The 102,226-nt window shown below is 42.3% G+C and overlaps 3 protein-coding genes across 8 annotated transcripts; 1 reads left to right on the top strand and 2 right to left on the bottom strand.

Moving 5' to 3' along the window:
- The first annotated feature begins 827 nt into the window (after positions 1 to 827).
- On the top strand, positions 828 to 23,143 carry LOC100194508 (ubiquitin-conjugating enzyme E2D 2 (UBC4/5 homolog, yeast)). Of its 3 annotated transcripts, none has more exons than XM_014199398.3 (8): positions 828 to 965; positions 14,684 to 14,747; positions 14,835 to 14,866; positions 14,956 to 15,033; positions 15,171 to 15,276; positions 15,385 to 15,478; positions 15,657 to 15,706; positions 22,321 to 22,604. In XM_014199398.3, exons 1-7 carry the CDS (start codon positions 948 to 950, stop codon positions 15,703 to 15,705), a joined length of 441 nt encoding a protein of 146 aa, XP_014054873.1. In that variant the 5' UTR covers positions 828 to 947; the 3' UTR covers position 15,706; positions 22,321 to 22,604. The 3 variants fall into 3 exon arrangements, with proteins under 3 accessions (XP_014054873.1, XP_014054871.1, NP_001133066.1); NM_001139594.1 differs by lacking the exon at positions 828 to 965 and adding an exon at positions 2,196 to 2,510 and having other exon boundaries at positions 22,321 to 23,143; XM_014199396.3 differs by lacking the exons at positions 828 to 965; positions 15,657 to 15,706 and adding an exon at positions 2,182 to 2,510 and having other exon boundaries at positions 22,321 to 23,143.
- Positions 23,144 to 27,066: 3,923 nt separating this feature from the next.
- Positions 27,067 to 62,579, bottom strand: LOC106604768 (nuclear factor NF-kappa-B p105 subunit). Of its 4 annotated transcripts, none has more exons than XM_014199784.3 (24): positions 62,339 to 62,579; positions 61,771 to 61,829; positions 55,447 to 55,519; positions 49,731 to 49,771; positions 49,497 to 49,595; positions 41,801 to 41,949; positions 39,803 to 39,966; positions 39,364 to 39,522; positions 37,890 to 37,994; positions 33,023 to 33,114; positions 32,790 to 32,928; positions 32,468 to 32,608; positions 32,156 to 32,254; positions 31,902 to 32,072; positions 31,621 to 31,762; positions 31,287 to 31,401; positions 30,998 to 31,199; positions 30,735 to 30,904; positions 29,336 to 29,438; positions 29,063 to 29,196; positions 28,737 to 28,806; positions 28,436 to 28,602; positions 27,975 to 28,113; positions 27,067 to 27,785 (listed from the first exon to the last, which is right to left on the bottom strand). In XM_014199784.3, the coding sequence occupies exons 2-24, from the start codon at positions 61,804 to 61,806 to the stop codon at positions 27,706 to 27,708; spliced, it is 2,790 nt and encodes a 929-aa protein (XP_014055259.1). In that variant the 5' UTR covers positions 61,807 to 61,829; positions 62,339 to 62,579; the 3' UTR covers positions 27,067 to 27,705. The 4 variants fall into 4 exon arrangements, with proteins under 4 accessions (XP_014055259.1, XP_014055260.1, XP_045574099.1 ...); XM_014199785.3 differs by having other exon boundaries at positions 61,771 to 61,811; positions 62,339 to 62,578; XM_045718143.2 differs by lacking the exon at positions 62,339 to 62,579 and adding an exon at positions 61,908 to 62,195 and having other exon boundaries at positions 61,771 to 61,811.
- Positions 62,580 to 67,363: 4,784 nt separating this feature from the next.
- On the bottom strand, positions 67,364 to 88,874 carry LOC106604767 (diacylglycerol kinase theta). Its single transcript, XM_082975183.1, has 23 exons — positions 87,943 to 88,874; positions 86,315 to 86,394; positions 85,858 to 85,957; positions 85,467 to 85,552; positions 84,524 to 84,649; positions 84,256 to 84,409; positions 81,132 to 81,194; positions 80,715 to 80,815; positions 80,043 to 80,257; positions 77,504 to 77,588; positions 77,087 to 77,141; positions 76,885 to 76,946; positions 76,636 to 76,786; positions 76,393 to 76,431; positions 75,773 to 75,888; positions 75,488 to 75,639; positions 73,540 to 73,688; positions 73,238 to 73,416; positions 72,903 to 73,003; positions 72,668 to 72,814; positions 72,290 to 72,401; positions 71,465 to 71,617; positions 67,364 to 71,326 (listed from the first exon to the last, which is right to left on the bottom strand). The coding sequence occupies exons 1-23, from the start codon at positions 88,163 to 88,165 to the stop codon at positions 71,225 to 71,227; spliced, it is 2,751 nt and encodes a 916-aa protein (XP_082831309.1). The 5' UTR covers positions 88,166 to 88,874; the 3' UTR covers positions 67,364 to 71,224.
- Between the last annotated feature and the right edge of the window lie 13,352 nt (positions 88,875 to 102,226).

Below are 102,226 nucleotides of genomic sequence, written 5' to 3'. Positions count from 1 at the left end.
CGTCTCACGGAAAGGTGGTAGTTCCGGCACGTCAACTCCATCTGGACCTCCTCGCACATTCGTCTTCGGAATAGGGTGTGTAGCGCCGGCTCATTCCATCTGCGGGAGGTTGCCACGGTCCAGCAGGGTGCAGTCTGGGCACTCTGCGGGAGTTGGAATATTCACTCACCTCCCTCTCTGCAGAAGGTGAGTTTAATTAATCATTAGAAAAAGGCAGATAAACAAAACAGGAGAAGTGTACTGAATGTGACAAAACCAATATTGCCTGATGACTGAGGCTACTGAGGGCTAAATAAAGGGAGAATAATCAAGGTGATGATGAGGTCCAGGTGTGCGTAACTATGGGGAACAGATGTGCGTAATGATGGTTGCCAGACCAGTGGTTAGTAGACCCCCCCCCCCCCAAAAAAAAAATGTAATCTGTAACATCAAGCTTTATATACGGGCATATCATGATGTTTCTACGTAGCAGGGTTTCCCCCACGAGGGCGCTCATGCTACCCATCTCTGCTGCTGTCGGCTACATAGTCGGCTACATAGCGTAATGATATAAAATAATCTCAAACATTTTTGGTGGAAAAGTACCCATATCCTGACTCAAAACCAATAGTACTTTTGACAAAAATAGTTAATTCGGCAGTTCACCATCAATAAAACAATGAATTTGCCCACAGTTCGCAGATTTGTGAATCATTTATTCACTGACAAAGGAACAGAGCAAGGCCTGCATCCAGCAACGTCACGAGTCATGTGATCTGTGACTCGTGAAGAGAAGGGGAAAGGGCAAATTCCACTGAATTCGTTTCAATATATGGAATCACTTGGGAGTTTCTGGATTTTGGGCAAACCAGTCCTTTAATTTAAAATAATGCCATTGTTGATTAGATGCTATTTTCATTAATTACGCTATTTTCTTTTGAACCATATGGTCTATCTACAAGAAAGTCATGGACATTATGGAGACGGTAAAAAAAAAAGAAAACTACAGTTGAAGTCGGAAGTTTACATACACCTTAGCCAAATACATTTAAACTCGGTTTTTCATAATTCTTGACATTTAATCCTAGTAAAACTTCACTGTCTTAGATCAGTTAGGATCTCCACTTTATTTTAAGAATGTGAAATGTCAGAATAATAGTAGAGAGAATGACTTTTCAGCTTTAATTTCATGTTTGGTTAACAGCTGATGAATGGGGCAGCAAAAATGTAGCCACTCTCAAATACATAGACGCAAGAACTCTCACTTATGGATGCAAGGACTGACCATCCTTGAAATCAAAATTATAATTGTAATCATGTATGGGTTGTATGGCTTGAAGTTAAATAAGCTTATATTTTGGGTTCTGATGGGGTAAGACTTGCTCATGAGGCATTTCTAAGTTACATTCTTCAAAAATCAATGGCTATATTTTAATAATTTAAAAGTCAAAAAATTGATGTACCAATCCCAGATTGCCCCTTTAATGGATTTAATTAAATGAATCAATTAATTAAATCTGATGTCAACCAGATGTCATCAAACGGGCTCTCATGCAAGCACTCATGCACGCACGCAGCACACACACACTCACTCACGCACACACGCACGCACGCACGCACGTACGCGCACTCACACACACACACACACACACACACACACTTGTGATTGACTATAGGATATACAGTATATGATGATTGTATGTGCATGTGTGAGTCAGTATGAATGTGTGTGTGAGCGTTTGTGTGTTTGTGTGTTGGAGTGTCAGAGTGAGTGTGTGTGAGTGGGTAGAATGTTTATAGAGTGTGTGCGTATGCATAGAGCCAGTGCAAAAAAATATATACAATATAAGGGTCAATACAGATAGTCTGTGCATCCATTTTGTTAGCTATTTAGAAGTCTTATGGCTTGGGGATAGAAGCTGTTCAGGAGCCTCTTAGTACCAAGCAGTGATGCAGCCAGTCAAGAGACTCTCAATGGTGCAGGTGTCAAACTTTTTGAGATTTCAACAGATTTTTACTGTTTATTGTAAAATGAATAAATGATTGTCTTTATGTAAGGACATTCCAACCTTGTTTAGCATTAGCTAGTCAAATTGTGGCATGATTGAACTATTTGTATCCGGCTGCATCAGTTTCAATGCGGGACTTTTCTTTTGAAGGCGAACCGCTGATTGCACTCATCGCGAATATTGCTCACTTCACAGTCGTGACCAGAAGAACGAGCCGAGCTAACGTAATCATTCGGCTGGTCAAGTTTGTAACGGCAACGTTATAATACCAGTGCAGTCAAAGGCTGTCGACAAAGGAAAGCCAGAATATCATTCTATATTGATACCCTTGTCTCAACTGTAAAAGTAAAATTGTCAGTTTTTGCAAAGCTAGCTAGGTAACTAACACGTTAGGTAGTTCGCCTTACACTACAGCTAATTGATATATGCTAGTTAGCATCACGTAGCTAGCCTGTGCTCTCCCTCTTCGACAACCGCTCCCTGCTACGCACTGGCAGAATGGCCTTAAAACGAATTCACAAGGTAAATGGATTGTTGTTTGACGCTTTGCCGTAAATACTGCTTAATAAGTTAGATCTTCTGTAGCAGGTAACTAATGTGGTGAAATTGGTATGTCGTTTTAGTTAGATAACTACGTTAGTTAATGTCGTTGTACAGTGGGCAGCTGACTATAACGTTAGCTAGCTCGCTATAACCTTAGCTCGCTATAACGTTAGCTGGCCAAGCGTGCTGCCTTGGCTTTTGGTTAGCCATTTTAGCTAGCAGTAGCAAAGTGGCAGCAGGGCCTAGCCTAGCTAGCTAATGTCAGTTAGTTTTAGCCACTTTAAAGTGAGTGTGACCAAAACATTAGTAAAGAATCTAAGTAGCTAAAATCCAAGCTAAATGACTCGACTAACGGTAGGTTAGTTAGTGTAAAGTGCGTTCGCTAGTAACGTTATCCCTTAAACTTCTACTGGAGCTAACAAGATATGGTGAAACCTGATGAGAGGGAGGATAAGGCTGTTGCATACCACTAACGTTACCAGCTCGTGGCATGTTTCGGGTTGGAGTTCCTTGCTGGAAATATAAACCTTGTCATGCAAGTTGGCCAAGTCAAGTGTTATCCTGGTGTGGGTATTTTTTTCTGGCCTCTACTATTTTAAGAAACACGGGCATATAAATAGACTTAGCTAGCTGCTGTGGTGTTACTACTATGTTAGTCTGGAATTGCAGTCCCCCCCAAGCCAAGTTCTACATTAAACACCTCTCCTAATCTTGGTTTATAGGTGTCATTCACTGACACTTGAGTTGAACATTTAGTTAGTTGAAAGCATACCATATTACTCAGCTTTGAATGTTATAGGGCCGTGGCATTAAGTGGTAGGTATGCCTATTCTATTGTCATTGGCAAACATTAAAACTAAAACACCATGGATGAGGTCACCAACATTACATTGCTGTAGTAGGTGTTAAACCAATGCCTACACCCTTTATTTTTTTTTTTAAGGGGGGCGTGGGTGTTATGTAAGGAGTATCTTATAAATGTTCAGTTTGAATAGATGTAAACGAATGTTGGCCTATGCTGCTAGCTGTTCACCTTAAGTGGGACAGGGCCCATGCCTAAAAATAAATTGTTGGTATCCCAGGATGTTGCTTCAAAGCCCTTTGAGTCCTGCCTGAAAATAAAGGGGAACATTGGTTGTTACTGTACAAATAACTTCTAGCATAAAGAACCTATTGGAATTAGTTTAAAAGGTACTAGTAGATGAAAAAAACATGAGTGGGCGCACACCCAGAAAAATTTGTTTGTGTGGAGGTGCTGACTAACGGTGAATAAACAATAAGGCACAGTGATGCCGACACGTTGGTAAATACCCATTAAAGTGCTGGGAGTTTATATATGGAGTGTGCAACTTTGTTGATAGATTATAGTTTCAAAGATACTGACACAATTGAACTGAATTGAACCCAGCATAGTTTATGAAACCAACAACAAAATGTAGACCTAAACATTAAGTACGATGCGTATAACTCAGATTTATTAATTTGCTTCTTATCAAAAACCTTTCTAATTTCACTAAGCCCACACTTTAGGTTTGCTTAACCACAGAGAAGTGCTTGAGTGCAGATAGACACACACTGACATCAATGCTGCCGTTGTCTTTCCCTCCCGTTTGGGCTCCCACAGTATAACACTGGTCAGGCCAATCCTCATTCTGACTCAGGTGTTTGAGTAAGACATTGCCACAATTTGTCGGGGTTAGGCTTTCATCTATCATGCAAAGTTCTGTATTCCCTATCGCTAGATGCTAATTACTTGCCTCGACTCACATACGCATCACTCAAATCTATACAGGCCTATGTTTATTACTGAGTTATAGCAGGTCTGTATTTACATAATGGTTGAGTGTTGATCTTTCTAACCGGTTAGTTGACCATGGGAGAGGAATCCTAGGCCCATGTCACACAGGCTGTTAGCCTGTTACTGGTTGAGTGACAGCTGTGTGTCTTTATACGCTAGCTCAGCTTTGCACAGACACCACCTGTGCCTGACGGAAACACAGCCCACAGCTTCCTACCTGTTCAAGGCTTGGCTTACACCTCTTTTACTGATCTATTTGATGACAAACATTCTCATCCACTCCCAATCAGACTCATATGCAATATAGACGGTAATCAACAGGACCCTGAACAGCTTCTACCCCCAAGCCATAAAACGGCTAAATAGTTAGTCCAGGTTATTGGTTATCTGCATTGACCCAATTTGCACTAACTCTATTGACTCACCACATATGCAGATGCTACTGTTTATCTATCCCATTGCCAAGTAATTTTATCCCTACCTACAGTGCGTTTGGAAAGTATTCAGACCACTTCCCTTTTTACACATTTTGTTAAATTAGCCTTATTCTAAAATAGATTTGAATATATTATTTAACCCATCTTCCCCCTAATACCCCATTATGACAAAGCGAAAACAGGTTTGTAGAAATTAGTGATGCACCGATATCACATTTTTGGCCGATACCCAGTATTTTCCTTGCCAAAGAAAAACGATACCGATAACCAATTATACTTTTTTTTTAGCGGCCTTTTAAGCATTCTAACAGTTAAATAGTTAACACACACATGGACACAGCAGTCTAAGGCACTGCATCTCAGTGCAAGAGGCGTCACTACAGTCCCTGGTTCGAATCCAGGCTCTATCACATCCTGCCGTGATTGTGATTCCCATAGGGCGGCGCACAATTGGCCCAGCATCATCCGGGGTAGGCCGTCATTGTAAATAGGAATTAGTTCTTAACTGACTTGCCTAGTTAAATAAAGGTTACACACACACACACACCACGCTGACCAAAAGTTATTGTGTTGGCATTTATGCATGTCCCCATTACCAGTAAAACATAATCAAAACCTATTTTTTTCACTTACTTGCTGTGCAGTTTCATTGTTAATTTGTTCAGTTTCATTCTCAACCAGGATTTCTATGGAATGCCGTTTGGGTCTTTGCTATGGAATGCCGTTTGGGTCTTTGCTATGGAACGCCGTTTGGGTCTTTGCGTGTCAAAAAATATACTATAACACTACTTGACGTGTCAAATAAGCTTGTTCACCAATCAGGACCTGAATATGACTGCACGTCACATAATCATTTAACGCGTTCATTCATTTTTTACGTAGTTATTACACATTGATTACACTATCACTCGTATTTCATATGTCACGATTCATCGATACGTGTGCTATGATGTTGGTAAAGTTGTCTCGCGCATCTACAGTGCTGGTCATAAAAAAAAGCTAGGTATCTCATAGCAAACAATGTTCTTCGCCAAAAACATAGCAAAACATTGTTTCATTAGCTATAGTTAGCTAGCTAACTATATTGCTAGGTGTCATCATCTAAAGTAACCGTCATTTATAAGACAGTTCTTATTTGATTAATGGTCAGACCAATCTATGTGAAGCTAGCCACAATAAGGATTAGCAACAAAAGTGGACTTTGCGTATTGCCTTCAAAATAGAAGTGTCATAATTCTACTTTTTGTATTCATTTGCATCACTGTCAATTACATACTTTTATTTAGAAGGCAAAGCGCAAATTCCACTATTGTGCCTAATTCTTATTGTGGCTAGCTTCACAACACAACCCGGTCCGGTTGAGCCTCACTAGCCAGATGAAGCTAGTTGGCTACTTATAACGTTATCTTTGGGCAACAGGGTTAAATAGTTGGCTAGCTATTTATTTTCATGAACTGAGGTTCAATTTCAATAGGCGAACAAGTGTCAACCTAGCTAATACTTACAAGGATTCTTAAATCATTGCTAAGAATAATGAAAATGACTGGTCATTGTTTTCAGGCTGGTTGTATTGTTGCTAGCTAAGTACCAAGCTAAAGCTAGCTACCCCAGAAGTTGCTGTCAAACAAATGATGCTATATTACCAACGTGGTATTGTAAACACATCGTTCGTGGCCGGTGTTTGCTTGTTTGCAGACTTTTTCGTACAGCTTTGACTGCTATTGTATATTTTTTGACACGCAAAGACACATAAAATGGGACGCTGTTTGGATGTCGTGAAGCTAATAGCAGTGACGCTATCACTGTTTAACTCCGGTAGGGCAACATCTGAAAAATAGCTCTCTTGGTAGTGTGTGCCGGTGCTCAACCAGTCGGCGAGAGCCAGCATCACCCACGACAGAGAATGGAATTCATTGCCCTTGACAATCAACCATTATCTTGGCTTTAGTGGATTTCGCCTTTGAGTTGTCTCGCTGAAATTTTGTTACTCTTTCAAATGACTGCTCGACTTGTTGACTGCGAGAACCACACAGCAGACATTGTGGGCTAGTTTATGCTGTGTTGCACGTATAGCGCACAATTTTATGTGCCGTCATTACGTCATGTACCTACGTTATATAGGTATGCACAGCAGCTTTGACATTGGTTTGGCACGTATCGGCCGATACCGATGTTGGCATTTTTAGCTAATATCGGCCGATTCCGATATGTTCACCGATATATTGTGCATCCCTAGTAGAAATGTTTGCAAATGTATTAAAAAAATAAAAACATACCTTATTTGCATAAGTGTTCAGACCCTTTGCTGTGAGACTCGAAATTGAGCTTAGGTGCATCCTGTTTCCATTGATCATCCTTGAGATGTTTCTACAACTTGATTGGAGTCCACCTGTGGTAAATTCAATTGATTGGACATGATTTGGAAAGGCATACACCTGTCTATATAAGGTCCCATAGTTGACAGTGCATGTCAGAGCAAAAACCAAGCCATGAGGTCGAAGGACTTCTCCGTAGAGCGCTGAGACAGGATTGTGTCGAGGCACAGATCAGGGGAAGGGTACCAAAAAATATCTGCAACGTTGAAGGTACCCAAGAACACAGTGGTGTCCATCATTCTTAAATGAAACCACCAAGACTCTTTGTAGAGCTAAACCTGTTTTTGCTTTGTCATTATGGGGTATTGTCTGTAGATTGATTTGAGGGGGGGGGGAAAACTATTTAATCCATTTTAGAATAAGGCTGTAACGTAAGTATCTACCTCAATTACCTCTTACATCTGCACATCGACTTGGTACTGGTACCCCATGTATATATTCCTTGTGTTATAATTTTTCTATTATTCTCTCTGCATTGTTGGGAAGTGCCCGTAAGTAAATATTTCACTGTTAGTTGCACGGTATACCGATACCACGGTAATATCAGTACCAAAACATCATGATACTTATGATACCAACATTTTAGAATACCGTAGTACTGTTTCATATGATACTACCACATTTTTCAGCTCTTCTAAAGAACCAGCTGGCACCTATTATAACAGTTTTATAAAGGCAGTTTTCCTAAATTCAGATGGATTTAAGCAAAAGCCACTCGTATGCGCCGGTCTAATAATATCCACTTCACTTTAATGTGCAAATCACGTGGCAGCTGTAATCCGCCAGCCGCATCCCCTGCCAACCCTCACTCACCTGCTTCTCTCCATCCTCTCTTCCTGCGCATCTGTTGCGCCATCCGTTTTTAAAATAGAGTTTAACCGTGATGGCGAGCAGGGATGCAGACCCTGATGAGTCTTCTGTTATATTTGTACATTTGTGACATTGGAGCAGAGTGAGAAAAGTTGATAACCATGAGCACAGGCCAGTTTGATTTATACTGCAAGTTCGCTGTCATGCAGACTCTAAGCGCCAGAGAGGGGAAATGGAGCACAGCTTCGCGGTTGGCATGCTTGCAGCTTTACAGCAGAGAACGGCATGTCTCTAGCCTAAATGGTTTAAAAAAAAAATAATACCCGTATTACAGGTGCTACCTTTTTTTCTTCGTATTGGGATTAGCGCTAATTTATACTGGTCAAAAATCGAAATGCAACATGCAACAATTTCAAAGATTTAACTGAGTTACAGTTCATATAAGCAAATCAGTCAATGGAAATAAATAAATTAGACCCAAATCTATGGATTTCACATGATTGGGAATACAGATATGCATCTGTTGGTGAGCCTGATGAACCAAACCACTAATCTTTCTGATGATACCAACATATTTCATCACTTTGCTGCAGACAAATTGAATATGATCTTTCCAGGATAACTTTTCATCAATTAGAACTCAAAGGAATCTAGTGGATGTGACTTGTTCCATTTCATTCCCACCAATTGAGATCCTGGCTCAGTTTTACAATATTTTGTGTTCTTACTTGTGAATACAATAAAGTTGGATTTTTGTTAACGTTTAAAGATAATTTGTTTATCTGGAACCATTCAGAAAATGTGGCCATGTCTGAGTTGGCTTCATTAACTGGTAAATCAAAATTCTTGTGTAATGAAAATCTAGTTGGTATCATCAGCAAAGAGAATGGGAAGTACGGTAGAAGACACAGCAGCAAGGTCATTGATATAGATTATGAATAACAAAGGTCCAAATATCAAACCCTGTGGGACGCCACAGGATATCTTGGCCCTGGTAGATGCTAAGGCCATTTGCCTAAAAACATTCTCTATCATAAACATAACTATATAATCATGAAAACCGTAATAATGCAATTTAGAAAGTAATAGTTTGTCAACCGTGTCAAACGCTTTGGATAAATCTAAAAAGATGCCAAGAGCGTATTCATTTTTAAGGGCTGTAAATATTTATCCGCAAGTTGCAAAAGAGCCATATCTGTGGAATATTTTTTCCGAATACCATATGGGTGCTCACAGAGAATAGTTTATTTTTTAAATGTTTCAACATTCTTTTATACACCAATTTTTCTAGGATTTGAGAAAAACATGGTAGTACAGATATTGGGTGATTTATTTGGAAAACATCTTTTATCCACAGATTTTTTTAGATGGGGATAACAATTTTCTAATCTTTAGGAACAATACCAGTTCGCATAGATTTGGTAAAGATGTACAGTTGAAGTCGGAAGTTTACATACACTAAGGTTGGAGTCATTGAAACTCGTTTTACAACCACTCCACACATTTCTTGTTAAAAAACTATAGTTTTGACTAGTCGGTTAGGACATCTACTTTGTGCATGACACAAGTAATTTTTCCAACAGTTGTTTACAGACAGATTATTTCACTGTATCACAATTCCAGTGGAAAAAGGGGGATGCTTGCAAGCCGAAGAACACCATCCCAACCGCGATGCACGGGGTGGCAGCAGCATGTTGTGGGGGTGCTTTGCTGCAGGAGGGACTGGTGCACTTCACAAAATAGATGGCATCATGAGGATGGAAAATTATGTGGATATATTGAAGCAACATCTCAAGACATCAGTCAGGATGTTAAAACTTAGTAGCAAATGGGTCTTCCAAATGGACAATGACCCCAGGCATACTTCCAAAGTTGTGGCAAAATGGCGTAAGGACAACAAAGCCAAGGTATTAGAGTGGCCATCACAAAGCTCTGACCTCAATCTTATAGAAAATTTGTGGGCAGAACTGAAAAAGCGTGGAGCAAGGAGGCCTACAAACCTGACTCAGTTACACCAGCTCTGTTAGGAGGAATGGGCCAAAATTCACACAACTTATTGTGGGAAGCTTGTGGAAGGCTACCCAAAACGGTTGACCCAAGGTAAACAATTTAAAGGCAATGCTACCAAATACTAATGGAGTGTATGTAAACTTCTGACCCACTGGGAATGTGATGAAATAAATAAAAGCTGAAATAAATCACTCTCTACTATTATTCAGACATGTCACATTCTTAAAATAAAGTGGTGATCCTAACTGACCTAAGACAGGGAATTTTTACTAGGATTAAATGTCAGGAATTGTGAAACTGAGTTTAAATGTATTTGGCTAAGGTGCATGTAAACTTCCGACTTCAACTGTATATGTTTTTTAAACCATCTTGCCTATGCCGCTCTATCATTTTTCATCCATATATTTATATGTGTATATATTCTTATTCCATTCCAAGCTTCTAAACCCATGACATCATTTTCTGGAGTTTTCCAAGCTGTTTAAAGGCACAGTCAACTTGGTGTATGTAAACTTCTGACCCACTGGAATTGTGATCCACTGAATTATAAGTGAAATAATCTGTCTGTAAACAATTGTTGGAGAAATTACTCGTGTCATGCACAAAGTAGATGTCCTAACCGACTTGCCAAAACTATAGTTTGTTAACAAGAAATTTGTGGAGTAGTTGAAACACTTAGGTTGGAGTCATTAACTTGTTTATGTAAACTTCCGACTTCAACTGTACATATGAGATGAGTAATGCAATATATGTAAACATTATTAAAGTGACTAGTGATCCAATTATTAAAGTGGACAATGATTTCAAGTCTATGTAGGCAGCAGCCTCTCTGTTAGTGACAAGCCAAATTTCTTCAGCCTCCTGAGGTTGAAGAGGCACTGTTGTGCCTTCACCACACTGTCTGTGTGGGTGGACCATTTCAGTTTGTCTGTGATGTGTACACCGAGGAACTTAACTTTCCATCTTTTCCACTGCTGTCCTGTCGATGAGGTTAGGGGGGTGCTCCCTCTTCTGTTTCCTGAAGTCCACGATCAGCTCCATTGTTTTGTTGACGTTGAGTGCTAGGTTATTTTCCTGGCACCTCTCTCCTAGGGCCCTCACCTCGTCCCTGTAGGCTGTCTTGTCGTTGTTGGTAATCAAGCCTACTACTGTTGTGTCGTCTGCAAACTTCCTGATTGAGTTGGAGGCATGCATGGCTAAGCAGTCATGGGTGAACAGGGAGTACAGGAGGGGGCTGAGGACGCACCCTTGTGGGGCCCTAGTGTTGAGGATCAGCGAAGTGGAGATGTTGTTTCCTACCTTCACCACCTGGGGTGACCCGGCATGGGTTGAGACCCAGGACCTCCAGCTTAATGATGAGCTTGGAGGGTACTGTGGCGTTGAATGCTGAGCTGTAGTCAATGAACAGCATTCTTACATAGGTATTCCTCTTGTCCAGATGGGATGATGCAATCGCCATCACACTGCACTATCTGTGTGTAAGCAGATTGAATTGGGGCGGTAAGCAAATTGAAGTGGTTCTAGGGCAGGCCTGGGCAATTCCAGTCCTCTGGGGCCTGATTGGTGTCACACTTTTCCCCCATCCCTAGGAAACTCACCTGATTTTTAAACTAATTGCATTTTTAACTGAAGATCATGATTAGTTGATTATTGGAGTCAGATATGTTAGCTGGGGCAAAAGTGTGACACCAATCAGGCCCCCGAGGATTGGAGTTGCCCAGGCCTTGTCTAGGATGACCGGTAGGGTGGAGGTGATATGATCCTTGACTAGTCTCTCAAAGCACATCATGATGACAGAAGTTAGTGCTACGGGGTGATAATCATTTAGTTCAGTTACCTTTTGCCTAGTTTGGTACTTGGGTATCTTTGCCTTCTTGACCTTCTTGGCATGTGGGGACAGCAGACTGGGATGGGGAGAGATTGAATATGTCTGTAAACACTCCAGCCAGCTGGTCTGTGCATGCTCGGAGGACGCGGCTAGGGATGCTGTCTGGGTCGGCAGCCTTGTGAGGGTTAATACGTTACGTCGGCCACGGAGAAGGAGAGCCTACAGTCCTTGTATTATCCTCAAAGCGGGCAAAAGTGTTTTGTCTGTGACGTGGCTGGTTTTCCTTTTGTAGTCCGTGATTGTCTGTAGGCCCTGCCACATGCGTCGGAGCTGTTGAATTGCTACTCCACTTTGTCTCTATACTGACATTTCGCTTGTTTGATTGCCTTGTGGAGGGAATAACTACACTGTTTCCATGGTTAAATGCAGTGGTTCGCGCCTTCAGTTTTGTGCGAATGCCACCATCTATCCACAGTTTCTGGTTAGGGTAGGTTTTAATAGGCAGTGGGTACAACATCTATACACTTCCTTATAAACTTAGCTCACCGAATCAGCGTTTACGTCGATATTGTTCTCTGAGGATACCCGGAACATATTCCAGTCTGCGTGATCAAAACAATCTTGAAGCGTGGATTCCGATTGGTCAGACCACCTTTGATTAGTCCTTAGCATGGGTACATCCTGTTTGAGTTTCTGCCTATAGGAAGGGAGGAGCAAAATGGAGTCGTGGTCAGATTTGACGAAGGGAGGGAGGGGGAGGGCCTTGTATGCATTGGGGGACTTAGATTAGCAGTGATCCAGTGTTTTTCTTGCGCGAGTGCTACAGTCAATATTCGGATAGAATTTAGGTAGCCTTATTCTCAAATTTGCCTTGATTAAATCCCCAGCTACAATGAATGCAGCCTCAGGATATATGGTTTGCATAATGTCCAGTGAAGTTTCGGCTTGAGGGGGGATATCGGCTTGAGGGGGGATATACACGGCTGTGACAATATCCGAGGAGGATTATCTTGGGAGATAATACGGTTGGCATTTGATTGTGAAGAATTCTAGGTCGGGTGAATGTTATTACAATTACACCATGAGTCGTTAATCATGAAATATACACCCCTGCCCTCCTTCTTCCAGGATATATGTTTATTCCTGTCAGCGCGACACACAAAGAATCCAGGTGGCTATATCCCGAGAGAGCCATGTTTCCATGAACAGAGTATGTTAAAATCCCTGATGTCTCTCTGGAAAGCAACCCTTGGCCTATTTTCGTCTACCTTGTTATCTAGACTGGACATTAGCGAGTAATATACTCGGCAGCGGTGGGTGGTGTGCACGCCAACGAAGTCTGACCAGAAGACCACTCCGTCTGCCTCTTCGGCGGCGTTGTTTTGGGTCAGCCTCTGGAATCAGTTCAAATGCCCTGGGTGGTTCGGACAAAGGATCCGCTTGAGGTTAGGTGAAACACATGAACAAAGTACAGTAAATATGTGTATCTGTTGGTGTGTATGCGTGTGTCAAATCAGTGTAATATAGAGTCACTTGCCATAGGCCTACGAGATGGGGAGTGAACGACCAGCTGATCATACTTCAGGTATGCGATGTTGCCTTTCTTTCGTTCTTCAATTAGTCGTGGCGGCAGTTCCTTTATTTTGAGGTGTACCTTTTCGGAGAAGTCTTCATGAATGAAGATTTTGGTTCCCTTCAGGCACTTGGCTCACTTGAGAATCTCCTCGTCTTTGAACCTGAGCAGTTTCACCACTATAGATCTGGGCTGTCCATCGGGGAAGAAAGTGCCATTCGTATGCGCCGTCCATCTCGATGCGTTTAGGGTCCAGTTTAAGTTCATCTGCCAGGAGTTTCTTGGCCTTGACAGTAGGTCTAGGCAAATTTGATTGGCACAAGAAGAAAGGAAAAGGGTCTGCTACTCATGAGATGTGCTTCAATGTAAGCCTAAAATATATTTCAATTATCTTTCTGGTGCTTCTTAAATGTTATATGGTGCCTAACGTTATAAGTTGGGAGCTGTGTGTGTGTGTGTGTGTGTGTGTGTCTGTGCTAACTGAGTAAAAGTTTAATGCGGTGTTTTCCCTTATTGCCACAATGACTTGCAGATCATTATACATGTATATTCCTTCCTCCCATTCCTCCAGCCAAATCACAGGTAGGCCTTTGCAAATCAGAAATTCTATGCAGTATTCTATTATACACTGAACAGTGTGAAGTCAAATTCAGTTTGTTGTGTTGAGTAGAATGTGAATTTCAGTGACAGGTTTCTGCAAAGCACATGCGCAGAACATTTATAAAATGTGAACAAGGGGACAGGGCGAACAGAACTCTAGGCTGCTCAGAATTTTTAACCCTGTGGTATTGTGACATCACTAGTCTACACCTGTTGTTTACGAAGCATGTGACAAATATACTTTTATTTATTGGCAGAAGAAGTTCTTACATAATCTGGTTTCCTGAAGTGTTTGCTCTGGCAGGGCTCTGCAAGAGACCATGTTCTCTACCACTGCAATCCAAGAAACCTGTTAAGTCACTGCCCACTTTCACTAGAGCCTAGACTAGTCATTGTGCTATGTCATTATAAAAATTGATTCCTCTTTTCATCCGTCCCTAATTAACCTTTAGAAGTACTTACTTTGCCGTGCTCTTTGCAACGGCAGCAATGTAAATACAATGTAAATGCCCTTCGAAATACAACTGTGAGGTCTGTGCAGTAGCAGTATCATGGAGTTTGCTGTTTCCAGTTGTCCTATAAAAGAATCACCAATGCACACGTGTTTGTAACCACAGCCATTATGCTGGATAAACTAAATGGGTGAAGTTGAAGGGATGAGAAACTCAATAACCATGTTGGTTGTGGGACTGATGGTGTCCTGGTTTGGTCCCTCTTTCAGGAGCTGAACGACCTGGCCAGGGACCCTCCTGCACAGTGTTCCGCCGGCCCTGTTGGAGATGACAGTAAGGCCAAACCAAGCACTTTTATTTGAGCGAACATTCTCAACATTGAAACATGTTTCTAACTGTATCTACTTTCTGTTTTTGCAGTGTTTCATTGGCAAGCTACTATTATGGGGCCTGTAAGTATAATTTATGAAGTGTTTGCTGGTTGAAGTTGCATTAGTTTTGGCTGGTCAGTGTGTCCGTTGACATGTTCGTTTCTTTTCAGAATGACAGTCCATACCAAGGTGGTGTTTTTTTCCTGACCATTCATTTCCCCACAGACTACCCCTTCAAACCACCTAAGGTAATTATTTCCTCTCCTGTTCCTCTGTTCTATTACAATTAATAGTTTTCTTGATGTATGTAGACGATTGAGGAGTATGGTTTCTGTTGATCTATATAATCATGTGTTTGATTGCTGCTCCAACCTTTTCATTGCAGCTAGCATTCACCACAAGAATTTATCACCCAAATATTAACAGTAACGGCAGCATCTGCCTGGATATTTTGAGATCACAGTGGTCTCCAGCATTAACTATCTCTAAAGGTAGGATGTCTGTTGTTTCTCATGCTTTGTGATACACATTTTTACCTTGTGACTTCACTTCACATGCCTAAGATCCACTTCTAATACTTTTTTAAATCTCCTTTTCAGTACTTTTGTCCATTTGTTCTCTCTTATGTGACCCCAACCCTGACGACCCGTTAGTGCCAGAAATTGCCCGTATCTACAAAACAGATACTGAAAAGTAAGTATACTGTAGACCCAGCTTTGTCTACATTTTGTTCATGAACTGCATACTCTAATATTTGTGAAAAATATTATGCTACTTTTTGATCCAAGACTTGAACGAGAGAGGTGCTAAATGATAGTTAATTCCTATAATGTCATATCTTTATAATATAGGACTTTTCCTTCCATATCAGGTATAATAGACTAGCGAGAGAATGGACAGACAAGTACGCTATGCTTTAGGGTAAGACTGCCCTGCATTGTGAAGGGAGTGGACCGTGTGTGTCTGTGGTGGAGCTTTATGGGTTGTGACCAGGGGAGAAGGACTCCTCTCCCTTCTCATTGAAGCCACGAAGTTCAAGGCTGACCGCGGTACTGCAGGCATTGTTTGCAGAAAACAAGATCCCTCCCATTATAGTGAAGGGGAAAATGGCAATCTTTGTGTAAATAAATATATTTTTTTTGAAGACTATCATGGCACCAATTACTTTTACTACACCAGGTGTATTTCCTGATAATTTAAAAATCGTACGCAGAGTTCTGAGGATAATTTTGTAGCTAATGGCAGCCTGCAGTACCCCGGTCGGCCTTCAACTTGAGATACTCAATGAGAGGGGGCAGCACTGAGCTAGCCTGCAACGTCACTTCCCGGTGTAGCTCAAACTGCATGTTATGTCTACATAAATCTGACATGAGACGCCATCTCAACTGACTTATTTGATTTCAAATGCGTGAATGAGTGGTGTCATGCGATCGATAGCTTTGGCCAGACATTTTTTGTGGGTGGGCCTGCAGAAATGTGGGTGGGCCCAAAAAAACACAGACTTCCTGCAATTCTACACATTTTGTCATTGGGTAGAGAGGAAACTGTGCCTTTTTTTTTATAGCTAATCTCATGCTATTCTACACATTTTGCTGTGAGGTTGAGAGAATTTAGCATTTTTAAAGCTAGTTAAAGTAGAAGTGTGACTGAGCTGTCTTGTTTGCTAATGAAGTAAGCAGTGGCATGGTGCATATAGCCATAGAAGCACAGTGGTTTCTGCCTCAATGCAGTCATATTCTTGGCTTATTAGGGGTGTGGCTTTCAGTTAGATGTCATTCCAGTTCATCTGAATGTCATTCCAGTGCATTGCTTGCTATGAATTCTATCTGATGGTGTTTGCATGTTTAGGTAAAAAGACAAATGTCCTGTTTGGCACACTAACAAGTAGAGAGCATACATTTATTTATATACACATATACAGTACCAGTCAAAAGTTTGGACACACCTACTCATTCAAGGGTTGTTCTTTATTTTTACTATTTTCTACATTGTAGAATAATAGTGAAGACATTATCAAAACTATGAAACAACATATTTGGAATCATGTGGTAACCAAAAAAGTAGCCACCCTTGATGGCAGCTTTGCACAATTTTGGCATTCTCTCAACCAGCTTCATGAGGTAGTCACCTGGAATGCATTTCAATTAACAGGTGTGCCTTGTTAATTTGTGGAATTTCCTTCCTTAATGCGTTTGAGCCAATCAGTTGTGTTGTGACAATGTAGGGGTGGTATACAGAAGATAGCCCTATTTGGTAAAAGACCAAGTCCATATTATGGCAAGAACAGCTCAAATAAGCAAAGAGAAACGACAGTCTGTCCTCAGCGTGCATGCACCCGGCCCGCCACAGGAGTCGCTAGAACGCGATGGGACAAGGACATCCCTGTTGGCCAAACCCTCCCCTAACCTGGACAACGCTAGGCCAATTGTGCACCGCCCCATGGGTCTCCCGGTTGCAGCCGGCTGTGACAGAGCCTTGACTCGAACCAGGATCTCTAGTGGCACAGATAGCAACTGCGATGCTGTGCCTTGGACCACTGCGCCACTCGGGAGGCCCCAAGACACTTAACCTGTTAGGGCTAGGGGGCAGTATTGACACGGCTGGATAAAAAACATACCCGATTTAATCTGGTTACCACTCCTACCCAGTAACTAGAATATGCATATACTTATTACATATGGATAGAAAACACCCTAAATTTTCTAAAACTGTTTGAATGGTGTCTGTGAGTATAACAGAACTCAAATGGCAGGTCAAAACCTGAGAGATTCCTTTACAGGAAGTGGCCTGTCTGACCATTTCTTGAACTTCTTTTCCATCTCTATCATTTACTAAGGATCTCTGCTCTAACGTGACACTTCCCACGTCGTCCATAGGCGCTCAGAGCCCGGGAAAAAACAATGTCGTCATCCCAGCCCCAGGCTGAAACACATTATCGCCTTTCTCAAGTGGCCGATCAAGGGACACTGGGCTTATGCGCGTGACCCCGACCGCCCCCGCCTTTGGGATTTTTTCCTCTGTTTGCCGAAAAGGAGATTCTACGAGAAAAATGTCGTAAAAATTGATTTTAAACAGCGGTTGACATGCTTCGAAGTACGGTAATGGAATATTTAGAATTTTATTGTCACGAATTGCGCCATGCGCGCGACTCTTCTTTACTATTTCGGATAGTGTCTGGAACGCACGAACAAAACGCCGCTATTCGGATATAACGATGGATTATTTTGGACCAAACCAACATTTGTTATTGAAGTAGCAGTCCTGGGTGTGCATTCTGACGAAGACAACAAAAGGTAATCAAACTTTTATAATAGTAAATATGATTATGGTGAGTGCTAAACTTGCCGGGTGTCTAAATAGCGAGCCCGTGATGCCTGGGCTATGTACTTAGAATATTGCAAAATGTGCTTTCACCAAAAAGCTATTTTAAAATCGGACATATCGAGTGCATAGAGGAGGTCTGTATCTATAATTCTTAAAATAATTGTTATGCTTTTTGTGAACGTTTATCGTGAGTAATTTAGTAAAATGTTAGCGAATTCCCCGGAAGTTCCCCGGAAGTATGCTAGTTCTGAACGTCACATGCTAATGTAAAAAGCTGGTTTTTGATATAAATATGAACTTGATTGAACAAAACATGCATGTATTGTATAACATAATGTCCTAGGGTTGTCATCTGATGAAGATCATCAAAGGTGAGTGCTGCATTTAGCTGTCTTCTGGGTTTTGGTGACATTATATGCTGGCTTGAAAAATGGGTGTCTGATTATTTCTGGCTTGGTACTCTGCTGACATAATCTAATGTTTTGCTTTCGTTGTAAAGCCTTTTTGAAATCGGACAGTGTGGTTAGATTAACGAGAGTCTTGTCTTTAAATGGCTGTAAAATAGTCATATGTTTGAGAAATTGAAGTAATAGGATTTTTAAGGTTTTGAAAATCGCGCCACATGCTGGCAGTGGCTGTTACGTAGGTGGGACGCAAGCGTCCCACCTAGCCCATAGAGGTTAACCAGCATGGCTACCACAGCATTCTGCAGCTATACGCCATCCCATCTGGTTTGCACTTAGTGGGACTATCATTTCTTTTTCAACTGAACAATGACCCAAAACACAGCTCCAGGCTGTGTAAGGGCTATTTGACCAAGAAGGAGAGTGATGGAGTGCTGGATCAGATGACCTGGCCTCCACAATCACCCGACCTCAACCCAATTGAGATGGTTTGGGATGAGTTGGACCGCAGAGTGAAGGAAAAGCAGCCAACAAGTGCTCAGCAAATGTGGGAACTACTTCAAGACTGTTGGAAAAGCATTCCTCATGAAGCTGGTTGAGATAATGCGAAGTGTGCAAAGCAGTCAAGGCAAAGGGTGGCTACTTTGAAGAATCTCAAGTGTAAAATATATTTTGATTTGTTTAACACTTTTTTTGGTTACTACATGATTCCATATGTTATTTCATAGTTTTGATGTCTTCACATGTAGAAAATAGGACAAATAAAGAAAAACCCTTGAATGAGTAGGTGTCCAAACCTTTGATTGGTACTGTGTGAGATGTATACCAAACATTAGGAACATCTTCCTGATATTGAGTTGCACCCCCCCCCCCCCCGCCTTCAATTTTTCAGGGCATGGACTCAACAAGGTGTCCAAAGCGTTCCACAGGGATGCTGACCCATGTTGACTACAATGTTTCCCACAGTTGTCAAGTTGGCTGGATGTCCTTTGGGTGGTGGACCATTCTTGATACACACGGGAAACTGTTGTGTGGGGGAACCCAGCAGTGTTGCAGTTCTTGCAACAAACTGTTGCGCCTGGCACCTACTACCACCCTCTGAATTGCACACACACAATCCACGTCTAAAGGTTTAAAAATCCTTTAACCAGTCTCCTCCCCTTCATCTATACTGTTTTGAAGTGGCTTTAACAAGTGACATCAATAAGGGATCATAGCTTTCACCTGAATTCACCTGGTCAGTCTGTCATGTAAAGAGCAGGTGTTCTTAATGTTTTGTACACTCAGTGTGTGTATATACACTGAACAAAAATATGAACGCAACATGCTGAGTTTTGCTAACCTCTCTGGATTAAAACCAAATTTTGATGTGTACTATATTACGTATTACCGTGTAGTTTACCAATAAAACGGTCTGACGGGGTTGTGGACATACTCGGTATACAAATCCCAAAAGAAAGAAATGATCTTACTCCAATAAATTTTTATAGAAAGTTAGCAAAAATAGATAAGATCTTGCTACCATTGAAAAGGAAAATACCTGTCTATTATTGGAAAAATCACCCTGATTAACTCTCTAGTCATATCACAGTTTACCTACAGCTAGTGACCTGCTTTATAAATTCTATGAACAAAAAATATTCCATTTTATTTGGAATGGCAGGCCAGACAAAATTAAAAGGGCCTATTTTTATACTGAATATGAATTAGGAGGGCAGAAATGATTAAATATTAAAGCATTAGACCTCTCACTAAAGGCATCAGTCATACAAAGTTATACTTAAATCCAAATTGGTAAGAATGCCTCACCCCATGTTCAAGAATGGCCTTTTTCCCTTTCCAGATTACAACTGCTCACTTTCGGTTATTTGAAAACAAAATAATCTCCAAAATATCGTTATTTTTTTTAAACAAGCTTTAGAAAGTTGGTTGCAATTTCAGTTTAATCCACATGAAAAGACAGAACAAATAATACAACAAATCTTGTGGTTAAACGCAAATATACTAATTGATGAAAAAAAAAAAATGTTTAAAGGTATTTTAGTGAATGATATCATAAATAGGACTGGTGGAGTTGTCAGTGCTGTTGTGAAGCATCACAGCACAGTTGAAAAATATATGACAAATAGAAATCCAAAATGGATGGTGTTAAGAGATAGATGGGAGGGGTTGAATGGAGCTGAAGGGTGGGACTAATAACAAACGTAAAACATACAGGGTCTGTAAAATGTATATAGGTTCAGAAATGTTGTGAAATAGCACAGTTACAAATAGAAATCAAACTGGATGGACATCAGAAATAGAGAAAGGACTAAAAACAAACAAAATATAACTATTGTAAAATAGGTTGTCTGTAAAATGTGTATAGTATGTATAAAGTGAAGGTAGAAGCCTAAGTGTTATTGTTTATTAGTTTACTCCAATTGGGGGAAGGGTGGTAGGGTATAATAAAGGTATATTCTAAAAAAAGTATGTATATCTATATTCGTGTGTGTGTGTGTGTGTGTGTGTGTGTGTGTGTGTATATATTATATATGAGATTGGAAATTATGCAGACAATTACATTGATGGAAGCAACAATCTTTCCGCAATATTAAGCTGATCCACCCCTAAGGAAAAAATACGATTTTAACGAGTTAGGGTTTGTAGAAAAAAAATCACGCCATTAAAATAAATAAATTAAGCCCTAATCTACAGATTTTACATGATTGGGCAGTGGCGCAGCCATGAGTGAGCCTGGGAGGGCATAGGCCCACCCACTTGGGAGCCAGGTCCCTCCACTGGGGAGCCAGACCCAGCCAATCAGAATGAGTTTTTCCTCACAAGGACTTTAATACAGACAGAAATACTCCTGAGCACCCCCATCCTCAGACGATCCCGCAGGTTAAGAAGCCGGATGTGGAGGTCCTGGGCTAGCGCGCTTACATGTGGTCTTTGGTTGTGAGGCCGGTTGGACGTACTGCCAAATTCTCTATAACGACTTTGGAGGCAGCTTATGGTAGAGAAATGAACATTCAATTCTCTGGCAACAGCTCTGTTGAACATTCCTGCATTCAACATGCCAATTGCACGCTCCCTCAACTTGAGACATCTGTGGCATTGTCTTGTGTGACAAAACTGTACATTTTAGTGGCCTTTTGTTGTCCCCAGCATAATCAGCTTCTTGATATGCCACACCTGTCAGGTCGATAGATTTTCTTGGCAAAGGAGAAAAATGCTCACTTAACAGGGATGTAAACAAATCTGTGCACAACATTTTAGAGAGAAGCTTTTTGTGGAAAATTTCTGTGAATTTGTCAACTCATGAAAAATGGGACCAACACTTTACATGTTGCGTTTATTTTTTGTTCAGTGTGTGTGTGTGTAGATCTTTTTTGTTGTTGTTGCTCAATATGATTGGGTGGTCCTGGCTCTTCAGTGGATGGGCCGGGACCACCGCTGCCTAATACAGTTGATATATACAGTCATTGGTTGTGACAGTGATATTATTGACAGCACTTCAACTAACTCTAGGCTGACATATTTGGCCGCTCTAAATAAATCTGCCTTTGCTTCGGTAGATTTGGGCTTGGTTCTGACAGTATTTCCACTGTCTGTCTGGGACTGTTTATTGACAATATTGAATGCCATTTTGGTGGGACTATGGGGGGTTTTATGTGTGAACATCATGGATCTCAAGTTCAACTTGGGTAGTTGGCAACCTGTTACGGTGTTGTAATGCATGGCGTTGTTCTTGATCTTCGCACCCCTTGTCTATTGTGTATTGATTGCCTATTTTCTTTTTGCTGATTTGTTCTTTCTCCACAGGTACAACAGAATAGCCCGGGAATGGACTCAGAAGTATGCCATGTGATAATCTGTCATGGTCGTAACAACTTGCATTATAGATGGAATAAACTTTCAATTACTGTAATTCTTTTGCCCATTTGGCCGCTGCCCCTTACCATCAGCCAGTAACAGTCATTTTCTTTGTTTCGCACCCCCCCCCCCCCCTTAAATTTATTTACATGCTCTTAACAAGGAAAAATGTCTCCATGGCCCCCTTCTTTCCAAAAGATGCTAATTGATCAGAACTCTCAATGGAGCATGTATCTGTATAAAGCCAACCACAGCCACTTTGTGAAGAGCTCTTGATTTCTCTAAGTTCGCGCAGAAAGTGCCAACTAAAAGGAATAAGGATTCTCCAAATGCCACAATTTCTGTATTGAGAGGATCAACATGGTGCAATCACATTTTTGTAAGATTTGCCAATAGCGTTAGAGGTCTGTGAATATTATACACTTACTCTTAACTGTTTGAATGGAGAATTGCTGAAGTTAGCTATATCTGCAGTAAATAAGGACAAACATTTTATGCATGTTGATAAGATAAATAATTGGTTTATGTGCTGCTGAGAATGAAGAGTTGAGAGCAAACGTGTCCACTTTTTAAAGTTTCACCTTTTTTGTTAATTCTTTTCCTTTCATTGTTTTTAGAAGGGGAGCCATTAGTTAATCCATCATCCACAACACTGTTCTCGCTTTTGCACTGAATATGTTATTCAAACCTCTCAATGGCTGATCGATCAACTAATAGCTCTGCTATTTAATGGTTACTTTTATTTTTTTTCTCAATAAAGTTGAACAAATAACCCTCTGGTATTCTGGTGTGTTTTGTAACATAACTACTTTTTAAATGTATGAACATGGAGATGCATTGGGACTGTTGTTGTTAGTCTGTTCTGGTTGCACTACAAGTAGAAAACGATATGCCGCTGAGAACCCCCTCAACAACTGTGGGGCTATTTATAGGCCCCCCATGACTAGAGCAGCTATGGCCTTTCAGATGTAATAGTAGCCATGTCTTTTCCTAGACTCCTTACCTCCATTTAAGCAAATCTTTGAAGACTTGGACTTGTCAGAGCAAGTCCACATCAGTATTGAGATGCACCTGGATGCTGAATACCTGCATTTTGAATCAGGAAATGTTTATTTACAGTTTGGTCATTTAGCAGACCAATCCAGAGCGACTTAGATACATAGATATCCTATTACACTGAATACAAATATAAACTTTACATGTACAGTGTTGGTCCCATGTTTCCCAGAAATGTTCCATACATACCAAAAGCATATTTCTCTCAAATTTTGTGCATAAATTTAACATCCCTGTTAGTGAGCGTTTCTCTTTTGCCAAGACAATCCATCCACCTGACAGGTGTGGCATATCAAGAAACTGATTAAACAGCATGATCATTACACAGGTGCACCTTGTGCTGGGATGAAAATGCCACTGAAATGTGCAGTTCTCACACACAACGCCTCACGTTTTGAAGGAGAATGCAATTGGCATGCTGACTGCAGGAATGTCCACTTCTTTACCATAAGCTGCCTCCAATGTCATTTTAGAGAATTTGGCAGTACGTCCAACCAGCCTCACAACCGCGTAAGTAACCACGCCAGCCCAGGACCTTCATATTCGGATGGAGGGGATGCCAAAGAGTAATTCTTTCTGTAATAAGGTCCTTTTGTGGGGAAAACTTGTTTTGATTGGGTGGGCCTATGTCCTCCCAGGCTCACCCATGGCTGCGGCCTGTGAAATCCGTAGATTAGGGCCTAATGAATTGATTTAAATTGACTGATTTCCTTAACTCTAAAATCTTAATTGTTGCATGTTTATTTGTCTGTATAAAATATTGTACAATGTACAGTTGTGGCCAAAAGTTTTCAGAATGACACAAATATTAATTTCCACAAAATTTGCTGCTTCAGTGTCTAGATATTTTTGTCAGATGTTACTATGGAATACTGAAGTATAATTACAAGCATTTCATAAGTGTCAAAGGCTTTTATTGACAATTACATGAAGTTGATGCAAAGGGTCAATGTTTGCAGTGTTGACCCTTCTTTTTCAAGACTTCTGCAATCCGCCCGGGCATGCTGTCAATTAACTTCTTGGCCACATCCTGACTGATGGCAGCCCATTCTTGCATAATCAATGCTCGGAGTTTGTAAGAATTTGTGGGGTTTTGTTTGTCCACCCGCCTCTTGAGGATTGACCACAAGTTCTCAATGGGATTAAGGTCTGGGGAGTTTCCTGGCCATGGACCCAAAACATCAATGTTTTGGGTCACTTTTGCCTTATGGCAAGGTGCTCCATCATGCTGGAAAAGGCATTGTTCGTCACCAAACTGTTCCTGGATGGTTGTGAAAAGTTGCTCTCGGAGGATGTGTTGGTACCATTCTTTATTCATGGCTGTGTTCTTAGGCAGAATTGTGAGTGAGCCCACACATGAATGGTCTCGGGATGCTTTACTGTTGGCATGACACAGGACTGATGGTAGCGCTCACCTTGTCTTCTCCGGACAAGCTTTTTTCTGGATGCCCCAAACAATCGGAAAGGGGATTCATCAGAGAAAATTACTTTACCTCAGTCCTCAGCAGTCCAATCCCTGTACCCTTTTCAGAATATCAGTCTGTCCCTGATGTTTTTCCTGGAGAGAAGTGGCTTCTTTGCTGCCCTTCTTGACACCAGGCCATCCTCCAAAAGTCTTCGCCTCACTGTGCGTGCAGATGCACTCACACCTGCCTGCTGCCATTCCTGAGCAAGCTCTGTACTGGTGGTGCCCCGATCCCGCAGCTGAATCAACTTTAGGAGATGGTCCTGGCGCTTGCTGGACTTTCTTGGGCGCCCTGAAGCCTTCTTCACAACAATTGAACCGCTCTCCTTGAAGTTCTTGATGATCCAATAATTGGTTGATTTAGGTGCAATCTTACTGGCAGCAATATTACATTTACATTTAAGTCATTTAGCAGACGCTCTTATCCAGAGCGACTTACAAATATCCTTGCCTGTGAAGCCTTTTTTGTGCAAAGCAATGATGACGGCATGTGTTTCCTTGCATGTAACCATGGTTGACAGAGGAAGAACAATGATTCCAAGCACCACCCTCCTTTTGAAGCTTCCAGTCTGTTATTCGAACTCAATCAGCATGATAGAGTGATCTCCAGCCTTGTCCTCGTCAACACTCACACCTGTGTTAACGAGAGAATCACTGACATGTCAGCTGGTCCTTTTGTGGCAGGGCTGAAATGCAGTGGAAATGTTTTTGGGGGATTCAGTTAATTTGCATGGCAAAGAGGGACTTTGCAATTAATTGCAGTTCATCTGATCACTCTTCATAACATTCTGGAGTATATGCAAATTACCATCATACAAGCTGAGGCAGCAGACTTTGTGAAAATTAATATCTGTGTCATTCTCAAAACTTTTGCCCATGACTATATACAGGTTTTATTTCTCTTCTCTACAAATAGCCTCAATGTAAACTGATCCTCAATGTCTTACGTTTGTTTTCTTGGAAAGCTTTGAGTGCTATTATGATGCAATAAAAGTCCTATCAACTGATTTGAGCCAGGCTGTGGATTAACTGCATTGTTTGAATGGAATGTTGGCAGTGAATATGAAAAATGTATGGTATCATTCAAACTGTGGCTAGCTCTCAGAACATAGTGGAGATAAATTCTTAAGCTATGCATTTTATCACAGCACTGGCAAACAATGGCTGACCTTTTGACTGTCATAAGATTATCCATTCTAGTATTCTAATTCTATGGTCAGATACTTGCCATCTTCTCCCAACTTGTGTACGTGCGTGAATATTTACTGGCCTTTGTCCACCACTAAGAAGCTGCTAGATTATGGGGAAAAGACATGCACACAATTAACAATTTTATTAAAAAAGTATTACAATAAAACCCATTAAAAAGCAAAACTTTGACTATACAAAAGTTTCCCAGGGTACAGGTATAAATATTGAAGCTTCACACAAAGTGAAGCAGTGCTTGCCTATTAAACCTTTGGTTTGGGATTGATCTCAAAATGCCAGTGTTGTCAGGAAAATGTTGGAACAGCTTCAAACTTGATTGAAACAAATCTCTTTCAATGCCCAGCTGATGTCGATAACATAAAGAGGGTTTAGGAATATCAAATGACGACTCACTGAATACTTAATTGCAAAATGGGGAAGAACAATGAAGCACCACTCATTCTCCAACATGTCTTCACCGTGGTCTTGAAGCAGAACTTGATAACCTGACTATGAACGTTTGATAGAACAATTCAACTTACTCCATCAAGTGCATGAATAACAAAGTAAATGTTACTATAAACAAATGGCTTCCAAAAGTGAGTTTAGACCCTACTTCATACAGACATCAATGGATAAAATGAAGGGATACACTAACTGGTACGATGAAAAGCTTGTCTACACAGGAATGAACTCAAGGCTATTCAAAAGTGGTTTCTATCCAAAAGTGGTTTCTGTACTGTAGTCAAGGCTGAGGATTGTGCTTTAACAGGCTTCATGATTATTGCAATAAACCATTATCATACGTACAAATCACTGGTAGCACCACTTCCATAGGAAATTTAATTTGACTTTGTTGTACATGATACAAAAACATTGCAGGAGCATGTATCAGTGGTTGCTTGGTTTCAATACAAACCACTGAACAGTAATCATTCTTTCCACGTAATATTTCCACAGCTACGGAGTCACTTTATGAGTGGGGGATACATAACGGGCTGTCCTTTTGGCAACTACTGCTGTATATAGGGGCAATTTTCATGCAATATAATTTATCAGACACTTTTTTCCAAAGTGCCTTACAGTTAGCACATTCTGTATGGGGTCTACGCCTTGTAAATCAGGGGGTGTTGAAACTTATTTTTCTCGGGCTTTGCCAAGGTCCAGAGTGCCACACTCAAAATTGGTTATTTGAATCGGCTGCATTTTTGAACGCCGTGCTCCAAATGAACTGTAGTGTGGGGAGAACATTTCTGATCATATCATTTTCAATCTAATAATCTCTTAAATTATTAAAAAAGTATTTTCCACATTTATACCAAGCCTCTGAGTTTTCCCCTGAATAAAACACATTCATGATATTAATTCAAACAAGATTCAAATAGATTACATTCAGGTCTCCTGAAATGTCATTATGCAATCATAACATGCATACTATGTTTACGTATACAAAACCACTTTCAAAACATTAAAACTAAGGATGTTTAGCATGATGTGTGAGGAGACGAGCTTTCTAGAGTGTCCCTTTCAGAGAGAAATTGTCTGTAGCCTGCTTATAGGAAGTAGAAGCCTCATGAAATCCTGACAAGGTCAGGGCCCTGATGTGTGATTAACCAATCTGGCGGTCACGCTGTGGAGAGCTCCACCCCACTGTCACACACGCCGCTGTCCTCCTGTCCGTCCAGCTTCAGATCCTGGACACGTCCTGGGAGACAAGTGGGGGAGGGAGTTATGGGCAGGTGACTTATATCCCAGATGATTCTATTTAAATCTTATAAGGTATGCTAGTATATATATATATATATGTCTCCTGAAATGTGTATATATATATATATATATATATATATATATATATAGTACATAGAGCTACTGGCAGAGTCCTTTTTGAGCTTACCTAAGAGCTCTGTGGTGCTTTGGGGAGCTAGAGGAGCCTGCTCTGTTTCACACAGTGCCCCCTGCAGTACTGTCAAAGCGGTGGAGTTATCCACCGTCCTGAGTCCCTCCAAAAGGTCCTTGACCATTCCCCCGGACACCTACAGACAGGGGCATAGAAGTGTTACTTATCCACCAACTATCGAGTCCAAATTAAACGGAAGTGATGAAAAAAAGTCCCCAAGTTTCAATGAGAACATATGAATTCATTTTCTGTGCTGACTTGAATTCAAGGTGGGAGAAATCCGAGCAAGAGAGAAGAAACTATCAATGTGAAATTTCTAATCTTACAATGCCTATGTTTCCCCCTCATGTCTTTGTCTGAATGTTGATTAATGTGTCCTGGCACAACACCAGAGAAAAGGAGGAGTAAGTTCCCAGAGAAACCTTCAGCTCTCTTAGGTTAGGATAGTGTGTGTGTACCTCATAGCTGTCCAGCAGTGTGCTGGCGGGGGAGGGGCTGAGTCTGAAGGCGCTGTTAAGGATGCCCAGCCCCAGCGTGTTTGCCAGGCTCTCCCAGCTCCCCCCCTGGCACTCAAGGGCCTGGCATAATGCCCGCTTTGTGTCTGAGCCCAGGCTCCGCATATCGCCTACAGAAACATGACACCGTTAGCTGTACTCCACAGTGGACAAGAACCAAGATGAGACAGCCGTACAACCCTATGGCTTAAGACGTAGAGATTACAATGAAGGGGGTTGTTTAAACTGAAGTGCAGGAGCCGACCTTGAGGGGGGATGAAGACTGGGATGGTGGTCTCTGGCTTGTACTCTTTGCCATTCAGAATTTCCAACACCTAGAAGTACAAGGAAGAGAGAGAATATTTAGCCAACATTCAAATAGATAAAAATGAAATGTTCTTTCAACTCGTGAATTCACGTCAGCCGTTTCGTCGTCATAAAATGACGTGTGTTATCTTTAGAGTCAAAATGTCAAGGTGTGAGAAAGGACTGTAGCAATATTAGTCAGTGAGATACGTGCGAGACGATAGCAGAACATGGAGGAAAATGACTTCCAGAAAACACATCAAAGTGTGTGCATGTGGAACCTACCTCAGGAGTGGCTGCCATGTTAAGAGGAGTCATCCCTGGGATGTAGCCTTCATCCTGCTCCTCTTCCTCATCCACATAGCAGTCATCCTCTCTGAAGAACAGGGGCTCAAAGTTCTCTTTGTGAGGATTGGCACCTAGACATGAAAAGTTTGATCAAGTCATGTCTGCCTTTGAGCTAGGACTATATTACCAAAGAGCAGTTACAGAGAAAACAAAGACATCGAACTAAGCCATTTTCACAAAAGGGGACAGTTTGAAGAAACTCAGTCATACCTGCAGCCATGAGGAGAGCGGTCAGTTTGACAGAGCCCCGGCCTGCTGCTATGTGGAGAGGGCTGGAGCCGTTGTAGGTGCAGCAGTCCACATCAGCATTCCCCTGCGGAGGGAGAGAACACCGTCAACATACATCTTACACCCAGTGGCGACCCGTCATTCTGACATTAGAAGTGCCCATCCATGAAGGCTCAAGGTCATTCGCCACAGATAAAATGACGTCAAATCATGTTATATGTTACAGTGGCTTTGATTGGACTGATCATGTCAACGTCATACTTTCACGAGCTTAGCTAGCAGTCATCATCATGAATCAAGTCGACAATCTACTGGCAAATCCTTTTCAATCCTTGTCATGTGACGATAAATAATGAAGAGAAATTCTAGATAAAACGTATCGGTGCTCATCGGCCATTGGACATAAACATTACACAACAAGTTGGAAATCGCAAATTCAACAATGAGTGGTATGGAAGGTGTGTCCAAATATGTATTGTATGCTGCTGCATAAATGATGTAATATACCAGGGAGATATGTATACTGTGGCTAAGAAAGTAATTATCTATACCTCCATGTGGCTCACGCTAATAATTTGGTCCCTTTTCCCCTCTTAATTAGCCTATAGCCTGTTTTAGAAAAATGTAATCATTGAATATTGCAAGAGCTTTCATTGCTTATATGCCCCTGTTATTTATCCTACAGTTCTGACTTGGTGTACAGGGAGAATACTGCAAGAATGGCTCATGTCCTGAATTCTGTCGTTGTACATTTCTAAAGTGCTGAACAAATAGTTATACCGACTACTTGCTCATTAATGTCTTAATCGAAATTACGGCTTGCCTCTTATCCGCTCGTCGTTCACTTATGCCATAGTTTGTACATCTCAATTGTCAGTAGAAACTACATTTGTTTAAACAAGTCAGCCATATCAGCTATGTTTTTTAAAAAGCCAGTAAATGAGGCTGAATGAACTGTTTCGCTGCCAGACAAGGCTCCGCTGATAGCCAGGTGTAGCCGTGGTAAGACATTGGGACAGATTTATGTTGGCCCTTACAGTTTGTGGGCACCGTTTGTCACCGTTATAGCACAATTCATGTATTGTTTAGTGTAGTGGCTTTGCTGGCATGCATAATTATTATTTTGAAATTTAGTTTGCCCCACCAAGATGTACATGCTAAAATCGCTACTGCTTACACCCATGACCCATCCACCGTCACAAGGAAAGGGCTACTTGAGTTGTGCTAGTTTGCCACGTTCTAGTTTCACCTTACTAAATACACTCTAGGTCTCCCTTCCAGGTATTGACCAGGCCCAACTTTGCTTAGCCTCAAGATGGCAGCCAGTAGAAAGATGCAGGGTGGTAGGTATGGAGGTAGGCAAGGCTTCTACGGTACGTACCTCCAGTAGCAGGCAGCCTGCCAAGGAGACATTGTCCAGCTCAGTGGCCAAGTGGAGTGCCGTGCGGCCGCAGCTCCTCTCCTGGACCTCCACATTGCCCCCGCTCACCAGGAGGTCCCTGAGGGAACATAGGCTGTTGGCCAGCACAGCCAGGTGGAGGGAGCAAAATCCTGGAGGATAAAAGCACCGTCATGCTCTAGTTGACTCTTCACTTTCTACTATGCATGTGTCTGTGTGTATAGGAGTGTGTGTGTGTGTTGTACCTGCTGTGTTGGGGAGGTCCACTAGTTCCACCACCTCTCTGTGTCTTAGTAGAAATCCCACCATCCCTCCCTCCTTCTGCTGAGTGGCCAGGTGTAGAGCTGTGTTTCCGTTGCGATCAGACAGAGTTACATCAGCCCCAGCCAATACGAGGGCCTCGGCCGCCTCCTTCTGCTGGGTTATCACCGCTAGGTGCAAAGGAGTCTGGGATAGAGGGACACAAAGATATTACTGTCTGTTCTGTCACATCACCACAGAAACACAAGGCTTGTTAGTGTACGTGTTTGTTACCTGGTAGAGGTCATTCCTCATGTTGAGGACCTCCTCTCCAGGCAGGGCAGAGAGCACCTGGGCTAGACTCCTGACTGCGTCTGTCTGGCTGTGGATCACACCCAGATGGAGACCACTGAAGAAACAGAGGACAAGCCCAGATTGGCATGTGCTACTGGAGAAACTATGCCATATCAGGGTTATATATCCCATTGGCATCAATGCAAAGCTGAATGCTGACGGACACAAAATGGAAGCAAATCAATGCAGTTAGAAAAGTTAGACAAATGCAGTGAAAGTCGGAGTTATGTTTATGTTAGGATTAGGTCTGAAGTGATAGGTTGAGGGGACGTACGTGTCGCCGTTCTCGTCCTGAGCCGTCATGAGGTGGCGCTGTGGAGCCATCAGGTAGCGGACATCTCCAGTGACGGCGTAATGGAAGAGGGCTTCAGCCTGCCTCTCAGCCACATCCACCAGCCTGGCTTCCAGCACGCATTCTGGACACAAAAACACTGTTATTAACAACCCTGGCTTCCAGCACAAACACACAGTCCTACACCGACAAGTACAGTAGTCTGTTCCCTTGCCCAGTGGCTCACTGGCTAATCACTATACTCATTTCCCTGTTGGGCGCACCGCCAGTCCTGTCCCCTGGTCCTAGCTCCACACCAGCCCCTCTCTCCTCACTTGTCTCCCCGGCAGAGGCATCCTCCTCCGACTGGGCTCGGTCCGCCACCACTGCCCCCGAGGACGGGTCATCGCCCATGTCGCTGTCATCACCGCTGTCCTCCGCTCTGCTCTGTGTAGCTGTGTCGAGGGAACATGGTTGAGCTTCATTCCTATCCTGAACTTAGATGGAATTGGTCTAGCAGACAGACAAACACGCTCACCATGTTTAATGCCCGCCCCGCCACCACTCATGCCAGGGGAAAAGCCGGCGTTATAGCCGGTGCCGTAGTTATTGTAGGTGGAATAGGCCTGGAAGTAACCTAAAAGATAAAACAAAGCTGTTCTTTTGAAGTGGTTACACATTTCCTTTTAGCCTAAATAGACAGTAAAGCTTTTGAACTTGTACTTCGTCTCGTGTGAAGGACTTTGAGAAATTGCCCATTTGAAGTTTACATGGCTTGTCTCGTTCACCTTAAAATCGCATTCCTTCTGTTGTGTAAAAATGAACGACTCAGAAACATTTTTGGGTGTACCTCCTCCCCCTGAGCCGGGTCCTCCCCCCGTAGCGGAGCCTCCCCCTGTTCCCCGGTACATGCCCCCTGCTCCACCTTGGCCGTTGTAGTCCTGGAAATTAGGCAGGGTCTTCTGTCTCTTCCTCTGCACCTCTTCCTTATCTGAGAATGAAGACCAGGGGCAAGATGAGCAGATTGACTTGACAGTTGACAGAATAGTGGGTTATGTCCAATTTGAACCCCGTGCCATAAGAATGGCACAAACTATAGTGGGTTGGGATAGAGACCAGCATGCACAGGGGGTCTCCAGGACCAGGTCTGGGGGTGTTTCAGACCGGCTCACCTATGATCTGTGGGTGGTAGGTGAAGGGCTTGGGCTCGCTCGTCTCGTTGTCCGATTTACGCTTCAGCTGCACAAACACTGAGGTGGGCTTCTGGAGGTTCAGGTCTCTGTATTTGGGGGTCTTGAAAACAATGGCAAACTGTGGAAGGGAGTGGAGATTTTACCAGTGGTTAGGTTATAGTACTGTTACAGGGGAGGAAATATAAAAACAGACTTCATTGTGTGTCACTGACCTGTCGATGGACATCAGTGGGGGAGAAGTCCCCAAAGGCCTCCCATGTCAGCCCTGTCTCGTCATCCTCATAGAAGCGTACCTGGATGTCATCTGTAATGACAGGGGAAAAGGTACACTGTCACAACCCCACTTTCAAACTAGGAGTAAAAGAACAAACTGGTGACGTGAAAGATATTGGAGGATAATAGAAGACAACTAGAAAAAAATTAAATACTTATTTTCAAAACCAACATGTTTGCGCATATAGGGTTGATGAGAATCTTTCACGTGTCATCGGTCATGGAACCAAAAGGAAATGTCAATGTCTTTCCAAGGTAACCAGGAAGTGGTGCCACCCACTACTGACAGCCCCACAACTACAGACAGAAGTATTTGAATATCCTATTGGAATGTTTTAGCTGCACCGTACATGTCCTTGACAAGAAAACTCAAGTCCTGGGAGAGCTGCTGGGTGTGCAGACCTTTGCTCCAACCCAACACTAATATTTCAAAGAATTGGCTAAAATCGTGATCTTCAGTATGTTTTGTCTGAATGAAGTGTCTTAGAGCTGGGCTGAAACAAAAGCCTGAAGGGCTGATGTAGTATATCACTGATTGACTCTGCAAAGCATGATACAGCGAGTGGACACTCTTACTGTCAGTTGTGGCTGCTTCGCATGATGCATTGTTGTCTCTTCCTACTTGCCCTTTGTGCTGTTGTCTGTGCCCAACAATGTTTGTACCATGTTTTGTTGCTACCATGCTGTGTTTTCATGTGTTGCTGCTATGCTATGTTGTCGTCTTAGGTCTCTCTTTATGTAGTGTTGTCTCTCTTGTCATGACGTGTGTTTTGTCCTATATTTTTAATCCCAGCAGGAGGCCTTTTGGTAGGCTGTCATTGTAAATAAGAATTTGTTCTTGACTGACTTGCCATGTTAAATAAAGGTTAAATAAAATAAATAAAAAAGGTAGAAATAGACTCGAGATGAAGCCTTTGTTTGGAGGTCAAACAGCAGAGCCCAAAAAAAGACTTGAACTTCTGTCCCAAGAGAGGATCTTGCATTCCAGGGTTGTTGACGTTCTGCCGCAATACGGCAAAAACAAAAAAAGGTAGAGAGAGGACAATCTAGAGGCTAAAGAAATGCACACCTATTTAGGCGAGGTGCTGGCTAGTGGAGTAGAACACTTATGAAATTAAAGGAGAGCCGCACACTCTAGGAGCTCAGATGCAAAAATGTAATAACCTAATAACCAACGTTTAGACAGACAGGCTGTCTTCATCAGGGTATAATGACAAACACTGCGGGGTGACTAGTTTATATGGTGTCTGTAATCATGGTCGGGTGTGGCCTGATATCATTGGTTAATTCTCACATATTAAAATAGGATCTACATTTATAAGTGCCATTGCATTGAGCACAGCCATTACACTTGTAGTTTCCATCCAGTAGGGGCGAAAATAAACGTTGTGCAGGGATATCTTGGGGTGGTAAATCAGAGTTTACCAATTGATCTCGGAGATTTCTGCCCAGCGTGAATACGATCAAGGGAGGGTCAGAAAACACATTACCGATACTGTCATCCGATCTTTGAATGTGCCAATGTTTGTGAACGATTCCCTTAATTTGTTCAGAGCACTTTGAATAGCGGGTAGTTAGAACGCGAGAATGCTTATTTTTGCGAGACTGACCTTGAAAAAGGTCATGTCTCGTTTTGTTTTGAATTTTCTCAATGGCAGTATTAATCTGACCATTTTTGTACCCCCCTCTCCTTGAATTTTCTTTGCGTCTCAGCCATAGATCTGTCAAAAATCTGAATGTTTTTTGCTAATTTTTTTGATTGGACAGAATTGGCTGTGGGGCAAACTGTTTTACAAGGGAAGTGGGTGACAACTATCAGCCCTCAACAAACTGTTACGATCAGTTGGTTTCCTTTAAATATCAGTGTATAGAACATTATCTTCGCATGATGTATTATCTCCTCTACATACAGTTGAAGTTGGAAGTTTACATACACTTTAGCCAAATACATTTCAACTCAGTTTTTCACAATTCCTGACATTTAATCCTAGTAAACATTCCCTGTTTTAGGTCAGTTATGATCACCATGTTATTTTAAGAATGTGAAATGTCAGAATAATAGTAGAGAGAATTATTTATTTCAGTTTTAATTTCTTTCATCACATTCCCAGTGGGTCAGAAGTTTACATACACTCAATTAGTATTTGGTAGCATTGCCTTTAAATTGTTTAACTTGGGTGAAACATTTTGGGTAGCCTTCGACAAGCTTCCCACAATAAGTTGGGTGAATTTTGGCCCATTCCTCCTGACAGAGCTGGTGTAACGGAGTCAGGTATGTAGGCCTCCTTGCTCGCACACGCCTTTTCAGTTCTGCCCACAAATGTTCTATGGGATTGAGGTCAGGGCTTTGTGATGGCCACTCCAATACCTTGACTTTGTTGTCCTTAAGCCATTTTGCCATAACTTTGGAAGAATGCTTGGGGTTATTGTCCATTTGGAAGACCCATTTGCTACCAAGCTTTAACTTCCTGACTGATGTCTTGAGATATTGCTTCAATATATCCACATCATTTTCCATCCTCATGATGCCATCTATTTTGTGAAGTGCACCAGTCCCTCCTACAGCAAAGTAGCCCCACAACATGATGCTGCGACCCCCGTGCGTCACAGTTGGGATGGTGTTCTTCAGCTTGCAAGCCTCCCCCTTTTCCCTCCAAATATAACAATGGTCATTATGGCCAAACAGTTCTGTTTTTGTTTCATCAGACCAGAGGACATTTCTCCAAAAAGTATGATCTTCGTCCCCATGTGCAATTACAAACTGTAGTCTGGCTTTTTTAAGGTGGTTTTGGAGCAGTGGCTTCTTCCTTGCTGAGCGGGCCTTTCAGGTTATGTCGATATAGGACTCGTTTTACTGTGGATATAGATACTTTTGTGCCTGTTTCCTCCAGCATCTTCACAAGGTCCTTTTCTGTTGTTCTGGGATTGATTTGCACTTTCCACACCAAAGTACGTTCATCTCTAGGAGACAGAATGCGTCTCCTTCCTGAGCGGTATGACAGCTGCGTGGGCCCACAGTGTTTATACTTGCGTACAATTGTTTGTACAGATGAACGTGGTACCTTCAGGCGTTTGGAAATTGCTCACAAGGATGAACCAGACTTGTGGAGGTCTACATTTATTTTCTGAGGTCTTGGCTGATTTCTTTTGATTTTCCCATGATGTCAAGCAAAGAGGCACTGAGTTTGAAGGTAGGCCTTGTAATACATCCACAGGTACACCTCCAATTGACTCAAATGATGTCAATTAGCCTATCAGAAACTTCTAAAGCCATGACATCATTTTCTGGAATTTTCCAAGCTGTTTAAAGGCACAGTCAACTTAGTGTATGTAAACTTCTGACCCACTGGAATTGTGATACAGTGAATTATAAGTGAAATAATCTGTCTGTAAACAATTGTTGGAAAAATGACTTGTGTCATGCAGAAAGTAGATGTCCTAACCGACTTGCCAAAACTATAGTTTGTTAACAAGTAATTTGTGGAGTGGTTGAAAAACAAGTTTTAATGACTCCAACCTAAGTGTATATAAACTTGTTCTCTTAGGTCTCTCTTTATATAGTGTTGTGTTGTCTCTCTTGTCGTGATGTGTTTTTTCATATATACATACATATATATATATATATATATATATATATATATATATATATATATATATATACATATACATACACACACACACATATACACACACACACATATACACACACACACACACACACACACACACACACACACATATATATATATATTATTTTTTTTATCCCAGCCCCCATCCCCACAGGAGGCCTTTTGCCTTTTGGTAGGCTGTCATTGTAAATAAGAATTTGTTCTTAACCGACTTGCCATGTTAAATAAAGGTTAAATAAAATAAATAAATAAAAAAGGTACAAATAGACTTGAGATGAGGCCCTTTGTTTGGTGGTCAAACAGCAGAGCCCAAAAAAAGACTTGAACTTCTGTGCCACGAGAGGATCTTGCATTCCAGGTTTGTTGACATTCTGCCAACAGGCCAATACGGCAAAAACAAAAAAAGTAGAGAGAGGACAATACACCGCTATAAACCTCTTCCTGGAAAAGCAGGCCGGAGGACTTCCTTCATGAACAGTATGATGATGTCACACAGAAGTAAGAGCCGGAGAGATAATGCTTCAGACTACGTGTTGACTACGTGTTGCTTCAGATTGCGTGTTGCTTCAGACTACGTGTTGCCTCAGACTACGTGTTGCTTCAAACTGCGTGTTGCTTCAAACTGCGTGTTGACTACGTGTTGCTTCAGACTGCGTGTTGACTACGTGTTGCTTCAGACAGCGTGTTGCTTCAGGCTGCGTGTTGACTACGTGTTGCTTGAGACAGCGTGTTGACTACGTGTTGCTTCAGACAGCGTGTTGACTACGTGTTGCTTCAGACAGCGTGTTGACTACGTGTTGCTTCAGACAGCGTGTTGACTACGTGTTGCTTCAGACAGCGTGTTGACTACGTGTTGCTTCAGACAGCGTGTTGACTACGTGTTGCTTCAGACAGCGTGTTGACTACGTGTTGCTTCAGACTACGTTCTCATCTTCATGATAACGGTGATAAATCACCCTCGGGATCATAGATGACAGATCCATTCCCTTGTCACATACTGTACCTTTCTGGACCTTGTCACAGAGCAGGTAGACCTCTTCTCCCCCTGTCACATACTGTACCTTTCTGGACCTTGTCACAGAGCAGGTAGACCTCTTCTCCTCCTGTCACATACTGTACCTTTCTGGACCTTGTCACAGAGCAGGTAGACCTCTTCTCCTCCTGTAACATACTGTACCTTTCTGGACCTTGTCACAGAGCAGGTAGACCTCTTCTCCTCCTGTCACACAGCCAGCTGTGCGGTCCATCCGCACAATCTTCAGGTTGGATGCATTAGGAGCTTCTGCAAACAGAATAAGGGAACTCAGATCTTCTGTTTAGTGCAGGCAGAATACCTTTACTTCTCATTTATTGACAGCTAATAGGTACAGTGCCTTCAGAAAGTATTCAAACACCTTCACTTATTCAACATTTTGTTGTATGACAGGCTGAATTCAAAATGGTTTAAAAATAATAATAATCTCACCCATCTACACACAATACCCTATAATGACAAAGTGAAAACGTATTTTTTTATTTTTTTTTTAAATGTTTGTTTTCAAACCCGAGTCAATACTTTGTAGAAGCACCTTTGGCAGCGATTACAGCTGTGCGTCTCTAACAGCTTTCCACACCTGGATTGTGCAACATTTGCCCATTATTATTTTGAAAATTCTCAAAATTGGTTGTTGATCATTGCTAGAAAACCATTTAAGTCTTGCCATAGAGAAAAAACATTTTTTCTCTTTGACATTATGGGGTATTGTGTGTATGCCAGTGACAAAAATCTAAATGTAATTCATTTTCAATTCAGGCTGTAACATAAACAAAATGTGGAAAAAGTTAAGGGGTGTGAATACTTTGAAGGCACTGTAAGGAAAACACTTTTCTCTTTACTGTGCATAATCCATATTGGATTCCTTGTAAATCCTTGACATTGCCCATTGTTATCAAACTGGAACCACTATTTTATTTGTTTCTCTTCAAAAATATTTTCTAATTTCAAAAAACCACAGAGACACCAAATGTGGAAAAAAAAAAAGACTTGACACTAATTGTGTGGATGCTTTCACACAGTAAAGGGCAGGCATCAAAATGAAAGTGAAGGCCTAGTTTCAGCCTGCGAGAGGAAGCCGAGTAAGAAACGTGACGTAGCGGAAGAACAGAGCTAGGAAAATGAAACCAGTGCACACTGATGTGGTTTTACTTCAATACATCTTAAACTCAGTGACTAATTACATGAATTCAGTATTGACAGGCACAGGAATGGTTCTATTAATTTGTTCAAACAGTAGTTCCTTCCTGAGCTTCATTAAGCTGAGGCACTACTGGGTACTATGTAGCCTAATATGGTGTGTTTCTATGGTGAGGTGGGGGACCTTTGTCATAGATGGACTTACTGAAGGGTAATGGAACAGCCTTCACTGATAATGTAAAGAAGAAACAAAATGGTGGAGCACAGACAGTTCTTCTTGGGTCATGGCTAAAGACTGTTTTAGCTAGCTAGCTAGAACCATTGTTATGTTGGGGTCACAGCGCACATGGAAACACAGCACTAATGGCCTAATCGTTTTTATTTTCTCATAAATCATGCATTGACGTCAACGGGCACATTTTCACAAGAACTGAAGTTGATTTGGCGCTCAGTGACTAGGTGGCTGTTAGTGACTTACTGCTGTCGAAAATGGGGTCTGATATGACGGGGTCCAGTCTACGGGAGAAGCCCCCGTCACTATCTGGGAGGAAGGCTGTGAACATGAGGCGCACCACGCTTAGATCCATCTCTTTAGCCTGCTTGGTTGCTGCACTGCAGATCATGCTTCTCTGGTGATCTGAAGGCAGACACACACACACACACACACACACACACACACACACACACACACACACACACACACACACACACACACACACACACACACACACACACACACACACACACACACACACACACACACACACACACACACACACACACACACACACACACACGTGAAGGTTGAGTGTGAAGTTGGCGATGCGTCTATATTCATATATATGCAAAACAACAAATATTCTTAGAGCTCTGCAGAAATACATTCATTCATTCAAATTGTCTTAAAGGTGACTGACCAGTGAGCTCCCGGGGGATGCGGACCTCTCCCTGGATGGTGTCTATCTCGGGGTGGATGACAATACCACAGTTGTAACCCATCCTGTAGGCCTCAGTCATACGGTCCTCCAGTGTCTTACTCACATTCTTCTTGGTCACGTGGAGGATGCCCAGGTTGGGGAAACTGTCACAAGGAATGTCTGATTTACATGTGGTACATTTTTAAGAATTACTACAAGATATAAAACCATAAGGTCAATTCAAGTTAGATGGGGAAACCCTAAGTGAGAAATCACATCATTACATATGATCTCAAAGGAAGGATCTATAATGGTCCTATAGGAAGTCCAAACATTTCTGCAATGTTGTCAATAAGCAAACAGTTAAAGGTGTTAAACATACTCATTTACCGGTAAGCTAACTGGTTCTTTCGGTGGTGTGTGTTAGGGCTGTGAAGATCATGGAATTTTGGTTAACGGTTTGCAAAATTAAGGCAGGCAAATCTTCTCCTCTAGTGGATCAATCTATCACGTGCAGTGGTCATGCCTCTGGGTTATGCACATAGACGTGACGTTTGCTAGCCTATTTGATTTCAAATTTGTTTGTTTTTTAAAAAAATTAAATTTTTTACATTTTAGTCATTTAGCAGACGCTCTTATCCAGAGCGACTTACAGTAGTGAATGCATACATTTCTTTATTGTACTGGCCCCCCGTGGGAATCGAACCCACTACCCTGGCGTTGCACACACCATGCTGGCGTTGCAAACACCATGCTCTACCAACTGAGCCACAGGGATAATTTTTGCTTTTGCTTATGCAGTGCATTCGGAAATACTCAGACCCCTTGACTTTTTCCACACTTTGTTACGTTACAGCCTTATTCTCAGATTGTTCCCTCATCGACCTACCCCCTAACGACAAAACAAAATAGTTTTTAGATGAGAGTTTTTAGATGCCTTTTGGCAAACTCCAATCGGGCTGTCGTGTAACTTTTTCCTGAGGAATGGCTTCCGTCTGGTCACTCTACCATAAAGGCCTGATTGATGGAGTGCTGCAGAGATGGTTGTCCTTCTGGAAGGTTCTCCCATCTCTGCAGAGGAACTCGAGCTCTGTCAGAGTGACCATTGGGTTCTTGGTCACCTCCCCGACTAAGGCCCTTCTCCCGATTGCTCAGTTTGGCCAGGCGGCCAGCTCGAGGAAGAGTCTTGGTGGTTCCAACCTTCTGCCATTTAAGAATGATGGAGGCCACTGTGTTCTTGGGGACCTTCAATGCTGCAGACATTTTTTGGTATCCTTCCCCAGATCTATGCCTCGACACAATCCTGTCTCGGAGCTCTACGGACAATTCCTTTGACCTCGTTGCTTGGTTTTTGCTCTGACATGCACTATCAACTGTGGGACCTTATATAGACAAAAGTGTCAAACAACCTGTTTTAACTTTGTCATGAAGGGTTATTGTGTGTAAATTGATGACGAAATGTATTTTAAAGTTGATCCATTTTAGAATAAGGCTGTAACGTAACGTGGAAAAAGTCAAGGGGTCTGAATACTTTGCTGAATGCACTGAAAATGTCCACACACCAATAATGACATTGGCTAGCTAAATTCAGCAGACAGAGTGGTTGGATTTTGGCATATTTTTACATCTTTACAAACCGGAGAATTATGTGCACTGCAGCTGGCTACAGCAGCATCTAAGGGAGTGCGCATTTTGAAGAACAGAGCGTGCCAAGACAGCGTGTTTTCGGGAGGAGGTGGAGACAGTTTGATATCTAGATGGATTAAGGTAGCAACACAATTGTTCATAATCATTCATTTACACTACTGCTATTGTGTAAAATATATCTACTATTGAAAATAAAGTTTATTAAAACCTTTTTTTTTTTTTTAAATGATCTATTAAACTGTTATTTTATTTATGGTCTACATCCATAAATTGTTGGTTACATGTTTATACAATTACGTTGCCAGCCCTAGTGTGTGTTGATGCGGGCGCTAACTAGAGATGGAGACGCACCTGATGCTGCAGTCTTTGGGCTGTAGGTCTGTGATGCAGATGCCCTTGTCACACTGCTTGCCCACCAAACTGTGGGCATGGAGGTGGGCATCTTTAGAGTTGGTCACCAGCTGTACCACCACACGTGCCAACCCCTGGTAGTTACAGATCTGCAAAGACAGCAGCAATGTCCTTTTTAGAGGGAGACACTTTTTAGACAAGATATTAGAACGATAGCCTCGTGTGCCAGACTGCTTACATAGTATGGTGGTGTTTTGTGTAACGATTTTGTATTTTTTGTAAAATCTAAAATGTGCTCTCGGGTTTATTGGCTCTTAGCCTGTGTAGCTAGTTCAGTCATACCTTGACTGAGTGACAGGCTCAGTTAGGAGCTGGAGTGTTACTGTCACTTTGTGCTTTGTTTCTCATGTGGTTATTCAGACACTCTCTAGGGGGAAAATGAGTCACTTTTGCAACAACACACACATCATTAGAAACAGTTAAAAATCCCAGTCTAAATGGTGAACCATTTCTGAGTGATGAAATAACCAAATGAGGTTAGTCACACACTTTCTCTAGGGGGGGGGGGGGGGGGGGAGGAGTGTGTCACTCATATGTCAAAAAACACATACATACAAATCACACAAACACACAGCATTCAAAACAGTGGAATATGCCAGTCCAAATGGTAAACAATTTCTGAGTGATGCGTTAACCAAATGAATACATGAAGGAAATGCTGAATGAAAACAGTTTTACACATGGCTCAGATTTTGACAAAGGGTTACATGCTGACCACACCGCCTGTGTTGTGTGGGAGAGCGTTGCAAAATAAATGTACACATACATCTTATTCAATAATTTCATCCAAATGTTATCAGGCGCTAAAAAAGAACATGGTTCTATTTTAGACACTTGACGCGCTGTCAAGTCCCACCTCTCCCATCGGTTTTTAGGAGCGCGCACACACACACACACACACACACACACACACACACACACACACACACACGTGGGTGACTGACAGATGAACAAGGTCCACACTTCAGTAGGTTGCATTAACCGGCGTGGAGCCAGTTTGGTCATCATGTTAGGGAAAGGTTCCACACTGCGACCATTTGACTTGGCAATGCGACACACATTTTATTGACTCCATACATTTTCTCTTCTAATATTTCACCCAGACCTAAAAGAATTGTCCCTTATGTTGTTTATGAATTGTTGTGCAGTTAAGAACTCCAATGTTGTTGTTTTTCTATTTAAAAAGTGTGATTTTGATAGTGAAAACTGGGGGAAATCACAGTCCTCCTCCAAAATAAATTATTTAATAGATTATTTTTCAAAATTGGTGCGACCAAAACATGTGCTGGTGTCACCAACTAAAAAAGTCAGTAGCACCAGTGGAAAACGTTAGTGTAGAACCCTGGGTTAGGGTAGGTTTCACAATCTCAGTCCTTCATGTAACCAGAGCTATTTTCAAACAATGACAAAATGTCAAGTTCTTCCACAACTTCAGCTAAAGATCCCATCCTTCCAAAACCCCTCACGGGAAACCCCTCAGCTTATCAGTCACCCATTCTTCACAGAAAAGAGAATGCACACTTCTCTTCAGTGAACAGAAATGAATTGCATGCAGATGAATGACTTTCTATGACACATACACCAACGTCTCACAAAGTTCTGTTCGAACTAACAGGAAGCCAACATATATCCAAAAATAGTGTAAACAACATGCTTGATCTGTCAAAGGCTGATACCATTCATGCTGCCACAATGATGCATCACATACAGTACCAGTGAAAAGTTTGGACAACACCTACTCAATAAATTATTTTCTTTATTTTTACTATTTTCTACATTGTAGAATAATAGTGAAGAAATCAAAACTATGAAATAACACATATGGAATCATGTAGTAACCCATAAAATATTTAGATTTGTTTAACACTTTTCTGAGATTCTTCAAAGTAGCCACCCTTTGCCTTTGACAGCTTTGCACACTCTTGGCATTCTCTTAACCAGCTTCACCTGGAATGCTTTTCCAACAGAGTTCCCACATATGCTGAGCACTTGTCTGCTGTTCCTTCACTCTGCAGTACAACTCCTCCCAAACCATCTCAATTTGTTTGAGGTCGGGTGATTGTGGAGGCCAGGTCATCGAATGTAGTACTCCATCACTCTCCTTCTTGGTCAAATAACCCTTACACAGCCTGGAGGTATGTTTTGGGTCATTTTTCTGTTGAAAAACAAATGATAGTCCCACTAAGAGCAAACCAGATGGGACGGCGTATCGCTGCAGAAGGCTGTGGTAGCCATGCTGGTTAAGTGTGCCTTGAATTCTAAATAAATCACTGACAGTGTCACCAGCAAAGCACTCCCACACCATCACACCTCCTCTTCCATGCTTCACGGTGGGAACCACACATGCGGAGATCATCCGTTCACCTACTCTGCGTCTCACAAAGGCAAACCAAAAATCGCAACTCATCAGACCAAAGGACAGATTTCCACCGGTCTAATGTCCATTGCTCGTGTTTCTTGGCACAAACAAGTCTCTTCTTATTATTGGTGTCCTTTAGTAGTGGTTTCTTTGCAGCAATTCGACCACGAAGGCCTGATTCACGCAGTCTCCTCTGAACAGTTGATGTTGAGATGTGTCTGTTACTTGAACTCTGAAGCATTTATTTGGGCTGCAATTTCTGAGGCTGGTAACACTAATGAACTTATCCTCTGCAGCAGAGGTAACTCTAGGTCTTCCTTTCCTGTGGCGGTCCTCATGAGAACCAGTTTCATCATAGCACTTGATGGTTTTTGCGACTGCACTTGAAACTTTCAAAGTTATTTACATTTTCCAGATTGACTGAATTTCATGTCTTAAAGTAATGATGGACTGTCATTTCTCTGCTTATTTGAGCTGTTCTTGCCATAATATGGACTTGGTCTTTTACCAAATAGGGCTATCTTCTGTATACCACCCCTACCATGTCACAACACACAATTCCACAAATTAACAAGGCACACCTGTTAATTGAAATGCATTCCAGGTGACTACCTCATGAAGCTGGTTGACAGAATGCCAAGAGTGTGCAAAGCTGTCACTTTTTTGGCTACTACATGATTTCATATATGTGTTATTTCATAGTTTGATGTCTAAACTGTTATTCTACAATATAAAATAGTACAAATTAAGAAAAACCCTTGAATGAGTAGGTGTCCAAACTTTTGACTGGTACTGTAAATGATTAACTCTGGGAGTGACGGATGCTTATGTATATCAACACATGTAATGGACACAAAAGGTAGAAGTATGCCTTCTAACCACTTTGAAATCTTACACAAATGAATTACTACACTGTAGACAAACGCCTTCACTTCACCTCTTTCTGGTTCTCCCAGCCAAAATTGGCCTACATACAAAACCAACCACGTTCCAAGAAATGGTACATATGCTGTTACGTGCAGCAGTCAGAGGGTGAGACTGAAGAACACTTTTTGAATTTGCCTACCTAGAAAAGTCTTTAGCCTGCCCTTGAGTTCAAATGTCTCGCCTCAAGCCCCGTCTTTATCCACTGCATTTAAAAGAGAACTCATATCAATGTACTATGTAACTTTATGTACAGAAGCACAGCATAGACAGTGGGCTATATCTGCCTCTACAACCTATAGAACAGGTTTGAGAGACACCTCTATGTTTAACACTGAGGCAGTCAAGAGTCTGAGACCGTGGAGGCGATCTGAAAACACAGTTTCCTGTTGGTGATAACACTCGACAGTCCCTAGTAATTACCTCTATGACACAGGAGGAAATTCCCAACAGGCTTGAAAAACAAAGAAAATGGCGGGGGGAATTTATATACACTCCCCTCCATATGTATTTGGACAGTGAAGCTAAAATTGTAAATGTGGCCTTATACTCCAGCATTTGGGATTTGAGATCAAACATTTCATATGAGGTGGGGATACAGAACGTCACATTTTATTTGAGGGTATTGTTATACATATGTTTTTCCATTTAGAAATTAAAGCACTTTATATACAGTGGCTTGCAAAAGTATTCACCCCCTTGGCATTTTTCCTACCTTGTTGCCTTACAACCTGGAATTATCATTTATTTTGGGGGGGTTTGTATCATTTAATTTACACAACATGCCTACCACTTTGAAGATGCAAAATATTTTTTATTGTGTCAAAATAGCTAGAAATAAAGAACTTTCTTCTGAAACTCGTCAGTCTATTCTTGTTCTGAGAAATTACGGCTATTCCATGCGAGAAATTGTCAAGAAACTGAAGACCTCGTACAATGCTGTGTACTACTCCCTTCACAGAACAGCGCAAAATGTCTCTAAACAGAATAGAAAGAGGAGTGGGAGGCCCCGGTGCACAACTGAGCAAGAGGACAAGTACATTAGAGTGTCTAGTTTGAGAAACAGACGCCTCACAAGTCCTCAATTGGCAGCTTCATTAAATAGCACCTGCAAAACACCAGTCTCAACGTCAACAGTGAAGAGGCGACTCCGGGATGCTGGCCTTCTAGGCAGCGTTGCAGAGAAAAAGCCATATCTCAGACTGGCCAATAAAAATAAAAGATTAAAATGGGCAAATGAACACAGACACTGGACAGAGGAACACTGCACTGCCTAGAAGGCCAGCATCCCGGAGTCGCTTCTTCACTCTTGACGTTGAGACTGGTGTTTTGCGGGTACGATTTCATTTCAGTTTAATCCACCTGAAAAGACAGAACAAATAATACAACAAATAGTGGTTAAACTCAAATATACCAATTGATTAAAAAACAAAAATGTATTTTTCTATATAATTTATCATTAATTTTTTTTTTAGCAAAAATAGGGCTGGTGGAGTTGTCACACATGCAGCTAACACAGACATATGGAAATGTCTGCTCTACCCAAAATTACAACCAACTTATTGCTGCATTACCATAAAAATGGAAGAGGCAAGTGGAAGGGGGAAAAGTAAGGAACTTATCTGTCGGCCCTGCATTAAAGAACATAAATCGTAAAAGGAAATTGTTTCAGTTTCATTTAAGGACCAAAATTGACAGCTGTGCCATATAAATTGCAAAATAGTTGGGAAGAGATTTTCGATGTACTGATTCCATGGCACATGGTTTATGAATTGACACGCAAAACTACCCCGGATTCAAAACTATCCCATATATATATATAGGGGATACAATCTTCCCAGCTCTGCAGATTCTGCTGTGAGGAGGCAGAGTCATTAGATCATTTGTTTTGGTACTGTCCATATGTAGCTCGATTTTGGTAACAGGTCCAGGAATGGCTGAAGAATTGTAACATTTACCTAGACATAACGCTGCAGATAGCAATACTGGGTGATTTGAAAAGCCATAGTCAATCAATCAATAATATAATCATTATTTTAGCAAAAGAATGTATCTTTAATTTACAATCTGTAGAAGCTATGAGAATAGAAAGGTTCAGTGCTGTTGTGAAGCATCACAGCACAGTTGAAAAATATATGACAAATAGAAATCCAAAATGGATGGTGTTAAGAGATAGATGGGAGGGGTTGAATGGAGCTGAAGGGTGGGACTAATAACAAGATAACAAACGTAAAACATACAGGGTCTGTAAAATGTATATAGGTTCAGAAATGTTGTGAAATAGCACAGTTACAAATAGAAATCAAACTGGATGGACATCAGAAAGAGAAAGGCCAGGACTAAAAACAAACAAAATAACTCTTGTAAAATAGATTGTGTCTGTAAAATGTGTATAGTATGTATAAACTGAAGGTAGAAGCCTAAATGTCTTTGTTTATTAGTTTACTCCAATTGGGGGAAGGGTGGTAGGGTTTGTGGGGAATAATAAAGGTATATTCTAAAAAAAATTACAAAAAAATACAAAAACAATCCTGTGAACGGAACTTAGAGCTTACTGAAGAAATTAAGAGAACATTCCTCTTTCCCCTGACCATTGAATGACTATCCATTCTCATGTCTCGTTCCAATGAAAGATCACTTAAAACCTTTTAGCAAAAAACCCTCAGGTGTAAAGGTTAAAATGTATTGAAACAAAAGCACGCTCAGAAGATGAGAGGTTGGAGTAAGTGACTCATCACCAACAGACAATACCTACTCTTACTGCTTGAGGGAAATACTTGGAGGCACAACAAGAGGGGATTTCCCAGAGTACAGTCTGAACATAGTTCAAATTGCCTAAAGATACATTACTTGTATCTGTGTGTGTTTGTGAGGGGAAAAATGTTGTAATTTGTATGAACAGATTTCTGTCAGGAAGGACATTTAAATGTTAGCTTGAAATACAGGCGGAGCTGATCAAAAAGTTTTCATTCACACATGAAAAAAATGATTACACCTCAAACACGTGAGACACAAAATTCCTAGGAATGTCACGGGGAATTCCTACTTCCGCTTGTTTAGTTGAAAGATCAAAAGAAGAAAGGAGAGAAGGACGGACAGCAGGCCTCAAGGAGGGAAAGGAAAAAAGAAAGTAAAGGAGGGTAGGGAAAGAACAAAGGAAGAACGGAAAGACAGAATGAAGGACAGAAGGTGTGACTGAAGAATGGAAGGAGAAAAAAATAACATCAGGAAGGACATGTTGGTGGGACCATAGAGATACATAAAGGACTCATCTTTGTATCTATGCCATTATAGCATCTGTGACAGCATGGGCAGAGTCATTGAGACAATCTTCGTTTTGAAGTAGTCAATTTTCTTCACGTTTGGCTGATCCCTCCTGATGACCCAGTTGGACATGACTCCCACCCAGGTCCCACCCAGTTGACTATATTAAAATGGTGGAAGCCCTCAATTAGAGGTCTTCACGGATCCACCTGTACCCGAATGCCCGATCAAGAACTCTAAATAATGTCACAGGTCTGGGTCGGATCTGATATGTCTTGGGTATGTATAATTTTAAAATGACTTGTCCGGAAGGGCCCGTACAGATCCAAACACGACTGCTGCAGTAGAGAGAATCATTTGATCCTTTATGCGGCTGCTCTTGCTTTTCACGAGAGTGGAGAGTGTGGCTTGTTGTTTGACAATCTTAAGTCAACAAAGCGGCAATAGGCTACAGCCATAGAGCCTCGCGCCGTCTGTGGCAAAAGTTAGGAGATATCTAATCAATGGAAGATGGAATTAAAATGACAATTAAAAGTTAAAGAAGGAGGATAGGCTACAACGACCAAGAGCCAATGTGTAGGCTGCTACTTAATTTTCTGAATGGAGTTGTTGTTATTATTAACTGTAGGATGAGAAAGCGCATGCCGTGTAATACTATGTAATCATATTGGATGATGAATAACCTAGCTATGCAGCTATTAGCCTACTATAGCGCGCGTCAGCTTGGTTGGTTGCTGTCTCTTCCTACTCAACTTGTCACTCGCTCACACTCGCGCTTTATCAGCGCCGGTTAATAAGGTAGCTTAAATTACTTTTCTGCTTCTTCCCTCACTCGGATCGGACCGGGTCTGCATCCGACCAGGTCTATACAGATGGGATCTAGCGGTCTTCGGGATCGTTCGAAACGGGTCTCTATATTAAAAAAATTATTTATGCATATTGGGTCTGAGTGGGAAAGCCCCTGGTCCATTTCAAAACGAGTTCAACTTTTTGGACTCGAAAAGACCTCTACCCTCAATGGCGCTGCCCATGCTAATACAGCCTTTTGGTCACTAGAGGCCTCTATCATTATCTATGGGTGGGACTTACCTTGACCTGGGGATATGACTTCCTGTTCTTCTCGCTGGAGGCCCCTGGAAGCCCACCGTGAGAGGGCCCCTCACACCCATAACGGAACCTGAAGCCCCGCTGGGACAGAGATGAATGATAGTCAAATAAACCGTTTTTAATATTACTTTGAAATCAGTTAACATTTTAATTTATCTTTGATTACATAGCCTATGCTGTAACTGAGAGAAGGAGCACACTGAAGACAAGGGTTACCTGTTTAGGCTGTTCAATGATTTGGAGGTAGGGTCTATCTGCTGTAATTAAGAACAAATAAACAATGGTTTATGTTAGTTTTACAGCAGGACTGGCTGACCCTCCTCCTACTGTATTGGGTGTGAAGGCTTTTGCTCCAGCTCTGCTCTAACACACCTGATTCTACTAACTAATAAGCGGCCAATGAGAACATTGATTAGAGAAAGCAGGTGTTAGAGCAAGGCTGGAACAAAACCCTGAACAACCAGTAGCTCTCTAGGGCCATCCCTCTTCTTAACAAACATCTTTAATTGAGCTCAGGTGCTGTAGTAGAGGATGTATTTTGAGTCAGATAAACAAAACTAACAGTTATGACCTTTTAGGATTGGGGGCCTGGGCTCTGTAGTTCCATGTCAACAAAACAATGGTTTTGAGTCTTTTACTAAATATGACAAAACCCCTTGTGATAGTCGTCTCATCTTGCTCCTCAAACAATTGTTAGCTGAGCCAGCCTCTTCCTCTTCCTGCCTAATGCAGAGCCCGCTGCCTAAGCCACATCCTCCCACTGATGTAACTTCAATCAAGCACCTTCTCAGCCAAATTATACTCGGCTTCAGCTCTCTATAGAACTTCTGGACATTGAAATTTGACATTTTCCTTCAGCTCTAAGAATGGAGCAGAGCCCTCACAGGATGGCTGTATCCATACATGTAAGATTAATGAAGTAATGAGCATCAATATAAAAGATTGAGGGGTACATCCATTCATTTAGACTGCTCTTGAATATGCCATTTGTGGGTAAAGAGATGGGTATCCCCGAGAAAGTAGTAGTTTCCATTATTCCCATAACCATTACTCTTGCCTAAACAACCACTAGTCTCGCTTAAACCTTGGTTTTAAAAAACAGCCCACTTGAGAAACAATGGAGAAGTGAAAGTTTGAGAAGGAGAAGTAGGCTTATGTCTACATCATAACTATGCAATAAGATCATGACATAAAACGGAGTAAAAAAAAACGACCTTTTCATAAGAAAAGAGGTGGCGAGGAAGAGCTTACTCTTGACAATAAAAGCGCTCTCCAATTTTAGGCTACCACTGGCATTCACGAAATTACATCTTTGGATAGACCCATTTAATCTCTATTTTGGAAACATACCTACAGTGCAATCGGAAAGTATTCAGACCCATCACTTTTTCCACATTTTGTTACGTTACAGCCTTATTCTAAAATGTATTGAATAGTCCCCCCCATCAATCTACACACAATACCCTATGATGAAAAAGCAAAAACAGGTTTTTTGAAATGTTTGAAAATGTATAAAACATGTAAATATATTTCAGTTTTATTTAAATAAGTATTCAGACCCTTTGTTATAAGACTTGAAATTGAGCTCAGGTTCATCCTGTTTCATTGATCATCCTTGAGATGTTTCTACAACTTGGAGTCCACCTGTAGTAAATTCAATTGATTGGACATGATTTGGAAAGGCACACACCTGTCTATGTAAGGTCCCACAGTTGACAGTGCAAGTCAGAGCAAAAACCAAGCCATGAGATCAAAGGAATTGTCCGTAGAGCTCCGAGACAGGATTGTGTCGAGGCACAGATCTGGGGAAGGGTACCAAAACATTTCTGCAGCATTGAAGGTCACCAAGAACACAGTGGCCTCCATCATTCTTAAATGGCAGAAGTTTGGAACCACCAAGACTCTTTCTAGAGCTGGTTGCCTGGCCAAACTGAGCAATCGGGGGAGAAGGGCCTTGGTCAGGGAGGTGACCAAGAACCCAATGAGCACTCTGACAGAGCTCTAGAGTTTCTCTGTGGAGATGGGAGAACCTTCTAGAAGGACAACAATCTCTGCAGCACTCCACCAATCAGGCCTTTATGGTAGAGTGGTCAGATGGAAGCCTGCTGTGGGGATGTTTTTCAGCGGCAGGGACTGGGAGACTAGTCAGGATCAAGGGAAAGATGAACGGAGCAAAGTACAGAGAGAGCCTTGATGAAAACCTGCTCCAGAGAGCGAAGGTTCACATTCCAACAGCACAACGACCCTAAGCACACAGCCAAGACAACGCAGGAGTGCCCTCGGGACAAGTCTCTGAAGTTCCTTGAGTGGCCGAGCCAGAGCCCGGACTTGAACAAGATCAAACCTGTTTTGCTTCATCATTATGGGCTATTGTGTGTAGATTGACAATAATTTTTATTTATTATTCATTTTAGAATAAGGCTATAACATAAAATGTAGAAAAGGTATAAGGGGTCTGAATACTTTACGAATGCACTATATACACTAGAGGTCGACCGATTATGATTTTTCAACGCCGATACCGATTATTGGAGGGCCAAAAAAAAGCCGATACCAATTACAATAGGCCGATTTTTATATATACAGTTGAAGTCAGAAGTTTACATAGATTTAGGTTGGAGTCATGAAAACTCGTTTTTCAACCACTCCACAAATTTCTTCTTAATAAACTATAGTTTTGGCAAGTCGGTTAGGACATCTACTTTGTGCATGACACAAGTAATTTCTCCAACAATTGTATACAGACAGATTATTTCACTGTATCACAATTCCAGAGGGTCAGAAGTTTACATGCACTAAGTTAACTGTGCCGTTAAACAGCTTGGAAAATTCCAGAAAATGATGTCATGGCTTTAGAAGCTTCTGGTAGGCTAATTGACATCATTTGAGTTAATTGGAGGTGTAGCTGTGGATGTATTTCAAGGCCTACCTTCAAACTCACTGCCTCTTCGCTTGACATCATGGGAAAATCAAAAGAAATCAGCCAAGACCTCAGAAAAAAAATTTAAGACCTCCACAAGTCTGGTTCATCCTTGGGAGCAATTTCCAAATGCCTGAAGGTACCACGTTCAACTGTCAAACAATTGTACACAAGTATAAACACCATGGGACCACGCAGCCGTCATACCGTTCAGGAAGGAGACGCATTCTGTCTCCTAGAGATGAGCGTACTTTGGTGTGGAAAGTGCAAATCAATCCCAGAACAACAGCAAAGGACCTTGTGAAGATGCTGGGGGAAAACAGGTACAAAAGTATCTATATCCACAGTAAAACGAGTCCTATATCAACATAACCTGAAAGGCCGCTCAGCAAGGAAGAAGCCACTGCTCCAAAACCACCATAAAAAATCCAGACTATGGTTTGCAACTGCACATGGGTACAAAGATTGTACTTTTTGGAGAGATGTCCTCTGGTCTGATCAAACAAAAATAGAACTGTTTGGCCATAATGACCATCGTTATGTTTGGAGGAAAAAGGGGGAGGCTTGCAAGTCGAGGAACACCACCCCAACCGTGAAGCATGGGGGTGGCAGCATCATATTGTGGGGGTGCTTTGCTGCAGGAGGGACTGGTGCACTTCACAAAATAGATGGCTTCAAGAGGAAGGACAATTAGGTGGATATATTGAAGCAACATCTCAAGACATCAGTCAGGAAGTTAAAGCTTGGTTGCAAATGGGTCTTCCAAATGGACAATGACCCCAAGCATACTTCCAAAGTTGTGGCAAAATGGCTTAAGGACAACAAAGTCAAAATATTGGAGTGGCCATCACAAAGCCCTGACCTCAATCCTATAGAAAATTTGTGGGCAGAACTGAAAAGACGTGTGTGAGCAAGGAGGCCTACAAACCTGACTCAGTTACACCAGCTCTGTCAGGAGGAATGGGACAACATTCACCCAACTTATTGTGGGAAGCTTGTGGTAGGCTACCCGAAACGTTTGACCCAAGTTAAACAATTTAAAGCCAATGCTACCAAATACTAATTGAGTGCATGTAAACTTCTGACCCCCTGGGAATGTGATGAAAGAAATAAAAGCTGAAATAAATCATTCCCTCTACTATTATTCTGACATTTCACATTCTTAAAATAAAGTGGTGATCCTAACTGACCTAAGACTGGGAATTTTTACTAAGATTAAATGTCAGGAATTGTGAAAAACTGAGTTTAAATGTATTTAGCTAAGGTGTATGTAAACTCCCAACTTCAAATGTATATATATTTGTAATAATGACAATTACAACAATACTGAATGAACACTTATTTTAACTTAATATAATACATCAATAAAATCAATTTCAGACCCAAAAACACAGTGTTGGAGAAGAAAGTAAAAGTGCAAGATGTGCCATGTAAAAAAGCCATGTAAGTTCCTTGCTCAGAACATGAGAACATAAGAAAGCTGGTGGTTCCTTTTAACATGTGTCTTCAATATTCCCAGTTAAGAAGTTTTAGCTTGTAGTTATTATAGGAATTACAGGACTATTTCTCTCTATACCAATTGTATTTCATATACCTTTGACAATTGGATGTTCTTATAGGCACTATAGTTTTGCCTGCCTAATCTCGGGAGTTGATTGGCTTGAAGTCATAAACAGCGCAATGCTTAAAGCACAGCGAAGGGCTGCTGGCAAACGCAGGAAAATGCTGTTTGAATGAATGCTTACGAGCCTGCTGCTGCCTGCTCAGTCAGACTGCTCTATCAAATATCAAATTATAGACTTAATTATAATAAACACACAGACATACGAGCCTTAGGTCATTAATATGGTCAAATCCGGAAACTATCATTTCGAAAACAAAACGTTTATTCTTTCAGTAAAATACGGACCCATTCTGTATTTTATCTAATGGTTGCCATCCCTAAGTCTAAATATTGCTGTTACATTGCACAACCTTCAATGTAATGTCATAATTATGTACAATTCTGGCAAATGAATTACGATCTTTGTTAGAAAGAAATGGTCTTCACACAGTTCGCAACGAGCCAGGCGGCCCAAACTGCTGCATATACCCTGACTCTGCTTGCACAGAACGCAAGAGAAGTGACCCAATTTCCCTAGTTAAAAGAAATTCATGTTAGCAGGCAATATTAGCTAAATATGAAGGTTTAAAAAAATATACTTGTGTATTGATTTTAAGAAAGGTATTGATGTTTATGGTTAGGTAGACTTTGGTGCAACGACAGTGCTTTTTTCGTGAAAGCGCTAGTTAAATCATCACCCGTTTGGCGAAGTAGGCTGTGATTCGATGATAAATTAACAGGCACCGCATTGATCATATGCAACGCAGGACAAGCTAGATAAACTAGTAATATCATCAACCATGTGTAGTTAACTAGTGATTATGTTAAGATTGATTGTTTTTTATAAGATAAGTTTAATGCTAGCTAGCAACTTACCTTGGCTCCTTGCTGCACTCGCGTAACAGGTGGTCAGCCTGCCACTCAGTCTCCTCGTGGAGTGCAATGTAATTGGCCATAATCGGCGTCCAAAAATGACGATTACCGATTGTTATGAAAACTTGAAATCGGCCCTAATTAAATCGGCCGCCCTCTAATATACACATGCTGTATATCACTGATGCAATTTCAATGTTCGAGTTGCATTGTATATCACCAAATTTGCTTGAGATTATTTTACTGCAACACTTCTCACTGTATCGAAGTTGCTTGACATTTGCGTTTCTAAGAGCTGTCAATCAAGGCGAGCTAATGAAAATAAGCTCCCCACCCACTCAGGCTGTCTTTTCAAACTTCTTGGTAGTTAGCCATGAGAGAAAAAGTCATTTTCAGAAAGACTGTTCAGTACCTTTTAAAGGGGTTTATTTCAAGGGGTTTATTTAAAAGGAGTTTATAAAGTGGTTTATTCAAAAGGGGTTTATAGGTCAGATAAAAAGATTATGCTCTGCCATGAAGTCATGACTTCTTCTTACCTGTCCGGAGTGAGTTGGTGAGTGACATGGGAGGGAAATTCAGAGGATCCCATATTGGCTCTATGTCATAGTACTAAAAGAAAAGAAAACAAGAGAGGACAAGGTTATTGAAATCTCATTTCACTGACAAATGTAGGGGTACGACTATGAAAGAGACACAGGCAAACCTGTCAGCTCAAGATACAGTGCCTTCAGAAAGAATTCACACTCCTCAACTTTTTGGAAATGTTGCTGTGTTACAGCCTGAATTTAAAATGTATTACATTTAGATTGTGTCACTGATCTACACACAATACCCCATAATGTCAAAGTGAAATTATGTTTTTAGAAATGTTTACAAATTAATAAAAAATGAAATGCTGAAATGTCTTAAGTATTCAACCCTTTTGTTATGGCAATCCTAAATAAGTTCAGGAGTAAAAATTTGCTTAACAAGTCACATAATAAGTTGCATGGGCTCACTGTGTACAATAATTATGTTTAACATGATTTTTAAAATGACTACCCAATCTCTGTACCCCACACATAAAATTCTCTGTAAGGTCCCCAAGTTAGGTCTCTCTTTATGTAGTGTTGTCTTTCTTGTCGTGATGTGTGTTTTGTCATATATATTATATATATATATAGCCCGTGTCCCCGCAGGAGGCATTTTGATAGGCCGAATTTGTTCTTAACTGACTTGCCTAGTTAAATGAAGGTTCAATAAAACATGTATAAATGAACAGTGAATTTCAAGTACAGATTCAACCACAAAGAGTAATTGAACACTGGTCACTTTAATACTGTTTAACCCACTTCATTCATTCATTCAGTCATTCATATATATATATACACACACACACACACACACACACACACACACACACAGACACACACATAATATATACTGCGTACACACCTTTTCTAATCATATACTGTGCATAATGTCTATACACATCATATAAACTCAGCAAAAAAAAGAAACGTCCTCACTGTCAACTGCGTTTATTTTCAGAAAACTTAACATGTGCTCAATGGGACTGAGATCCGGGCTCTTCGCTGGCCATGGCAGAACACTGACATTCCTGTCTTGCAGGAAATCACGCACAGAACGAGCAGTATGGCTGGTGGCATTGTCATGCTGGAGGATCATGTCAGAATGAGCCTGCAGGAAGGGTACCACATGAGGGAGGAGGATGTCTTCCCTTTAACGCACAGTGTTGGGATTGTCTGCAATGACAACAAGCTCAGTCCGATGATGCTGTGACACACCGCCCCAGACCATGACGGACCCTCCACCTCCAAATCGATACCGCTCCAAAGTACAGACCTCGGTGTAACGCTCATTCCTTCGACGATAAACGCGAATCTGACCATCACCCCTGGTGAGACAAAACCGTGACTCGTCAGTGAAGAGCACTTTTTGCCAGTCCTGTCTGGTCTAGTGACGGTGGGTTTGTGCCCATAGGCGACATTGTTGCCAGTGATGTCTGGTGAGGACCTGCCTTACAACAGGCCTACAAGCCCTCAGTTCAGCCTCTCTCAGACTATTGCGGACAGTCTGAGCACTGATGGAGGGATTGTGCGTTCCTGGTATAACTTGGGCAGTTGTTGTTGCCATCCTGTACCTGTCCCGCAGGTGTGATGTTTGGATGTACCGATCCTGTGCAGGTGTTGTTACACGTGGTCTGCCACTGCGAGGACGATCAGCTGTCCATCCTGTCTCCCTGTAGCGCTGTCTTAGGCATCTCACAGTACGGACATTGCAACTTATTGCTCTGGCCACATCTGCAGTCCTCATGCCTCCTTGCAGCATGTCTAAGGCACGTTCATGCAGATGAGCAGGGACCCTGGGCATCTTTCTTTTGGTGTTTTTCAGAGTCCGTAGAAAGGCCTCTTTAGTGTCCTAAGTTTTCATAACTGTGACCTTAATTGCCTACCGTCTGTAAGCTGTTAGTGTCTTATCGACTGTTCCACAGGTGCATGTTCATGAATCGTTTATGGTTCATTGCACAAGCATGGGAAACAGTGTTTAAACCCTTTACAATGAATATCTGTGAAGTTATTTAGATTTTTACTAATTATATTTGAAAGACAGGGTCCTGAAAAAGGGATGTTTCTTTTTTTGCTGAGTTCACATATTGTTACAGGCTTTGGTTTTTCCATTTATGTTTTGAGTTTGGACTTTAGCGAGTATAGCTCATTAGCACATAAGGCGCACCGATTGGAGTCACCTCATTAGTCAGTATGTGTTACACCTGTGGTGGTTGCCATCTCGTTAGTGGGGAGACATTTCACCTGTGCTGGCCCAGGTGCTATTTAAGAGTGGCTGGCCCAGTGCTCTAGAGAGATGTGGAGGGTTAAACACCTTTAGTTGGCTCTCCCTATTTTGATTGCTAGACAAAAAATCCTTTATCTGATTTCCCTGATTTTGGTTAGCGCCAACTTTTCCGTTTGCTTACTGTCTAAGTGCGGTGTGGGTTTTAACTTTTGTTTACCTCTTGTTGGGCAAATTTAGTGGGTGTCTTTTAGGTTCCAGCTGTTGTTACTAGTCAACTTTCAGTGGGACACCCCCATGAGTCTTTCAAATCAAATGTATTTATATAGCCCTTCTTACATCAGCTGATATCTCAAAGAATACAGCCCTTCTTACATCAGCTGATATCTCAAAGTCCTGTACAGAAACCCAGCCTAAAACCCCAAACAGCAAGCAATGCAGGTGTGGAAGCATGGTGGCTAGGAAAAACTCCCTAGAAAGGCCAAAACCTAGGAAGAAACCTAGAGAGGAACCAGGCTATGAGGGGTGGCCAGTCCTCTTCTGGCTCTCTCAGAACCCCTCTTAAAACCCCACCGGTTTCGTTTTGGTTGTCAGTCTGTTAGTTCCCCCTTCAGTTTGAGCGACATTATTGGTTTTCATGCTGGGGAACGTAACACTATATATTTATATGTAATGACTGCACTGTCAGAGCTAGAAACATAAGCATTTCAAAGCAACTGCGGTAACATCTGCAAATTATGTGTACACGACCAAAAACGTTTGATTGAGCTTTTCCTATTGTTTGCAAAGAAGGTCACCACCTATTGGTAGATGGGTCAAAAAAAAGAAGCAGACATTGAATATCCCTTTGAGAATGGTACCGTTATTAACTTTACACTTTGGATGGTGTATCAATACACCGAGTCACTACAAAGATAAAGGTGCCCTTCCTAAATCAGTTGCCGGAGAGGAAGGAAACTGCTCAGAGATTTCAGCAGGCCAATGGTGACTTTAAAACCGTTACAGAGTTGAATGGCTGTGATAGGAGATACGTGAAGACGGAACAACATTGTAATTTATGTTAGTATCATGGGTAAATACAGAGTGAAAAGAAGGAAGCCTCTACAGAATACAAAAATTCCAAAACATGCATCCTGTTTGCAACAAGGCTCTAAACTTTAGTAAAAAGTGGCAAAGCAATATACTTTTTGTCCTGAATACAAAGTGTTATGTTTGGGGCAAATTCAACAAAACATCACTAAGTAACTCTTCATATTTTCAAGAATGGTGGTGGCTGCATCATGTTATGGGTACGCTTGTCATCAGCAAGGACTATGGTGTTTAGGATAAAAATAAACAGAATGGAGCTAAGCACAGGCAAAATCCTAGAGGAAAACCTGGTAAAGCCTGCTTTCCAACAGACAGAGACAAATTCACCTTTCAGCAGGACAATAACCTAAAACAAGGCCAAATATACAATGGAGTTGTTTAACAAGACAACGTTGAATGTTCCTGAGTGACCTAGTTACAGTTGTGACTTAAAATCGGTTTGAAAAACTATTGCAAGACTTGAAAAAGGTTGTCTAACAATGACCAACAATTTGACAGAGCTTGACATTTTTTTTAAGGAATAATGAGCAAATATTGTACAATCCAGGTTTGCAAAGATTTTAGAGACCCAGAAAGACTCACTGCTGTATTTGCTGACAAAGGTGATTAACATGTATTGACTCAGGGGGTTGAATTCAGTGCATTTGGAAAGTATTCAGACCCATACCCTTTTTCCACGTTGTTACGTTATAGCCTTATTCTAAAATAGATTAAATTAAAAAAAGTCTACACGCAACACCCCAACATGACAAAGCGAAAAAAGTTTGTAGAAATTGTGCAAATTTATAAAAAAAATAAACAGAAAGTTATTTGCATAAGTATTCAGACCCTTTATTATGTCTCGAAATTGAGCTCAGGTGCATCCTGTTTCCATTGATCATCCTTGAGATGTTTCTATAACTGGTGGTAAATTCGATTGATTGGACATGACTTGGAAAGGCACACACCTGTCTATGTGAGGTCCCACAGTTGACAGTACATGTCAGAGCAAAAACCAAGCCATGAGGTCAAAGGAATTGTCCGTAGAGCTCAGAGACAGGATTGTGTCGAGGCACAGATCTGGGGAAGGGTACCAAAACATTTCTGCAGCATTGAAGGTCCCCAAGAACACAGTGGCCTCCATCATTCTTAAATGGAAGAAGTTTGGAACCGCCAAGACTCTTGCTAGACCTGGCCGCCCAGCCAAACTGAGTAATCGGGAGAGGTGACTAAGGACCCGATAGTCACTCTGACAGAGCTCCAGAGATGGGAGAAACTTCCAGAAGAACAACCATCTCTGCAGCACTCCACCAATCAGGCCTTTATGGTAGAGTGACCAGATGGAAGCGACTCCTCAGTGAAAGGCACATGACAGCCCGCTTGGAGTTTGCCAAAAGGCACCTAAAGGACTCTCAGACCATGAGAAACAAGATTCTCTGGTCTGATGAAACCAAGACTGAACTCTTTGGCCTGAATGCCAAGCGTCATGTCTGGAGGAAACCTGGCATCATCCCTACGGTGAAGCATGGTGGTAAGAGCATCATGCTGTGTGGATGTTTTTCAGCAGCAGGGACTGGGAAAAATTTACGAAGCAAAGTACAAAGAGATCTTCGCTAAAAACCTGCTCCAGAGCGCCCAGGACCTCTGACTGGGGCGAAGGTTCACCTTCCAACAGGACAACAACCCTAAGCACACAGCCAAGACAATGCAGGTGTGGCTTCGGGACAAGTCTCTGAATGTCCTTGAGTGGCCCAGCCAGAGCCCAGACTTGAACCCAATCGACAATCTCTGGAGAGACCTGAAAATAGCTGTTCAGCGACGCTCCCCATCCAACCTGACAGAGTTTGAGAGGATCTGCAGAGAAGAATGGGAGAAACTCAAAATACAGGTGTGTCAAGCTTGTAGCGTCATACCCAAGACTTGAGGCTATAATCGCTGCCAAAGTTTCTTCAAAGTACTGAGTAAAGGGTCTGAATACTTATGTAAATATTATAGTTTTTTTTATTTGTATACATTTGCACACATTTCTAAAAACTTGTTTTTGCTTTGTCATTATGGGGTATTGTGTCGATTGATGAGGGGGAAAAAAACAATTTAATCAATTTTAGAATAAGGCTGTATATAATCAAGATACACTCTGTTGCCTGTTTATTATGTACACCCCCCCGTTAAAAAAAAAGCGGCTCCATTGAGCATGCAATCACCAGCACTGGACAATTGAGGAGTGGAAAATCGCCTGGTCCGACAAATCCCAGTTCCTGTTGCGTCATGCTGATGGCGATGTCAGGATTTGGCGTAAGCAGCTGCTTCTTCTTCTTGTTTTTAGCTGATAGGAGTGCATCCCGGTGTGGTTGTCTGCTGCAATAGCCCATCCGTGACAAGGACTGATGAGTTGTGCGTTCTGAGATGCTGTTCTGCACACCACTGTTGTACTGCACCGTTATTTGCCTGTTTGTGGTGGCCCCATCCTGCATGATGTCAAAGATACATGCTGGTGGTGGTGGGTGTAATGGTTTGGGGAATGTTTTCCTGGCACACGTTTGGTCTCTTGATACCAACTGAGCAAAGTTTGAATGCCACACCTTGTAGAATCCATGCCCCAGGGAATTAAGACTGTTCTGGAGGCAAAGGGGGACCAACCCAGGGCTAGATGGGTGTATTTTATTATTTTCCATTAATAAAAAATAAAAATGTATTCCACTTTGACATTAGAGTATTTTGTGAGGATAGTTGACCATTTTTGTAAAAAATTAAATACATTTTAATCCCACTTCGTAACAAAAATGGAAGAAAAAAAGTCTGAAGGCACTGTACATCTCTCGCCACAATGTTAACCTCTACTTTTATAATTATATTGTTCTGAAGAGTTAAAAATCTATAGATTTCTGCTTCAAACTTTGTGACAAACGATATAGCCTTATTTTTATATATATATATATATAAAAACAAATACAGAGATCCAGTGTAGACATAGCATGGACATGAAACACCTAGCCTACCTGTGGGTGAGGCAGGTAAGCCTCCTCTTCTGCCATGGCGTCTGAGAGAAGACAAATACCTTGAGAAAAGTCATGACTTTTAAAATATAATTGTAGTTTAGTGTACATATGCTTTATTACATAGCAAAATGTTTTACCGGAATTAAAGATTTGAGTGATTTTCTGCATCTCATCCAATCTCAAATGTGCCCTGATTAGACACCTCTCGTGACATTTGGATTTGCTGCTGGCATGCTGTGTATAAACCACTTATCTAACAAGCTAACCAGTTAGCTAACTAAAACACACGTGTCAAGATAAATTAGCTAAAACAGCACCCTCTCTTAGGTACATTTTTCAAGACACCAAAACAAAGACAAAGCCAACCGTCCGTTTGCTCCGGTCTAACTAACGTTAGATAGCTAACTACTCAACTTCATTTTTTTGTGGCTAGCATACAAATAGCTAGCTAATTTGACAATGAGGAAGTGGACTTGGCTAGCTAACAAAGTTATAACAATAAACTTAAATTGGTTACTTATTATAATTACTCATATCATTACATTTACATATTGTAGCCAAAGCTTACCTATGTCACATGCGATTCCTACATCCACATCAGATGAGTCGAGTTTTGCACATTATTGCGCCATGCTTAGGTGAACTGATTTGACCGAATCTAACCGTATCTATCGTCAAACGTTCATATTATACAACACGTCTAGGTTAATAATTTTGCTTCAGTTAACGAGGAAATATGACAGTGCTAGCTAGCAAAATCGACTTGTACAGTTGTTCAGAAACTTCACTTCCCCACTGGAAATTCCCAGTGACGTAGGCTTGTGAAGGTCTTTGCAGTACCTGCCCCCAGGTGGCCAAAGCTGGGATATGTTTCCTCACAACTAGGCCTCCTAAGGCAACAAACACCCAGGCAAAGATGATCAATTATATTGACAAGATAGCCGAGTGGCCGCTCTAACAATAGAAATACATCTATCTACTCAATGACTGAGGCGAGATCAGGTGCGACCATTCTAGCCAATGAGAGGGTAAAATAACTACCCTCTCCCATGGCCGAGCCACATATAGAACAATGAGATGGATATTTCACCGGATATGAAGCATCCGCTTAGTGTTTCCATTAACTATATGGTAGTGAGAGGAAGCCCATTGGCCGGCAGTGGGAGAAGATGGAAAGAGATGGATTTTAGCCGACATTCTGCACATTTTCTCATCAATTAAACATTTTATCTTAATGCAGTTCTGTTCGCAAAACCATCGGTTATGAACAGAGTCGACTAAGTTTGGTGGACTTTACCCTTTACAAAAGTAAAACAATTAATATAAAAAATATATATCGTTGTTTAGAAGGACTGCAAAGGCGAATTGAGTTATTGCACACGCGCACTTCACAGAGGAGGCGTTCCCTAACGTAAAATGTGCAGATGTCTGCTAGAACGCGCCAATAGGATGTCGCTAGCTCGTGCTTGGCTTTGCCCAACTCCTAGCTTGTTCTGCACACTATGACTCATTTGTTCACGTTGGAAACGAGAGGCATTGGTCTATCTTGGTTTAGTTATAAGGGTCTTTGTTAGAGCCCCCCCCCCCAACAACCTGACGCAATTTAAGCTTTTAACAAGGCGACGCTGCATTGTAACTCCTCCACAGTGCAGAAAATAACCTGCCTCAAAAGTTTGTTTTACTTCTCGTCAAGACCAGTATGTAGTGGGTCGTTCGCGAACGATCGGCTCTTTTTGGTGAACCGAATTGCATCGGTAGAAGAGCCGTTTATTTGGCGCCCGGATTTGTATACCTCTATTACTGCAATAACGTTTGTCTGCAGATAAGTTACACAATAAATGATCTAAAAAGGGTGAATCCTCACTGCAGAAACAATAAATGATGGGCAGATCACGTTAAACTTGACCAAAAAAAAAACATCTGGGTCAGATGGTTTAGACCTTTTCTTCTTTAAGGTTGCTGCCCATATCATCGCCAAGCCTATCTCTGACCATTTTAACCTGTCTCCTCTGAGGAGGTTCCCATTGCAAGGTAGGCTGCCATGGTTAGTCCTTTATTTAAAGGGGGAGATCAAGCTGATCCTAACTGTTATAGGCCTATTTCTGTTTTGCCCTGTTTATCAAAAGTGTTGGAAAAACTTGTCAATAATCAACTGACTGGCTTTCTTGATGTATATAGTATACTCTCTGGTATGCAATCTGGTTTCCGCTCAGGTTATGGATGTGTCACTGCAACCTTAAAGGTCCTCAATGATGTCACCATTGCCCTTGATTCTAATCAATGTTGTGCTGCTATTTTTATTGACTTAGCCAAAGCTTTTGATACAGTAGACCATTCCATTCTTGTTGGCCGGCTAAGAAGTATTGGCGTCTCTGAGGGGTCTTTGGCCTGGTTTGCTAACTACCTGTCTCAAGAGTGCAGTGTATAAAAGTCAGAACATCTGCTGTCTCAGCCACTGCCTGTCACCAAGGGTGTACCCCGAGGCTCAATCCTAGGCCCCACGCTCTTCTCAATTTACATCAACAACAGTTCAGGCAGTAGGAAGCTCTCTCATCCATGTATATGCAGATGATACAGTCTTATACTCAGCTGGCCCCTCCCCGGACTTTGTGTTAAACGCTCTACAACAAAGCTTTCTTAGTGTCCAACAAGCTTTCTCTGCCCTTAACCTTGTTCTGAACACCTCCAAAACAAAGGTCATGTGGTTTGGTAAGAAGAATGCCCCTCTCCCCACAGGTGTGATTACTACCTCTGAGGGTTTAGAGCTTGAGGTAGTCACCTCATACAAGTACTTAGGAGTATGGCTAGACGGTACACTGTCCTTTTCTCAGCACATATCAAAGCTGCAGACTAAAGTTAAATCTAGACTTGGTTTCCTCTATCGTAATCACTCCTCTTTCACCCCAGCTGCCAAACTAACCCTAATTCAGATGACCATCCTACCCATGCTAGTTTATGGGGACGTAATTTATAGAACGGCAGGTAAGGGTGCTCTCGAATGGCTAGATGTTCTTTACCATTCGGCCATCAGATTTGCCACCAATGCTCTTTATAGGACACATCACTGCACTCTTCTGTAAACTGGTCATCTCTGTATACCTGTCGCAAGACCCACTGGTTGTTGCTTATTTATTAAACCCTCTTAGGCCTCACTCCCCCCTATCTGAGATATCTACTGCAGCCCTCATCCTCCACATACAACACCCGTTCTGCCAGTCACATAATGTCAAAGGTCCCCAAAGCAAACACATCCCTGGGTCGCTCGTCTGTTCAGTTCGCTACATCTAGCGACTGGAATGAGCTGCAACAAACACTCAAATTGGACAGTTTTATCACAATCTCTTCATTCAAAGACTCAATCATGGACACTCTTACTGACAGTTGTGGCTGCTTTGCATGATGTATTGTTGTCTCTACCTACTTGCCCTTTGTACTGTTTGTGCCCAACAATGTTTGTACCCTGTTTTGTACTGCACCATGTTGTGTTGTTGTTGTGTTGTCATGTGTTGCTGCCATGCTATGTTGTCATCTTATGTCTCTCTTTATGTAGTGTTGTGTTGTCTCTTGTCGTGATGTGTGTTTTGTCCACTATTTTTATTTAATTTATTTTTATTCCCAGCCCCATCCCCACAGGAGGCCTTTTGCCTTTTGGTAGGCCATCGTTGTAAATAAAAGTGTTCTTAACTGGCTTGCCTAGTTAAATAAAGGTTAAATAAAAAATGTAAGTCCACGCTGATTTTTTTTCAGTGCATTAAAAAAGACTTTAGTCCATCTAATATTTAGCCAGGTAAACATGTATTTGAATGCGCATTTCACAATCTGACATAATATCCTACCTTCTGTGCTTTACATTGGAGATTTATGGTTTAGTTATTTATTCATGGTTCTAGGTAGATTTTTAAGCATTTTGAACGAAGAGCCGTTTGGGAGCCAAATGAGACTGCTTTTTTACTTGAACTGAGCCAAATGAGCCGGCTCACCGAAAACAATCGGAATGCCCATCACTAGTAGGGTAGGGAATCTAGTTTCAGGTGTTCATTTATGCCTACTATGTTAGGTTAGTGAACAACAATCTCAACTAAGTAGTTTTTCTCAGTTGCCGGAATGCCACATGCATCCACTTCTATCAGAACATTTGTAACAGTCTAAACATTACAAAACTTATATTCGATCAAATAAGTCTCATGTAATGCAACACCGTCTCATATACCTCCATACAAAAAAGGCTTATCTCACATGGATAGATTTTGGGCAGAGTAAATTCTCTCGCTTCGCCTCTTCTCTGGCCCGGGCAACAGGACAAAGAAAAATGCAGTCACTTTCTGGCCCAGTCCAGCTTTTTTAAAATCTAAATATCAAATACTTTCTGGGTAACAATTAAGTAGCTACAGTAGTGTGTGTACCTTAATTAAGTTTCACATCCGGCTGTGATTGGAAGTCCCATAGGGCGGCGCACAATTGGCCCAGCTTCGTCCGGGTTTGGCCGGGGTAGGCCACCATTGTACATAAGAATTTGTTCTTAACTGACTTGCCTAGTTAAATAAAGGTTAAATAAAAATAAATTGCATTCATGTAATAGTTTAACATTAAAATTGTCAAAAAGCAACAAAAGAATTTGCTTTTTAGCAAAAAACTATTTCTCAATCATGAATTTTACTGTCTGGTAGTGGTCGGAGTGAGGAACCTAATGGGAGGGATATACAGTGTACAAAACATTAGGAACACCTTCCTAATATTGAGTTGCCCCCCCCCTTTCCCTCAGAACAGCCTCAATTCGTCAGAGCATGGACTCTACAAGGTGTCGAAAGTGTTCCACAGGATGCTTGCCCATGTTGACTCCAATGCTTCCCACAGTTGTGTCAAGTGGGCTGGATGTCCTTTGGTTGGTTGACCAATCTTGATACACATGGGACACTGTTGAACGTGAAACCCAGCAGCGTTGCAGTTCTTGACACACACAAACCAGTGCGCCTGGCACCTACTGCCATACCCAGTTCAAGGCACTTAAATCTTTTGTCTTGTCCATTCACCCTCTGAATGGCACACAGACGCAATCCATGTCTCAAGGATTAAAAATCATTATTTAACCTGTCTCCTGTGCTTCATCTACACTGATTGAAGTGGATTTGTTAAACAAGTGACATCAATAAGGGATAAGATGCTTTTACCTGGATTCACCTAGTCCTAGACAGTCTATGTAATGAAGAGCCTGTGTTCCTAATGTTTTGTACAATTAGTGTATAACCTGAAAACAAGGAGGTTGTTGGCAGAGAGATTTGGAACTCTGTTATTGGTCTATTAACTTATAACCGCCTGGGGATGTCACCAGGCAAGCCAAAACGTCACCCATGCAAAACCTCCTGATTAAAAGGTCCTGTGTAAATTGTATTTTCAATCAACAACTATCAGGAAATAACACAAAAAAAAAAAAAAAAGAATTTTGACAGCACTGGGCCATTAAATGTGCTATCATCTTGTACCAAATGATGCTTTACTTAATGAAAGTAAAATACCTGGTGATTTCAGTACCGTAAAAATGTCCTACCAGTTTTTGCCTTGTATTATCAGCCACAGACATGACACACAACCACAATAATAATTCATGTAACATCTACCTAAGATGTCCCATTTTTTTATTTTAAATGGACACAGTATCTTTTCATATATCTTTAGTTTTTGAACATTTTTTTATTTAGTTATTTCAACATTAACAGTAAACAATCTTGTCACCTAAAAGCATCTGTAAAACAATACACTTACTGCAATTTACAGTTAAAATTAAAAACAGCTTTTGTCTGCAAAAATATACATATATTTATTCATTTTAACAGTTAATGGAAGTTAAGACTTAGTAAAAAAACAAAATACCTTCTATTAGGAAAACAAAATACAAATACAGAATTGACAACGTAAGTCACATTAGCTCAAAATGGTCTACAAATGCAGAGATTAAGATATTCATGTCACTGCACCAGCAGGAGTGGACCACATATCATGTTAAACATTTTGACACACAGGTAATACCACCAAGGTTCTAGAAGCACTTCAATGAGGCACAACGTGGAGTTTAGGCCTAATGACGCCACAGAACGACACTTTGGCCTGAAGGTTCATCGCACAGGCACAATTTACGCAGAAGCTGTAAACTTACGACGAGACACACATAAGCGACATTCAACACAAAAAAAAAATAGTACCTTGGGCATTGACATCAACGCTGTTACGCAGTTTTCAGCGCAGCAACATTGAGGAGAAATGAAAAAAATAAAAACTATAAATGGCACTTTTGTGGGTAGACACATTGAAAACCCTGATCAAACTGTGTTCCAATGCATTTACCAGCAATCAGTCATCACTTCTCCCATGTCTTTTCAAATCATACCTTGGTGTGGACATTCTTCAGACTTATGAAACGGGTTAAAGGGGCAAACATATTGGACTATCGCCATCATTGGTGTAGATTGCTTTAGGGGATGTAGTTATGTTGTGACTACAGCCTCACAGCAATTATTCTAAAATAGTGTCTTTTCCAATGGGCACTGCAGAACAGAGCTGACCATCGACACCAAAGACAGATACCAAAGATACAGATTGATCTGAAACACAATACTTACCTCTACATACTGTACATGCATAAACACTTTCTGCCTCTAAATGGAATAAACATGGACAATATAAAAACTCAATGTTTACCCATGTGACTTCTGTACACATGGTGTTGACAGTACATGCATTTCACAACACAAAAGCTGTGTCCCCTCAGTCTTATATGGGTTCATTAACTTGTCATACATCTCTTGACTTGAATGGTGAAAGTATGGTACTGTATATAGTGAATACCTATCCAATCATTTCATTTACTAGTGGTCAGGAAGGAGAGGAGACAAGGAAAGGAAGCCATTGAGAGAATTGGAACACAGCCAATGAGGAACCACAGGTGAAATCACCACAGTGAGTGTGTCTAAAGGGCCATGATAACCTAACAGTCTAGGACCCTATTCATTCAAGCCCAGTTAGCAGTCAATGCACATTTGATTTTCTGTAGTCAAAATCAAGAACATCAACTGCATGTCAATTCAAATGCTTTCACACTGTATAAAAGGACTGCAGATTCAGACTCAACCCTGACACCCGCTTATCAGCTTTGATTGAATAGGGCCCGGAAGCTGCTGGTGGGGTGAATGATTCAAACGTTTTGCTACACACTAGCACCAAGCCACAAAAGTGAGTCAACTTACATACAACTTCAATAAAAATAAAAAAAATAACACAATCGATCAAATACTCTTCCAGCTACATCACGTGCTGGGATGTAAAAAAATAAAAAGACATCTTCTTTCATATTATGGAGTCTTTTCATGATTGCATTTTCTTGTAAATTCTACATCATCAGGAATGTGGACGAAGTGCTGACAACAAGAGAACAGGTACTCAGGCGTACTCTCTACAATGGATGAAACATGATCTCTAGGCAAACCAAATGACTGGAGAAATCCAATACAAGCCTCCAGTTTATAATGCATGTTTAGGATTGGCTAGTGGTCTCCTCCCTGCATTCATTCAATCAACTATAAAAAATGAGCAGCAACAGAGATACTGTAAGACAACGTATGGAGTGCAATGTTTAAGTCATGATTCCATTCAAACTTCCTACCTACAGCTTCCTCGACAACTTTCCCGTCTCCCAATGATACTTATGTTTGGAATACCTTTGTGAGGCATTAAGTGTTGGTAAACACATATTCTGCAGTGAGGGCGACTGCTACAGAGATAGGTTGAGGTACTAAAATATGAGGTACTTAGCTACAAACGGAATATTAAGATGTTAGTGTGTTTATGTGTGCGGCTGTGCATATTTCCGAGACTGTCGTAAGCCTCCACTTGAAATATGAAATAATGTCTCACATTAACTTCATAAAATTGTTATTGAATGGCCACTGTGTGGTTTTAGACGTAATCAGTTTTCTTTTCCTCTAAACTAATTTCGTAAGAATTTTGCCATAAGCAAGTATTACATTTTTTTTATATATATATTTTTTTACATTAGTACTTTGTAAAACCAAGCACAAGTGTCTGGACTATTTGACATTTTAATCCAGTATTTGACACAGAGGACTCTGAAGCAGCTTGATGTCTGAACTTCGAAAAAGCAACAATTACACTTTATTTTACAGTCTGGTATTTACTTTGATTTTACATGGTAGCAGTGTAATTACATCTTATAAATACACTACATGACCAAAAGTATGTGGACACCTGCTCGTCGAGGGGGGGGGGGGGGGGGGGGGGCTAGCCTGAACCATGAAAAACAGCCCCAGACCATTATAAGGGCAGGTAGCGTTCTCCTGGCATCCGCCATACCCAGATTAGTCCGTCAGGCTGCCTGATAGTGAAGCGTGATTCATCACTCCAGAGAACATGTTTCAAGTGCTCCAGAGTCCAATGGGTTTCCACTCCAGCCGACACTTGGCGTTGCGCATGGTGATCTTAGGCTTGTAATGAAGCTGCTCGGCGATGGAAACCTATTTCATGAAGCTCCCAACGAACAGTTCTTGTGCTGACGTTGCTTCCAGAGGCAGTTCGGAAACTCTGTAGTGAGTGTTGCAACAGAGGACAGACGATTTTTACCAGCTACACACCTCAGCGGTCCCATTCTGTGGCCTACCAGTTTGCGGCTAAGCCGTTGCTCCTAGGTGTTTCCACTTCACAATAACAGCACTTACAGTTGACCGGGGAAGCTCTAGCAGGGCAGAAATTTGACAAACTGACTTGTTGGAAAGGTGGCATCCTATGATGAAAGTCACTGAGCTCTTCAGGAAGGCCATTCTACTGCCAATGTTTGTCTATGGAGATTGCATGGCGGTGTGCTCGATTTTATACATCTATCAGAAACGGGTGTGGCTGAAATAGCCGAATCCACTCATTTGAAGGGGTGTCCACAAACTTTTGTGTATGTATGTATGTATGTATGTATGTATGTATGTATGATGATGATGATGATATATATATATATATATATTAGTGCATCTCGGTATCTTATTGATTCATTGTAACTACTTGGTACCAAATTCTACTTAGTACTACTTGTTTCAAAATGTATTATTGAATCATTTTTAAGTACCAGATGGTAACAATTTTATAGTGGTACTATGTATGTCGCTCATAAAATACCAGGCCTTAACATCTCTGATGGAATGTTAAACAAAAAATAAACCAACGAATTAGACAAGAAGCTAATCTGAAGGATCCTAACAGGGGCAAACCGAACCCAACAACGGTGAAATTGATAAGCAGTAAGATGATAATGGGAGTGACTGCTATAAGTGCTAACTACACAAACCATCTGAGAACCTATTGGGCACACAGGCCACAGCTGTTTAGAGCAGGCAACAGACCATCATGCTCTCACGGAGACACCAAGGAGCAGATGTTTGGGGGGGGGGGGGGGGGGACCTCATTGTCCCCCATCGCTGGACGAAGGGCTTTCGGATAGCCCCTCTTTTAGGCTGGCAGACTGCTTCTTCTGCTTGTGTTTGGACTTCCTCAGCATCCGCACCTGAACACAGCAACAAGGACACAATTACTTAATAGCTGTTGACTTTATAGATAGGTATGGGAGGTTTGCAACCATAGTGAAGGATACCACAGTGAAATTGTAAATATTTGTCCCATTATAGTAACAAAAAACTGTTACTTTTGGGCCTGCTGCAGATATGATGATATGCCCAGGGGCCTGGATCCAGGGCTCTCCATCCACCTGCACAGGGATGGGCTTGGTCACTGTGATACGCACGTAGTTACCCTGGGCGAGACGGATCCCAGAGCGCATGCCGCTCTGCACCTGGCCCTGGACAACACAACACATTCCGTTGGCTTGCACGATTCTTTCCATTCTCCTTCGACTGCTCTCATTTCGCACACAGGACTGCCGCTTACTGGATGTTTTTTTGTTTGTCGCACCCTTCTCTGTAAACCCGAGACAATGTGTGTGAAAAGGCCAGGAGGGCGGACGTTCCTGAGCTACTGGATCCGGCGTGCCTGGCACCTCATTTAGCCCATTCTAATGTTCAAATCAAACTAACAATGCCTCGATGCCCGTCTGCCTGCTTTATATAGCAAGCCACGGCCACGTGACTCACTGTCTGTAGGAGCGATCCATTTTTGTGAACGGGCTGGTGTACCTAATAAACTGTCCGGTGAGTGTACATACACTACATACAGTGCATTCGGAAAGTATTCAGACCCCTTGACTTTGTCCATATTTTGTTACGTTATGTCCTTATTCTTAATCTATATTTAATTAATTTTAGAATAAGGCTGTAAAGTAACAAAAAGTGAAAAAAGTCAAGGGGTCTGAATACTTCCCAAATGCACTGTATCAATGAGAGTCATTTACATTTTGATCTGGATAAAACATTTTGGATCACTGGGATCATTTTTTTAGCTCCGATCGCTTCTTTGTAGCAACAGGACATACTCAACAGAGTAAGGAAATACTTGTAGTGGGTGATTAACTCACCATGTGTACCACCCCAGTCACCCCCACCACCTCCAGCATGCCATCGTCAATGCGAGGTTTCCCGTAGCGCGAGTCACCCTCTGATCCCCACAGGTCTGCCCCAGAGCCCCAGCTACACACATATACACACACACACACACACACACACACACACACACACACACACACACACACACACACACACACACACACAGTTGTAAGTGCTGTGTTTCAGATCAATATGTACTGAAGGTGTGAGTGAGTCAGGGGCCAGTGTGTATAAGCCAGTGTGCGAGGCCATTCTTGTTTAGGAGCATGCATCTTAAAGTGATCATCATGCGTCATGAGTGTCTGATTGTCAGCCACTCACACCTTTAGCCGTTTGTGTGTATTTCCTACCTGGGGATGTTTAGGAAGATGAGGCCTTCTATGCTGGGCAGTTCTATGTCTTGCTTGTCCACCTGTAGTTTGAGGTCCTTGTGAAGGTTCCGTGTGTGACTCAGCTTCTGCAGACCCGCCTTCAGGTACACACCTTTGTTGTGAAACCTACACAGACAACAAAGATAAGTAGTTATGGAGATATTCCTTTTTTGGGGATATTTTAAAGCAATTCTCACTGGAGGTGGTCTCCTACCTGCTGTTGAACTTCCCTGGTTCCTCTTGACGGGCATGGTGGAAGTCCAGACTGACTTCAGCATCGATGCCCAGCCCAAAATAGTTGTTCATCTGCACTATCTGCAACAAGGGAGACCACCAGTTGAACAGCCACGCCAAAAAGTACACCCATGCATCGATTAAAATGGTAATGTAGTTATAACAATGGCAATAGTTATAACATAAATAATATATTTCTATATCTATTCATGTTTATCAAGTTATTGTTTTGTGTGCATTGTTATATTGAGAAAGTAAACAATAAAAACTACAATTGCAAAAACATGAATCATATCTGCATTATTCTGATTGGACCTTTGGTGGTTCCAGGAAGCCGTTCTCCTTGCCGTCATCTGTGATCTCCTGTGCATCCAGCAGAATAGTCCAACGGTCTATCTGCACCTCCTCCGCCTCATCCACAGATACCAGGATGTGGTAGGGGTCCTCTCCGCTGTAGCCCGCCCCCCAGCGCAGGATCCGCGCCAGGTCGTTACCTGATGGGAGGCATTAGGGGTTGGAATATTGTCAAATAACTACTGATTGAAGCTGATTGAAGCTAACCTATGCACACTACAGCAATTAGAAGAGAAGGGTGTGTCCTCAGGGGTCCCGCTCACCTGTGCCGAGTGGGACGATGCCGACGGGGGGCTCGGGACAGACCAGCTTGTGTCTGATGGCCTCCAAGACTCCCAGGACCCAGCCCACTGTGCCATCTCCCCCACACACCAGCACCCGGAAGCGGGGCACCTCCCTAAACGTGTGGAGTCTGGAGGATATAAGAAAAGAAAAACATAAGAGATTAGGTGGAGAGGGCCAACTCAATATTAGGATGGTGTTCCTAATGTTTCGTATACTCACATATACACAGTTGAAGTCGGAAGTTTACATACACTTAGGTTGGAGTCATTAAAACTCGTTTTTCAACCACTCCACAAATTTCTTGTTACAAACTTAAGTTTTGGCAAGTCGGTTTGGACATCTACTTTGTGCATGACAAGTAATTTTTCCAACAATTGTTTACAGACAGATTATTTCACTTATAATTCACTGCATCACAATTCCAGTGGGTCAGAAGTTTACATACACTAAGTTGACTGTGCCTTTAAACAGCTTGGAAAATTCCAGAAAATGTCATGGCTTTAGAAGCTTCTGATAGGCTAATTGACATCATTTGAGTCAATTGGAGGTGTACCTGTGGATGTATTTCAAGGCCTACCTTCAAACTCAGTTCCTCTTTCCTTGACATCATGGGAAAATCAAAAGAAATCAGCCAAGACCTCAGAAGAAAAAAAAATGTAGACCTCCACAAGTCTAGTTCATCCTTGGGAGCAATTTCCAAATGCCTGACGGTACCACGTTCATCTGTACAAACAATAGTACGCAAGTATGAACACCATCGAACCACGCAGCCGCCATACCGCTCTGGAAGGAGACGCGTTCTGTCTCCTAGAGATGAACGTACTTTGGTGCGAAAAGTGCAAATCAATCCCAGAACAACAGCAAAGGACCTTGTGAAGACGCTGGAGGAAACAGGTACAAAAGTATACATATATCCACAGTGAAACGAGTCCTATATCGACATAACCTGAAAGGCCGCTCAGCAAGGACGAAGCCACTGCTCCAAAACCGCCATAAAAAAGCCAGACTATGGTTTGCAACTGCACATGGGGAAAAAGATAGTACTTTTTGGAGAAATGTTCTCTGGTCTGATGAAACAAAAATAGAACTGTTTGGCCATAATCGTTATGTTTGGAGGAAAAAGGGGGAGCCAAAGAACACCATCCCAACCGTGAAGCACGGGGGTCGCAGCATCATGTTGTGGGGGTACTTTGCTGTAGGGGGGACTGGTGCACTTCACAAAATAGATGGCATCATGAGGAAGGACAATTAGGTGGATATATTGAAGCAACATCTCAAGACATCAGTCAGGAAGTTAAAGCTTGGTAGCAAATGGGTCTTCCAAATGGACAATAACCCCAAGCATACTTCCAAAGTTGTGGCAAAATGGCTTAAGGACAACAAAGTCAAGGTATTGGAGTGGCCATCACAAAGCCCTGACCTCAATCCTATAGAAAATTTGTGGGCAGAATTGAAAAAGTGTGTGCGAGCATGGAGGCCTACAAACCGGACTCAGTTACACTAGCTCTGTCAGGAGGAATGGGCCAAATTTCACCCAACTCATCGTGGGAAGCTTGTGGAAGACTACCCGAAACCTTTGACCAAAGTTAAAACTTAAAATAAAGTGGTGGTCCTAACTGACCTAAGACAGGGAATTTTTACTAGGATTAAAATGTCAGGAATTGTGAAAAACTGAGTTTAAATGTATTTGGCTAAGGTGTATGTAAACTTCCAACTTCAACTGTATACATATTATAGTCAATCATATATTCACTGGTTGACATTTCTCTGTGTCCGTGTCATGGCTCACAAATATACATGATAGACAAAACTATTTCCAAAGATCTTGTGGAAAATAAACATTGCACAACACAGACCCCCCCCATCTACAAACACAACAGCTGTGACATCACACTGCTGAATGAGGATAACCACCATTTGTCTCACCCAGACAATGGTCCCCCATTGGTCATGTCAAACACTTGGTGGGGGTTCAGAAGCTTCCGGAAACCATAGAGGAGCTCTCTGCCCTTCAGCTCGCCGCTCTTGGGGTTGACAAACACCAGTAGGGGCGAGTCATCTTTAGGTAACTTGTTGTGCTGCAGGGGAGTTACAACAACAGCAATGTCAATGGAGTAAAGCAAGCCAGCTTCTTTAAAAAGGTTCAGTTCACGTAAATTACACATTCAACTGGGATCTGGGTTTGTTTACGTCACATTGACGTAGCATTACCATGATCTCTGGTAGGACAAGAGAGGTGAGCTGCTGGTTGCTGACAGACGTGTCTTTGGCTAACATGTAGATCCTCTCAGCCTCAGAGAAACACGATATCTGCAACACCACTGCACCTTCAACGCACACAGATAGACAGGCAAACCTCAGAATCGATGAACTCCCACATTCAATGTTATGATGACATTTACCACTTTGTATGTAATGCACTAAAACTGCTCCGCATAGAAATCGCTTATTATAATAAAGACATAAGATAAATGGCTGTGGGCCATACAGCAGGCTTGATATAAATGGACCATTTAGCTCTTGGGCAGTGACAGCAGCAGCAGGGCTCTCACAGTCTGTAAGAAAGGGACTTATGTAACACTGAATGGGGCAGGAACCTGCTGCAGTGGCCTGCGGCAAAAGAGCAGCGACTTGAGCAGTGTCAAGCAGAGACACAGCCCAGAACAGGCCGTCTGGGGATGATGTGGAATGAGGGCTTATGGAGGGATTGTGGGGAGAAGAGAGTGTGATATTTAGGGAGCGGACAGCAGGATTAGAGAGGGATGAGATGGAGGGGGGGTGGAGAAGGGAGAGGGGTGCTCCACTGGCTGTTTCCATGGCGACGTACCCACCTTGGTTCCCGTAAACATGTGTGATGGTGACCAAGTGACCTATGGAGGAGAGCAGATTCGCATCTAGTCAGTTAACAAGTTAAGTAACATTTAAATCAACTATAATCCATTTCAAGGAAAACGTTCAGGAGGATCTCTGTGGTAAAGTGAAACGAAAGGGGGACAGCACTGAACCCTGTGGGATTCTGTCCGTTTTATGTCTTGCAAAGGAGCGAAATCGTGATCCGATGTGTGTAGACTCACTCTTGATAGCCAAGTGCTCCTGTAGCAGGTCTGCATATTCCTCCTTGCTCAGCTGTACAGGCAGTCCCTCTAGCAGCAGGTTGACCTGCACAACCCTGTTCCTGCTCTCCACTATGTAGAAACGGGTCTGGTTCATCTGCCTTAGGGAGATCTGTCAGAAACAAAAAAAGACACAGCTATAAAAAAAAACACACACACACACAATTACCCATAAACTTGAATATCAGCTTGAAGTTCCTCATACTATACCTTCCTGATCTCCTGCAGTTTGTCCAGCAGCAGCTCGTGGCCTGTCAGCACTTGTCTCTGAACTGGGATGTGGAGAAAGAACACACACCATCAGTGAACTTTGACAAGATACAGTAATGAAGGCATATAAACAAAGAGACTTCTTATTTTATGGAAGAGGCCAGCGTTGACGTATAGGTCAGACATATTCCTGTTTCCTTACCTTGCTTACTGCCCATGTAAACCTCCACAAGATTGAAGCTTGATGGGTCTTCATCCTGGAGAAAAGAGCATCACCAAACAAGAGTATTGAACTAGTATTGTCATTAACAGATACATATTATAGTCAGAGCAATAGTTCAACCATTAATTGAAACTTCCGGGTACAATACATTTACATATTAGGCATATAGCAGACGCTTTAATCCAGAGTGTTTTACAGGAGCAATTCGGGTTAAGTGCTTTGCTCAAGGGCACATCAAGAGATTTTTCACCTAGTCGGCTCAGGGATTCAAACCAGCGAGTTACTGGCCCAACGCTCTTAACCGCTAGGCTACCTGCCGCCCATACAATACTTGTGCCAAGTTGTATTTAAGATCGAGTGGTTGTGTTATGTTGGTGACCTGCTGGTAACCTGTACCTGTTTTCCCAGTTGAGTGAGGACCTCCTTAATGACAGAATCCACAGTGCTGTTCTTGGAGATGGATATGTACGCCACAATAACCCTGCAAACAGACCCAGGCAGTAGCGATGGTAGATATCAAAAGGTATGGTATGAGGGCAACTGTCACCTAGTCGGTTCGGGGATTCGAACCAGCGACCTTTGCATTACTGGCGCAACGCTCTTTTGACCAAAGCATTTTCTGATGCCTAATGAGTCCTTTGAGATTAATTCATTGGCGCATTTGAGATTTGCGCTAGTGATGTGGTTGTATCAGCTGGGCGGACGGGTTTAGGTTCATTAAATATTGTGTGGATGAAGGGCGGGTGGTTGGCAGGCGCGTTGAATAAAGAAAACAATACATTAAAAAATCCATACATTTATAATTCTTGTGCAATTACATCTATAGCTACATTGAGGTTTTTCTTGAATTATTTTAGGCTATCTGGTATTAGTGCGTAAGCCTAAGCCTTAAGATCTAAGTGCACATGCGCCAAACAGCCTACACACCAATCACCAAATGCTTTTGGGAATGGGCAGAAAAGGTTAACGTCAATCCACGGAAGCAAAAAGGACAATGTCACAGTTTAATACAAGAGAAAAGCTGCAACATGGAGAGTTGAAACTAAAGAGGGTGGGCCAGAAAAGTAATGTTTGGGAAAGATTTTGTGAAGTGGGAAAATAGAATTATAGCAGTACGGGCCGGCTATGTTATGTGTGATGATTGTGAGGCGCTACACAAATTCGACAGCCACAAGACGGGGACTTCAAATAGACCTATGGCAGGTCAAGGGAACTGTAGCCTACTGTTCAGATGGGTTACATGGAAACTGTAGGTCTATAACCTCTCACATAGCCTTAATATTAACTCCCACAGAATTAATCATTTCTTGCAGTAAAATGATACACTAAATGTAGGCAAAATTTTGACTCGGGAACAGGAGTGAAGAAATATGATTTATTTATTTCAGCATCTTGAGAGAATGCGATGGCGCAGTTAGATACCGTCTGTAGAAGTGCTATCTTTACCAGAATCATAAAAGCTGACAGTATTTCAACCACATAAAATATGCATCCAAGCCGAACTGAAATCTTATCAGAAACATGTTGGGTCGTTTTCACAGCTTTCCATTTCCTTACAACCGGTCAAACTGATGTCATTTGGAAATTTTGCACAGAAAATCTTTTCAGTTTTGTTTTTGCATTTTCTCTCCTGTCCCTAAACGTCTTTGCTCCGTGAAAGAAGATGAAAAAAATGATTTGTTTGCATCCCTGTTAGTGAGCATTTCCCCTTTCCCCTGCCAAGATAATACATCCACCTGACAGATATGACATATCAAGAAGCTGATTAAACAACATGATCATTACACAGGTGCACCTTGTGCTGGGGACAAAAGGCCACTCTAAAATGTGCAGTTTTGTCACACAACACAATGCGTGCAATTGGCATGCTGACTGCAAGAATGTTCACCAGAGCTGTTGCCAAATAATTGAATTTCTCTATGATAAGCCGCCTACAACGTTGTTTTAGAGAATTTGGCAGTACATCCAATCGGCCTCACAACCGCAGACCATGTGTATGGCGTCGTGTGGGTGAGCGGTTTGCTAATGTCAAGGTTGTGAACAGAGTGCCCCATGGTGGCGGTGGGGTTGTGGTATGGGCAGGAATAAGCTACGGACAACGAACACAATTTCATTTTATCAACCGCAATTTGAATGCACAAAAATACCGTGAAGAGATCCCGAGGCCCATTGTGAGGCCCATTTTTTTAAGGTATTTGTATTCCCAGTCATGTGAAATCCATAGATTAGGGCCTAATGAATTTATTTCAATTGACTAATTTCCTCATATGACCTGTAACTCAGTAAAATCTTTGGAACTGTTGCATATTGTGTTTATATTTTTGTTCAGTATAGATTGAAGCATTCATTCTATTGATTTATGACATTCTGGTGAGCAAGGGTTTATTTAGTCTTCTAGGGCAACATATTACATTCATGTCATTTAGCAGACGCTCTTATTCAGAGCGACTTACCAATTGGTGCATTCAACTTATGATATCCAGTGGAACAACCACTTTACAATAGTACCTCTATATCTTTTTTTTTTTTTTGGGGGGGGGGGGGTAGAAGGATTACTTCATCCTATTCCTTAAAGAGGTGGGGTTTCAGGTGTCTCTGGATTTTCCATATAATGACAGAAGCTGCTTGTATCTAATTATAGACAAGTTGACGAACAAATAGCTTACCAAAACGTTGGAAATTATAAGCAGAAACATATCTAAAATCAGGCAAAATCGTTCCGCCGTCTTTGACTAACCTACAGCGCATTTTCTAATCGCTACCGCATATATTATATATTAGCGTATATTAGTGCAGGCCTCAGATTTTCCCTTTATCACATATGGTTTTCCGGTTGCGGATGAGTTAATAGCAACTACAGGCGGGTGAACAAACAGCTGACCCATGCACCATTAGTTTGCGCCATAACTGAGCAGTTTCCCTATACATTACTCACTTGAGCCAGTCGGCATAGATCTTGAGGACCTCGGTTTCCTGAGGTTTGGCCCTTAGGAGCCACGCCTCGGGCACATTCTCCTTAAAGATGGCCTTGTTATCGGGGCTGCCGTTATGGTTGAGGACGTCGTCGTCGACTAGAGCCTGCTGTCCGTTGTCTTGGAGCTCATATTCCAGGGGGTCATCTGGGATGTAAAAGGCCCTTAACGCTGACTCCTGCAGACAACGATTAGATCAGGGACTGGTGACCCTCCTCCTGGAGAGACCTATTGGATGTGCAGGCTTTTACTCTATCCCTGCTCTTAGAAACACACCTTGCCTGATTCTACTAATTAGCTTCATGTCAGACCCTTGATTAGATGAATGAGGTGTGTTAGAGCAGGGCTGGAGCCAAAGCCTGCTCTCCAGGAGGGTTGGCCTTAGTTTTGAACAACCTAATCCATTTTTATTATCATCATTATTGATGTTACTAGTGATAGTAGTGTGGTAGTATTGGTGATGATAGTATACATATTATTAGTACCGGTTGTTGCAGTAGTAGTTCAACAATATTAGATCAGTATTACAGTGGTAGTACTAGGAGTTGTGGTAACAGAAATGAATGCACTTAAAACAATGAAGCACTTAATTCATCTAGTGTCAATCTGTTTTTAGGGAATGGGGAGAATCTCACCACGACTTCCACATTCTTAGTTATCCGAGGAATGGAGACCAAACGGAAGTGGCTGCGCTTGACTGCATCATCCCCATCAAACACCTTGAGAACCTGCTTCCCTGCAGTTTGGCACACAAAAAAATATTTAGACCAACGTGGTCAATTCTATGGATTTGTATGATTAGGATTAGGGTAGACTTGGATTTGATAACTAAGCATTAGCAAATGCTGCAGAACATCAGGAGCAGTAGGACTACTGTTAGCTTAGTGTCATCCTCTATATAGCAGAGCTAAAGCATTTTAAAATAACTTTAAACCAGAAACGTTAGGGAATCTTTTTTCTAGCTGAAACATGGGAATAATCATACGTTTACATGTGGCTTCAATGGGGACATGCTTGGCTAAATACAGTGTGACAACTCATCCTGTACCTACCTGAATCTGGTGTGGTTGCCAGCTGGCTCTCCTTTGTAGGTCTGTCAGCATCTTCCAAGTTATCTGATGAAGCAAAGTTCAAGTTATAGGTACGTGAAGGCAAACAATGATGAAATGGAATGAACGTTGCATTTGCTACAGGTTTTTCCCACATACTTCACATTGTTTCACTTCTGTGTGCAAACAGTCTGCTGAAGAATGGATGCTTTTTTTCCATTTCAGGTTAAAGCCAAACACAGTTTTACCATTGCTCATCTTGTTTGACAAATGGCTTGTGACTCATCTTGCCTGACCTAGAACAAGTGACCAACATGTTGACACTTGCTCCAAGCACCTCTCATTCCTGGCACCCTAGGTGCCCAAGTACGAATGCTTACCAAGGGAGTGCAAAGTTGACTGTGTGGAGTTAGCGGTGAATGAATTAGGCCTATGTCTTACATTATCATAATGGAAACTAATTTTCTTGATTTACACTGAACCAAATTATAAACGCAGCATTCAACAATTTCAAAAATATTACTGAGTAATAGTTCATAAAAGGAAATCAGTCAATTGAAATAAGTTCATTAGGCCCTAATCTATGGATGTTACATGACTGGGAATACAGATAATGATTTATTTCAGCTTTTATTTATTTCATCACATTCCCAGTTGGTCAGAAGTTTACATACACTCATTTAGTATTTGGTAGCACTGCCTTTAAATTGTTTAACTTGGGTCAAACATTTCCGGTAGCCTTCCACAATAAGTTGGGTGAATTTTGGCCCATTCCTCCTGACAGAGCTGGTGTAACTGAGTCAGGTTTGTAGGCCTCCTTGCTCGCACACGCTTTTTCAGTTCTGCCGACAAATTTTCTATGGGATTGAGGTCAGGGCTTTGTGATGGCTACTCCAATACCTTGACTGTGTTGTCCTTAAGCCATTTTTCCACAACTTTGGAAGTATTGGGGTTATTGTTCATTTGGAAGACCCATTTGCGACCAAGCTTTAACTTCCTGACTGATGTCTTGACATGTTGCTTCAAAATATCCACATAATTTTCCCTGCCTCATGATGCCATCTATTTTGTGAAGTGCACCAGTCCCTCCTGCAGCAAAGCACCCCCACAACATGATGCTGCCACCCCCGACCTTCACGGTTGGAATGGTGTTCTTCAGCTTGCAAGCCTCCCCCTTTTTCCTCCAAACATATCGATGGTCATTATGGCCAAACAGTTCTATTTTTGTTTCATCAGGCCAGAGAACATTTCTCCAAAAGGTACGATCATAGTACGATTGTAGTCTGACTTTTTTTTAATGGCAGTTTTGGAGCAGTGGCTTCTTCCTTACTGAGTGGCCTTTCAGGCTACGTCAATATACGACTCGTTTTACTGTGGATATAGATAGTTTTGTACCTGTTTCCTCCAGCATCTTCACAAGGTCCTTTGCTGTTGTTCTGGGATTGATTTGAACTTTTTGCACCAAAGTACGCTCATCTCTAGGAGACAGAATTCGTCTCCTTCCTGAGCGGTATGACAGCTGCGTGGTCCCATGGTGTTTATACTTGCGTACTATTGTTTGTACAGATGAACGTGGTACCTTCAGGCGTTTGGAAATTGCTCCCAAAGATGAACCAGACTTGTGGAGGTCTACAATTATTTTTCTGAGGTCTTGGCTGATTTCTTTTGATTTTCCTGTGATGTCAAGCAAAGAGGCACTGAGTTTGAAGGTAGCCCTTGGAATACATCCACAGGTACACCTCCAATTGACTCAAATGATGTCAATTAGCCTACCAGAAGCTTCTAAAGCCATGACATTTTCTGCAATTTTCCAAGCTGTTTAAAGGCACAGTCAACTTAGTGTATGTAAACTTCTGACCCACTGGAATTGTGATACAGTGAATTATAAGTTAAATAATCTGTCTGTAAACAATTGTTGGAAAAATGACTTGTGTCATGCACAAAGTAGATGTCCTAACCGACTTGCCAAAACTATAGTTTGTCAACTAGAAACTTGTGGCGTGGTTGAAAAACAAGTTTTAATGACTACAACCTAAGTGTATGTAACCTTCAGACTTCAACTGTACCTTAAAAAAAAAAGTGTTGGTGAGTGGATCAGAAAACAAGTCAGTATCTGGTGTGACCACCATTTGCCTCATGCAGCGTGACACATCTCCTTCGTATAGAGTTGATCAGGCTGTTGATTGTGGCCTGTGGAATGTTGTCCCACTCCTCTTCGGTGGCTGTGCGAAGTTGCTGGATATTGGCGGGAACTGGAAAATGCTGTCGTACACGTTAATCCACAGCATCCCAAACATGCTCAATGGGTGACATGTCTGGTGAGTATGCAGGCCATGGAAGAACAGACATTTTCAGCTTCCAGGAATTGTGTACAGATCCTTGCGACATGGGGCCGTGTATTATCATGCTGAAACATGAGGTGATTGCAGCGGATGATTGGCACGACAATGGGCCTCAGGATCTCGTCACGGTGTCTCTGTGCATTCAAATTGCCATCGATAAAATGGCATTGTGTTCACTGTCCATAGCTTATGCCTGCCCATACCACAACTGCACAGTTCTGTTCACAACGTTGACATCAGAAAACCGCTTGCCCACACAACGCCATACCGGGGATTCATCCGTGAAGAGCACACTTCTCCAGCGTCTCTGGTGGACATTCCTGCAGTCAGCATGCCAGTTGCACTCTTTTAAAATATCTGTGGCATTGTGTTGTGTGACAAAACTATACATTTTAGACTGGCCTTTTATTGTCCCCAGCACAAGGTGCACCTGTGTAATGATCATGCTGTTTAATCAGCTTCTTGATATGCCACACCTGTTAGGTGGATTGATTATCTTGGTAAAGGAGAAATGCTCACTAACAGGGATGTAAACAAATTGTTGTGCGTATGGAACATTTCTTGGATCTTTTATTTCAGCTCATGAAACATGGGACCAACTGTGTACATGTTGCGGTTATATTTTTGTTCAGTATAGTTTCCAATGTGTATATTTTTTGTGTCCAATTTAATATTCTATTGTATGTACATTTCTGTGAGTGAAACAGTTGCTGAGAGGATGTGGCTTTGGGTAGGGGGAGGGGTAATGGATGTTGGAGACCACAAGTTGGAGACCACAAGCTTACCCAGCTCATTCTGGTAACTCTCAGAGATGCGGTAGCAGTGCATCTTGCTAAAGTTCCTTGAGCATATTCGCACACAAGCAGGGTGAAGAAGCATGTTGCGTAGCCGTCCCAGGCCGCACTCTGGGGGCATGATGAGATAACAGGCAGCGTGTGTCTGCAAAGTATGACACAAACGCTGTTAAAACAAGCACATGCAACATGCTGTCTGGCATTATTAGCTACAGTAGTTTTTTTGTGGCGGTACTTTTATTTTCGTTTTGAGTCTTACCGTAATACCACACCACTGACACCGCATCCCCGCCAGGACGTCTGAGGAGCTACAGGTGTGCCGGCAGACCTCACAGCGTGCACCTGAAGGAATATTCCCCTCCCGCCAGTGGTGGGGGAACATATCCTTGGCCAAGAGGATTAAACAAAACAAAAAAAGACAACCGAGAGAGATGTGTTACAATAAGCAAAAAGTAGACCAGTCAAAACATAGGAAGAAACGTATTATCCTGTTGGATGTGCTTTTATGTCAATCTAAAAGGACCCAACTTCCAAACATATTTGGTATTGCTCAGAACGGCTGTCATTTCTCTCAGGTCGTTCCAGTGTGATTGCTCAGAATCAGGCCCTCGAAGCCTCTCTATGGAACTCTCTATGGAGGATTCCCCCCTTGACAGTGGCAGGTGATAAGTGGTAAGTGCCCAGTGCATTAAAAAATTTGATTTTCCTGTGTTTTATATATATTTCCACACTATGAGGTTGGAATAATACTGTGAAATACTGCCTGAAATTTCAGCCTGTTTTGGTGGGATGGAGTTTTGGCCTACCTGGTGACATCAATAGACAGTAAATTAGTTATTAGACCAATAAGAGAGTTCCAAACCTCTCTGTCAGCTAGTTTTCAGCTTTCCCCTCCCCACTCAGACCACTCCGAGACAGTCCTAGCAAAAATCTTGCTCAGAAATTGCTCTTAGCTTCTTTTTGACCATTGGAATTGAAAAAAGAAATAAATCACAGTACGGTATTTAATTGTTACCCAGAAATGATTTGATATTGAGATAAGAATGGCTGCATTGGACTTTCATTTTAGCTCAAAAGTGCACTTGTCTTTTGTTTTGCTTCTTGGCCTAATGAGTTTATAGTATCTTAACATGCCACTGGGGGAATTAAGGGAACATTGTGAACAGAATGCACCTTTTAGACAGAAGGCTTGTGATACTTACAAAGTCCTGACTCCCATCCTGGTGACAGAGACGGCAGTCGCCACAACTGAACGTAGCACAGTCATAGTGGGCATGCAGCTCACAAACTGAAAGCAGAACCAATGATTACGTTACTTCTGTAAAAGTCACTACTACCACTGATGGACTGGCTCCCAATCAGATTTCCCCCAAGGAAGTTGAAATACAATTTGAATGTACATAGAATGTACTTTATGCGTGTAAACTTCTGCATTTACTTTGTCATGTAGCCCATCTACACATACGCTGAGGTTTAGTTTGCTAGATTTCACTCATTTGTTACATCATGACCTGTACACTTCTACAAAGTGAACCTGCAAAACTTTGGCCATAAGTTGTACATTGTATGTTGTGAAAGCTCTTAAAAACCAACCTTCACAACGAACGGCAGTGTTTCCCTCCAGATGCTTTCGACACACACAGCAGAATCTCTTTTTCTGCCCTGCTGGACCAAAGCAATGGGCGACAGGGACCTGGAGTTCACAAATGGACAAAAAAGGAATATGACCAAAAAGACCATGACGAGGATTGCCGTGCCAGCGTGCACTCAACAGGAGCATGCACTCAACAGGAGCATGCACTCAACAGGAGCATGCACTCAACAGGAGCATGCACTCAACAGGAGCATGCACTCAACAGGAGCATGCACTCAACAGGAGCATGCACTCAACAGGAGCATGCACTCAACAGGAGCATGCACTCAACAGGAGCATGCACTCAACAGGAGCATGCACTCAACAGGAGCATGCACTCAACAGGAGCATGCACTCATCCATCAGATCACAGGCAGTAACAGAGCAGTGTAACTTTATGGTGTCAGTGTCACTCACCTGCACCTGTGTTGGGGCCATGCATGAACACACAGTCCTCACCATCTTCAGGCACTTTTCATGGCACATAAAGTTACACACTAGCAGTGAGAGGAGACACCAAATAACAGTCAGTCGAGGAGCATCAGTAACTAGGCTATCCAAAGTCCCATTCATATTCTTGTAATTAGATTTTGTTGTAACATCGTCTATGAGCCACCTTTCAGTGTTTCCCCTATATTATTTTAGCAGCCGTGCACCGCTAGCTAAGATACAGTAACGTTATGCTAGCTAAAAGTTTTGTTAATATAGGATTGGCTGGTGATGTCATTGAGATCAAGATAAATTAAACTGTCCTCAATTTTCAGATGAGTTTCAAAGGAAGAGAACATAATTAAATGTTTATGTATTTTGGAATAGAATGTCCTTTTACCACCCCTGCCACCGCTGCTGAAATAAATCCTAAAGGGAAACATTGCCTTTCATCCAATAATGCATTATGGTATTTGATAAGCATTCACAGTGGCCTAATAGATCCACGTATCTTCAAACTCAGTCATAGTGCATTACATAGAGCAGAGGCTCATCACAAAGAAGCAGTCGACCTCAAGCTAACTAGGGAGGCTTTAGTCCTTGTGCATCCATTGCCCTCTAAGGCAACCTGTCTAACAACAAGAGTTCATAAGAAGCATCCAATTTCATGGAGGCGACATGCAGTATACACTTCAGGTACTAGTCTAGCATAGTTTTGCATCAATTTGACACATTAACAAATAGGCTGTTACTGCATTTAAGTAGGCACATTAGTCTAAAATGTAGCACCATTATACATGTGTTATGCTGTGTCTAGGGTGATATGCTTTTACAGATGCTGCCTCTGCTCTCCAGCATCCAGTTCCCTGTTGCCATGCCGACCAGTTAAAGTATATCTGCAGCTGATTGCACAACAGAGGCTTTGAATCTCCCCTCTCCACTCTGCATGGTTAACACTGTGTGTTATCCATCATCTTCTGTTGTGTTGTGCAGTGCTGCTCCTATATGCTTTAGTGCTTGACGAGGGGTAGCTTCGCTTACTACATGTTCTATTCACGTTTTCAATCTTTTTCAAGGGAGCAACATTTTCTGATGTCAACCATGATGGATAAATCATGTAGGAAGAGAGAGGGAATTTACTAAATTCACATTAATTGATAGAATCACAATGTCAGTCTGTGCATGATGATGGCATAGCCCTAAAAGCCACAGGGATTTTCCACATACAAACAAACTCATTGGACACACAGAGCCAAGGCACATTTTTTTCTCACACACACACACACACACACACACACACACACACACACACACACACACACACACACACACACACACACACACACAGCTTCTCCTCTCGCATACACACAAGCATGCCATCACCCTGAGTACTGCTCTATGAACATATACATGATGACAATATCTAGAAAAGTTGAGGACATATAAGCTTTTGTTTAAGCTCAAAATGATTCCGTTTGTGCATCCATTCAACAATTCAAAGTGATTTCCCCAATGTCAAATACATCTGACATTTCAGTTGAGCTGTTTCAACTCAAATAGTCTGGTCAAGTGAAGAAACAAAAACAACCGTCACGTTCTCATGTAAACCAACCTACCTTCACAAATGAATCCGTTAAGACCCCATATGAAATCACTGCAGTTGTGGCAGAACGTTGGTTTGGTGAGAGTCACTTTCCTAAAACTGTGTCCGGGTGCGCTGACCTGGTACCTTGAGCGAGAGCCAGGGGACTGTTTAGGCTTTTCCCTCCCAGACAAGGGGCTAACGGGTGGGCTTTCCATTATGGAATTATCATTCTTAGCTCGAGCGCTGTCTGCCATCGTATGTGCACCACAAGGGTCGCGCACAATGAAAACTTAGTTAGTTCAAATATGTTTCCGCTGGCAAACTAGCGCGCTCCAAGCAACACGTTATCCCCCGCGGCTGTGTCATTCATTACACCTTGGAACCAGATGCGCCAGCTGCTGAAGCCATAGCGGTCATGAAGTTAGCGAGCTAGCTAACAACAACAACGTTAGACATGGCAGTTAGCTGCATTACAAAACATTTTATAAAAATAAGTCTTGAATGATCCAGAACGACGGTTAATTCACAACAATACACTTCACCTGAGTCTTGTCGCTCGTCACCTGGAAACATAAAAAATAAGCTTACTGGCTAACGTTAGCTAGCAAGCTACATTTGCTCGCGAAAAAAATTAAAGGCAAGGAAGAAAGCAAGTTCAACGAAAATCCATCAAAAGCAACGTGTCAAGCTAACTAATTAGCTAACTGTTACGCCCACATAACTAATTAGCTCATTTTTACGCCCGCAGTTTTCATAGCTCTGTGTAGTCGTTTACATCCGCCCTCAGCGTCCAGGCAAAATGGGTGAGTGACTATCGTCAGAGAATTTTAACAAAGACTGCACACTATGAAGATAGGCAGAAACTGCTTCTCCAATCGAAATCCCCGATAACGTTTGTTTGTAGGCGATGTCATGGCGACGTTGGCTAGCTAAACTCAGACGCAGAAACACGTCATCGGTTTAACTGTCGTCTCCAAGTACCCCTGACTGCAATGAATTTAAACTATGTCAACTGGCTGATGATACCACCATATTTTTGAGAGACAGGAATGATGTTTCTAAAGCAGTTTCCTGTATTGAAGACTTTTCCTTAGTTTCAGGTTTGAAAATTAATATCAATAAGTCAGTCTTATTTCCACTCAAGGATTGTGTTTTACATGACGTATATGGTATCCCAATTAAAGATAAGGTTACTTATCTTGGAATTGTTATATGCAAGGATGAAAAACAAAGGAGTGAATTAAACTTTGACCCCATCATTGAGAAAACAAAGAAGAAGTTGAACCTCTGTTTGCTGAGAGATATTTCGTTACACGGTCGGGTTTTATTGTCCAAAGCTGAAGGGTTATCCAGATCGGTTTATATCTCGTTATCACTCCAATTATCCCCTAAAACTGTAAAGGATTTAGATAAGATTCTTTATAATTTTATTTGGAGGAAAAAGCCTCACAATCTACGGAAAGATAATCTCACTAATACCCAAGAACAAGGAGGTCTTGAGGTTTTAGATTACAATACTCTAAATAATACTTTTAAAATAAATTGGATTCTTAAGTATATTAAGAACCAGTACAGTATTTGGAATGTTTTCCCTAAGTATTTATTTGACTCTGTTCGTGGTTTAGAATTTTTGCTTCGATGTAATTTTGATGTTGATAAAATCCCAGTAAAATTGGCCAAATTCCACAAGCAGCCAATTTTAGCTTGGGCGTTAGCGTATAAACACTATTTTCCCCTCACAGATACTTTATATGGAACAACAAAGATATACGATTTAAAAATAAGTCTCTTTTTTCATAACTGGTTTGAGAATAAAATAATTTTGGTTGGTCAGTTAGTGAATGAGGATGGATATCTACTCTCATATGGGGAATTTCTCGATAATGTTTAAATTCCAATAACCCCGAAAGAATATGTAATTGTTTTTGATGCGATTCCAAGGGGGGTTGTATCTCTTTTAAATTCCTCTGTGGTTGATGTAAGTAACATAGATTTACATGAAAATATATTCATTGGCAATATTAACATCAAAGATAAATGTAGTAATAAACAGATTACGAATATTGTTTGTGATACTACAATTCCCTCAGCAAGATTATTTTGGTTAAATATCTATGGTGATATACAATGATGGAAAGCATGGAAAATTGCTAATAAATATTGTATCAGTAACAAGGTAAAGGAAGTTTCATTTAAAATGTTACATAGAATTTATCCTGTGAAACATGTTTTGGAAAGATTCAAGCTGAATGTTGACTATAAATGTGATTTCTGTGGAATGGAGAAGGAGACCATTATGCATTTGTTTTTTGCCTGTATTTATAGTAGAATTTTTTGGATTGACATACAGAATTTTTTTACCAAAAAATAGGATGGTTGTACTATTTAATGGTTTTGATATAATGATTTATTTCATAAATTCTGACATAGCTAAAGATGTAGTATATTTAATTCAACTGCTAATAACATTAGGTAAATTTCATATTCGCAAATTCAAATGGTCTAATTCAAAACCTAACTTTTTTCACTTTATAAATTAATTTAAACAATATGGCACTACTTTGACTAAAATGAAAATCAAAGAGGCAATTAAAAGTTGTTGTATTATAAATTAATATGATTTGTTTGTTTAGGATTCCTGGCAATGTAAATAGTTTGAATGTATGCTTGTTTGCATGTGACTATACCTCTTTTGTCTGTTGATATTTGTTTAAAAAATATATATATATATCTAAAAAATTTACAATTTTAAATATAATTTAAAAAAAATATATATACAAAAAATGAGAAAAATACTAAAACTATATTAAAAAAAGTACCCCTGACTGCAGTGTGCAATTCGGGGCCGGGCTCAATGTGGGCAGAGTCAAACGTTTGACTCCGTCCACATTTGACCTCACCCACCTTTTTTTGTCCATCTGAGGTGACAGTCACACACTCAATACAAACACACGTTTGCGCAAGGCACATGTTGAATACAAACATATTTCATTTTTGAAGATCGTAAGAAATATATAAAGTACCAGCAGATGTGTTGTAACACTTTTTGCTTCATGCTATAGTTGAGACAAGCTACTGATATTGTTGCAGTGAACAACAGACTTGTTATGTATGTCATGTACTGTTAAAATTGTACTGATAAATGTTATAACGTTGTAATTATATTATTTCATTGAGCACATATATATCTATACAGTTGTGGCCAAAAGTTTAGAGAATTACACAAATATACATTTTCACAAAGTCTGCTACCTCAGTTTGTATGATGGCAATTTGCATATACTCCAGAATGTTATGAAGAGTGATCAGATGAATTGCAATTAATTGCAAAGTCCCTCTTTGCCATGCAAATGAACTGAATCCCCCAAAAACATTTACACTGCATTTCAGCCCTGCCACAAAAGGACCAGCTGACATCATGTCAGTGATTCTCTCGTTAACACAGGTGTGAGTGTTGATGAGGACAAGGCTGGAGATCACTCTGTCATGCTGATTGAGTTCGAATAACAGACTGGAAGCTTTAAAAGGAGGGTGGTGCTTGGAATCATTGTTCTTCCTCTGTCAACCATGGTTACCTGGAAGGAAACACGTGCCGTCATCATTGCTTTGCACAAAAGGGCTTCACAGGCAAGGATATTGCTGCCAGTAAGATTGCACCTAAATCAACCATTTATTGGATCATCAAGAACTTCGATGAGAGCGGTTCAATTGTGCGGAAGAAGGCTTCAGGGCGCCCAAGAAAGTCCAGCAAGCGCCAGGACCGTCTCCGAAAGTTGATTCAGCTGTGGGATCGGAGCACCACCAGTACAGAGCTTGCTCAGGAATGGCAGCAGGCAGGTGTGAGTGCATCTGCACGCACAGTGAGACAAAGACTTTTGGAGGATGGCCTGGTGTCAAGAAGGGCAGCAAAGAAGCCACTTCTCTCCAGGAAAAACATCAGGGACAGACTGATATTCTGAAAAAGGTACAGGGATTGGACTGCTGAGGACTGGGGTAAAGTCATTTTCTCTGATGAATCCCCTTTCCGATTGTTTGGGGGATCCGGAAGAAAGCTTGTCCGGAGAAGACAAGGTGAGCGCTACCATCAGTCCTGTGTCATGCCAACAGTAAAGCATCCTGAGACCATTCATGTGTGTGGTTGCTTCTAAGCCAAGGGAGTGGGCTCACTCACAATTTTGCCTAAGAACACAGCCATGAATAAAGAATGGTACCAACACAACCTCCGAGAGCAACTTCTCACAACCATCCAGGAACAGTTTGGTGACGAACAATGCCTTTTCCAGCCCGATGGAGCACCTTGCCATAAGGCAAAAGTGATAACTAAGTGGCTCGGGGAACAAAACATTGATATTTTGGGTCCATGGCCAGGAAACTCCCCAGACCTTAATCCCATTGAGAACTTGTGGTCAATCCTCAAGAGGTGGGTGGACAAACAAAAACCCACAAATTCTGACAAACTCCAAGCATTGATTATGCAAGAATAGGCTGCCATCAGTCAGGATGTGGCCCAGAAGTTATATGACAGCATGCCAGGCCGGATTTCAGAGGTCTTGAAAAAGAAGGGTCAACACTGCAAATATTGACTCTTTGCATCAACTTCATGTAATTGTCAATAAAAGCCTTTGACACTTATGAAATGCTTGTAATTATACTTCAGTATTCCATAGTAACATCTGACAAAAATAGCTAAAGACACTGAAGCAGCAAACCTTGTGAAAATTAATATTTGTGTCATTCTGAAAACATTTGGCCACGACTGTACACACACACACACATAGTTACTATCTATCCTGATTTATAATGCTATTTACTTTCCTCATGAGAATGGAGACAGACTATACCATATAGACATACTGACAAGCTGAATGTGCTTTGTACATTAAATTATACCAGCTCCGGTAAGGAGATCAGAGACTCGGGTGACTTCTACGTCATCTTTACTAAACAACATAACACAATTAACAATTGAAACAATTAACACAGCAGACAAAAACAAGGTTTGACCCATCCTCAAAAATGGCTTCACTCCTGCTCCTCAGAAGAGGCAAAGACATTAATTTTCTTGTTGTCAACTGCCTCCACATAGAACATCTCATAATCTCTCTGTAACTGGAACATGAATGGTTCCTTGAGGAGAATATTATCCTCTTCATCCAGGCTATCATACAACCGTAGTTCTTTAAGGGTTGTAATGCGGTCTTCCCCGTCCATCCCAATTACACTAGGGAGGGAAACAGTGCCTTTAAATGTTTGGAGTTCACACCACCTTCCTCCCTCTAGGGTGTCCATGAGAAGAACACCTGCTTCCTTGAAGAAAAAGGAAGAATACATATTAAGAGTAGTGCCTCATTGGGTGATCAAGTCAAATTACACCCCACTTTCACAATACCACCATGCAAACAAAAGCCACTATTACTAAAGGGGTTTTCAGTGATATCTATAACTACTCAACAAGTCATCACAACTGTTATAAACTCAGCAAAAGGAAGGACCCTGTCTTTCAAAGATAATTCGTAAAAATCGAAATAACTTCACAGATCTTCATTGTAAAGGGTTTAAACACTGTTTCCCATGCTTGTTCAATGAACTATAAACAATTAATGAACATGCACCTGTGGAATGGTCGTTAAGACACTAACAGCTTACAGACGGTAGGCAATTAAGGGCACAGTTATGAAAACGTAGGACACTAAAGAGGCCTTTCTACTGACTCTGAAAAACATCAAAAGAAAGATGCCCAGGGTCCCTGCTCATTTGTGTGAACGTTCCTTAGGCATGCTGCATGGAGGCATGAGGACTGCAGATGTGGCCAGGGCAATAAATGGCAATGTCCATACTGTGAGACGCTTAAGACAGCGCTACAGAGAGACAGGACGGACAGCTGATTGTCCTCGCAGTGGCAGACCACGTGTAACAACACCTGCACAGGATCGGCATGACAACAACATGGTAGCAACACAACATGGCAGCAGCACAACATGGTAGCAGCACAAAATATGGTACAAACATTATTGGGCACAGACAACAGCACAATGGGCAAGAAGGTAGAGACAACAATACATCACGCAAAGCAGCCACAATTGTCAGCAAGAGTGTCCATAATCGAGTCGTTAAATGAAGAGATAGAGATAAAACTGTCCAGTTTGAGTGTTTGTTGCAGCTCGTTCCAGTCGCTAGCTGCAGCGAACTGAAAAGACGAGCAACCCAGGGATGTGTGTGCTTTGGGGACCTTTAACAGAATGTGACGGGCAGAAAGGTTGTTGTATGAGGAGGATGAGGGCTGCAGTAGATATCTCAACCTGTGTCTCTTCCGACAGGTATACAGAGATGACCAGTTTACAGAGGAGTATAGAGTGCAGTGATGTGTCATATAAGGAGAATTGGTAGCAATTCTGATGGCCGAATGGTAAAGAACATCTAGCCGCTCGAGAGCACCCTTACCTGCCGATCTATAAATTACGTCTCCGTAATCTAGCATGGGTAGGATGGTCATCTGAATTAGGGTTAGTTTGGCAGCTGGGGTGAAAGAGGAGCGATTACAATAGAGGAAACCAAGTCTAGATTTAACTTTAGCCTGCAGCTTTGATATGTGCTGAGAGAAGGACAGTGTACCATCTAGCCATACTCCTAAGTACTTGTATGAGGTGACTACCTCAAGCGCTAAACCCTCAGAGGTAGTAATCACAGTTGTGGGGAGAGGGGCATTCTTCTTACCAAACCACATGACCTTTGTTTTGGAGGTGTTCAGAACAAGGTTAAGGGCAGAGAAAGCTTGTTGGACACTAAGAAAGCTTGTTGTAGAGCGTTTAACACAAAGTCCGGGGAGGGGGCAGCTGAGTATAAGACTGTATCATCTACATATAAATGGATGAGAAAGCTTCCTACTGCCTGAGGTATGTTGTTGACGTAAATTGAGAAGAGTGTGGGGCCTAGGATTGAGCCTCGGGGTACACCCTTGGTGACAGGCAGTGGCTGAGAGGGCAGATGTTATGACTTTATACACTGCACTCTTTGAGAGAGGTAGTTAGCAAACCAGGCCAAAGACTCCTCAGAGACACCAATATTCCTTAGCCAGCCCACAAGAATGGAATGGTCTACCGTATCAAAAATGTAGGCCAAGTCTATAAATATAGCAGCACAACATTGCTTAGAATCAAGGGCAATGGTGACATCATTGAGGACCTTTAAGGTTGCAGTGACACATCCATAACCTGAGCGGAAACCAGATTGCATACCAGAGAGAATACTATAGACATCAAGAAAGCCAGTCAGTTGATTATTGACAAGTTTTTCCAACACTTTTGATAAACAGAGCAAAACAGAAATAGGCCTATAACAGTTAGGATCAGCTTGATCTCCCCCTTTAAATAAAGGACTAACCTTGGCCACCTTCCAAGCAATGGGAACCTCCCCAGAGAGGAAAGACAGGTCAAAAAGGTGTCACGACTCCCACCGAAGTCGGCCCCTCTCCTTGTTCGGGCGGCGTTCGGCGGTCGACGTCACCGGCTTACTAGTTGCCACCGATCGATGTTTCACTGTTCGTTTGGTTTTGTCTTTATTGTGTACACCTGTTTTTGATTTTCCCTAATTATGTTCATTATTTAAACCTCTGCATTTCCTGTTTGTCTTGTCGGTGATTGTTTCCTGTTTTGTGTGGTCGGAGGTGTTTCTCCGCAATATGTATTTTGCTAGGAGAAGATTTATTGATTTTTCAAGTAAACACGTTTGTTTACATTGATCCCTGTGTCCTGCGCCTGACTCCTCTACTTCTCCTAAAGATAATCATTACAGAATCACCGACCAGCGATGGAGTCAGCAGGAGCAGCCAGCCCTCCTATTCATATAGAGGAGCGCGTTCAGCAGCAAGCGAGCATGATCCAGATTCTCATTACTGCCATGGATTGCGTGCTGCAGACCATGGAGAGAGTGGAGAGAAAAGGATGTCCCGTCAACCCAGGCACACCACCACCAGTCGCACCACCACCAGTTGCACCTCCTGATAAACACATTTCTACCCATCCTCCGTCGGTATCCAGTGGGATTCGGCTCTCGCTCCCAGGAGCGTATGATGGAACAGCTGCCGGGTGCCAGGGGTTCCTACTCCAGCTGGAGCTCTACCTGGCGGCTGTCCAGCCGGCACCCTCGGGAGGCGAGAGAGTGAGCGCTCTCATCTCCTGTCTGACTGGTAAAGCCCTGGAGTGGGCCACCGCCATCTGGGAAGAGGAAGGCCCGACTCTGGAGGACTACGAGGACTTCTCCCGCCGCTTTCAGGCAGTATTTGATCATCCACCAGAAGGGAGAGCGGCGGGAGAGCGGCGGGAGAGCGCTTGTTACATTTAAGACAGGAGATGAGGAGCGCTCAGGAGTTTGCACTGGAATTTAGGACTCTGGCAGCTGGTGCGGGATGGAATGAACGGGCCCTGATCGATCACTACAGGTGTAGTTTGTGAGAGGACGTTCGTAGGGAGCTAGCCTGCAGGGACACCACCATCCACCTGGACCAGCTGGTGGATTTATCAATCCAGTTGGATAATCTGCTGGCCTCCCGCGGATGTCCAGATCGGGGTCCGTTGGTTCCATCCCCCAATCCCTTAGATCCAACTCCTATGGAGTTGGGAGGGGCTGGTACTAGGGAGACCGGAGGGGAGACCATTCCAGGCACTAGAGGTGACCGCAGAGGGCACACTGCTGATCGGTGCTGGGGAGGTTTTCCAGGGAGTCGAGGTGGTAGGCGGAACACTGGTGGTGCATCTCAGGTGAGTAGGCACACGACTCACCCAGACCCCCCTGTTGCTCACATGTGGATATCTATAGGATTTCCGGGGTTTTCCCCGCATTCCCAGCATAAGGCGCTAGTGGATTCAGGCGCAGCTGGGAACTTTATTGATCGGTCCTTAGCCCATAGATTAGGGATTCCTATTGTTCCTGTTGATGTTCCCTTCCCTATACATGCCCTAGATAGTCGTCCGTTGGGGTCGGGGCTTATTAGGGAGGTCACAGCTCCCATTGCTATGGTGGTGCAGGGGAGTCATGAGGAGAGAATTAGTCTCTTTCTGATTGACGCTCCTGCGTTTCCCGTTGTGTTGGGTCTTCCCTGGTTGGCTTCTCATGATCCCATTATTTCGTGGCAACAGAGGGTTCTCAAGGGATGGTCCAGTCAGTGTTTGGGGAGGTGTTTAGGTGTTTCCTTAGGTGCCACTACGGTGGAAAGTCCAAACCAGGTTTCCACCATGCACATTCCTCCCGAATATGCCGATTTGGCAATCGCCTTCTGTAAAAGGAAGGCGACTCAATTACCACCCCATCGACCGGGGGATTGTGCGATAAATCTCCTGGAGGGCGCTGCACTTCCCAGGAATCACGTGTATCCTCTGTCACAGGAGGAGACAGCGGCTATGGAAACATATGTCGCTGAATCTCTGGGACAGGGATACATTCGGCCCTCCATTTCACCTGTCTCCTCGAGTTTCTTTTTTGTGAAGAAAAAGGATGGTGGTTTACGCCTGTGCATTGACTATCGAGGTTTGAACCAGATCACTGTTAAATACAGTTACCCGCTGCCTCTGATCGCCAGTATGACAGAGTCATTGCTCGGGGCGCGCTTCTTCACAAAATTGCACCTCAGGAGCGCGTACAACCTGGTGCGTATCAAGGGAGGGGATGAGTGGAAGACGGTATTTAGCACTACTTCTGGGCACTATGAGTACCTTGTCATGCCGTATGGGTTAATGAATGCTCCATCAGTCTTCCAATCATTTGTGGATGAGATCTTCAGAGACCTGCACGGGCGTGGTGTAGTGGTGTATATAGATGATATTCTAATATACTCCGCTACCCGCGCTGAGCATGTGTCTCTTGAACGAATGGTGCTTGGTCGACTGTTGGAGCATGACCTTTACGTCAAGGCGGAGAAATGTCTGTTCTTCCAACAGTCCGTCTCCTTCCTTGGGTACCGTTTGTCCGCGTCAGGGGTGGAGATGGAGACTGACCGCATTTCAGCCGTGCGTAATTGGCCAACTCCAACCACGGTAAATGAGGTGCAGCGGTTTTTAGGGTTTGCCAACTACTACCGGAGGTTTATCCGGGGTTTTGGCCAGGTGGCGGCTCCCATTACCTCCTTACTGAAGGGGGGACCGGTGCGATTGCGGTGGTCGGCTGAGGCGGACAGAGCTTTTGGTAACCTGAAGGCTCTGTTTACCACGGCTCCAGTGCTAGCGCATCCTGATCCCTCCTTAGCGTTCATAGTTGAGGTGGATGCATCCGAAGCTGGAATAGGGGCTGTGCTATCTCAGCGCTCGGGTAAACCACCAAAACTCCGCCCCTGTGCTTTCTTTTCGAAGAAGCTCAGCCCGGCGGAGCGAAACTATGATGTGGGGGATAGGGAGTTGTTAGCTGTTGTCGGGGCTCTGAAAGCGTGGAGATATTGGCTCAAGGGGGCTGAACACCCTTTCCTCATTTGGACTGACCACCGAAATCTGGAGTACATTCGGGCAGCGAGGAGACTGAACCCTCGCCAGGCTAGGTGGGCCATGTTTTTCACACGCTTTATTTTCACTCTTTCTTACAAGCCAGGTTCCCAGAACGTCAAGGCAGACGCACTGTCCCGGCTGTATGATACAGAGGAGCGGTCCACAGAGCCCACTCCCATAATCCCAGCTTCATGCCTGGTAGCACCGGTGGTATGGGAGGTGGACGCGGACATCGAACGGGCATCACGTGCTGAACCCACTCCCTCCCAGTGTCCCGTTGGGCGCGTGTACGTGCCGTTTGATGTTCGCGATCGTTTGATCTGTTGGGCCCACACATCACCCTCCTCTGGTCATCCTGGTATCGGTCAGACGGTGCGCTGCCTTACGGGGAAGTACTGGTGGCCCACGTTAGCCAAAGATGTGAGGGTTTATGTGTCCTCCTGTTCGGTATGCGCACAGTGCAAGGCACCTAGACATCTGCCCAGAGGGAAATTACAACCCCTTCCCGTTCCGCAACGACCGTGGTCACACCTATCGGTGGATTTCGTGACGGATCTTCCCCCGTCACGGGGTAACACTACGATCCTGGTCGTTGTGGATCGGTTTTCTAAGTCCTGCCGTCTCCTTCCTTTGCCCGGTCTCCCTACGGCTCTACAGACTGCGGAGGCCCTGTTTACCCATGTATTCCGGCACTACAGGGTGCCCGAGGATATAGTGTCTGATCGGGGTCCCCAATTTACGTCTAGAGTCTGGAGGGCGTTTATGGAATGCCTGGGGGGTCTCGGTCAGTCTTACCTCAGGGTTCCACCCCGAAAGTAACGGGCAGGTGGAAAGAGTCAACCAAGAGGTGGGTAGGTTTCTGCGGTCCTATTGCCAGGACCGGCCGGGAGAGTGGGCATCATTTATCCCCTGGGCAGAGATGGCCCAAAATTCCCTGCGCCACTCTTCCACTAACCTTACCCCTTTTCAGTGTGTGCTAGGGTATCAGCCGGTCCTGGGACCATGGCATCAGAGCCAGATCGAGGCTCCTGCGGTGGATGAATGGTTTCGGCACTCGGAGGAGACGTGGAACGCTGCCCATGTACGTCTGCAACGAGCCATCAGGCGGCAAAAGGCGAGTGCCGACAGCCACCGCAGTGAGGCCCCGGTTTATGCACCGGGGGATCGGGTCTGGCTCTCGACCCGAAACCTGCCCCTTCACCTGCCCTGCCGGAAGCTGGGTCCGCGGTTTTTGGGGCCATTTAAAGTCCTGAGGAGATTGAATGAGGTTTGTTATACGTTACAACTTCCCCTGATTATCATATTAACCCCTCGTTCCATGTGTCTCTCCTCAGGCCAGTGGTGGCTGGTCCGCTCCAGCAGTCGGAGGTGCGGGATGTTCCTCCGCCCCCTCTGGACATCGAGGGGGCCCCGGCGTATACAGTACGAGCCCTTATGGACTCTAGACGTCGGGCGAGGGGCCTTCAGTACCTCGTGGAGTGGGAGGGGTACGGCCCGGAGGAACGAAGCTGGGTACCGGCGGAGGACATCCTGGACCCATCATTAATCAAGGATTTTCACCGCTTCCGTCCGGATCGCCCTGCTCCCCGTCCTCCGGGTCGTCCCCGAGGCCGGTGTCGGCGCGCTGCTGGAGCCGCGCATCGGGGGGGGGGGGGGGGGGGTACTGTCACGACTCTCACCGAAGTCGGCCCCTCTCCTTGTTCGGGCGGCGATCGACGTCACCGGCTTACTAGTTGCCACCGATCGATGTTTCACTGTTCATTTGGTTTTGTCTTTATTGTGTACACCTGTTTTTGATTTTCCCTAATTATGTTCATTATTTAAACCTCTGCATTTCCTGTTTGTCTTGTCGGTGATTGTTTCCTGTTTTGTGTGGTCGGAGGTGTTTCTCCGCAATATGTATTTTGCTAGGAGAAGATTTATTGATTTTTCAAGTAAACACGTTTGTTTACATTGATCCCTGTGTCCTGCGCCTGACTCCTCTACTTCTCCTAAAGATAATCATTACAAAAGGTCAGAGATAGGCTTGGCGATAATATGGGCAGCAACCTTAAAGAAGAAAAGGTTTAAACCATCTGACCCAGATGTTTTTTGGGGTCAAGTTTAACGAGCTCCTTTAGCACCTCGGACTCAGTGACCACCTGCAGGGAGAAACTTTGTAGCAGGTCAGGGGGGGAAAAGGGAGGAGCGTCGGGGCTAGTAGCATTAGAAGGGGTGGGAGATGAGGAAATGTTGGACGGGCAAGGAGGCATGGCTGAGTCAAATAGGAATCCCGACTTAATGAAATGGTGATTAAAGAGCTCAGCCATGTGCTTCTTGTCAGTAAGAGCCACATCATCAACATTAAGGGACATGGGCAGCTGTGAGGAGGAGGGTTTTTTCTCCAGGTCTTTAACCGTTTTCCAGAACTTCTTTGGGTTAGACCCACAGAGAGAGAACTGCTTCTTAAAGTAACTAACTTTGGCCTTCCGGATAGCCTGAGTGCACTTATTCCGCATTTGCCTGAACGAGAGCCAGTCAGCCCGAGTATGCGTGTGGCGAGCCTTTCGCCAAATGCAATTCTTGAGGTGGAGTAACTCTGCAAGATCACTGCCGAACCAAGCGCTGAACCTGTTTTTAATTCTCATTTCTTTATGGGGGCGTGTTTGTTAACAATACCACGGAAAATATATATTTTTAAAAGGTCCAAGCATCTTCGACAAAGGGGATCAAGCTGACTCTATACCATTTTAGAGGCCAGTTCATGAAGGAAGGTTTGCTCATTAAAGTTTTTTAGCAAGCGTCTATGACAAATCAGGACAGGTTGTTTCACTGAGGCTGTAAAACAGCGATCTCTAAGGTTATTATAGGCCCTAAAAAAATTGCTTATCTTCGTCCTGTGACCTCTGTCCTGTATATGCTAATCATTTTAATGATAAACTCATAGTACAGTGGTATAACACATGTGGCCCAGGGTTGGGGTGTGCCGCCAATAGCTGCACATACAGTGAGCTCCAAAAGTATTGTGGCAGTGACAATTTTTTTGTTGTTTCACTTATATGTGTATTAAAGTAGTAAAAAGTGAAGTCTTTGGTCCCATATTCATAACACGCAATGACTACATCAAGGTTGTGACTCTATACATTTGTTGGATGTATTTGCTGTTTGTTTTGGTTGTGTTTCAATCCTTTCCAAATGTAGCTGGAATTTAGCCATAAAGGATTTGAGAAATGTGATTGGTTGAGTCTTGTCTTGCGCTGTGCAGAATATCAGATCCAATTAACGATTGGAGAAGTGTTTAAAATCACCAGTACCACATCCTTATGATATATATATATATATATATATATATATATATATATATATCTTTATATAAGCACAACGTGACTGCATGAGACAGTTTGGTATGTCTGACTGAAATACGGGACAAATCAACCTTTTCCTCTAAATTACTGGTGTTGATAAAGTGCGGGACATGCTGTAATTGTTTGGTTGCAGGATGTCAATAGGACAAAGTGCCAAAATGAGGTACTGTCCCGCACAATATGGGATACTTGGTCACCCTAGTTACAAATGCTATAGAAATTCTTCCCACTGGGCACGCACTGGTTGAATTAACATTGTTTCCAGTCATTTCAATGAAATTATGTTGAACCAACGTGAAATAGACGTTGAATTGACGTCTGTGCCCACTCAGTGGGTTTGTGTTGTTCTGTACCCTACTTTTTTTTGCCCATAATCTTTCGGCATGTGGCATTTCACCTACTTAAAAGTAAAGTGCATAGGCAGGGCCGGCACCAGAACGAATCAGTTGGATGGGTATTTGATATGCGCATTTTCGTAGAAAAGTTTCATTTCAATTATAAC

Source organism: Salmo salar, chromosome 05 (assembly GCF_965601325.2).
Source record: "Salmo salar chromosome 05, fSalSal1, whole genome shotgun sequence".
In the NCBI taxonomy this organism is placed as follows: domain Eukaryota; kingdom Metazoa; phylum Chordata; class Actinopteri; order Salmoniformes; family Salmonidae; genus Salmo; species Salmo salar.
The sequence above is the reverse complement of the archived record's forward strand: the minus strand, read 5'-3'. Positions and strand labels throughout refer to the sequence as shown.

Coding starts and splice junctions, on each gene's coding strand:
- LOC100194508 (NM_001139594.1), top strand. CDS start 2,487: ATGGCCTTAAAACGAATTCACAAG. Junction 2,511..14,683: donor CCTTAAAACGAATTCACAAG/GTAAATGGATTG, acceptor TCCCTCTTTCAG/GAGCTGAACGACCTGGCCAG. Junction 15,277..15,384: donor AGCATTAACTATCTCTAAAG/GTAGGATGTCTG, acceptor TCTCCTTTTCAG/TACTTTTGTCCATTTGTTCT.
- LOC106604768 (XM_045718143.2), bottom strand. CDS start 61,938: ATGCAGAAAATCACTCAAATCTTTAATTCCG. Junction 61,812..61,907: donor CACTCAAATCTTTAATTCCG/GTAAAACATTTT, acceptor GTCTTCTCTCAG/ACGCCATGGCAGAAGAGGAG. Junction 39,523..39,802: donor CATCCCCCGGGAGCTCACTG/GTCAGTCACCTT, acceptor GTCTGCCTTCAG/ATCACCAGAGAAGCATGATC.
- LOC106604767 (XM_082975183.1), bottom strand. CDS start 88,165: ATGGCAGACAGCGCTCGAGCTAAGAATGATAATTCCATAATGGAAAGC. Junction 77,589..80,042: donor ATCTATGCCGACTGGCTCAA/GTGAGTAATGTA, acceptor GTCTGTTTGCAG/GGTTATTGTGGCGTACATAT. Junction 77,142..77,503: donor TCACTCAACTGGGAAAACAG/GTACAGGTTACC, acceptor TCTTTTCTCCAG/GATGAAGACCCATCAAGCTT.